Consider the following 144,179-nt stretch of genomic DNA (forward strand, 5'->3'; position numbering starts at 1 on the left):
TCTGATACAAATCCAAGTTCAAATGTGTTTATTATGACAACATTATATCCATGATAGCAGCCAGCAATTCGCATGTAAGGACATGATTTATGATTTAAAAGAAATTCGTCCATGTCCCTCTGTGTATGGTCCATCTAATTCTACTTTTATTTTCTTAATGCTCATATGGAGGAATAAACCTAAAGGGCATCAAATCAGCCATTGTTTCCATCTCCACTCTGTGAGAAATGTCCTTCAGCAGAAAAGAATGGACAATGAATTGCCACCACAGAGCTTCTCATCTGCACCCCCAAGAGACCTCGCTATGTATAATTCCATAACCTCCCCAATGAGATCTATCATGCCCACCACTTTAGACATTCAAGAAACGAAGAAACTTTACCCACACAATACCTACATTTTAGTGTAATACCAATATTCCAGAAAGTTCAAAATCTGGTAGATTTCAAGAACTTTTTATAGTCACTGATTCTACTAATGGCCTGTCTCAAAACTTACTGAGGCAGGGTTTCAGGCAATGGCATTAGTCACTGATGCATTGAAGCCCACATCAGTGATCACAGGAACGCTCATTTATTTCTCTAGTTGTTTATGCTCTTAATTACAAGAAGTCTTAATGGGTTTCTTTTTTTTTTTTTTAACAAACTGTCCTTTAAAAATATAAATACAAAAAAATAGCCAAATAAATTAATTAAAATAAATAACTTGGTCAATTACATTTGAGTCCTGTAACCAGTAACATGAATGAATGAATAAATTAATTCATGTTTTGCCATTCTTTCTAATCTCCTTTTGAATGTATCTGATGGAATCTGGCCAGGTGTATTTGTAAAGTCTGTCTAAAAATATTGTTTGTGCTTGTGTTGCTTTGACTGAATCCAACATAGGACTGGGAGAATGAGTAAAGTGCATCACACCAAGAAAGGCTCAATATTTCTGCCATGATTGCAGGAATTCAGAATTCTTGCAATATATGAGGTTTATAATTCCTGGGTGGCCCATGGGTCACATGCTTACCATTTATCTGCATTCCTGAGAACATCAAACAGGCAAAAAAGTTCCCAGAGAGACTTAACCAGTGAAAAAGAGCTGTGTGCAATTAGATAATATATTGTACAACTGAACAGGTGAATGGTATGCCTTTTTGGCTTGGAGCTCAGTGAATAAACAATGAGGTAAACACAGTTGACACAACAATATACAACATGACATCTTTGTCCCTGTAGACCACTAATTTACAATAGAGCTATTCATTTTGCTTCAGTCAATAAGCCATTTCTTATGCTAAAACATTGCTTAAAGGGATAGTTCAGCCCAAATTGAAAATTCTCTCATCATTTACTTACCCTCATGCTATCCCAGATGTGTATGATTTTCTTTCTTCTGCTGAACATAAACAAAGATTTTTAGAAGAATATCTCAGCTCTGTGGGTCCATAAAACGCAAGTGAATGGTGACCAAAACTTTAAAGGACCAAAACGAAAAATAAAGGTAGCATAAAAGTAATCCATAAGACTCCAGTGTTTAAATCCATATCTTCAGAAGCGATGCGATATGTGTTGGTGAGATCAACATTTAAGTCCTTTTTTTTACTATACATTCTCCTTTCTGCCCAGTAGGTGGCGAATTGCACAAAAAATGTGAATCACCAAAAACAAAAGAAGAATGTGAAAGTGAATATTTAAAGAAAAAAGGACTTAAATATTGATCTGTTTCTCACTCACATCTATGATATCACTTCTGAAGATATTGGTCATGTAGATTATTTTTATGCTGTTTTACGCTTTTTGGAACTTCAAAGTTCTGGCCACATTTCACTTGTATTGTATTATCTTACATAGCTGAAATATCCTTCTAAAAATCTTCATTTGTTTTCAGCAGTAGAAAGAAAGTCATACACATCTGATGGCACGAGAGAGAGTAAGTTTCACGATGAAACCGTAACCTGTCTCTATGGCTGGATCCTGCCTCGGACATCGCGGCAAAACAGAGAGATCTCGTCCAGCAAAGCTCACCGCCTCTGGATCACTCATCAACAGCCAGCCATCATTGCTGCACGCGTTTCCGCTGCGCGAGCAGCGTTGCAGACCGCGTGACGCGCTGCACTACGGGGCCTTTCATACAGAATGCTGTTTTTGCTTCCGTACGCGTTACGTTTTTTTTCTTTCTTGATTGCTTTTTCCTTCCTATATAAACATGCGCTAGACGGGCGTCATTAATCCTTTTAATGGCGCTCCAGCGTCTCGCGCAGGAGCGCCGTGTTCATTATACATTCTGTATGGTTTCTGCATCATTCAGCTGCAACCTGCGTCCTGTTAAATTCGTTGCATGCGCAAAAACACGTTCGGTCTGAAGGGCCCCTACAGTCAAAAGCATCGCTCCCCGCTCGCGTGTCTCGCATCTCTGCCAGATTGACACACAGAAACATCCAGCTGGTCGACATTAGGACAGCCCAGCGGGGAGGTAAACGGTAACATGGCACTGTCGAGTGTAGAATGAAATGATACGTTTGTGCTATGACAATAGAGCAAGAGACATTGGCTATCTTAAAACCTAGCAAGATACCCAGACAGCATTTATGCGCCTATGATGTCCAAAAATGCTGTCAAGGTAGGCAGCTTGGGAAACTCAGCCATAGAATAATGAAGATCAATAAGAGCCAGGTCTGCAATAAAGGATTTGGTCCATTCTGGACTATCAGTCGAAATCTGAAATACTGAAATATTATCTGAAAAACAGCAAATAAATCAGACTAAAATAAAAAGAAAAGGGGTGGCTGTGAGGGGTGTTGTGTTTTGTATAGTGGTGTTTTGCATTTTACAAAGAAAAAAAAAGAAAAGTTGAAAAATGGAGTTGACAGTGGAGGAATGTATTATCTCACATCACTTACCTCAGTCTCTGGGGGCCGCTTATTTTTTCCTGGGCACTTCAAAGGCAAGACAAACCTTCAAGGAAATCCAGCACAAGGGAGGCAGCAACAACAGCGGTAGAGGCTCTCCTCTCTCTGCATCACACACATTCAGCCTCCAATGCTGCAACACTGTTATTCTTGAGGTTTGTGGAAGGGGATGGCAGAAGGCTCTCATAACACAAGTGCTATACTGTGAGCCTGAACACACCCCCTCCCACAGAGCTCATCCAATGGCAGACAGAGGGTCGGATGCACACACATGTACACAGAGCAGCCAGCACCCCCCATCCAGCTTCCCCATCACTACTTTGCACATACAAATGTTTGAGGATTAAGTGTTTATAGTCCACTGATAAAAGATTAAACTGGTGCTTTGCCACATTTCCTATATGCTCCTTGAGTTATGTCTCAAGAAGCAACATCATCAAAGTGTCTGGATAGTTTATGATCTGGCTGGTGTACATATCTTGACAATGTTTATATCTCAGGCAGTAAGACAGGTTATGAGGGTTAGTGTGCAAAAGGAGACTGCTTGTTGTGATTTAAAAAACAGCTCTCAGCTCATTTGGGGTTCAGAGAGAGCAGGACATGCCTCACATTCTTTCAGTGCGCTGGTCCATTTCTTTGCATTTCCAGACTCAGAACCCTCATTTCAGGGATGTTTTGCCTCTGACAGTCACTACACAGTATGGATCTGTCCAAGGACTCATGGTCAAAAATGAAAAAATACTCAAGTACAAATACTGAATGTAGTCTTTCAATCTACAGTATATGAATTCAGGCAAAAAAAAAAAAAAAAAACTGCATGCATAATCATTAAGAACAAGAAAACACAATTTTAAATGGTTTTAAATGGAATATATCATGTTACACAGGAGGACACAGCTGTCATTTCATCTGACAATGTGCACTTTACCCCATACCAGGGCTGGAAGCTGTCCTTTTTTGCATATTGTGGTGCCCTTTTGTTGTCTGTTATGCATAATGCGTATAAGAGCTCATTTTAGCTTATCGCAGCCCATTCGGCCCATTCGGTTCTCCCGATGGCCAGTTCACCCCTGATCGGCCCCAAAGTGTATCGGCCCACCGGGAAAATGCCCGGTATGCCAGATTACCAGTCCAGCCCTACCCCATACAGAGGTCTCTTATATGCAGATATGTTTGAAAGTATGTTTAAAATGTATGCTATATAAAAAGCAAAGGGTGATCTGAAACGCTAAGTAATCACATCATCTTATATGTAGAGCTAACCCCAAAAAGAAAATTCTCATAATTTACTCACCCTCATGTCATCCTAGATGTGAATGACTTTCTTTGTTTGCTGAACACAAATTAAGATTTTTAGAAGAATATCTCAGCTCTGTAGGACCAAACAATGCAAGTGAATGGTAAACAAAATGTTGAAGCTCTAAAAAGCACATAAAGATAATCCATAAGACTCTTGAAGTGATCCAATTGGTTTTGGGTGATAACAGACCAAAATATAACTCCTTTTTCACAGTAAATCTCAACATCTTTAGTGTCCTAGGCCATCATGATTTCAAACTCATTTACACATCCTAGCACCATCTAGTGCTCTGTGCATGCGTCCAGCACTAGGAAGTGTATAGTTTTTGAAATCATGAATCAAAAGAAGTTATATTTTGATCTTTTCTCACCCAAATCAATCAGATCATCAGACGATATAACACTTGCACACTCAAAATTATTTATAAACTAAAATTGATTGAAATGCTACATTAAATATTTGTGCTTTAAAAAAATTTAAGTGTTTCAGGACTATAAACTGCAAAATAAAAAATTACTTTTATTAAAATTTTTTAGAGTGAGAGATGGTTTTGATGCGTGTTCTCTTTGGATTCTCTCTCAAGACTCACTTGAGTGAGGAGCGCCTCCTACTGTCGTATGCGCAAATAACACCTGTCTCACATCAGCACTCTGCTCTCGAGGCAAACAACTGCTTCATCGCGATGGCCATGGAAGAACATGCATTATTTTCATGAAAATGTCAGCATTATTAGCTATTTATTTATTGAAAATTATTAGCTATTTTATTTATTGAAAAGCGAAACAACATTACAATTTGCACATCATTGCTGGTATGGCCTAGAAATTCCCTAGTTTGTATGGTTGCAAATACAAACTGTATTTATTATATTGTTTATTAGCCAGGACGTCCTGTATGTTGTTCTGTACTAAAGCTGAAAAAAAGACCCCTCCCCCAAATGAACGGAACTTAAACCTTAATCATTTAAGAAAATAAAGTTTGACTACAACAATACAAATAATAATAATAATAAAAAAGAGAAAATACACCTGGAAAACATGCTTTCTCTCCTTTTTACACCTCTAATGATTTTGCATCTCTGATCATTATTAAGAAATCCAAATTGTACACATTAATACCACAGTCATTGAAAATGTGTTTTAAGTTCTTAAGAACGTTCAATGAAGAATTTATCTGGTTTTGATAAATTGTTGTTGAGAACAGTTCAATTGTCTTGGTGAGGCAGATATTCTGGCAAATGCAACATGTTCAACACTAGTAATTAGGAATAAGTAATTGAAAAGACACACTAAATGTTTATATCTGTTTTGATCTATTCTTTAAATCTAGATTTTGTTTTCTTTTGGAATCAAAACTTTTCCCCCTTTAAAATCATGCTTAAACAGAAACCTGAACAGAAATCAGCCATATACAGGTAGCTGGTGATGTTTGACTTTGGATCATGAATAGGGCTGGGAATCGATTCCAAACTGATTCGATTCCGAGGCGTTGGGAATCGAGAATTGACTAGAAACGTTGGAATCGACTCCAAAGCTGGAGTCGACTCCTTTCGGGGAAACCGTTTATTTCCTCGACCACTTAACTACTACACATTTAAGAAGCCTAACAGAACTAAAACAATTTATAAAAGAATTATAAAATGGCTGCATCTTAACGATCATCAGCATGACTCTGAGTGTTCTTCCCAGCATCTGTAAATCCGCTCCGTTTGTTCATCTGGATTCGCAATCACACAAGACCTTCAACAAATCTATTTAGGATTAAAATCAAGTAACGTGCCAAATTTGTGACAGTAAATTGGATGTTACAACACAAGTCTGCAACAAGGATATGGCAGAGTTTAGATAGCTTCCCAGATCACATAAATAAATCTGTATGTTAAAGTTGAAATGTTCAATGTGCTGCACTTAAAATTTTTGAATGTAACGCATCTCTACCCGTTCTGGACATTTGTAAATGTTTTAAAACCTTTTACACACATATATGTTTTAATTAGCATACATTGACACGATTATACATAAAAATAATTTTATTAAATCAAATTCAAAAACAACAATTTTAAGTAGCTTAAACGTTATAAAATGTGTGTGTGTGTGTGTGTATATATATATATATATATATATATATATATATATATATATATATATATATATATATATATATATATATATATATATATATTTAAATTGTATTAAATAAACCAGTACAACAACCTGGATTTTTAAATAAAACTGAAGAGCATTGTTTGGCAATTTTATTCAGTGTGCAAAAGGTAGTGGACAATTGTAGGCTACTACTGTACATTATCATATACTCTTTCTAACCAAGAACTGTTTGTAACAGACAATTTCAAGATAAATTGTGCTTTTCGGTAGTTCTTGGAAATACAGGCGCATCTACTAAAACGTCCCACAAATTTACCTCATTGGATGATTGCGCTATGGTATTAGCATTCAGGCCCTGATTTAATCTTATAATGGAACTATTAATAGTTAATGTCATTCATGTTTTTATAAACAGTGCAAATAACGCTTTGTAGTGAGATATTTATTCTGAGATTTTACTTTACCTCCCGTATTTTTTTTTTTTTTTTCGGAATTGAAAAATAATTGAATGAGTCTGGAATCGGCTCTTGGAATCGATTCCAAAACCAGGAATCGGAGTCGACTCCCACATTTATGGAATCAAAATGTTTTGTTTACACAACGAGTAGTCTGAAATGATGCCTGCAAAAAATAATTATAACTTTTATTCCCGGTTTTGAGGAACCTGTATTTTTCTAAACAAAAATAAATTTGAAATAAATAGGTCCGAAAATTTATTTTCGTTCATTAATCTAGGATAATGTATCCGACAATATATCCTTTTCTTCAGGCAGTACCTGAAGAGTCCTACTCTTGAAAAAAGCGCCAAGTTCCACCACAGAGGAGCTTGTCAGATTGTTTACATTTAATACAAAACTGTGTACTCTGGATAGTTCCTGCTGGAAGTAAAAATGTAATGCATCCATAATAAGACTCAGTAGGTAAGGCTTAAATTGTTTGTAATGTAACTCAGAAATACTCTTGCAGAAATGAGCCGGCGCGTGCGAGATTGTGTGGGATGGGCGGCTAGTCAGTTAGCCATACTGCTATAAACGCATTTCCATTCAAAAGAACGAACTATGACCAAACCGCAAGCGTTGATACGATATGTTGTGAATATTTAACATCCACCGATTAAATGTACTTAAAAAGTATTATAGTCAAAGTTATATTCGTAGCAGAACATGTTTCTAGGGTGCATCTGAGATGAAGGCTTTCACGCGCTTCTTGGCTGATTTTGGCGCGGGTATGAAGGATAGTTTCTGCTGCTTGTTTTGGTGTATATTTTTTATCTTGACATTTGCTGATATTTCTCTTGTCATTTTGTTTAGTGAATGGTTAAAATGCCCGGGCTGCAGAGTGAATGTGCTGTGGTGGCTGCAGCAGGCAGTCCTGTGAAGAAAAGCAAACTCTCTCTGAAGTTCTTCCAGAAGAAGGAAACCAAACGAGCCCTGGACTTCTCAGAGGAGACAAGTGCAGCTGAACCAGAAGAGACAACAAAGTATGCAATTATTAATGATCATGTACAGATCATTTTGAAGATGTTATCACAATAATCTACTTTCCTCATTGTTTCTCTCTCCAAGTCATGACCAGGTTGTGCCTATGACATGCCTTTCATCTTCTCTAACCTGTGAGAAGCAAGAGAGCATCGTCCCTTTCGTTGGACTTAATAATTTAGGGAACACCTGCTATTTGAACAGCATCCTTCAGGTGTGTGCCTTGCTATCAGTTAACCTACCATTCATGTATTATCAATGCCACTCTGTTCTTTATAACTGCATGTTGTTGTTGTTACAGTAGGTTGGGTCCCTTTAAATGTAAGTTCAACGTTTTTGTCTTTCTTACAAATTTCAGGTCTTATATTACTGCCCTGGTTTTAAAGAGGCCATCAAATCTTTGTGTAATTTGGCTAAACTGGAAGACAATCACCAAGATGTTGTTGCCAAAAATGAGGTTTGCCTTAATTTTACTTTTCAAGAGAGATATTCCTTTGCATAGAGCTGTTCAGATTGTAGTCCAAAAACCTGGAAAAGAATTTGCTATGGGTTCACTCAGGATTTTTGAAATGAGGGTTTTTGAACTTATGAGAAAAATAAGGTCTGCTGGTAGGGCTGGGCAATATGGCCAAAACTGTTATCATGATAATCTTTTTCATATTGTTCGATATCGATAATTATCACGATATACATTTACACATTGAACTTTTTTTTTAATTTCAAAGCTGACTGAAGAAAAGAAGAAAAAAATAATTCTAAACAGTCAAAATAGTCTGTACAAAACTGCACAGGGGTCCAGAAACGGCCAAAGCAGTGGGGTCTGCGGGATCTTCTACCAATTTTACCGTCTTTTACCGTTTATCAATTGAAAATGAATGTTAAAAGATCATCTGTTTTTTTTTTCTGAAGCATTGTGACAGCAGTCCAGTATTTGTTGGAATAATTTTACATTTCTTTAGATTCAGATACCCAAGTATGGGGCATAGAAGCCCTTTTGACTGTGGAATGATGCTGAATGTGTGTTCAGGGGTGTCCCAAGATAAAATTTTGAAAACGTTTAGAATTGTTTTTTTAAAAACATTTGTATATTTTCATTAAAGTGAGAGACTACCAACTAGTAATTTTAGTCTTTCCTTATCCATTCCAGACATCTAATTCATTTTCACAAAATTATAACAGAAATCGATTTGTTTATTATTAAAGGCTCGTAACATGCGGATTAAGAAAGATCCATTTAGAAGGGGAAAACGTTATGGTCTAAATGGTGCTTTGAAACCACATTAACTCATGCTGCGCTTCATATCTACACACATGCAGGAAAAAGAGGCAATGCGTGCGGAAAGGGACAGGGCAGAAATGATTAAAGATTACAGCGCAGAAAGATCAGAGCTGTTGTCCACATCACTGTTGTTCTGTCACGCTCTTCACTAGAGACGATGAGAGGGCGTTGTCATTAAGTCTTGCGGTGCGGATGGAATCAATCTGGTGTCCCACGTAACCTAATTGTTAGCAAGGTAACTAGCATTAGCAAGTTCATCCAGTCTGACCCTACGTTACCACTGGTGTATTTTGAGTGTCATGCTCGCAAGGTGGATCGTAGGATTGGCAGCAGTGCGGAGAAAGCTCTCTCCTAGCGCTGTGAGCGCCTTTGAGCGGATTTCGTCCACCCCAGTGGAAACGCAGCCTGAGTAAGCCGATCTGCTTGTGTTTTAGCGGCATGCAGAAAATATCAAAAATTCCTCAAGCTTATCGTGGATTTTCTTTATTGTGATATACATTCTCACAAAAGTGAGTACACCCCTCACATTTTTTGTAAATATTTGATTATATCTTTTTATGTGACAACACTGAAGAAATGACACTTTGCTACAATGTAAAGTAGTGGGTGTACAGCTTGTATAACAGTGTACATTTGCTGTCCCCTCAAAATAACTCAACACACAGCCATTAATGTCTAAACTGCTGGCCACAAAAGTGAGTACACCCCTAAGTGAAAATGTCCAAATTGGGCCCAATTAGCCATTTTCCCTCCCCGGTGTCATGTGACTCGTTAGTGTTACAAGGTCTAAGGTGTGAATGGGGAGCGGGTGTGTTAAATTTGGTGTCATCACTCTCACACTCCCTCATACTGGTCACTGGAAGTTCAACATGGCACCTCATGGCAAAGAACTCTCTGAGGATCTGAAAAAAATAATTGTTGCTCTACATAAAGAGGGCCTAGGCTATAAGAAGATTGCCTAGACCCTGACACTGAGCTGCAGCACGATGGCCAAGGCCATACAGTGGTTTAACAGGACAGGTTCCTCTCAGAACAGGCCTCGCCATGGTCGACCAAAGACGTTGAGTGCACGTGCTCGGCATCATATCCAGAGGTTGTCTTTGGGAAATAGATGTATGAGTGCTGCCAGCATTGCTGCAGAGGTTGAAGGGGTGGGAGGTCAGCCTGTCAGTGCTCAGACCATATGCCGCACAATCCATCAAATTGGTCTGCATGGCTGTCCTCCCCGAAGGAAGCCTCTTCTAAAGCTGATGCACAAGAAAGCCTGCAAACAGTTTGCTGAAGACAAGCAGACTAAGGACATGGATTACTGGAAAGATAAACTTATTTGGTTCAGATGGTTTCAAGCGTGTGTCGCGGTAACCAGGTGAGGAGTACAGAGACAAGTGTGTCTTGCCTACAGTCAAGCATGGTGGTGGGAGTGTCATGGTCTGGGGCTGCATGAGTGCTGCCGGCACTGGGGAGCTACAGTTCATTGAGGGAACCATGAATGCCAACATGTACTGTGACATACTGAAGCAGAGCATGATCCCCTCCCTTCAGAGACTGAGCTGCAGGGCAGTATTCCAGCATGATAACGACCCCAAACACACCTCCGAGATGACCACTGCCTTGCTAAAGAAGCTGAGGCTGAAGGTGATGGACTGGCCAAGCATGTCTCCAGACCTAAACTCTATTGAGCATCTGTGGGGCATCCTCAAACGGAAGTTGGAGGAGCACAAGGTCTCTAACATCCACCAGCTCCGTGATGTTGTCATGGAGGAGTGGAAGAGGACTCCAGTGGCAACCTGTGAAGCTCTGGTGAACTCCATGCTCGAGGGTTAAAGCAGTGCTGGAAATAATGGTGGCCACACAAAATATTGTCACTTTGGGCCCAATTTGGACATTTTCTCTAAGGTGTGTACTCACTTTTGTTGCCAGCGGTTTAGACATTAATGGCTGTGTGTTGAGATATTTTGAAGGGACAGCAAATGTTATACAAGCTGTACACTCTACTTTACATTGTACATACATTACATACTCTATACCAATATTGTTTTATCGCCCAGCCCTAGTCTGTGGTAAACGTTACTTGAAGATACGTGGACATTTTTTTTCGACAACATAGATTTCACACACTTCAAACGTGAATTTTAAAGCCATATTAAATAACAGTTGAAATCAGAAATTGACATACTCCTTAGCCAAATACAATTAAACTCAGTTTTTCACAATTCCTGACATTAAATCGTAGAAAACATTCCCTGTCTCACGTCAGTTAGGATCACTATTTTAAGAATGTGAAATGTCAGAATTATAGTAGAGAGAGTGATTTATTTCTTCTTTTCTTTCTTTCATCACATTCCCAGTGGGTCAGAAGTTTACATACACTTTGTTATTATTTGGTAGCATTGGCTTTAAATTGTTTAACTTGGGTCAAACGTTTTGGGTAGACTTCCACAAGCTTCTCACAATAAGTTGCTGGAATTTTTGGCTGGAGTCAGGTTTGTAGGCCTCCTTGCTTGCATATGCTTTTTCAGCTCTGCCCACAAATATTATATCGGATTGAGGCCATTGTCCATTTTGAAGACCCATTTGCGATGAGCTTTAGATTCCTGTCTGAGATTTTGCACCAGTCCCTCCTGCAGCAAAGTACCTCCACAACATGATGCGGCCACCCCCTTGCTTCACGGTTGGGATGGGATGGTGTTCTTCAGCTTGCAAGCCTCACCATTTTTCCTCCAAACATAACAATGTCATTATGGCCAAACCATTCTATTTTTGTTTCATCAGACCAGAGGACATTTCTTCAAAAAGTAAGGTCTTTGTCCCCATGTCTGCTTGCAAACTAGTCTTTTTTTATGGTGGTTTTGGAGCAGTGGCTACTTCTTTGCTGAGCAGCCATTCAGGTAATGTCGATATAGGACACGTTTTACTGTGGATATAGATACTTGTCTAACTGTTTCCTCCAGAATCTTCACAAGGTGCTTTGCTGTTGTTCTGGGATTGATTTGCAGTTTTTTCAACAAACTACATTAATCTCTAGGAGACAGAATGCGTCACCTTCCCTGAGCGGTATGATAGCTGCGTGGTCCCATGGTGTTTATACTTGCGTACTATTGTTTATACAGATGAACGTGGTACCTTCAGGCATTTGGAAATTGCTCTCAAGGATGAACCAGACTTGTGCAGGTCCAAAGGTCCTCCACATTTTTTCCAAGGTCTTGGCTGATTTCTTTTGATTTTCCCATGATGTTAAGCAAAGAGGCACTGAGTTTAAAGGTAGGCCTTAAAACACATCCACAAGTACACCTCCAATTAGCCTATCCGAAGTTGATTGCCTAAATGCTTGACAACATTTTCTGGAATTTTCCAAGCTGCATAAAGGTGCAGATAACTTCTGACCCACTGAAATTGTGATTTATAGTTAATTAAAAGTGAAACAATCTGTCTGTAAACAATTGTTGGAAAAATGACTTGCCATGCACAAAGTTGATATCCTAAACAACTTGCCAAAACTATAGTTTGCTAATATGAAACCTAATTGTATGTAAACTTCTGAATTCAACTTAACATACTTTTCTTAAACAAACATGCAGTGGCTTAAAAATTCACATCTGAGTTTTGATTAAGTAATTTATGTTGTAGAACAAAACGTCCACATATCGTCAAGTAAGGTTTACCACAGAATGTATTTTTCTCATAAGTATAAAAACCCCTTCCAGGTTTGCCAAAAAAAAAAGAAAGAAAATACAGGATTACAGAATTACTCCTTGCATCTTTTGTAGCCAATTTTGATAAAGTATCTTTTTAAATGTCCAGAATAGTGTCTTACATTAAGTTTTGCATGTTTTTATTTTATCAGGGGGACTTTAGTGAGGACACCCTACCTGTTCACATGGAGCTGCTAGGCAGTTTCCACAGCCTCATCTCCTCTGTGGAGCTGCTTCAGTCCAGCTTCCTGTTTAACCCAGAAAAATACAATGATGGAGAGCTTGCCACACCACCCCGCAGACTGCTTGACACACTCAGGTAATGCTGCAGATTATAGTGTTGCCTATCAACATTAGTTAAAGTGATTATCACAAATGTCTGCATAAGGTATTTAACATTTTTGGATGTTATATACAGATATCTCAAGACATACCTCAACACATGAGCGTTCAGTTGCTTAAAAATGCCAAACAAAGCATTTGATAAAAGTAGTATTCAGGAAAAAGTCAGCCTAAACCTGCTTTACTTCCCTCTGCAGGCAGCTCAATCCTATGTATGAGGGCTACATGCAGCATGATGCACAGGAGGTACTGCAGTGTATTCTTGCAAACATACAGGAGGCCTGTGACACTATTAAAAAAGAGCAAAAAGGCAACCAAAAGGACACTGCAATAAGTAATGGAATAGGCGAGTCCTCCCTCGAGGAGGATGGGAGCTCTGACGGTCAGCTGAATGGAAAAAGAAAGAGCGACACTGAAGCAGGCAATGCAAAGAAGAAGCCGAAATCTCAGAGCAAGTCCAAGAAAAATGAGGAAAACATGCCTATGACCCGCTCAAAGAGAAGGTCTTTCAGTGATATAACCACAGAGAGTTCTGTTATGGACCAGAAGAATGGAGATGAAGAATGGGAGAAGGAGAGAGGGAGCACAACAGAGGAAGAGAAGAATGACAGTCCCCCCAAAGAGGTGGGCAAGAGGATGAGAAGAGGGAAGCTGGGCTGGTTGAAGCCATCAGGGAAGCAGCCTAGCATCTTCTCAAAGTTCCGCAGCATGGGACGAATAAGCTCACATGTTGGAGGGAGAGGAGATACCAAGGAGAAATCAGACTGTAGTACCCAAGAGAAGCAGGAAAAGGACATGCCTGAAAATGAATGCAAAACCCAAGACACTAAACAGAGTCTGGTAAAGAATGAAGGTAAATATCAAAGTCAAAAGCATGTGTCCTAGTTGGAGTCTATGAATATAATACAAATTTCAACCATGAATGTGAAATTGCTTGCATTTAGAAAAACAAATAATAAAAAAATATTAAACTAAGAAATAGAAGTAAGGACTTGACAAGCGTGTCATTATAGTTTGTCATGCCATTGCTACCCAAGAGCATGTTTTGAAGAGCTGCCTGGAAATTTTGCAACTAACATTTTGGTAGCAAAGCATTTATAATCCCAAAAAGTAGTAAAATAAATGGTGAAATCTTGTCTAATTAGAGCATTCAGGCTTGGATGTGCTGAAGTGGATGTTCCAGGGTCAGCTGGTGCTGCGGACACGCTGCCTGGAATGTGAGTGTTACACAGAGAGAAGGGAGGACTTTCAAGACATCAGTGTGCCTGTGCAAGAAGATGAGACCAGCTGCTCTGACCCCAGTTCTGAGAGTGAGTACTTTAATTTTGACACAAATATATTATTCAAGTAAGATGGAAACTGATTAACTGGTTGCTGTACTTCAGTTTCTCCAGATCCAAAGCCTGAGCTAAAGACTCTAAAGTGGGCCATTTCTCAGTTTGCATCTGTGGAGCGGATTGTGGGTGAAGATAAATATTTCTGTGAGACCTGTCATCACTACACAGAAGCTGAGAGAAGTCTTCTGTTTGACAAAACCCCAGAGGTTGTCACAATCCACCTGAAATGCTTTGCTGCCAATGGTTCTGAGTATGTCCTTGCTTGATTTTGGTGCTCAATTCATCCATTCAATTTAATGAAAATGTGTCCATTTCACCCCAAAATTGAGAAAAAAAATTACATTTTAGTGGTTTAATCCATGTATTCTGAAGCGATATGATTGATTTTAGGTGAGAAAGACCAAAATGTAACTCCTTTTTCACTAGAAATCTTAACATCTACTGTCTCCTTGGCATGATCATGATTTCGATGACAATCTCAATTACACTTCCTAGCATTTCACGCATGCACAGAACGTGCACATGAGGAAGTCATGATTGTGCCAAGGAGACAGCAGATGTTAAGATTTCTAGTGAAAAAGGAGTTACATTTTGGTCTGTTTCTCACCTAAAACCGATTGTATAGTTTCAGAAGACATGGCGTTGCATTCTGTTTGGAGCTTGACAGCGTTAAGTATCTCCTATTGACGGTGAACTATTTCTTTTAAAGGTCCCAAAATATAATCCATTAAGGAAAATATAATTACATATTCTTGGTTTTCAAATTGACATGACCATTAATGTGCTTGTTTCAGTCTAATAAATGTATTTATATAGAGTTATTTAAGTACAGTGAGCAGCTTGTCTAACAGAATTTTAATTCTTACTCCAACAGGATGGACCCTTATGCTGGGCTTTCCAAGGTGAACACCCCTCTGCAGACCCCTCTTAGACTTTCCCTGCATGAGTGGTGCACTCAGCCTGATGCTCTAGAACACAGCCATCACTACGAGCTCTTCGCTGTGGTCATGCACAGTGGAGTAACCATCAGCAGTGGGCATTACACCACGTACATCCGTATGATGGATCTCAATCACACCGATCTCAAGCCTCAGTCTCAGAATGAAGAGCAAGACAGAGAGGATATAAAACAGAAGAAAGAGGAGGTACCTCAAACAGATTACGATGATGGGGAGGTGTCTTTCAGCTTGAGTGGCAGGGGGAAAAATGTGCCCAAAAGGGCCAGCATAACAAGCAAAGCAGGAGGCAAGAGGTGCTCTGAGGGCGTAGGCCTATTAGGAGGACAAAGGAGCATCACCAGTTATGAGCTAGCAAACAGCAAGCAGACCAATACTGAGAAGCCTACCAGTTTGGCCAGCTGTGTCTCTGGAACTCTGCTTCAAAACATTGGAGTGAAGAAAGAGGCCGGGGAAGAGAGTGGTGATGCTATGAGCGATGGGACCCAGATAAATGTTAACCTTGCTCTGCAAAACCTTTTGGACTTTGAAGGAAAGTGGATGCTGTTTGATGATTCAGAAGTAAGACTCTTTGAAGAAGAGGACTTCCTGCGAGCCTGTTCCCCAGAGACGTGCTCCACCTCTACGCCCTATTTGCTTTTCTACAAGAGAGTCTCTCAGTAAAAACAGGCCATTGTATATTGACATAAACTGTGGCATTACACTGGTCCACTCCGTAATTAAGTTTTACTGTTAAGGAATGGACAAGAGTATGTTTGCAGGTCTTTAGAAAAGCAAGTCAGGATATTTGTTAAAAGTTACATAGGCTTGTCTTACAAGTGTCAGTCAGTGAAAAGCCTATGAAAAACGTTTGAGGCCATTGTTTATACAAGTATGATTTTTATGTGTCTTACTATTTTTGTACTTTGATCTTTCCTTTTGAGTGACCCTCAAACAAATGCACCTTGGCACTTACTGTAGTGCATGTGACCAACTATTCCCATCAAATGCTTTGATGAATAACACTGTTTATATAAATATTTTTAAAAGCCCAATTATTCTTGCTTGTTTGGTTTTGTCTCCAAGTATGAGTTAACATTTTGTTGTCCCTTTTATGGAGAAAATTAATAATACCTTGCAAACCCAAAGTAGATTCACAGTAGTCACTTAATTGTTGATACAAGGAGACAAACAATGTGTTAAGATTTCCACTGCAATAATTCATTTGGATTTGTCTTTTTGCACACAGAGAATGGAATTTAGTTTGAAAGGTGGTCAAAGTGCAGAATGTATAAATTGCCTTTATATGACCACAGGGGAAAAAGCAACCCGTTTTAGTTTCTATTAATCATACCTCATTCCAGTCTAAAAAGCTTAGTCCTTTTTCTATGTTGTGAGCAGGCCTGGCTTTCTGCCATTACAATTAGATTTTAAGCCACTGTATCTATGAGCAATACATGGAAAATGTCTATTACTACATGGCATTGTATATTTGAGGGAGGGAGGGATATGTATGGATTTTTTTTATTTTCTGGCTATGTTGATTCATATTTACCACATTAAATCAACAGCATATAAAAATGTATTTTGGTGTACAAATTCTTTGCACCACACACTGCACACCACAATGGCTATTAGAGTATTTATTTTGTAAAATATTTAAAGTAAACAAAAAGTACATATTGCTGAAATGTAATTATTTTTTTTTTAGTTTCTGTTTAAATTAAACAAACTATAAATTTGTACCATGGCTTAAAAATGCACTGGGATGAAAAAAACTGCACATAGGAAAATGGAATACAAATTTGACAAATTATTTGCTCACCACTGATTCTTATGATCATGTAACAGGCCATTTTGTAAAATAATACAAATTTGTAATGATGTACCAAACTTCTAGACACTTAGCTTTATTACTTTATGGCAGAAACACAGATACTGTGAAGAGGATTGATATATACAAATAAATAAAATTGTATTTGTCCTTTTTATTCTTCTTCTTCACATGTCTAGCTTGCGAAGGCTCATTCTGCTAAAAGAGTCTCTGAAAGAAAAGAAAAAAACTTGAACATCATGCAATAAGGAGTGGAAATGAGTCTAGAGGGAAAAAAGTTCATGGCAATCAAAAATTTGACAAAAACGCCTGTCCAACAACTTAGCTACCTTGTCAAGCTGTCCTTTTGCTGCTGGGGAAAACAAGATATTTCAGTATATTCAAGAACACTTGCCAAAAGCTTTTTGGACTATCTCTCATAACATTCCATTCTGATTACATTTGATATAATTGTAATTGAGTTTGTAAAAATATTATATGAAATATTCCTATTACAATATTGATTAGATATAGAATACTTAGTACACTACAAAGATAAACATTTCCTATTACTACTATAGCTATTTCATGTTGATAAACATGACTTGAAAACAGTTTCCAGAGGAGGCTAGTTTAACAAAAACTTGACAGTGTGACATCTACTGGATCTAAATCTAAAGTATTTAAGCATCATTCAAATAATGATCACAATAAATCAGAAAATCAAGATTTTGACCCAGGTCTCAAACCAAAGTTGTTTTAAAAGTACGCCTTAAATGTGTCTCGATTACATCTTAAATTGACTTTAATCTGATCAGTATCACTTAGGTAACCATTGACACTTCATGTGGCAAGTTTATAGCTGAATTGCCATTTTTTCCCCAAATCACACTGAACATAATACTGGAGTGCATTCTCAACACAGATTTTGACACCATTATTGCAGTCTTACCTGTGTGAGTTGACCTGTAACACAGGTTTGTAAAGCTGTGGGATCTTCCTGTTAATGAGAGGATGCAGAGCTTCTTTTAGCCTATGGTAGTTCCTCTCCAACTCCCTCTGATACTCTTTCTGGTCTGGTCCAATCAGACTCTTATTTTTACGAAGGGCATCTTCACATCTGGGGTAGTCATGAAAGGTTAGATGTTATTAAATTGTAATAAGACAATTTCAAAATTAAAATGTCCATTTTATTTAATTGTGTATACAACAGATGGCTGTGTTTAACAGTGGCTGTGTTTATATGGACTGCAATAATCTGAATAATTTTAGGACAATAGGTCCAATTACGGTGTATATAAAGTATTTATCAATACTGTGTTGTGTCTTTGGGGCCAATAGCTGGATTACTGCAGTCCATGAGAATGTAGTGTCAGAGCATCTGGAATCTAACCTCTTGGTGAAGTCTTTGAAGCAAAGTCGTAGTTTATTGTGGTGTCTATAGAGTTTAGGGTCACTTGGGATCTCAGACAGAAAAACCTGGGCCACCTCAAGAGGGCCCTGTAGAGGGATATACAATACATGCACTGGTTAGGAATGGTAATCAAACAGTCCTCTCTGGACTACTGACTCGTCCTTGTTTACATCCTTGTTTACATAGATATTTGGTAGCCAAAAACAAGCATAACTAGAAAAATAAAAAAAATCTAGACCAGTGTTTTCCAAACTTTATAACTTGTAGGTCCCCCTCGTGCCACCAAAACAGCTCTGACACGTCGAGGCATGGACTTCACAAGACTTCTGAAGGTGCCCTGTGGTATCTGGCACCAAAATGTTAGCAGATACTTTAAAACCTGTAAGTTGTGAGGTGGGGCCTCCATGGATCAGACTTGTTGGTCCAGCACATCCCATAGATGCTCAATCAGATTGAGATCTGGGGAATTTGGGGGCCAGAGCAACACCATGAACTCTTTGTCATGTTCCTCAAACCATTCCTGGACAATTTTTGCAGTGTGGCAGGGTGCATTATCCTGCTGAAAGAGGCCACTGCCATCAGGGAATACCGTTGCCATGAAGGGGTGCACGTGATCTGCAACAATCTTTAGGTAGGTGGTATGTGTCAAAGTAACATCCACATGAATGCCCAAAGTTACAAAGCAGAACATTGCCCAGAGCATCACAATGCTTCCGTCAGCCTGCCTTCTTCCCATAGTGCATCCTGCTGCCATCTCTTCCCCATGTAAATGACACACACGCACCCGGCCGTCCTCATGATCTAAAATGTGATTCATCAGACCAGGCCACCTTCTTCCATTGCTCCATTGTCCAGTTCTGACATTCATGTGTCCATTATAGGTGCTTTCAGCGGTGGACAGGGGTCAGAATGGGCATTCTGTCTGTGTCTGTATGGCTACGCAGCCCCATAATGTGTCTTCTGACACCTTTCTATCATGGCCAGCATTACGTTTTTCAGCAATTAGTGCTACAGAAGCTCTTCTGAGGGATCGGAGCAGATGGGCTAGCTTTTGCTCCCCACGTGCATCAACGAGCTTTGGGCGCCCATGACCCTGTCGCAGGTTCACCGGTTGTCCTACCTTGGACAACTTTGGTAGGTACTAACCACTGCATACCGGGAACACTCCACTGCTCTGATCCAGCCGTATAGCCATCACAATTTGGCCCTTGTCAAAGTCACTCAGATCCTTACACTTCCAACACATGAAATTCAAGAACTGACCATTCACTTGCTGCCTAATATATCCAATTCCTAAACAGTTGCCATTGTAACAAGATAATTGAAAGTTATTCACTTCACCGGTTTTAATGTTGTGGCTGATCAGTGTATATACACTCAGAGGCCACTTTATTAAGATTAAGATTCAACTTTATTGTCATTGTGCAGAGTACAGGTACAGAGCCAATGAAATGCAGTTGTTTTCACTTATCCCAAGTGAGCTGGGGTCAGAGCGCAGGGTCAGCTATGATAGGGTCAAGGGTCCAACCGTGGTATCTTGGTGGTGCTGGGGCTTGAACCCCCAACCTTTTGGTCAGTAACCCAGAGCCTTAACCGCTGAGCCACCTACTGGCCCTATTAGGTACACCTGTGCGTCTACATATTCATGCGGTTATCTAATCAGCCAATAGTGTGGCAGCAGTGTAATGTATAAAATCATACAGATATGGGTCAGGAGCTTCAGTTAATGTTCACATCAACCATCAGAATAGGGAGAAAAAAATATTTCAGTGATTTCGACTGTGGCCTGATTGTTGGTGCCAGACAGGCTGGTTTGAGTATTTATGTTACTGCTGAGCTCTTGAGAATTTAATGTGCAACAGTCTCTAGAGTGTATAGTGAATGGTACGAAAAACATCCAGTAAGTGGCAGTTCTGTGGATGGAACCGCCTTTTTGATGAGAGAAATCAAATGAGAATGGCCAGACTGTTCCAGCTGACAGAAAGGCTGCAGTAGCTCAAAAAAATAATTGTAGTGAGTATAATAGCATCTCAGAATGCATAACATGTTGAACCTTGAGGCGGATGGGCTACAACAGCAGAAGACCACATTGGGTTCCACTTCTGTCAGCCAAGAACAGAAAACGGAGGCTGCAGTGGGCTTACCATTTGTGTACCTCAGCAGAAATCCAGATTTGTCAGACCAGGTGATGTTTTTCCAATCATCTACTGTCCAGATTTGGTGAGCCTGTGTCCACTGCAGACTCAGTTTCCTGTTCTAAGCTGACAGTAGTGGTATCCGGAGGGGTCTTCTGCTGCTCTAGCCGAATAATCCGAAATTTTCTGCATAGCACTGTTGAAATGCATATTTATTTGGGTTGCTGTTACCTTGAACCAGTCTGGCCATTCTCCTCTTAAGTCATTAACAAGCCATTTTCGTCCATAGAACTGCCACTCACTGGATGTTTTTTGTTTTTCGCACCATTCTCCTTACACTATAGAGACTATTGCATGGGAAAATCCCAGGAGATCAGCAGTTACAGAAATACTCAAACCAGCCCGTCTGGCACCAACAATAATGTCACAGTCTAAATCACTGAGATCACATTTTTCCACATTCTGATGGTTGATGTGAACATTAACTGAAGCTCCTGACCCATACCTTCATGATTTGAGTATTTCTGTAACTGCTGAGCTACTGGGATGTTGACACACAACAGTCCCTAGAGTTTACTCAGAATGGTGCCAAAAACAAAAAAACATCCAGTAAATGGCAGTTCTGTGGATGGAAACGCTTTGTTGATGAGAGAGGTCAATGCAGAATGGCCAGACTGGTTCAGGCTGACAGAAAGGCTACAGTAACTCAGATAACCACTCTGTACAATTGTAGTGAGCAGAATAGCATCTCAGAATGCACAACATGTCGAACCTTGAAGTGGATGGGCTACAACAGCAAAAGACCACGTCGGGTTCTAATTATGTCAGCCAAGAACAGAAGGCTTAGGCTGCAGTGGGAACAGGCTCGTCAAAACTGTACAGATTTCTGCTGAGGTACACAGATGGTAGGCCCACTGCAGCCTCAGCTTAATTAAAGAGACATTATCAATGACAAATGGATTGTGTGGATCTCGTCATTGGACCCACATTTCACGGAATGGGTCAAACCAAACTTTTACACTCAGCACACAAAAAAAGATCTCTGTGATAAATTTTAGGCACCGACCGAATTGCCTCTAAACAATCGAGTATCGAAAAATGTCTTGTCGTTCGGTCCCAAATTTCAATACCTAATGGGTAAATCTCGTCAACGTCAGTGATAAGCATGTAGTATGCTAGATGTGCCCAAATCTATAAGTGCTGGTGATTGGCTGTGTTTAGGCATCAAGGAAAAACACTAGTATCAGAAAATGGTTTGAGTTCCAGGGCTGAGAAAAATGTTATCAGTAACATTTCTAACACTGTTCTACATTACATAATACAGAAATACTAAACCATAATAATGAGCCTTTAAAATATAATTTTTACAAGCGCACAAAGCGAGCTGCAGCGACACAGGGAAAAGCGGTAATGATTCTGAATGTGTCGGAAAAACCAGCAAGAGTCTGAACATTGTGTTAATTTATAGAGAGAAATGCACATTCAGGTTGAGCTGACAGATGATGATATCGGGATCAATGATGGTCAGAGTGATCACCAACAGCTGATGCCTTTGACCGTGTCATGACGATATTTGGCTAGTTTTTCCGTGTATTGTATTATTATTATTTTTATTAGACTATTATTATTATTATCAAATTAATATTACAAATAATTTGCCCGTATACACCCTTTTGAAGAAACACTCTTTATTATAATATTAAGTACAGATTACAGAAAAGCCATATATGGGCATGTATGACGTGCGTAGGCATGCAGTCTTGTGGAACACGTGCATCTAAGGATCTCACACTTTGTTTCTGCCTTCAGATATTTTTTTTTTTATGAGAGCTGCAAATGACTTCAGTCATCACAGTTCAGGAGGTGCTTAGAGTTCAATTAACTTTATTTCCACAGAACAGTTTATTGTGAACACAACTATGCAGCCTATAAAATAATAAAAAACGTATAAAATAATACAAAAACACGTTCTCCTCGAACCAGGATTTATATTTCAGTGATTATTATCATCATTATAATTATTATTTTTACATTTATAAATGTTTGTATGTCTTCATTTGTCTACGTCATTTTCCACCAGCATGTTTAAACGGATTCTTGCCTGACAGTAAATGGAAAGGTGGTTATTTTAATCACTTTATTATTTATTTATTTGCTTTTTCATTTGGAGTGCAATTTGAATTTTAAATTTATTGATTTTCAATGCAAATCAATAAAGCAAGAATATTCAATGATCCCTCAGCCTGGAGGTTTCTGATATAATTGGATATATATATTGTGAAAGAGGGAACAAAATGAATATTCACACACATGATATATTTTCCTGGATAAAGAAACACCCGACGGGTAGAGAATGCACAGATGAAGCTTCTTTGCCAGAGAGATGTTCACAACTGTTGTAAAGCCATCTTTCAAAAAGTTGAATAACACATTTTAAATGCACTTATTTTTTTCCAGTTTCATTTGAACTTTGTTAAAATAATAAAAAAAATAATGTTCAAAGTTTGAAATCAAGGTGTCTTTATTGTGTAAGCTTAACCCTAACAATGTTTACTGAAAATTAGCCCATAGTACCACCAGCGGTAATACCAGTGTTTGTCGTTTTCCTGCAGAGTTTTTTTTTTCGACCAAAGTATCGGAAAAAGTATCACATAGGAACCGTCAAGATATCGGCATCCTAATCGAAACATTTTGAATGATACCCAGCAAGTATTACAAGTGGAAATGCCCAGTTATTCACCTGGTTAACAGTAGTGCCAACAGACCCCTGCAGAACCATCTGCAGCATTTTGGCATCAGATGGGTCCTGGTGAGTGGCAAAGGCCAACTCTTGAGTCTTCTTCTGCATATCCTCAATAGCTACTTCAATAGGTGTGGAGATGATCTGAACATTGCACAGAAGTACAGTTAAAGAAAGTATCACTTTAATCATCACTTTAAGTATCAATTTAAATAATCTCTGAATAGTTTTTCCATATAATAGCAATCTAACAGGAATACACATCCACTTCAAATCAAAGGTTTGGACACATAATTTATTATATATATATTAGGGCTGTTGATTTAACGCGTTAGTGCGATTAATTTGACAAAAAATAACACGTTAAAAAATTAACGCCATTAATCGCACTGCCCCCGGACCATAATAAGATTGCAGAGAAATGCAAGCTTGTAGTACCACCCGTTTACTCCAGAGGGCAGTAAATGAAATTTCAGCTGTATGAGCAACGCACAGTTTATACAGTGAAGAAAACACTTCAGTAGGCAGAACAACACAAACATGTGTTACGTTCTTGCTTTCAAAACACTTGGAGGAGCACAAATGCGAACTAAGGGATCTCAAGATGTGTTTAAAGATTGAGAATTACACTAATTTTAACTTGACACAGTGACCTAAACATTTTGTTTATGATGCAACGCACCCGAGACGCTACACAAGCATGTCTGACGCAGATGTAAACTGACGGGCTCTTAAACAAGCCCTCATAATATATCTCCAACTGATTGACAAATTCACTTGTGTAATGATTGCTGTGAACTGTATGCCAATGATTGACTTATGATCAATAATATGGTAGTAAACAATACATTGTATTCTAAAGACACTTTTTGTATTGTCTTATCAATGACTAACTCTTCTGCCACAAGAATGTAATGCATTTTAATTATCTGAATATTTTTATTATATATATATATATATATATATATATATATATATATATATATATATATATATATATAATAACTATAAAAAGAATATTATGAAGAAACATCAGCCAACAAAACCCAAAGGGTGTCTACTTTGAATAAGCTAAAATATAAGACTATTTTGAGTTGTTAAAAATTTTTGTGAAATCCACATGCATACATATGTTACTGAATACTTTTGAGGAATTTTCAAAAAGTGGATAATAGTAATGACAAAGAATAAGTACTGGTGTTTCCAAACTTTTGACAGGCAGTGAAAAAACTTTTATAATGTGTGGTTGGGCTACCTCCTCTTTGTGGATGATGTTGATGCGGGTTTTGATATAGGGGAAGGCGTGGGAGGTAGTGAGGATGGTCTTTCGTTTAAACTGTTCGTGCAGGTCACCGTGAGCTCTTCCATCGAGTGTGAATGGCGTGCAGTAGACAAAGCGTCGCAGGTTGTAGTTCTTATCAAAATAAGTGATGCGGTCCTTCATTTCATAAGTGTCGAAGTATGGTTCAACATATGTAATCTGAATAAAGGCCTGTATCAGAGAGAATGCAAAATGTTATTCTCTGTATTTAGTATTATTGTGTAATTTCAAGACAATGAATACGGTTACTAAAATGCCTTTAAGGTCACATAAGTTAAGGGCCATTCTGATAAAAAAAAGCACCTTATTTGGGTCCAATTTACACTTGTCGACTGGATTAGAGTCTTTAATGACTTCCACTTGATCCTCACCATACCTTTCACCATAGAAACTCTGTGGAATTTAGACAGACAGAATTAAGGCATTTGTAAATAATATGCCTATTGTCTCTCACACACACCCATGCGCACACAATTACAAACTATTCACTGTGTTGTACCTCAAGCCGATGTGAGATTTCTGCCAGTTTAGTGATAGCTGGCTCTTTGTACACATACTCCTGTTCATCCAAGTCACCAAACTTAGAACCATAAAATCCAACTCTGAAATAGGTGCCAAACATTCGCTTTCCATTCTGGAAGAAACAAATGTGTAAATCAATTACAAATCTGCCATCAATTAAATCTAGCACTTCAAAATACAGAGTGAAACTAGAAAAAACTAATCCTGCTGATACTCAGTGTTGACATATGCCATGGATCTGCATTCTATAAAAAAATAAATGTTTACTCTTAAGTGCAATGAGACAAACAAAACATTTTCTCTTGGCAGCAACTTGTCAAGTGACAACAGTAATGCACACATTGTCTGGTACATGTTTACATGAATAACCTGCATTCAACACTGAACATAGTGAAGCAATGAAGAGTTAAATGCATGAAAACAGATTTAACACATTTACTAATGCCTACAATATCATATGTATAGTATATGCTTCAACTTCTACACATAATTGAGAAAAAAACAAAAAACAGTAGCAAGTAAAGACTCAATGGACTGGCATCATACCAGCCTAATTCCAGTCTAAGTATCCAGTCTTTTACCACAATACGTTTTGATATACAGCTCTGGAAAAAATTTAGAGACAACTGCAAAATTATCAGTTTCTCTTATTTCTATGTATAGGTATGTGTTTGAGTAAAATAAAATGTTTTGTTTTATTCTATAAAGTGCTGATAACATTTCTCCCAAATTTCAAATAAAAATATTTTCGAGCATTTATTTGCACCCCCAAATCATCACTGATCCTCCACTAAATTCCACAGTAGGTGCAAGACACTGTGGCTTTAAGGCCCCTCCAGGTCTCCGTCTAACCATTAGATGACCATGTGGAGGATCAGTGATGATCTGGGGGTACTTCATAAAGGCTGGAATCGGGCAGATTCGTCTTTGGGAAGGATGCATGAATAAAGCCACATACAAGGTTATCCTGGAAGAAAACTTGCTTCCTTCTCAGGGAAGACTGGATTGTTTTTTCCAGAAGGACAATGCTCCATGCCACACAGCTAGGTCAAGGTGTGGATGGAGGACCACTGGATCAAGACCCTGTCTTAGCCAGCCCAATCTCCAGACCTGAACCCCATTGAAAACCTCTGGAATGTGATCAAGAGGAAGATGGATGGCCACAAGCCATCAAACAAAGCCGAGCTGCTTGAATGTTTGCACCAGGAGTGGCATAAAGTCGCCCAACAGCAATGTGAAAGACTGGTAGAGAGCATGCCAAGATGCATGAAAGTGAATGAAAATCAGGGTTATTCCACTAAATATTGCTTTCTGAACTCATTCTAAGTTAAAACATTAGTACTGTGTTGTTTAAAAATGAATATGAACTTGTTTTCTTTGCAAGTCTGAAAACACTGCATCTTTTTATGTTATTTTGACCAGTATTACTCAAACATACCAATAAATAGTACATCCAGAGAAACTGATAATTTTGCAGTGGTCTCTTAATTTTGTTCCAGAGCTGTATATTCACCAACTCATTTGATTGTGATCCTATGGTTACCCATTTGAATTTTTCCCATATGTATGTTTACACGGTTTGAGTGCATGATTCTTCACTTACGCCAAAAAGTAAAACAACAAAAAAATAAAAATAATTTCCAACTTGTTATTTTTATTGTCTTTGTTATTTAAAGAAAGTTGTGGTTGAAAAGAAAGCATCTCCACATCAGACACAAAACCTAATTGAAAAAACATGATAGTTTTAGCCAAGTTTGAGAATAGTGGTGCAAGAGGCAGTTTTGAACGTGGTGGGACATTTCTCAGAGAAATGTATTAGCAAAGATGGACATAACAAGAGCAAGACCGGAGAAATTCTGATGTTCTTAAACAGTAAGTCAACAATTGTTCTCAAAAGAAGAGAGAGACAGATAGCAGAGCCAAAGAGAATATTTAGTTTGTAGCATCGGGAGAGTGTGCATGTGCCACTGTAGCCTATGTATACAGAATGCCATATCGGAATAGTTGAAAAATTAGTATGTACTGAGGCGGACTTTGAAAGACATCAAGTATAAAAAGTGGTGGATGTTACATGTACAGGGCCAGGAACATGTCTAGGTGCTCTACATACAGAAAGTGAAGTGTCAATAATGTGCAGGTGAGGGCTGAGCAAAAGCAGACCAACTATGGAGCAAATTCTCTGACTGCACTAATCAATTTATCTTGCTTACAACAGAGAACCTGAATGTAATATGTTCATAATCCAGGCATCATTTTCCAAATTCCATGACAATTGGTTCTATTTTTAGGTTAGTTTCACCCCCAAAATACAATTCTGCCATCATTTACTCGTCCTTAAGTTATTCCAAACCTGTAGTCATACAGGTTTAAACTCCTGAGACCAGAGTGTGACTGTGCATTTTTAATTTCCATTTTTGATTTGATTTTATCTGGCAGCACCTAATAAACATGCAGAAATAAATAAATAAAAATAATAGAGCAAAATGTTTACCTAAAAATGTATGGCAACATATGTGGACAGCGGGACTAAGTTGTGAAATCTTAAACAATACCAAGCTATAGAAAGTTTTTTTTTATCAAAACGTTTATTATGTTTCCAGGAGTGTTGGTTATTCAGGTTACTGAGAAGTTACAGACATTACATTAGAAATTAGCATAATTAATTCTGATTCAAAGTAATGGCCAGCATCATCTATTCACTGCCAACCATGTTAAAATAAAATAATACATTATAAATCTCTGAATATATGTGCTGATTTCCAATGTCCCATGTCTGCCAAACCTGTTGAGTGGTCCAAACATCATCATCAGCATAAAACTAAAGTTTTGGTGGGATTTTAGGAGTGAATGCACTTAGCTGCATATGAAAGATATAGGATGCTCCTTTGCTCCCTATTTAGTGAATGACTAAACCTCCAGTGTGCTGTCTGTCAGTTCAAAATGCAACTTATATTCATCCTAACTCCATATAAAGCCTCTGAAAGCAACATTTTCAGCTTTTCACAATGTGATAAGGCACAGTAAATATAGGATTTCTAAGGAAACACACACAATGAAGTACACATTGGTTTACACTGTGTTTAGCAGTGTGGCGTTTCATAATATATCACTCAAATGAAAGAAAACTGCACATTGGATGAGTCATATATCTATCTCCTAAGAGACAAAAACATTAAATATATTGTCATTACACAAAACAGTTATCAGTCGTCTAAGATGGCTCAGCCCCAATCTGGTTCATTGCAATCGCTTTTCCAATCATAAAGCTACAGATTTAAACTCTAAAACTATGAACTTACCACAAGACACAATAATTAAAGTGGGAAGAGGAGGGGTCAGCAACCAGGGAAATAAAAACAAGAAAACAGAACATATTTAAACTCCTCGAAAGACTAACAAAACACACACATACAGTACACACAAAACAAACAGCAATACTACCAAACACCTCAAATAAATACTTTACAAAGAAAAAATAAACACACACACGCACACACACGCACAAAGACTAAAACCCAACAATAAACATGCAATGAGAAAAAGGCAGGAAAAAAACAAGTTCACTTCTGTATTAATGGACAGGTAAGAGAGTGCATTTCTGGTATAAAGCTACAATAATGGGTCAAATATGAAGGTTTTGGTGAGTCAGTGCCATGCAACATTCCACGTGAAAGTGAGATTAATCCTAGTTGACACAAACACTGGTGCAAATGAGAACTCAGGGGTCGATTTAGTTTTAAATGAAACAATAGCTCAATTTCGAGAGAAAGTATGCTAAACGATGTCACTTGGAAGCAATGTTTTGAACTGAACACCACCATGACATGCCCCTATAGGAGAAAAAAAAAGTTTAACTGGCATATTCATCAGAAGGAACATTCTTGCCCTAATTCTTTGTTTTTTATTCATTTTTCAGTTGATTTTGTTATGTCTAGTTGCATGTCTTACATTAATTGCACCCTGTGCATTTGAAACACTGGTGCAAATAAAAAACAAGGGGTCAGTTATTTTTAAATGAAACAATAGGTCATTATGAAAGAAAGTATGCTGAAAGACTTCATTTGGAGAATATATGATGTTTCGAACTAAAATCCACCATGAAATACCCATTTAGGAGAAGAAGCATCAAGATTTATGCTAGCATACTCTCCATTAACAACAATCCAACAATTATTTTGGTTATTGCTGTCTACATGTCTCGCATAAATCGAACCCTGTGCTTTTGAGACATGCCAAGACGACGTTGATGCCAGTGCTGATGAAAGAGAGAAATGGATGTGGAAGTGAAATGATGCATTCATGAATAAATCTGTCATTAGTGTCACACAGTGGCTCCCATGCATGGCCTGCCAAAATTGACAATGTTAGCTTCTCCTCAAGAAAGAGGGGAGAGAGGAAGATGAGCAGAGAAGGAGGGGCGCTGCTGTCCACACACCACTGACAGCAGTCCCACAGAAAGAGAGATGAAGGAATGGACGAAGAAAATAAAATGTCCATTAAAAGGTTAATGGGTCAAATTCATAGCAAAGAGAGTCATGATAAATGCCCACAGCTTGCACATATGGGCTAAGCATTAACCATGAAGTTCAGCACCTACCTCCCAGCCTGTGCTCTGTATGACAGAGAGAATACAGCAAAAATCAAAATACGCAGGTCACAGTAACCCCCATTCAGAAGCCCTGACTGACTCACAAACTACAAAACACGGTGGGAAACACTGACACTTGTTTCCCACAACTGATATTTATAGAGCGCAACAGTGCCTGCCCACTTTTTCAGCATTCTTGGTACTTGAGGTATTTTCCCCATTCATTTCTTCCATAGGGATTTTTTTTTTTTTTAAATGTGCCATTAAAGAGTTCTAAGACATGAACCAAAACAACCAGCTCTAATTAAGCTAAGCTGAATTACAATGTTATAAAGTTTTATTTGAAGCAAAAGAGTATTTAAATGATTGGACAAAGAGATAACTGTGTTAGACATAAGATAAAAGGTTGAATTAAAACAATGGAAAAATATAAAACTATTGATTTAATGTTGTTGATTAAAAGTATAAAAATAATATATATTAAGAAAGTTGCAAATATTCAAAATATGTACAAAAACATAAGTAGTTTGAAAATGTAGGGAGATTGACTCCACGTCCTTCTGCAGGTGTTTTATCACGACTCTCTGATTGGTGGATCTTCTTCTTCAGGATCATGGGTAGTGTGGTTTCCCACCTGGAATTCCACTATTAACCAAGATTTTTTTATTTTTAAGTTGAAATAACGTGGACTGATGGCTTCAAATGTACCAACGTATATTCCATCGATTACCAACCTTGGAGCTCAATTATTTATTAGATGGAGAAAATAAAAAGGATTCTTATTTTCGGAGCTTGACTGTTGCGCTCTATTACTCCATGTAGACTTTTCATCACTACACACTGGTATTAACTACTGCATGCAAGAATCTAAAGAAGTTGAGGTTTTTTTTAGCACATTGCTATGTGGTTGCTAGGGTGTTATGGATGGTTGATTACTGAAGTCAGAAGAGTCTACCCCCAAGTCTTCATGATATTGTAATATTACCTAATTCACTGTCTATTAATTTAATTGTTTGTTTGTTTATTTTGTCTACCAGGTGAAAATTTAAATTGCAGCATGATTGCTTAGATTATCATGCTCCTCATGATTTAAGGTAGGAATCATGTCCGTAACACAAACAAGGCAAGACGAGTTATGTGCCAAAGTTTAGTGCTTCAGGATAGTTTTTTTATATCCCTAATATATAATGTCCAAGACATACCATCTTCTAAAAGAACAAACATGTCTCTCTTGTTAACATGTAAGAATCTCTTCTAGCATCTAAATGGCTTTTGTTGACTAAACATTTGGTGAACTACACAACCTTCAGTAATGTGTTTTTCAAGTTATGTCACGAGTCTGTACACAAGTATAATGTTGCAAACTTTGTGAGACATGTCCATTCACATACGAGTTGGCAGGTTGTTGCATTGTACTAATAGTGCAATAATACAAAGTCCTGTTGTCTTGCGCCTGTTGCACATAGCACGCCGAAGCAGAGTAGAAGGAGCGCATTTTTTCTCTTCTGCGCCCATGGTAACAGGTTCGAGTTATCGCATCGGAAGCAGAAGCAGTGCAGCAGAGCATGGCAGAAGCATTGCAGCTTCGACACAGAGTCTATTTTTGCTGTGTTCTTCACAATGAATTAAAGGGATACAGTAGTTCACCAAAAAATGATAATTCTCTTGTCATTCACTCACTCTTGTGCAATCCAAATGTGTATGACTTTCTTTCTTCTGCAGAACACAAACAAAAATATTTGTTAAAATATCTCAGCTCTGTTGGTCCTCACAATGGAAATAAATGGTGGCCAGAACTGTGAAGCCAGAACGTAGAAATTTCATTTTTGGGTGAACTATCCCTTTAACAGCAACACAGCTGAGTGCTAACAGCTGTGGGAAACAAATGCACAAGACAGCCAATGTGGAAGAAAATTCAGGACTTATCTTAAGTCTTGTTTTTGCGATTGATGACACAAGATTGATTGTAGAGAAACGAAGCGCTCTTATGACCTCAACTTACTTTTAATTAATCATCGTCCTCCCCCTACCCATTCCAATTCCACTGAATCACTAGTGGATTTGGGTATAGGCGACATGGGCAAGCGCTCAGGGCGGCATCTTGTCGGCATTGCCGGGGGGCGGCACGGGGCACCCGCACAAAAACAATTCGGAATGGTGACATTTGTGCAATCAGTTTTCTATTGCTCATTTGCACGTCACTTCAATGATATCATGTCAACCTTGTTGGAGTGGGTGCCCTGATTCTAGTTTTTTTCTAGTTCGCCCAGGGCACCATACAAGCTAGAACCGCCACTGCACTGAATGATGCTTATTGCGTTGGCAGTCACTATATGACAGAATTCTACAAGACTACATTAGGTCACACCAGCATCATGTAAATAAGATTCCATGATGATCAAGTTTGTAATACTTATCGATAGCTCACTCATGATAACCATTTTATAACTTAATTATAACTTTTAACACGCTCCCAGTGAAAATGCACACGCGTTGTTTGCAGCTCAAATTGTCCTGACATCCTGCTTCATTGCTGCTCACGCACTGCTTTGGCGTACTGTGTGCAACAGGTGTTATACTGCGACAGTTGGAAAACAGACTAAACTGGGCATGTATTTAGGATTCAAAACAGTGGAAATATGTTTTTTAATACAAGCATGTACCTGGTGCACAATTTTTCCAAAGGCTTCCTGAAGTTTACCATGAATAGTGGACAGCTTCTTGGCATCCCTGTTGGCCTCATGAACAGGGATGAGTACTTTGTACACTTCGTTCACTGCTTCGTACATGCCAGCCTAGAGACAAATGATAAAAATAATTATGTGCAATACTCATTAAATTCAGCTGATACGTTTTTTTCAGTTGCAATGCTGATATAAACTCACCGACCACTTTATTAGGTACACCTGCCCACCTAAATATTAATGCGATTATCTAATCAGCCAATCGTGTGGCAGCAGTGCAATGCATAAAATCATTCAGATATGGGTAAGGAGCTTCAGTTAATGTTCACATCAACCATCAGAATGGAGAATTATTTTGTATTTCGACCATGGCATGACGAGTATGGTTTGAGTATTTCTGTAATTGCTGATCTCCTGGGATGTTAACACACAATAGTCTCTAGAGTTTGCTCAGAAGGTTGCTAAAAACAAAACAAAAAAAAAACACAGTAAATGGCAGTTCTGTGGATGGAAACACCTTGTTAATGAGAGAGGTCAACGGAGAATGGCCAGACTGGTTATAGCAGACAGATAGGCTACAGTGAATCAGATAACCACTATGCACAATTGTAGTGAGCAGAATAGCATCTCAGAATGCACAACACGTTGAACCATGAGGCGGATGGGCTACAACAGCAGAAGTCCACGTCGGCCACTTTATTAAGACCACAGAACCATTCCCAGTAAAGTGCATCTAAAGGCCAGTTTGGCCGATGGTCAACACAATGCAATATAATATTTTTTTAATGTTTGTTGAAGTTACACAGAATTGCTGAAATTAAATATCTATATTAATTGGTTTGAACAATATTTCCATCTATCAAACATTCATGCAGTAGAACAGTGCAAGTGCACCGCAGCAGCTATCTACAAGCAAAATGTCTTTAAAACCAAATAGTATATGACTCACTATAGAAAAGGAGGCTGCAGCCTGTTCCAGCAACCCAACCAATCCCGCCTCAGTGAAGTACTTCCCCGAGCAGATACCCTCCTCATCTGGGGACACCACGTCATCTGATACTGCTGATTCCTCCAGCACATTTGAAGAAATATTCTGTGGCGTGAGAAGGAATTAATTAATATAGTGTTATTTTAAAATAAATTACTTATGATTCCTTTTATGTGCCAGAGAGAGCGGCAGTAACCTGAAAGGTGACACAGCCCACAGGCAGGTACTTGCGGTCCTCAAGCATGCTGAGGTACTCAGCCACCAAGGCGGCGCTGTGTACTAAGCACTGGGCTGCCTCTGCATGGTTATTCCTCTCTGAATGCTTCCCAGCCATATTCTGCAGCCAGGTAAGACGTAAGTCTGGTGAAGTTTGATAGCCCTTAGCAATCCTACAAAATTGAAAGAAGATTTTTAACTAAATACTGAAGCAAACTATGATTTCCTGCATGTTTTGAACAGTTACAGTAAATCCAAAGAAAGTTGTATGACTTTGTATTATTTTTTTGTACATATAAAGACCTTAATGGAATAGTTCACCCATAAATGAAAATTCTGTCATTATTCACTTACCCTGATGCCACCCCAGATGTGTAAGTCAGTCTTTCTTCAGCGGAACACAAATAAAGATTTTTAGAAGATGACAGAGCTTTGTCAGAACCTTATAATGGAAGTACAAGGGTGCCAGCACTTTGACGGTCAAAAGTCACATTTAGGCAGCCCAAAAGTAATCCAAGCGACTCCAGTCAATCATTGAATGTCTTCTGAAGCTAATCTTTATTTGTGTTCTGCTTACGAAAGATAGACATACACATCTGGGATGGCATCATGGTAAGTGAATAATGAGAGAATTTTCATTTTTGGGTGAACTATTCACTTTTATGAAGTCAGTTACAGTTATTTTAATCAAGAGTTTACCTTGGGCTGCACTTCTCTATTCTTTCAATTAACAATTGTTACATTAAGACCATTCAGCAACTGTAATGCAAACAACAGTACCTGTACATCAGATCAATCAGCATTTCTGGATCTTCCTGATGTTCCTTCATTTTTACTGTGTCTGACAGAATCATGTGCAGGTTAAACACCAGGTCTTGAACCTAATATCCAAAGCCATAATTAGTGCCCCATGTCCATGACCTAGTGATAGATACTAAAAGTGATTTAAACAAGAAGTACATTAATTGGCCTGACCTGGTCAGGAAAGGTGGTTTCTCTGAGCTCCAGGTCTTCTTCTGCATAAGTGAGGATGGTCTTGAGCGAGCGGCGCAGAAACTCCTCATTGAAGTTCTGGGATGTACCCACCAGTGATGAAAGAGACATAGTCACCTGCATTTTCACTCGAGCAAAGTTCTGAAGAAGACAGAATGAAGATGCACACACAAGATAAAGCCACTCACATATTAGCATAGGAGTCTAAATACTGTCTAAAGAGAAAATGTTTATATTATAAATAATTATAATAATAATATATACAGTATATATGATCTTCAGTGTATTCGACAATCAGGAATTTTTAGTTATATACAATATTATATATTTAGTTAAATCCATATCTTCAGAAGCGATATCTTTCTCCACTTTCACTTCCATCTTTTGTTTTTGGTGATTCGCATCCTACGTTCATATCACCACATACTGGGCAAAGACATAAATAATGATTTTTTTCTCACCCATCCCTCTCATATCGCTTCAGTAAATATGGATTTAACAACTGGAGTATGGATTACTTTTATGCTGCCTTTATGTGCTTTTTTGAACTTCAAAAAGTTTGGTACCCATTCACTTGCATTGTAAGGACCTACAGAGCTGAAATTTCTAAAAACTGAATTTGTGTTCAGCAGAAAAAAGAAACTCATGCATATCTGGGATGGCATAAAGATGAATAAATGATGAGATTTTTTGGGGGGGTGAACGATCCCTTTAAAACTGATACAGAAAGATGAACAGGAGCATTCCTATATATAACTGTAAGTGCATTTGGACACAAACAACATAATATATATGGCAGTTAGCACAGACTTTGTGTACAGTTTGTGTATGCTTCTCACATTTCCGATCTCAAAGTTCTGTCTCATGAGGAGGTAGAGAGAGGCGCTGGCATGGGCTCTGATGGTGCTGATGCTACTGCTACAATTTCTCAGGAGACGCAGGCACAAGTCAGCACACTGCTCTGTCTCTTCCTCAAACAGAAGCTCTGGAAACTAAACAAACCAGAGCCACAGATAATTAAACACTATGTAACAAGAGGTGAAATTCATTGACAATATAACACCAATTAAGACAGAATTTTCATGAAATAACAATAAGATGGAGCTCTACAAGATCAAACTATTACAGACTGCATTTTAATCACTCTAAATAAAGGAAAATATTTAAGTACCAGTTATGTCACTTTTTGCTTACAAGATTATCAGTTAAAATGTATCACAAAAAGGTTCAGTTTTTAAATACCATTTCTTTTAATAATAGCGTTATTCCTGATTTAGTGTAAAATGTGAAGAAAATTCATATAAAAATTATTGCATATATTATCAGATAAACCAACACAAAATAATGCCTCACCTTCGACACAAGAGCTCTCTGTGTAGCAAAGCAGTGTTGCAAATAGAGGGCACTTTGGTTGCATGCCATACTGTGTAGAAGGACCTTTAGAACGCCTCCAAGAATACTTTCTTTGGACTCCGTCACTGAAACAGTCTATATGGTGCACATACATTTTTATATGGGCTAAATTAGTTTTAATAAATAGACTCAATATTATAATACTGACAGTAATAGTGAAGATAATTACCTGAACTATTATTTCAAGCGTATCCAATATGATAAGATTAGCTTCAGTCGCCAGATTGCCATCAATAATTGCTTCATGCTCAAGCTCAGCCCTGGTCCTAGTAAACAATGTGGTAAAGCACAGTCAGAATGCAGCAAAACACCGGTCACAACAGCGAGGTGACCCTTGAATGCCACAGCAATCGCCACAAAAGCATTCAAGTGAGTGTATACAGAGTTGGAGGACTGTCCTTTGTATACAGACCAAAAACATTTATTAATTTGAACAATAATTAAACTTGGTGAGTCATATGGACTTAATCTTTACACTATAATAAAGATAAATCAGATTATTAAAATTTTAGTTTGCGCAAAAATTCAGTTCCTAATAATTTCTAACAGACTTAGAAACCATAGATACTAATCATGGTAGTGAAGAGCTAGGCATGGTTTAACCTATGGTTACCATGAACTTATCATTAGAAATATCATTGTTAAAACTATGGATACTTTGGAAGAACTATGGTACATTTTCCTAATTATGGACCAAGCTATCCATCTGTGTAAAATCTGTACTCTTGTGCACTCTGATTGTTGGAAAACGTAAGTTGTTTTGTTTGCCTTCAGAAATTCCAAGACATGACCTTAGTTTCATCAGTAGGAGCCTGATGAAAGGAATCTGTAAAGAAGATCCAACTTAGTCACACTGTTAGAAGATTTCAATTTAGCCATATAAAATCAGGTGTTAATTTTTTCCACAGATGTTACTGTTGTTAATATCATAATTTTCATCCCAACATCAAAATCAATGCTGCACTATCATTTAAATGCACATAACATGTAATATTATTGGTATTTGCATGGGTGCTACCAAAGCAGGTACTGGTGCCACATTTTAAACAGGCCCATTTAGGGCACAAATTAACACTAATGTGACCCCGGCTGAATACCGCGTTTTAAGTTATTCTTTGACCAACAAGAGTTAATACGGGTCTGCCGTTGCGGGCTTGTGGACGCATGCAAAACAGCACCGCTGCTGAAATAAATCCTAGGGGAAACATTGGAAACATTTTTTAAATGGATTACTTGGACCGAATAAATAAGAAAAGCAGCCACTTAGTGCAAAGCATACAGATGGGAACTCCTTCAATACTGTTTAAAAAGCATCCCAGGGTGATAGCTCAAGAAGTTAGTTGAGAAAATGCCAAGAGTACATTTCTGCAAAATCTAGGCAAAGTGTATACATAGAATACATAAAAATATAAAAGTTTTGATTTATTTAGTCACAACATAATTCAAATAATTGCAATTCTATTATTCCATAGTTGTGATGAATTTACTATTATTCTAAAATGTGATATTTTTTTTATAAATTATAAATAAATAAAGAATGAGTAAGTGACCCTAAACTTTTGAACGGTAGTGTAAATATAATATATATATATACACACACATGGCCTAATGAGCTTACAAACCTATCCAAGAAGGGTTCCCGACTTCTCCCATTGCGCAGTAGGGTTCCCTTAAACCTGCATGGTACATGATTCGTTCAAAAGAGGCAAAACACAAGCTTTCTCATCATAGCATATGCCAAAGTAGGAGCGAAGGACAGAGCCATCCCCTGTCACAGACCTCAATATGGCTGATTTGTTAAAAGCAAACAGGTTGGTCTGTGGTACCATGTTTTTTTTTTAAAACATGGCATAATAATGTATTGTATATATAAACAAAATGCTTTAGGTATAAGTTTTGAATTTGATACTCATCTAATTAAATAAATAACTTTGCCCACAGTGGCTCCAGGAGATAGAGTGGTGTTTTCAAAGGAGTACCATAGTGATTCTGAATTCCATCTATATGGGTGAGCCACTGCATGGCGATTTGTCTAAGAAAGGTTTGAAGGAACTTATGCACATACTGCCAGTTTAAATCCTGCCAGGCACTTGGCCTTTTGAAAAAGGGACCCATGTGATTACAACATGTAACACATTTTTTTATAATTTCTTTGGTTCCTGGGTAATAAGTTTTATTTCCTAATTGCTTATGCCTCAAAAGTATAGCAAATGGATATTATTTCCTACAAATTTTGCTTTTGTGACCAGGACAGTAATATTAAAATTTTTTGCTAAAAAGTACTCTGTGGAAGCACCTGCTAAGATGTGTGAGGCCAACAAGGCATATTTCGGCATGCCTGTCGGGGATCAAGACAAACACTGGGCACCTCATTTCACCTGCGAGCACTGCAAAAAAAAAAATCTAGAAGGTAAAATGTACAATTGTTACTTGTAATTTTATGTTATTACATTTTTTAATTTTTTAAATTGTACAATTTTTTAATTTTGTTTTTGCTATGCCTTTGGGACAACAGGGACACCAAGGCTCACTACCACAGGTGAGACTGGCCAGCAGCAGACCGAGTTCTCTGTGGGGAATAACAACATCAAGTGAGAGCCACTGGTGGACCCCCGGAAGGTGCAGATGCCACCATTGCACATCAGATTGGGCCTTATGAAACAATTTGTTAGAGCTCTAGATAAGGAGTCGGCAGCCTTCTAGTACCTTCAAGACTTCTTCCTTAAGCTGTCTGAGGCAAAGGCCAAAGCCGGTGTCTTCATCGGACCGCAGATTAAGAAGATCCTGGAGTGAAATTAATTACCCTAGTAGCACACTAGTAAGGAGAAAGCAGCTTGGAACAGCTTTGTCACAGTGGTTCGGGGCTTCCTGGACAATCACAAGGCCAAAAACTATGTGGAGCTGGTTGAGACTCAGGTGAAGAACTACGGCACAATGGGCTGTAGGATGTCCCTCAAAGTCCATTTCCTTGATGCTCATCTTGATAAATTCAAGGAGAACATGGGAGCATACTCGGAGGAGCAAGGCAAGCGCAAGGCAAGGCAATACTGGACTTTGAACGCCGCTACCAAGGACAGTATAATGAGAACATGACGAGAGACTACATTTGGGGGCTTATTAGTGAAAGTGATAATTGTAAATCTCGAAAAACTAATTCTAAATCTTTTGTAGACATTTATGTATTACTTTAGTATAAATGCATGTTAATTTGGATTCATATGTTGTTTTTTCTGAATTTATGTGAACAAAAAGACACAAATTCACCCGTTTCCTCATTGGAAATAGGTACATTTAAAAATATCACTGTCCTGGTCACAAAAGCAAAGTTTATGGGGTATATTATAGCAATTTTCTATACTTTACTAAGCAATTAGGAAATAACACTTACTACCCAGGAACAAAAATTTTGTTACATAGTGTTATAGAAGGTTATGGGAGAGAACCGGCTTGTTATTCAACAACATCAAACAATGAACACCAGAAAACTATTTCAGTATAATTGATTTAAGACCAGTGGTTCTCAACTGGGAGGGCCATAACACATGAGGCCCTCAATAGACTTCCAGAAAGAAAATGCCTTAAATTGCAAAATATAAAGTTAAAGTAAATAATGGATACATGATATTCTTGCTATGATTAAAATTAGGAACATCATGGACATCATCATGGAGCACTTAAAATGGCAAACCAAATTTTATAGCACATGACCGTGGCAATTCCAAGGAACTAGTCAAAATAATATCAAGAATTGAAATACAGATGCTTCGACAGATTGTTACATCTGCCTGAATACATTTTTTATAAATGACAGATGAAAATACATCCTACAATAGAAAAATATTTTGTTTAAACTAAATGGTTTTATACAACCACATTTTAAAGATGCAAAAATATCCAACATGGATTGAAAATAAAGTTGCAATATATATATATAAAAAAAGGTGCATTCAAATTAAACATTGTTATGTTTTGTAACATAACGTTTTCTCATAATTTCAGACTTTTTTCTAAAGATGTTTTCTTCTCAAAATAAATTAATTATCTTTAAATGTTTTAAAAAATTACAAGTTCTAGAAAGAGTGTCATTGCTTGTATAACGTGGCTAATGAATATTCCACAGAGGATTAAGGGGCAATTCTCAATGAATGCGTTTTTACCTTCATATGTGCCTATTTTCGATTGTTATTCTATATAAACACGTCTTTAATGCCCCATTGCTATTTTTTCACAGAGGAGAACCACATTAATTAAGATATTGTGCCAAGTGAAAAGAACGTTAACTTACAAAAACATGTTTGGGGGGCCTGGGTAGCTCAGCGAGTATTGACGCCGACTACCAACCCTGGAGTCGCGAGTTTGAATCCAAGGTGTGCTGAGTGACTCCAGCCAGGTCTCCTAAGCAACCAAATTGACCCGTTTACTATGGAGGGTAGAGTCGCATGGGTTAACCTCCTTGTGGTCGTGATTAAGTGGTTCTCGCTCTCAATGGGGCGCGTGGTAAGTTGTGCGTGGATCACGGACGGAAGCATGAGCCTCCACATGATGTGAGTCTCCGCTGTTTAATGCCACATGATAAAGTGCACGGATTGATCGTCTCAGAAGCAGAGGCAACTGAGTCTTGTCCTCCGCCACCCAGATTGAGGTGAGTAACCTCGCCACCATGAGGACCTAGTAAGTAATGGAATTGGGCATTCCAAATTGGGAGAAAGAAAAACATGTTTTGTCTGAACAGCCCCTAAAGGTTGAGAACCACTGCTCTAAATAGCTCACAATAGGACTACTGCCACCATGTGAATTCTCTGAATTAATTAATTACTAGATTGATGCTTGGAAAGGGAATTAGAGAGAGAAACCAATATGACAAATGTATTTTACAACTCTCATAACTCATTAGTGTGTAAAACCTAAATCTTCTAAAACAACATAATGATAGTATATTAAGTTAAACGATAACTGTTAATATTTCTCAGTCAATATTACATAAACTACTTTAAATTTCAAAATCACTCACTATAGGAGTAGAGCCCCTATTGTCTAGGATTGTTTAATAAATCAGCTAACTCTTGGACATGAGAGGCTGGCCAAATGTGTTACATTATGTTACATTATTGTTATAAACACACTGGTCATTCAGAATCATCCAAGCAGCATTCTACTCCATCGCCCCAAATAAACACAAGCACACACACACAGGTCTGGGGATACAGTCAAGTTCTGGTCAGTAACAACTGCATCCAGACCAATGCAAGCACCAGTAGAGGAGAGCGTGAGAGGGGGCTTAAAATTCAAGTCTGAAGCAGAGCAAGCATCATTTACAGAAGCACACTTCTGTTGTACAATACCTGACTGATCTCAGGCCCCTAAACGCACAGTACATGAAAGAACAAGGGGTTATTTGAGGTCAAATGATAAAAAAAAATTCTATAACAAGGGGCAATATTGGTCAGATTATTCTTAATGTAATGGGGGAAAAAATTCTAGATTTGGAGGAGAAATTCAAGCAATGATCTAAATGTATTTTTTTTTATTATCCCCTTTTCTCCCAATTTGGAATGCCCAATTCCCACTACTTAGTAGGTCCTCGTGGTGGCGCGGTTACTCATCTCAATCTGTGTGGCATAGGACAAGTCTCAGATGCCTCGGCTTCTGAGACAGACAATTCGTGCCTCTTATCACGTGGTTCACTGTGCATGACACCGTGGAGGCTCATGCTACTCTCCGTGAGCCACGTAAACTTTCCACGCACCCCAATAGAGAGTGAGAACCACTAGTCACTACCACGAGGAGGTTACCCCATGTGACTCTACCCTCCCTAGCAACTCGGCCAATTTGGTTGCCAATTCGAACTCGCGACTCCAGGGGTGGTAGTCAGCATCAATACTCGCTGAGCTACCCAGGCCCCTGATCTAAATTAAATATTAAAGGTATAGTTCACCCAAAAAAAAAAAAATTCTCATTTCTTCTGCACAACAAAGATTTTTTGACGAATATCTCAGCTCAATGTGAATGAATGTGACTAGAACTTTGAAGCTCCAAAAAGCATGAAGAATGTGAAAAGACTAAAACAAAAGAAGAATGTGGAAGTGAAAGTGAAGATTTATAGTAAAGAAGGACTTCAATATTGATCTGTTTCTCACCCACACGTATCATATTGTTTCTGAAGATATGTATTTAACAACTGGTGTCATATTGATTCCTTTCATGCTGACTTTACGTGCTTTTTGGACCTTCGAAGTTTTGACCATCATTCAATTGCATTGTATGGACCTACAGAACTGAGATATATATTTTTTTTTAAATCTTTGTTTGTGTTCAGCAGAAAAATAAGTCATACACAGCTGGGATGGCATGAAAATGAAATGAATTTTTTTTTGTGAACTATTCCTTTAATTATATTTTAATACATATACAAACATAATTCAAGACAAATGAGATCAATGAGCAAGACTAACAATTACTATGAAGAGAAATTATTTTTCTGATTTAAAATAATAATGCAGCTAACTTATTATTAAAGATGCATGAAATCACTTGACGAGTGAGGGTTTATAGTTTTAATTCCTGTGTTGATGTATTTCCTACTAAAACAGGAAGTTTCAATAGGAAATAAATATGGAAGGGCTCGTCTCTTTTGTGTAAATTGCCTTTATTTTGATTCACAGCTGTGAACCATAATTTGCTACTTGCAATAATCAGAAGCATGCCAAATTAAGTAGAGGGGACATTTTCTTTCTTGAATGCAAAATGCAACAAATATTTTCCCAAAAGAAAAAGACAAATGTGTATATCTGTGAAGAGATCCATTTATTTATTTATTTTTTACTTTTAAGAGTACTATATACACTTTTTGGATTTCATGGGGTCTCTAAACTGATTTATAAAAACATGTAAATAAATAAATCATACTTGTCCATCTTTTCGCTGGTCTGACGCCAATGAGTCATGTCCTTCCTCCAGCGCAGATTCTCCTGACTGCCAAAAGCACTGCCTGATGGACTTCTCTCTGAAGAGAAAAGGCACAGAAAGAGAGAAATATACTTCAGTCAGGGTACATATCAAAGGGTCTTCATTCAGCCTTTATTTTGTACGTCAAGCACAACAGTGTCCAAATAAACCAATATTTTCACTAACCAAGCTGACCCCTGCTCCGTCGCACCATCTCCTGTCTGGCTCCAATACTGCCCAGGATGGCTTCTTCTAACTTTGCCTTCATGTCTTTAGATTTCTTGAAGGTTAGACTATTCATTCGTTCAAATGCCTTCTTCCCCTGCATGAACAAAAAATGGGCCTTTTTGTATGTGATGGATGGACAGAAACAAACAAACACCAATTACTTTTAACATTTAGTAGGTGAAGGTATACAGATGAGCAAATTCTGTGCTTATCTTCAGAGCTGAATAGAAAGGTTAAATGGAAGCAGAGACAAAAGATGCAGTGGCCCCAAAAAGTATTGGGACACTTCAGCCACACTTCTATATATGCTTTACAATATTTAACAAAATATCAAACCAAGTGACATTCATTTTAAAGATACATTAGTACAAGCACTTTTCAAGCAAAATATACTAATAAAACAATAGATATGTACAGTGTTCAAAATTAAAGGGGTCATGTAATATGGGATAAAAATGTCCTTGATATTTTGACATGCAATAGGTTCTACTATAAAAACATACAGTAAATATCAGAAATCAAATCTTAATCCCCAATGCAATAAAAGCCAAAGAGGACCGATCTGGACCATTTTTAAATATTTCAGTACATAAAAATGCACCAGAGAGACCTTTGACTATTATCTTGTCATATATCTTGCACATCTTTTAAAAGATGTGGTGTCAAGTTATAACTCTGAAAAGAAGACCCCATTCTGTTTCATTCAACTGAAGTGCTCTTGCCGTTTTGAGCACAAACACATCCTGGATGCTTTCTTATGGACATCTGTGCTATTTAAAAATATTTAAATACTAGATGCAAATTTGAGACTATTTTTATGTACAGTAATACTGTACGTGTATGTCTTGTTTCACCCCCCTTTGAACTATGTATGTGCATTTTCAGCTCATTTCAGTGTGGACTGCTTGTGAACCATTTATAAGCCAATTTAAGCTTGGCAAAGAAACTGTTAAAGAAGGATGCGGCAGTTAAAAAAACGTATTGGACCCGATTGCAAAACCATAAGTAAACGGTTTTATTTATGAATATTCAAATGTCACAACTGTTTGATAGTTTACTGTGCTGCTGTGCTTGAGTGAACAGTTTAATATATTCAGATGCAATATTTTGGATGTGCGTTATATGTAAACCCTGAAATTTAGTTTTATAATGTTGTGGAGCTTATTCATTAAATTCTGACTGAGTTTCAAATATGGCTGTATTCGTGGGCCTGAAAGAATTTATCCAATCATAACAGTGAGGATTTATGTTGAAGTTTAAAAATGTCAACCGAGCCTTTCAGACAGAGGGCCAGAGGCAGGGTTAAAATGATCTTATAATAATAATTATGACTGTTTTGGTGCAATAAAACTTTAATAACATTATCATTGAACCTTAGGTAAGATAATAAAATGTGTCCCCTTTAAGACAAAAATGACTGGACACGTTCTGGTTAAACTTTGTGGGACATGTCCACATTTATTGTGATTAACTATGCCTGTGATTACTCTGCTAGGACACCTGTGCATATTTGAGCAGAATTAAATCCATTAATTCACAAAAAAACTGTTGGTTTAAATTGCAAAAATGGTTAGTTCTGAGAAAATGTACAACATAATCTTTTTGCAGATGCCAATTGGTCTGATATCTAATGCAATGCAATTCAGACATTTTCAAGCATTTCCAAAAGTGTCCAAATTCTTAAGTGTCCACTGTATAATTGGTACTAAGAGAATAAAAAATTGCTCTGAAACCAACTGTAAATAAACCCTAAGGTAAAAGCTTCCACAGATATGATGCCTATTCACACCTTGTATTCAAAGCAGGAGACGCAGAGGTAGAGCAGGTCCAGCAGGCGGTTGAGCTGGGAGACAGACAGGTCTGTGAACCATTTTTGAAGCACCATCTCATCTGCATTCTTCAGCACCCACAGCAGACAGATAAGAAGACTGCGACTGGACTCAGCTGAGAATGAACCATGCTGACGGGTGGCCTGGAGTACAAAATAGGTGGATAGATTATTGGAAAAATAAAAAGACAGACAGCCAGGAGACAGAAACAGATTTAGCATATTTTTATTGGTGTGTAAAATCAAATCAACATTGTTTCAAAAAACATTGCCATGTTGAATCTTTCATGAGATCATAAGCTTTGGTATAAAATCTGGCTGCAATGACACAAGGTATGTACACAGCAAGGTAAACCAATGAAAAAAAAAGAAGTAAAAAAAGTGAATAAGCCTCAAGTGTTGAAGAGAAAGAAATTTGTTGAAAAGCCTTTAGGTCATATTACCTGTGGATTGAGCAGAAAACTACTAGGCCGTGACATCTGTGGAACAGAGGTCCCTGCTATTGCCATGGCAACAGTCTGGCTGATCATACTGTTGCCCTCAGCTTCCTGCTCCTCAATACCTGGTCGACCCCACTGATTATGTGATTCTGTGATCATAAAAGAAGGGTCAAAAACAAAACTAAAAAACAATATGGATATGGACTTGTTTTATTACTCTGCTCTGCATATTCACAATACATTATTATATTACTCACAAAGTTCTTGAACATACCAGTGAAATCATGGAGCTGGGAAAGGGTTTCCATAACAATGCCTATGAGTGGCAGGTAGAGCAGGGCAACCCTGGCTTTGACCTCAGGGTCAGCATAGCGTGGATCAGAGTCATGACTAGAGAGCAGATTATGGACCACACTTATGACCTTCTTTTGGAGACCAAACATCCTACAGCAAGATCAGAGAGTGCCAAATTACAACTTTGATGTCTGTTATGTGAAATGCAACCATAAAATTCACTCAGATAAGTTGCAAGACATTTTCAATGTGGCAAAACATGAATTCAAAAACTAAAATTCAAAAACCTGTTTAACCAGAAACCTAGCCTAAAGTCACCCCTTTTGGACAATGAAAATGCATGACTTTTCCTGTCATCTGTGATTCCTCGATATAGATTTTTAAAAATCATTCTGATTCAGACTAATTTGCTAATGAGTCATTCAGACCGATTTGTGAATAATTTTGACATATTCATTGACTCAAAAGAATGATTCACTCGCAAATCAGAAATCACTATGGCTTGCGAGAGTTTTACTCTATACAAGAGCAATACCTAGTCGATGAGAATTATAAAATTCCCTGATACCTCTAGGTTTGCCATGATTGTGTAAACCGTGTTCATTGGGTGAACACCACAAAATAAAGGTGTGAATGGACGTATTTCTGCCCAAATGGAGAAAAAAAAGATCATAGAAATAAATACAAAAAAAATAGAACTAGTAAATCTACTAGTAAGATCAAAAATTGAAGATATAATATGACACACCAGGGTACTGACCCATCCGCCTCAGGTTCCAGAATGACAGCCAGCTCTGTCAGAACGAGACCAGCAAGGTAATGCTGCTCTCTGAAGGGCACAGACAGCTCAAACATGTTGGCAATCTTTTGGTCCTGCACATGGGTAGAGAAACCTGAACTCTGGGGGGAGACATAAAAAAAAAGCTAAACAAATGTGAGGAAGCAATGCTGGTTCAGCCAAAAATTAAAATTCTGTCATGATTTACTCACCCTCATGTTATTCCAAACCTGTATGACATTCTTTCAAATGTGAAACACAAAAGGAGATGTTGTAACACTTTAAGCTAGGATTAGCCACAGAGAAAATAACTACAGTCTTCAGCAACACAAAATAGGTATTGTTTAAAGCTTAAAAGCTGTACTTTACAATGCACGTAGTCATTATGACTAAAACTGAACAAGTACTTTGAAATATGCAGACAAACAGAAGTGCTAATTAAAATAAATTCTTAATTTGCTTTGTACATATTATCGTAATCAGTAAAAACATGAAACTGATCAAATAGCTATGTGTCATATGTCATTGGATAGCTTTCAAAAAGTAGAATACAACCAGCCCATTAGTTTTACTCAGACAAAAATATAGTGAGTAATAGCTAAGTACATGTCTTTGACATTCATATAACATGTAAACAGATGTTGCTTATAAGCCACTTTTTCGCTTTTAACTTCACAAACATAAAATATCACCTATTAGGAGTTGATTACAGTTAAAACGAGCCCACACACAACATAATCAGATCCATAGATCATTAGATAATCCACACAAAGCACAATGTGACACAGCACATAATGTTCTATAGAGCTAAAACACGTTAGCTTTCCTGGAAAAGATGACTTCATCGGAAATTATGTATTACATTGTCCAGCGTCATGGAAGACTAAACCAATCTTATTAGGATTCAGATAGCTACAACCAGAGGTGGAAGTTATCCAAATTTGGGCAGAGAGGATCGTTCAATCTAATTACATATGGTCACCAGGTGATGGCGCCAAGTACATGACACAGAATCAATGAGCATGTGTACATGCACACATATACGCTGATTGCTCCCCAAAAAAATCAGCCTATTTAAAAAAATATGACAAAGCAAGAAAACCATGTTTACATGAGATTTGAAATAATGGTGTTATTCTCTGCTTTTGACATAAAACAGTGAAGAGACATTCGCTAAACACGTGCACACATTGGATAAGTCATTGAGAACACCAGTAAAGGTGTTTACATGCATGCAAAATCAGTCTAATAGGAAAAAAATCTACCTGTGTTGACCGGTTTATTCTTATGTCGTTTATGAGCTTACACCGATAAAGGAACAACGTTACGTTTACATGACCACACACGTTGTCGCCTTATTGAGCATAATCCAGGTAAGAACGTGCATTTAAACTCAATGATGGCTGAAATGACATGCATGTGTAATTAGTTATTTTGTACAATCACTATGTTTTAATTGTTTGGAGAGGCTTTTGGACACTTGCAGAGGTTTTTGGACACTAAGGTAAATAATATTTGTAATGCTATAACTTTTGATTGCTTTGTCATATCAAAACAAACTTTTACTCAGTTACAAGTGACTTGATTGGGAACAAAGCAAAAGCAGTTTTTTGGAGCTACCTTATTTACACACTAAGAAATATAACAAACAGAAAAATCTTTAATTTGTGTGATTTTTCTGCAGTTTCTTAGGCTGAGTCTCATAGTTTATATTAATCTATATGATTAAAAAATAAAAATGTTTTCTTTCAAATGAAACCAATCTAACCCTCTTTTTTTTGTCTTCTTTTTTTATATTAGCCTTTCATTTTGGGCATAATCTTTAAACATACCTTTAGAAATGAAAGGGTGATAAAGGGTGGTTAATGACAACTTGGAATATGATGCACAAATTACATGGGCTATGATACCTATGTCCTTTTTAAAGCTTTAAAGTAAGGAACTATCCACAGACCATAATATGTATTAAAATATATTGTGTTCCACATAATAAAGTCATATGGGTTTAGAATGACTTGAATGTGAGTAAATTATAAATGTTCATTGACAGAATCTGAGATTATCAAATTATAGTTCATACCTGAGATGTGGCAGAGGAGACAGAAGGAGATGGGGAAGCTGGGGGTGTAAGTAGACTGAAGGGAAGGTTAAGAGTGACATAGTGTTCATGACTGCAGATGATCCTCAGGAAGTCCAGCCTCAGAGACTCTAGAGTGGGGTTCTGTAGTGCAAAGAGCTTGGTAGACACCTGTACATAGGAGGAATAGAACATGAAGCATGGACATCCGAACATGTTTGTTGGGTTATTTGTCAATTGTGTTTTAAAGCTGAATTATTGGTACCTGTTTCCAGTAGGTTTTGATGAGAGTGAACACAAAGCCTCTATCCATGACTGACAAGAGGTCATTGAGAAAGAAGGCTAAACTTGTGTTGAGCCTTTCCACCAACTCAAGATCCTGAAAGTAAAGAGATAAATATGCAACAGTTAATTCAACATAATTTATAGAACACATGCTTTTCCAACTATTTTCATCAATGGAGTATTTTCACATATTGTGATGACGTGTTTCTGCCAGCAGCGACATCTAGCAAACATATTTATATTTTCCTTTTTTTATTTTTTTTAGGGCAAATTTATAACATCATTCTTTGTTATATTACCCTGTCATTATTAATATATAAATATGCGTTAATAACGTGCGATTAATTTGACAAAATATACTGTGTTAAAAAAAATTACAAATTTAAATCGCACTGCTTTCCTGAGAAATTCCTTAGAAATACAAGGTTCTAGTACCACCTGTTCACTCCAGAGGGCAGTAAGTGAAATTTCAGCTGTGTGAGCAGCACGCAGTTTATACAGTGAACAAAACATTAGCAACCCTTCAGCGGACACACAAACATGCGTTACGTTCTTGCGTTCAAAACACTTGGAGCGCAAATGCGAACCAAGTGATCTCAAGATGTGTTTAAAGATTGAGTATTAAACTATATTTATCTTGACACAGTGACCTAAACATTTTACTTTTATGACGCAACACACCCGAGATGCGACACAAGCATGTCTGACGCAGGTTGTATGGTCTTAACCTTGTTGGTAATAAAATATTTGTGAGGTAAAGGAGGTGTCCTTTAAACTGTTACACCGTTTTTACCCAGTCAATCTTTATTTAAGAAACATGCTCCCTGAAATAGATCCACTTTGCTCCTTCTGTAATGTTGTAGATAAATCTGTCCCTCATCTTTTTTGGGAATGTGTCCACGCTGTAGTATTTTGGAGAAAATGTTGTTTGTTTGCACGTACCTCTATTTTAACTAGTTTTTCTTTGCTTTATAAAATACGTTTTATTTGGTTTTCACAGTTTTGATAACTTAAGTTTATATTTTCTGATTAATCTGTTTTTCTAAAATTTTTCTTGCCAAGTTTTTTTTATACATAAGTGTAAATGTATGTCTATAAAGCCCCTATTTGCACTTTTTTGTAAAGACTTAAAATATTATTTAAATACTCTTTCTACCTCCAACTAGTCCAAATCATTGAAACCCATTACACTATGTAATGAATATAATGTCTTGGCATTATTGTAAAATATATCTGTAGTATTGTGTACCATGTATACCCACTGGCTTATTTCCAATGGTTATGCCAATGATTGTCTTATGATCAATAATATGGTAGTAAACAATACATTTTATTCTAAAGCGGCATTTTGAATGGTCTTATCAATAATTAACTTTTCTGCCACAAGAATATCCAGATATTCAATATTCAAGAGTCAGAATTTTACATACACATTAGCCAAATACATTTAAACTCACTTTTCACAATTCTTGACATTTTATCGTAGAAAACATTCCCTGTCTTATGTCAGCTAGGATGACTATTTTAAGAATGTGAAATGTGCGAATAATAGTAGAAAGAATGATTTATTTCAGATTTTATTTCTTTCATCACATTCCCCAGTGGGTCAGAAGGTTACATACATTTTGTTAGTATTTGGTAGCATTGTGTTTAAATTGTTTAACTTGGTTCAAACATTTTGGGTAGCCTTCCACAAGTCTCACAATAAGTTTCCTCCAGACAGAACTGGTGTAACTGAGTCAGGCTTGTATGCCTCCTTGTTCACACATGCTTTTTCAGTCAGATTGAGGTCAGGGCTTTGTGATGGCCACTCCAATACCTTGACTTTGTTGTCCTTAAGCCATTTTACCACAACTTTGGAGGTATGCTTGGGGGTCATTGTCCATTTGGAAGACCCATTTGGACAAACAACCTGGCTGATGTCTTGAGATGTTGCTTCAATATATCCACATCATTTTCCTTCTTCATGATGCCATCTATTTCACCAGACCAGAGGACATTACTCCAAAAAGTGAAATCTTTGTCCCGATGTGCACATGCAAACTGTTGTATGGCATTTTTGGAGCAGTGGCTTCTTCCTTGCTGAGCAGCCTTTCGGGTTATATTGAAACAGGACTCGACATGGGTTTTACTGTGGATATAGATACTTGTCTACCTGTTTCTTGCAGCATCTCCACAAGTTCCTTTGCTGTTGTTCTGGGATTGATTTGCAATTTTCACAACAAACTACATTCATCTCTAGGAGACAATATGTGTCTCCTTCCTGAGCAGTATTATGGCTGTGTGGTCCCATGGAGTTTATACTTGCATACAATTTTTTTTTTACAGAGGAACGTGGTACCTTTGGAAATTGGAATTTGCTCCTATGGATGAACCAGACTAGTGGAGGTCCACAAAGGTCTTGACTTATTTATTTTTATTTTCCCTTTATGTCAAACAAAGAGGTGCTGAGTTTGAAGGTAGGCCTTAAAATACAGCCACAGGTACACCTCCAATTGACTCAAATTAGTTTATCAGAAGCTAAATTAGGCTTGACATAATTTTCTTGAATTTTCCAAGGTGCTTAAAGTTCAGACCCATTGGAATTGTGATATAGACAATTAAAAGTGAAATAGTCTGTCTGTAAACAATTGTTGGAAAAATTAAATGTCCTAAACGACTTGCCAAAATTATAGTTTGCGAATATGAAATTTGTGGAGTGGTTAAAGAATTAGTTTAAATGACTATGTAAACTCCTGAATTCAACTTTGTGTGTTATATATATATTTGTGATATAGACAATTAAAAGTGGATAAACTCCATATATATATTAATGCTGTCGAAGTTAATAACGCATTAATGCAAAATTTATTTGACGGAACAAATTTTTTTAACGGCGTTAACGTGTAATGGGACCCTTTGAATAAACCGTAGTTCATGAGAATCTTATCAATTTGCGCAAACACTGCTAATGTCACATTGATTGTCACATTGGGAAAATGTTGGGAGAAATTACGCTGATTCCAGCACCTAGCTTTTTATCAATGTAGCACAGCAGTAGAACATGCCCGCAAAGCACAGATAGAGTTTGGATCTTTGTAAAATGATTGCAGCTGCAAGACAGCCTTGTAGCGTGGTGCGAGCACGAGGCAGGAGTTGCGAGGTGCAGTTCGAGCGTGAAGTAAAAGTGTGAGCGCGAGGCGCCCGCAACTGCTACTGGGTCCTTGAAAAACGTATAACGTGCCAGTAAAGGCAGCCAGTGGAGTTTCTGGGGAGTTGGTGCCTTACGCAGACTGCATAATATGTGTATAGGGAGTGGCGGTACTGATTACCGGTGAACGGAAACCATGCTGCTGTCTCCAATGTTCTGTCACAGTCTTTGGTTGATAGTGCACTAACCAATGCAGGTGACATTTCTACACCGCAGGTAATCTACACTGTCATTGCCCATTTAATCCCACCGGTTACAATTGTGACTGGGGTCTAAAAGGAGTTTTTGATCTATTTTTTTTTTGTCAATTAATTTGTCAATTGTAAATGACAGTGCAGACTTTTATCCACGAGTGGTGCAAATAGTCACATGACCAGAGCTATTTAATTCCACTGTGCTCCTGGAAAGATTATGTCTGTCAAAACTACATAAAAAGAAATCCTGTCATAATACACATACAACTACCATATTTTGTACATAATATGAATTGCGTTGGGTTGTGTTCATATTCTGTTGTTCAGCTTTGTTGGTGGGGTAGGTTTTGTGTGGATGACTGAAAAATACATCTGGATCTGGAAGCATATTTTGTACACTCGTGTTTATAAAGATATTGCGATTAATCACGATTAACTACAAAACCTATGCGATTAATTGTGATTAAATATTTTAATCGTTTGACAGCCCTAATGTGTGTGTGTATATATATATATATATATATATATATAATAAAACCAGTCAACATTGCTCTGATGGGGTAAATTAGTGGAACTGAAAGTGGGGTTTTTTTCTAGTGCTGATGGAAATAACATTTGGAGTAGTCCCCAGCTAAGTTTGCCCCCCTATAAGCTTCCTCGTTACAAACCGGGACATGTGAAAAGGGATTCATAAGCATTTAGGCTCTTTCAGACAATAAGAGAGCAAATAAATAAAAACAGCACATCTTTTCAAATAGGTCAATGCACTCATTTGTGTATTTTTCTCACCTTCTGGAAACGTGAGACAATGTCACCTGCAATGGTGCTAACCAGAGCGGTGATGTCATCCATGAAGCGCTCTGGGAAGCGGTTCTTTCTGGGAGATTCCAATCGGTCAGTAAAGTATAAGTGATGGATGATGCTTTTAACCTGAAAAAATACAGAAACAAAATGAAAGATCATCTTGTTCTTCTCTGAACTTCAAAAGCAAATATTAGTCTTTTGATCATGAAAGAAGCAACTTTTCTTATTGAGTCTTATGAGTGTGGTAGTTCTTACCATGAGTTCAAAGAAGAACCAGGCCTGTTGCAGAGCTCCCTCCCTCACGCTGCCACTGCTAACCACCCACTGCAGGGCAAGCTCCTCATGAAAGAGCTGACAACAGGAAGAAACCATCAAAGAACAACTCATTCAATGAAGATGCATTTCCAATGGGTCAATTTTGTCTTAGCTCTACTATGGGATAAGAAACTGTCCTTTGACATAAAGTCCATTGTGTTGCTGCAAGAGTGGGGAGGATTCATTTTTCTATGGATCAAACACAGATAAACAGCAAAAGTCCCTGCTGCTGGAGCAAGACCAACAGGGTGCTCCATACTACTTCAGGTGGCACAAAAACATGTCTAACACAACAACAAAAACAATAATCAGCCATCCAAAGACAGACAAGCGCAGGTGAGACAAGGAGAGGGTTGGCTCCTGCCTTCCAGGTATTGGTCTCTACCTTTTTGGTTGGCAAGCGTCCTGTTAATGTTTGCAAGAAACTGGCACTCTCAGTGTGCGATGACATGCGATTGCCACTGCGCTCCATGGCCTACGGGTGGGGATGAATGGAAGGGTGACAAAAGATTAGTGTGGAGGACAGGAGCATGTGGTGTCATTCACTACTCATATCCACACACAAACACAAACAGACACATACGCATTCTCTCTCTCACACACACACAAACACACACACACACACACACACCCACACCCACACACTCAACAAACATAAAAACATAATACGGCACAAACCGTAGATAAAATTTTTAAATGACTATTACTTAATATTTGTAACCGTAAGACAAACAATTTTTTGGAGTGATTCTGATACATTTATATTGGTTCTTTTCTAATTATTCTGAGGGACATAGTAGCAGTACACAGACTGAGGTGATTAAAAGAATATTATGTTTTGGTGGGCTGATGTTTAAAATAAATAATAATAATAATAAAATAACACTTTAAGGGATAGTTCACCCAAAAATGAAAATTCTCTCATCATTTACTCACGTTCATGCCATTCCAGATGTGTATGACTTTCTTTCTTCTGCTGAACACAAACAAAGATTATCTCAGCTCTGTAAGGCCACACAATGCAAGTAAATGGTAAGAGGAACATTAAATCTCCAAAAATCACAAAGGCAGCATAAAAGTAATCCACATAACTCCAGTGGTTTAATATATGTCTTCTGAAGAGATACAATCACTTATGGTGAGAAACCGATTCATATTTAAGTCCTTTTTTACTATAAATACCTCACTTTCACAATGTAAAAGAATGTGAAATTGGAGATTTAAAGTAAAAAGGACAGTTTTTCACCCAAAACTATCACAACACTTCTGAAGACATGGATTAAACCACTAGTTATATGGATTATTTTTGTGCTGCATTTATGTGATTTTTGGAGCTTGAAATGTCTGGTCACCATTCACTTGTATTGTATGGACCTGCATAGCTGAAATATTCTTCTAAAAATCTTTGTTTTTGTTCAGCAAAAGAAAGAAAGTCAGACACATCTGGGATGGTATGAGGGTGAGTAAATGATGAGAGACGTTTCCTTTTGGGGGGAACTATCCCTTTAAGTATGTATGTTTTAATGAATTTGACTATAGGTGCCAAGTAATGAAAAGAGACAAATATTAGCCTCAACCAGGTGTCAGTTGTTAAAAAATAAATAAAGAAATGCTCACAAGTAAAAACAAAACAATCATACACACATACATGGACATGCAGCGTACAGTATGACATGCTAAAGTGAAATTGAAAGTGCGTGAAAGTGGAATTTGGTTGTTATGCCCATGTAATACTTGAAATACCATATGAGAAAATGGTGAGAGATAATTAGGTTCTAGAAATGAAAGATTAATGGATTGTGAATAGGACTGAAAAAAGTAATTGAGGGTCTACTGGTTTTTTGTCTAAGAATGTGTGAATTAAGAAAGCAGGAAATTCTAGGAGAAATGTGAGTAATGGAACTAATGCACTTCGTGGTTTTAGTGGTATTGGGAGTGACTGAGTGAGGGGGGATTTTGTATTAAATTAAGGGGTTTGGGATATTCGGAATGACCTGCATAGCATCAGATGTTGCACCAGGGCTGGTCCCCCAGGGGGCGCTTTTGCACCCCATGGTATGCACCCAAGAGTTGGAGCGATCTAAGCCCTGCGAGCCAAGGGTGGCATCAAAAGGGTCACGGGCAGGAGCAAGCAAGGGAACAGTGAAAGTTCAAAAGGTTACAGGTCAATGAAACAAATGGAAAAAGGGATTAGTTAGTTTATATTAATTTCTCATTTTTGAAAAGCAACAGGTAAGTGTATCCACTAATAACTTCATATTAATTGATTAACAGGATAAAGAAGGCTTAGTTTGACAGCACAAGAGCAAGATTGGGAAATCAGGAGATTTCATTCACTGCAACAGGTTTAAATCAGTCAGTACACAAATAGATATCTGCATTGATGTCATATTATTAAGTTTGAAAATATATGAAAAACATCTTGATGTTCTTCAGAAATCACCATTAGAATATTCAACAGCACATTTGTTTCTTATGTAATATTTCAGCAAAACAGTGCAGAAGTCATTGTAATTACCCCTATTTCCCATGAAAGGTTATTTAACTCCATGTTTGAGGGTTTTTGTAACATTAAAGGGTTAGTTCATCATAAAATAATAACTCTATCATTATTTACTTACCCTCATGTTGTTCCAAACTGTATGACATTCTTTCTTCTGTGGAACACAAAAGTTTATATTGTGCCTAATACTACATCACATCTTGTGTTCCACAAAGGAAAAAAAGTCATATGGATTTGGACAGTCTGTGGGATGTATAAACGACAGTGGCGATTTCTCAGGGCCAACAAAGCCTTCTCTGCTGGTGTAACATGCCTAATAAATAAATATTTTTTTTATCCTTTCATTCTCATTGACCTTTTGGCCTATGTATTCTCAATTGTTTTCAACTCCTAATTAATCTACAAACAAATAGCAAAAAACTAAATAAAAAAAATGATCCGATTAGAATTTATTCCACAATGCTTACAATGAAAGTGTGACAATTTTTTCACAAATCGCATGCCCTAAGGCTAAAGGTGCGTACACACTGACAGCGACTCAATACCATTCATTTTCTATGTGAGCACAGTGACTTCCGGCGACACGAGCTGCCGCGACCGTTGGCGCTAGATGTGGGCGTGTCCAGCGACGCGACAAAGTTGAGAAAAGTTCAACTTTAGAGCGACTAACGGAAGCGACAGCCAATAGGAGAGAAGACGGGAGAGCTCACGTGATCCTTCTCTCTCTCTCTCAGCTCCTGCAGTAACGGAAAGATGGATGAAAGGCTAATTCTTGCTGTTAGAAATTTTCCAGTGATCTGCAAGCAATCTTTATATTGCAAATATTATTATTACTTTTTCGTGGTATTAGACCTCCTTGGTTCTGGCTTTCATTCGTGGACGTGTTTTTAAAATGTCAATTAGTATTATTAGTCGACTGCCACGTAATGTATGATGGGCATACGGCATCTTACTCGTTGTGAAACTGTGTTTTCTTAATGCTATGAATCACACTGAAGGCCTAGACTTACATTGCACGGGCCGCTGCTTTTAAATGATGACAGTGGTTTTTTAGTGAACTATCACTTTAATGGTTCACTAGCATAAAAGACTATCTCCAAGTACAATGTCTTATATTCATATACTAATTTTGATTAAGTTTCTCATAGTGAGTAGTGACACAGGCCTTATGAAAGCTTTGGACACAATAACACAAGTTAATTGATATTTCTACGATTTTAAAACCATTTGTACTTAAGGATTGTGCATGAATTCTTGAAATGACCTTTGTAGACAAATATAAATTGTGCGTATGTATTCATTTCTTTACAACACGAACATTTTCATTAAAAGGTGCTGTAAGCATTTTTTTCATGGAAAGATATGTAAAAGAATTTCCTACTCTCTGAAAGATATGAATGAAATAAGTGTTGTGAGATATCTAATTGGTCTCTGTGACATCACTAGACTCTGTAAATAGCAAACAAATGTGTGTCAGTGGGCCGCGGCGTTCTGCCAGTCAATCATTTTGCGCGTTCTCATAGTATTGTAGTTAGAGCAAATTATTGAGGATTAATGCCATTTTTATGCCATGTTGCTCATTACAGTTGTCAGTTGAGACCGCTATTTTGCTGCTGTTGTTTTTGACATCTATTTCTGCTCAATATGAGTCTCATTTGATATCTTTGGAGTGCTGAGTTTTTACAAAAGTGAGAAAGTCGCTAATCCAACAGCTCTGGAAATTCACCAGCACCATTTTTTTTTTAATGGATGAGTTGGTCACTGCATACTTGACATACTTTTATTTGTGTTAATTTATAGTTTTAATGACTTTGCTAATATTCTAAAATGTGGAAAACAGTGAAGAATGGGTGGGTGTGTCCAAACTTTTGAATTGTAGTGTAAATATTATAATGTATAACATTTAATAATTTATCATAAACAAATTTAATTATTGATTGAATTTTTCAATTACTAACTATCCTGACCAGAGAACAGAAAATAAATACATTTAATGTTACTTTTTACTGTATACATTACTTAAAAGCAAACTGTTGACTAATTTAGAAGCTCAATGGAGTTTGGCCTCCAATCTCAACAACACATTAATTTTGCTGCATTAATTTGTGTTTTTGCGAGATGGTTTAACAAGTGTTATGAACATAAAATGTTCCAGCTAAAGTTTGCATTGCTCTTGAGCCATAGATTGAAGAACTGTAACACTGAGACATGCTCAGTCAGCAACTGAGTGGAGAAAGTCAATGACCTATTCTAATAATAATAATAATGAATGCAATGATTCATGTCCAGTGGAAGCAATCAATGCATGCCTCAACAACAGCACTAATACAATTTATTTTGGACCTTTATGTAAACTATATAAAATACAGCAGCCTCTAAGCAGTATAGTTAAACACAACCCATAACAAACGGTTACTTGTGTAATGTAATAGACAAAATACATTAGATTCATACTGAAATTTGTAGTACCTTACCTTACTGCCAATGATGGAGCGTACTTCATCATCTGGGGAAGTTGGAGTGCCAGAGATGTCTGGGTTACTATTGCTAAGGCTACGAGAGCGATTGAGATTGAGGCTTGCAGGTCTAACTACAGAACGGGCCATGGTGGCATAATGCACCGAGCAGCCTAATCCTCCTGGACCTATTACACAGAACATGACAAATTAGACCAGACATTCACAGCATTCCCAATTAATTACAAATAATTGTAAGGGCTAAAAGGCAACCGTTTAGAGATCAATATAAAATGTAGACTACTGAAGGAAAAAAATAGCAGACCTGGAGAGGGGGAGTTGGGATCCATGTTAGGTAGGCGGAAGACATAGTGAATATATGAAGAGAGGAGGCTGTTTCGGCCGTGCATATCCTGACTGGTGTCCAAATACTTATGCAGCCGGTTCACTATGGAAGCCATCACTTCAAAAGAAGCCTGGCCGAGATTCACTATAGTAGAGATGAATAGAAAAAAAGCGTAATTAAAAAAAACAGCAAGACTCAGCAGACAAGCAGTGGATTGATGCGATTTAGAAAAAAAAAGAAAAAAGATTAAAGGGTTAGTTTATCCAAAAATGTATCATTTACTTACCCTCATGCCATACCAGATATTTAAGACTTTCTGTCTTCAGCTGAACACAAACGAAGATTTTTAGAAAAATATCTCAGCTCTGTTGGCCCATACAACGCAAATGAATGGTGGCCAGACCTTTGAAGCTCCAAAAATCACATAAAGGCCACCTCATATTGCTTCTGAAGACATGGATTTAACCACTGGAGTCTTATGTATTCATTTTATGTGGCCTTAATGTGATTTGTGGAGTTTCAAAGGTCTGATGACCATTCACTTGTATTGTAAGGATCTACAGAGCTGAATATTTGTGATATTTATGATATTCTTCTTAAAAGCTTTGTTTGTGTTCTGCAGAAGAGAGAAAGTCATAAACCTCTGGGATGGCATAAGGGTGAGTAAATGATGAGCGAATTTTCATTTTTGGGTGAACTATCCCTTTAATAACTGAGGGAAACAATTACGTTTATTGTTAAAGGCATAGTTCCTCAACGAGAGTATGGCTTGTGGCTGAACTACCCCTTTAATATTAAATGATATGGTTGCAGAAACACTGCAAGTTCCAACATAAACCCTGTATCCTAGTAAGTACCAAAAGTGTGGCAAGCTTATTACGATTTTTATGAGTATGAAGCTGGGAGGTCTTATACCTATCTGGCCAGCTATAACAGGTGGGCGCACCATCAACAGCACCAGTTTGTCCAGCAGTAGGTGGAGGAAGCGCACCACAGACTCCAGCTGAGAGGAATTCAAAGCTGCAATACTTGACTTCAACTCAGCCTCTAGATTATTCTCCATAATGCGCATGTCTCCTATCCTCACAGGGAACATGTGCTCATCCAGAGCATGCACCAGAGCAAAGAACTTATCTAAATATTGGTCCTATGGAGAGGAAAGAAATGCAATGATGCATTTGTTGACATGGTGGAGAGCTTTAAAAAAAAAAAAACAATAATAATAAAAACAATCAGTGCTTTTGACAAAAGTTAACCACCAATTACCTGTGTGTGGATGGAAGATACAGACACAACTTCAACATTGAAAACCCCTCTGTGGTTATCCACCCATTTCATGCCAGGAAGAGGAACCTAGACATCATGAATGCATCAACAATGAGGCAACTTTCAGAATAATTTCTTTCAGAAACAGTTAATTGCTACATTAACGCAAGTGTAAGCAATAAAGCTAACACAACACATAGACACTACACATTCAGTAAATCCAGTCAACCGTGTCATCAAACCAGTTCATCTTTACTAATTTATATGACAGAAATGGCCTTACATCAGGAGAGAGAACAGAGTAAGACTGAGGAGGTTTCTCCAGAGACACTGGGAGGCAGAAATGACCTGTTCTCAAGCGTCCATTCTGCAGCATAGGAATCCACTGAGAAAAAGAGACAAAATGTCCATAATGGGCCGATCACGAATACTCACGCTTAGCAGTTCAATTGTACATGGTTGATGGATGTATTCTCTATCAGCATAAGGTGAGTGCTAATACTGCATGTACCGTGTATCCAACAGGCGTCTCCAGTGGTGTGTTCTGTTTCTGCTGACAACTGACATGGTAGAAAGTAAAGAGGATGTGATGGTGGTCGGTCAGCGAGGCTGGTAGCTTGATTTTAACTTCATCATGGAAATCTGGTGATCTGAAGAAACAAAACTGAGACATTTACTTGCGAGCACCACAAATAAAAAGGTCAACAAGCCATTTCATATGAAAAAGAAGCAAAGCAAAAAGCTTCAACTTATTTAACTATTGTTCAAAAGTCAACTAGAGCTACTGCAACCCTGTCTCACCATGAGCTGATGTTTATTTAATGTAGATTCACTAAGCCAGGTAAGCACAGATTTATGATGTCAATGAGGTCTTAATAGTACTAAACAGTCAATCTAGTCATGAACTCACCTATTATGATAGACTACAGCGGTGTACGCCTCTCTGCAATACTCTGAGCAGCTGGATTTACCGTAGATTACCTAAAAACCAATGAGAGAATAACTGAGAATAACTTTTTGTGCGAGTTTGTCATTTTTAGTTGTGCATCAGAAAATTTAAGTGGATTATTCCATTCTAACTTACAGGCATAGCATTGCTGGGGTCTTCTCCATTCATGAACTGTACTTTCACTGTAATGTTGCGTGCAGAGCCTTGACGATTAGCAAAGTTCAGGCTCTGTGTGTTCACATACAGGAGGTTCCTACAGACACAAGTAGATAGAGAAAGGAAAATTTTTTATACACATGAAACATTGAACACTTACTGCTTTTTTAATGAATTTTTTAATGGAAATATGGAGCAGAATGCAAAATGTGTGGTTGGAAGTTTGATTTTCATCCTGAATAGAAAAACGATTTTAATTTACAGACTGAAACTTTTTGACAACAGACCAGATCTTGTTTTATTTTACTATAACTTTATATTAGTAAAGAGAACTTCCTGAATTTGTCTAATGTATATTTTGCCCTTTCAGTGCCAACAGCTAATACAACCCTCACACATTCCAACAAAACTTTGCACAGTAAGAACAAATGGTCTGATGATCTGCATATTTGAAATTATTAGTGCATTTAGAGGCCCAATCAGTCCCTCACAAAACTCAGCTACCATTTGTCATTTATTGGTACCACTTGACCTAAATCTTTTTTGTATTTCTTTTTTGGAATTAACTGATCATATGCCTCAATGACCTGAGCGTATGCACCTAGTTTTTGAATGAAAAAAAAAAAAAAAAAAGCAGTTTTATTAAAGCATTTAAATTTTTTACCAGGAACAACACAAGTGGGACTTTGTGCAATTAATTACTAAATAAAAGTTTTTCAAAACAAACTTCCTATTATTTAAACATTAAAGCACATTGGTGTGAAATATAGTACAGCATGTTTTCATATTTTATTTAATATTGACAAAATAATCACACAAATAATGCCTTTTTTCACTCAAACATTAGGTGCATAAGCTCAGGTCAATGAGGCCTAAGATCAATAAATTCCAAACAGAAATACAAAACCTGCCCTATTTGAAAGAATATGAGTTGACAAAAAGATAGAATCCAATTTTTGGTGATAATGTAGCATGAGAGATTTATAAGCAATTATTAATAGGCCATTTTTGACCGGGAAGACCAAATTTGGTAAAATAAAAAAGACAGCAAAAGGGTTAAGAAACATGGTCCAAATTAAACAGGGGATTATCATGGTTCCAAGTTCAAAACTCTGTGGTATTACAATGGCAGCAATTGGTACTATAAGTGTGCAACTTGAAAGCATAAACTTAACTGCATAAAATGTACAAGATGAGAACTTCAAACACAATATCTGTTCACATGTGAAAAGTCTTAAAATAAATTGCACAGGACAAGGTTTTGTACATTAGCATTAATCCCTATTGATTTAACTTATAGCTTAAATTTTAGCTGTGCAGCCATTTCCGCTATGTGGTTACAGTAGCTGCAGCAGAGCTCGAGAACGCTCCCAGACTAGTCAAGGAGCATACATCTCTTTTCCGATGTGGTGCTGATATAACTTTTCTATTTCACACTCTGATTTATTTTTCCAAGATGAATGGGGAAAAAGAGCAACAAAAAATTACTGTCATGAGATGGTGCACTCCATCATCGACAGTCTATTATTTCATAAGAGAAATTGAAATGTCTCTTTTCTAATGATTCTATCAGCATTCTATCAGTTTAACTAAATATTGTATGCTTCCATTCATGTTGCATTTGAAGAGATTCATTAAAAAAATATATGGTGCAATTTCAACCAAGAAAAAGTTTTTTTTAGTTCAGTTCTATCTGGTTCTGCACACTCATCAGATTAAAATGCAGGTTAATAATTTTCTATTTAGCACATGGTGAATGAAGGGACATAGGGGAGGATATTTCTATGAACCATCGGCACACATGCTCCTACACCCTGACTGGCCTCTGGGTACACAAAAGGAGCCGGACCATGTTTGCTGAGTGCACAACCATGGATTGAGGCCAAACTGTCTGCACCTGTCTGAACAGGACCGGTTAGCATGGGCATGTGGTGGGGCAATGATAATATATGGTCAGAATTGCCATGCTGACAGAGACTGCTAATGTGTGCAATGCATAAATAACTGATACGGCATAGGGGACACAGAACAAGTTAAATGGCAAGCAAATGAAAAGTTAACGACTTTCCAAGATAGTTTAAAACAGCCATTGGCATCATTAAATTGGTCACTTATAGTTTATAAACAGCTAGTTTATAAACTATAACAAGCAAATCTGAGAAGGACGCAATTTCAGACATGATATTTTAAAGTTAAGATATTTTTGTTTCAACATTCCACAGTAACAGAACAACTAGCAATCATGTGATATATTGGTGGCAAGTAGTATACTCAACAAAAACGACAATAATATTAATATGTTCTTAAAATTAAAAAAAAAAATATATAAAAACACGTTAATCCAGCCCAAACATGTTTGACTGTACAATGTTGCTACTCTAAATGCATTTCATTTCAGCTTTCTTTTTACAATACACAATCTCTCTGTAAATGTGTTGATTGACCTAGATTTTTCTACAATCAAAGTAGCAAAAGAAAAATTCCAAAAGCTTAAAAATAGTAATGGGTTAAATACTTTATCAATAAAGTAAATAAATGTAGGGTGTTCACAAAATTCTGGCCATGAATGAGTATCTTACAGATACATTTTCTGCCTATAGAGCTATGCTTTGAAACATGCCTATTAAGAGTTGCTAAGTTTGAGGATTTAATCACTGCACAAACATGAACTGATAAACTTTTCATACATCTGAACACAGTAAAATACATGAACTCAAGAATGGTTGAAAACATATGTAGCTATTAAACATTAGTTAAAAACTAGAGAGAAAACAGTCACAGAAGTTTCCAGCGACAAGTAATTTGTCTGTCCACAATGAAGGCAAAAATGCTGAGCAACTTAACAAGTTCACAGCTAATCAGAGCATATATGTGTTTAATATACAGCTATTTTGATTGGCATTTTGGACAGCTGGTTAGGACAAAAAGTCCTACTTACAAGAAAGACATTTTCATTGCTTGTTGCTTTATTGTGTCGCACAAAGTTTGGACATGGTGCTGTTTAAAAGCAGATCACTGGCAGTTGAAAACCATATGGAAATCTTGAGGTTTTCAGTTGAAGCAGGGTTATTTTTCCAGACTAGCAACACTGTAGTCAATGCAGTAAGGAAGATTAATATGAAGCAGTAAATAATAATCTTGTACATATCAGTGCAATGGCCCAAACTCTGCCAACTTCAGTCGTCAATCATTTCTATTACTGCCTCAAATGAGCTTTCTTGAGCTCAAGTGACAATTCTGCTGGTACATGCAGACCATCTCAGTGGCACTAGGAGTGATGCTTTGCTGATTCAGGGAATTGTTAAATCAAACTCAGAACCATAAATTGCATACTTTTATTATTAATTCCCAACCAGCAGTACATAAAGAGAGCCCCAAGTGACAGCAGTGATGACATGATCAATCGGAGGGATGAATCATCTGCCTGCCAGTAACATTGTTCATCTTCGCTTATCAGTTGTGACCAAGGGGCCAGGTTATGGATGTGTGGCGAGTGGGGGCAGTGTACGTGTGTGTGCGATACTGTAAATTTATTGCACCAAGTAAACCTTCCACAAACTAGGGGGAGGACACTCAGGCTCAAGCACAACCTGCTTAATAATAACCAAATACTCCCTCCCCTCTAAGTGCAGCCATATATATTTGGGGAATCTCTGCTGCCTTTGGCATTGTAATCATAGTAGATGAGAAGGGAGTGGAGAGCAAAGGAAGCTGGAGCCTGCAGGCACTGGGAACAAAACAGACGCAGTTAGCAAGTTGCCGCAAACGCCACCAAACCAGCTATAATGAAGTTCATCTTTCTGTTTTTGTTGCTCAGCTTGTCCATGACAACTGCGGCCCCTAATCCCACCCCGACACCAAACGAAGCTAAGTCCCACTTTGCCATGTTAGATGATGTACGACTGTTGGCTAACGGACTGCTCCAGCTTGGTCAGAGTCTCCGGGAGTTCGTGCACAAGACCAAGGCTCAGATCAATGACATTTTCCAGAAGCTCAACATATTTGACCGATCCTTCTACCAGCTCTCAGTGGTTACTAGTGAGATCAAAGAGGAAGAGGAGAAGTTGAAGAAGACGACCACATTTTTGAAGGCCAACAACGAGGAGATCAAGAACTTGTCGCTGGAGATCAACTCCAAAATCAACAACATTCTACAGGAGCGAAGCCAGCTGCACAGCAAGGTTGGTGGACTGGAGGAAAAGCTGAAGGGCTTGTCTCAGAGCATGATGCCCATGGAGCAACTTCAGGAGGTCTCTGCCTTGAAGGTGAGCGAGTTCTTTAGAAGAACGGGTCTAGAATTGTATGCTACTTTGTACCATGTCCTTCAAAAACCATTCAGTTGGAATGTTTCATCTGTACAGAAGTCTTTTAAAGCTGCATCCAGTTTTTTATGTACTGCAACTTTTTTTGTTGAAGGATGTGATTGAAACACAAGAAAAGACCATTACAGATCTGCTTAAATCTGTGAAAGAGCAACATGAACAGCTCAACTACCAGAAGATACAAATTAAAAGTCTTGAAGATAAGGTAATCCATCCCTTACTTTAAAATGTAAAATTTCAGATTAGGGATGCGTTTTCAGTCAAGTTCTAAGCAGTTTCAGTAAAGTTCTAATTATTAGTGTAAACATTTAGGCTTTTTTCTTCTCATTTACTGCAAATTAATTTATTTATTGCAGCTGAATAATGACACTTTTCAAGAGACAACTGAAAAAACTATGGATTTAAGTCCAGAAATGCCTGACCATTTTGGGTACTTGACAATAAACTCAACAAATGGAACTACTGACTCATCTGGTAAGAACAGCAGGAAAACAATTAGCTTTAAATTGTTGCTTTAATAATTCCGAAATCATCAGCTGTGTTTTTTTGCACAGACTTTCCAATGGATTGCAGCGATGTGTTCAAAAGAGGTCAGAGGAACAGTGGAATTTACCCAATCAAACCCAATCAATCTGAACCTTTTAATGTGTACTGTGAGATAAGTTCTGGTAAGGAAACAATAACCTACATCTAATCAGACTTCCTAGAGATTTCACCTAGAAAACAAAGATTTGGTTTATTTTCTTGACCAAAAATATAGCCGGTTCCATTTTTATTAATTTGAATTTAAGACTACTTTTCTGACATTAACAACACTTTATTTGGAAGGTGGTGCAGCCACAGTCATCCAGAGGAGGGAGGATGGTTCTGTTGATTTTGACCAATCGTGGGAAAGATATGAACATGGATTTGGCAATCTGGAAAGTAGGTATCTTCTGTAGTCTAATGCAGTGGTTCTCAACCGGTGGGGGGGGCGAGTAGGCTACGATGGAACGGAAAAAAAAACTGGAAAAAAAAATTTTGGGGGCACATTTTTTTTATCACTAAACTACTGTCATAAAAACTTATAGTTTTGTATATACATAACTCCTGAATAAAAATGTAAATGTGTTTGGCTGATTTAAAAAAAAAAATTTTGAACAAATTTGATTGGTTTGTCGATAGTGAGCGCAAATGCAGGTGATAAGCGAGTCATTAAGCGAGTCATTGAGTCGTTCATTCAAACGATTCGTTCAAACGGCCGATTCATCAAGAATGAGACAGATGTTTGTGAATGGGTCATTGAATCTTTGACTCAACCGATTCGTTCACAACACTGAATCATTCAAAACATGATTTTGAAATTTAACTGCAGTATGTCAATTTAGTTTATTTGTGTGTGCTGCGCTCACAGACTTTAGAAAACGGCGCTCATTTGTTTGATTTCAACCTGTCTTTGCAAGGCCGCGAAACTCATATTTTGCTCCTTGCAGACAAAGTGCACGCCTTCACACAAAAACTAGACCTCTGGCATGGCCGCATCAGTCGAGGGAACTGCGCCATGTTCCCCAGCCTTGCAGACTTTATCACTGATGCAGGCACGTCACACAATTTCTCCTCCCTATTTCAATCAGCGTCTGAGCACCTGTCAGCAATGAGAAAACAATTTGCGACGTACTTTAAAGAGGATTATCGCTCTTTTGCGTGGGTTCGAGATCCGTTTGTGTGCACAGCAAACGAGCTATCAATTGATATGCAGGAACAGCTTATTGAGCTGAAGAGTGACAGTAGACTGAAGGAACTCTTTAGCTCCTGCCCTCTTTCGTCATTCTGGGCAGCATTGATGCAGGAATACCCTGAACTCTGTGACGTCGCCTTGAAGATTCTCCTTCCTTTCGCGTCGACATATTTGTGTGAGGCAGGATTCTCAAAAATGACTGCACTCAAAACGAAATACCGCAATCGTGCACAAATCGAGGATGATTTGAGGCTATGTTTATCAAACATTGAGCCAAGAATTGAGGATCTTTGCAAGGCAAAGCAGACTCAGGTCTCACATTAACATCACCTACCAGCAAGCTTCTGTAAAAAATGCAGATGATGCCTACTATTAGGCCTAGTAATAATAACAATAATAAAGCATAAATTAATATCAGAGGTCTGTATTAGAGCAAGCTTCTGTAAAAAATGCAGATGATGCCTACTATTAGGCCTAGTAATAATAACAATAATAAAGCATAAATTAATATCAGAGGTCTGGTGCCAATTCCCAATTATAGCAATAGCCTAGTGATGATAATAGGCCTACTACTACTCATAATAATAATAATAATGCCTGCAAGCTCACATTAGAAGTCTGGTGCTACTGCCAATTATAATAATAATAATAATAATAATAATAATAATAATAACAACAATAAAGCATGTAACCTCATATAATTATATAGCAATAGCCTAGTAATGATGATAGGCCTACTACTACTCATAATAATAATAATAATAATGCCTGCAAGCTCACATTAGAAGTCTGGTGCTACTGCCAATTATAATAATAATAATAATGATAATAATAATAATAATAATAACAACAATAAAACGCGGGGCGGGGGGCACTGGGGCCCCAACTGCAATGAACCAGCTTTGGGGGGGCCCAGCTTGCAAAAGGTTGTGAACCCCTGGTCTAATGTATCTGTAGCCGGGGACAATTATGAAAGGAAACTATTCTGTACACTTAGTGTTAGCAAAAGCAGTATGACTGAATTACAAACAATTGCCATAGGCTTCAAAATGTTCTGAATCTTTTACGATTCTAATAACAGATCTTTTGTCTGACTGGATTTCAGTCATGCCTCAAGGTCAATTAAAAACATGTAGGTTTGTTAAACAACCGGGATATCCATGACATCCAACCCATGTTGGGTACAAGTGCTTGTGCAAACAAAAGTTTTCCTGACGAATACCTGAATGGACAAAATGTTGAAACACGTTTTTGAATAAAATTTGGGAGCAATGGACCTACGTCAGGGTAGACGCCATTTTTAAATATACAATTAAATTTACGTTAGACATAAACTGAGCAAAAAACAAACAATTCACGTTCTTGCCTTACCCTGAGTCATTACGGTAAGCTTACAATGATTTTACATTCAGAGCTGTTGAATTCGAAGTGGTGGGAAACTTCAGGCTTCAGTCATTTGTCCTTGTGTATTTACATGATGTCCGTAAACAAAGAAAAGATGGTCCGTCAGCTGATATGCTACTTGCTCAGACAATATATTTTTCAGATACACATCTTGTACGACTATCAGTGACTCTTGGTGTAGCTTGTCAGATCTGACAATGTTCTTCCACAAGTAACTTGCAATTTTATGTTTCAACCAGAGATGTCAATAGAGACCAGAATTTAGTAGTGTATCATTAATACTTGACTTATGAAAATGAACCTGTGAGGGATACATGTACACTGTTCAATAGGTTGTACATTTTCATACCGTCATGCTAGTCGCTAAGCCAAGAAAACAATGAAAAAATGGGTTTTAAAAATAAAACGTGATGAGTCCTTAAAGAAATATCCCGGGTTCAGTTCAAGTTGAGCTAAATCAAAAGCATTTGTGACATTTGATTACCACAAAAATTAAATCTGTGTTACAGTGAGGCACAATGGAAGTGAATGGGTTCATTCGTAAATTATAAAATACTCACCGTTTCAAAAGTATAGCCACAAAATGTAAACAATACGCATGTTACAGACACAGATACAGGCCGCTCGTCAGACGCACAAAACCGCTTCAGAAGCAGGTGAAAACCTGGCCAGCAGGAGCCATATCTGCTCTTCAAGACTGTTTTGGCAAATGTTCAGGGAGGCTGCAACATATGGCGACTCTACCAACTTGGAGGAATACACAGCATCAGTGACCAGTTACATCAGCAAGTGCATTGATGATGTCACTTTCTCCAAGACCATCACCACACGCTCCAACCAGAAGCCGTGGATGACTGCTGAGGTGCGCGCACTGCTGAGGACCCGAGACTCCGCCTTCAGAGCAGGCGACAAGGCAGCCTTAAGAACAGTGAGGGCCAAACTGTCCCGGGCCATCAGAGAGGCAAAGCGCGCACACGCCTAGAGAATCCACAGTCACTTCCAGGACAGCGGTGACACGCGGCACATGTGGTAGGGCATCCAGGCTTCTACCACTTCTACAATGACTTCTACGCTCGGTTTGAAGTGCAGAACGACGTGGTGGCGAGGAAGACCAACCCTCCTCCAAACGACCAGGTGCTCTGCTGACTACGGCTGATATGAGGAAAACTCTACATAGAGTCAACCCACGAAAGGCTGCTGGACCAGACAACATTCCTGGCAGAGTGCTCAGACGATGTGCAGACCAGCTGGCAGAAGTTCTTACCGACATCTTCAACATCTCTCTGAGCAGCGCTGTCGTTCCAATGTGCTTCAAGGCCAGCACCATCGTCCCCATGCCAAAGAAGTCTTCAGTGTCCTGACTCAACAACTACCGTTCCGTCGCATCACGAAGTGCTTCGAGAGGCTCGTCATGAGGCACATTAAGACCCAGCTGCCCCCCTCACTAAACCCACTGCAGTTTGAGTATCGTCCAAACTGTTCAACAGACGATGCCATTGCCACCACCCTCCATCTTGCCCTCACCCACCTAGATAAAAAGGACTCATACGTTTGAATGCTGTTCATAGACTTCAGCTCAGCATTCAACACAATAATTCCTCAACACTTGATTGGAAAGCTGAACCTGCTGGGCCTGGACACCTCCCTCTGCAACTGGATCCTGGACTTCCTGACTGGGAGACCTCAGTCAGTCCAGATCGGGAACAGCATCTCCACCACCACCACACTGAGCACTGGGGCCCCCCAGGGCTGTGTGCTCAGCTCACTGCTGTTCACTCTGCTGACTCACGACTGTGCAGCAATGCACAGCTCGAATCACATCATCAAGTTTGCCGATGACACGACCGTGGTGGGTCTCATCAGCAAGAACGACGAGTCAGCATACAGAGAGGAGGTGCAGCGGCTAACGGACTGGTGTAGAGCCAACAACATGTCTCTGAATGTCGACAAAACAAAAGAGATGGTTATTGACTTTAGGAGAGCATAGAGTTACTCTCCGCTGAAGCACCAAATTCCTTGGTGTTCACCTGGTGGAGAACCTCACCTGGTCCCTCAACACCAGCTCTATTACCAAGAAGCAGCGTCTCTACTTTCTTCGAAGGCTGAGGAAAGCACATCTCCCACCCCCCATCCTCACTACATTCTATAGAGGGACTATTGAAAGCATCCTGAGCAGCTGCATCACTGCCTGGTTTGAGACTTGCACAGTTTCGGACCGCAAAGCCCTGCAGAGGATAGTGAGGACAGCTGAGAAGATCATCGGGGTCTCTCTTCCCTCCATCAAAGACATTTACAAAAAACACTGCATCCGCAAAGCAACCAGCATTGTGGACGACCCCACACACCCCTCACACAAACTCTTCACCCTCCGGCCGTCTGGCAAGAGGTACCACAGCATTCGGGCCCTCACGGCCAGACTGTGTAACAGCATCTTCCCCCAAGCAATCAGACTCCTTATTATTCAGAGACTGGTTTTACACACACACGTCCTGAGTTGCACTTTAATTTTGTCACTTTATAACTGTCTGCTACCTCAATAACTGCTATGTGCATAGAACACTATCTCATAGTATGTTATGTTTACATTTGGCATTTTTAGAAACTGTCATCTTTTGCACTACTGTGTACTGTTAGGTCTCTTACTGTGTCTATTGTCCTGTTCATTGTTAGTAATTTATTGTACTGTCCCGTACCTTTTGCACACATTTGCACGTGCACTATATAGAGGTATGTTATTTAGTCTGTGTAGTCTCATGTGGTTCTGGGTTTGTTGTTATGTATCACTATGGTCCTGGAGGAACGTTGTCTCGTTTCGCTGTGTACTATACTAACTGTATATGGTTGAAACGACAATACAAACCACTTGACTTGACTTGACGTTAACATGATTTTTGTGTGATAAAATCACTTGCTAACAATTGTGTGAAGTTATATCCAATTGTACAACTTCATTGCAATGACAATTATAAGTTAATTATAAGCTTCACATTTATGTGCTTTAAATCTTAAACAATTAACCCATACACTTCCATTGTAAGTGCCTCACTGTAACCTCAATTTTTTGCTTTTTGTTTTTTAAAAGAAAAGGATAAACAAGTCAAGATACATTTTTGTGGTAATCAACCACAAATGCTGTTGATTGAGCTTAACTTGCATTGAACTCAGAATATTCCTTTAAAATAGAATAACCTATTGAAAAGTCTGTATGTATATCCCTTTAAGCCTAATTTTCATGGGGAAAATGTCTTTTTGTTAAAGAGGAGTGTTGGCTTGGCTTGGCGAAGATCCAATCCATTGCTCAACAAGGAGAATACATTTTACACATCGAACTGGAAGACTGGAAAGAGGAAAAGAGATTTATAGAGTACATGTTCACCCTGGATGGCGCTGCATCAGATTACACCCTTCACCTGGCACCTTTATCTGGAAATCTGCCTGATGCCATGAGCAACCACACAGGCATGAAGTTCTCAACCAAGGACAAAAACAATAATAATCTTGATGAGTCCAACTGCGCCCGCAACTACACAGGTATCAAATGGTCAAATAAAAATTTACTGTGCACATGTTTAGTCTAACAGTATGGCTTGAATTCTCAAATCACCTAGTTCACCTAATTCAATGGCATTCTACAATATTCTAGTATTCATTATAAAATGTTTGTTGTTTTCAGGTGGTTGGTGGTTTAATGCATGTGAGGACACCAACTTAAATGGGAGATATGCCTGGATGAGATCAAAATATCGTCCCCAGCGCAGGAAAGAGATCTACTGGAGGCCAGCCAAAGGAAGCTCCTATAGCCTCAAATCCACAAAGATCACCATCAGGCCATCAGCCCAGTTTCAATAATCCCTGACCCTGTTCTCCATTGGGCAATTCAAGATCAATAAGTGGGGTCACAATGGCAGTAGACACTAGCCAACAAAGTGTTCCCTTTTCTCTATAGACAGTCCAAAACTGCAGATTTTTCACCATAAAATGATGCAATTGCAAAAGGTCATTGACTTTGGTAGAGGGAAGAAACCAAGTCAAAGGGGAATTGCAACATGCATGTGTTAGTTCAGAATCTTCATAGGTCATTGGATTACAACCTTGCAGCTTGGTGAAGAAGAATATTTGGTTTAAAAAAAAATCATAAAACCACAGATTCAAATAGCAAGCTGAACACACCTATGGAACATCTGGTGGATGATATTATTAAAAGTGGACTAGATTTAACAATAAGTGTGTAGACAATACACACACCATTATAGAACTACATTGCGTTCAACTATAAAGCTTCACAATGCATTGGTTTTATTGTATTTTAACTTAAAGATTGTATTTAAGCAAGGTTCGAAAATGTGCAAAACAAGAAAAGCAATGGTTAACACTTTAAAATAGTATACATATAATTCTAAACAGAAACATATAATTCTAAACAGATCAGTTGTTCATGTACAATACAAATTTGAATATATGAAAATACACAAACCAATCATTTCTTTGCAACCTCTGTTATTGGACACTTTCACTCACAGAATAAATCATGGATGATTGCAAATAAGACATTTCTACAATAGCGAAACTTTGCTTTTATGTGATGCCACATCGTAAAAAATGCACATTCAAGCAATATGTAATGTTTGTTAATGTTATTAATTGAAGTTATTATAAAGTGTTACCAAAATATGTGCCGTTATGGTGGTTAAAGTTTGATCAGCTGCATGTCTCTTTCTGTTACTGAGTCATATTGACTCCTGGTTATGCTTTGTGCATACTCAGCTGTACTGTATATATTTCATTTACAGAATGTTCCTCATTGATGGTCTGGTACATCATATTTATAGCGAAACAATTAAACATTAAGACAAAAATAAAGTCTCCCATGAGTGTAATTAATGGTTAAAATACCCAAACTGACATGGTAAGCATTTATGGCAATTTTGGGTAATGAAAACAAATTTCAATAACAGAGAATAACGATTTCACTGGTTTAATTCAAAACTCTGAACTACAGTCTGAGATCAATCTTGGCAGAGTGGCAGAGCATAAATTACAGGAGGACTTTTATAATTAACAGATCTGTAACAGATCATATTTGTCCAGCAGTAGTACCAAGCTTAATCAGCATGTGAACCCAGCCCTTCATAATTAAAATCTTGTATGACCTTCACATATGACAGACCACACCAGTTTGATAAATCTAGCGTAATAATGTTGTTGGCAGTAAACTATATCAGAATGGAGGCATGTCCTAAACTGTCCAGTCAGCATCACCCAAATCAAGGCTGACTATGCAGAGCATGTCCACTAGAAGATAAAGTAGGCAGAGGCTGAGAGAAAGCAAACATGTCTTCTGAATGATAGGTTATGTCAACATAGGTGGATGATAAGCATCTTTGTCTGACTGACCATGGCTGAAACAGAAACCTGAAATGAGGGTCAGGTCATTCAGGGAGGATGAATGCTGGCAAAGAAAGTGGCTATACAAATAGCCTGGCTATTTAGCAATTCATAATTTAGACAACACCTTTCTAACAGGCAAAAAAAACAAGGCATGTGTTGGGGTTTACAATCTGTACAAGGGGTTAAATTTTTCAGGCAGAGGACCCCTTGTTGTAGATAGATGAGCAGGGACCGCCTGCTACATATTGTAAAAAAAACGAGTGTGTAATTTCTAGAATGGTCAATAATAGCATGCATATAGTACTATAATAATTAGGGGTGTCCCGATAACGATACTGGTATTGGGTCCGATACTGCGCTCATATACTCGTACTCATGCTCATAAAATGCTTCAATACCAAAAACCAATACCATCTGACATATGGATGTCATTACATAAACAATCAGTGCACAAATTAAAATGACCTAGTGAGATTATTTAACAGCAAAAGATGCAGTTTAATGAGATAAATATATAGTTTTCATGTGCAGAGCTTTAAATGTGAGTTCTTGTGACTGCGTGGAGCCGGTGTTTTGCAGAAATAAAGACACAAAGTGCTCATGCGTTTTAGAGATCCTTGGCTCATACACAGAAAACATAATCAGGAGCATTGCTCAATCTGTTTGAAGTATGACAGCAGGCAGAGTGCTTATTCACTGTGTAGCGTGTGGTACATACAGACTACATATTTATTTTATTAAATAGCAGCCTTTTGCAGTTTAAAAATCACTTTTGAGTCACGTAGTGACTGGCTTTTCCAGAATAGGAAGCTACGGTCAAAACATCAGATTAATACTACAAATAATAATCATTATAAATCAGTAGTAATTGTATTATATTCAAGCAACATCTCACGACTGTGATGCTCTGTTATGCAGCACTTAATTTGACAAAAATAACTCTAATGCTGTATTTTGGATTGTGCCGTTGGGTTCTGTATAAAATCATTTAATTTGATATAAAATTAATTGTTATACTTTCATTTGATTAAAGTTTTAATTAATGATTTTATTTAAACACCATGTTGATGATAACATTTAAATAAATTTTTGATATGGAATAAAAAAACAAAAGGTATCAGACTCAGTATCGGCGAGTACCAAAAAGTAAGTATCAGTACTCATACTTGCTCTGAAACAAAAAATGGTCTCTGGACATCCGTAATAATAATGCGTTTACATTAGGCTTGGGATTGATGCCTTTTTCACGCATCGATAATCAGAAGATTTTCACGATGATTATCGATATATATCAGGACTTTTTCAGATATAAATAGGGCTGCCCTTTGCACAATAGTCTTTGTGTTTTCAAATATATTTCTCATAACAACTTTGGTAAAGTGTGAGCGGCAGGGTATATTTAAGGGGGTTGTGCAACGGATGTGTCTGGCGGATGACATAGCGCAATGTAAAATTTGAAATAATTATTTTCTATGAAGGTACATAAATAGCGTGGGATAAAATAAATAAATAATAATAAATAAAAACAAAAACTGCAGAGCATATCCTATGTTGTGATACATGAGCCTTGCGAACAGCTTCAGAAAATGGGACATCACCCTCTTGTGGTCTCCCAAAGCTATTACGCCAACTGACAGTGAATTGCAAAGCATGCAAATTAGGCTTATAATTTAAATGTTGGCTAATTTTAATATATCGATGCCTTGAAAAAATATATTGATAAATTAGCATGGCTATCAATAACTGATATATTGATATTTTATGACATGACTAATTTACATGCTTTGCTACGATGCTTGCATTGCAAATCCATTAAAATAATAGTTATTGATGCATGTTCATTATAATTTAATATACCTTCTGCAGTACCACAGCAAAACCCCTGTTAAATTCACAAATAAACAAAGGTGATACAGACCCGCTCTAGAGATGATACCTGTATGTGGTGTTGGGCACATAGACGTCCCTTGCGGGGAACTCCAGGATCTCTTTTGTTGGACGCACACGACTGTCTGGATAAGGCTTAACTTGGAGCAGTTCAGGGGTCAGGCAATAGTGAGGGTTCTCAGGGGCTGGAGATATGTCGATCTTTAACTGGGCTAAGATCATATAGAAAATTATTTTTACATAAACCTCAACCAAAACAAAAAAAAAGATTTAATTAAATTCACTACAAATTCTGTACATAAATACTTACTACAATTGGGAAATACTACCAAATATGTCATAAGTTATCTACCTGTGATGGGCCTCAGTCTACGCAGCACAGAGGATGGACGCCGCATGTCAGCTAAGAACTTGTATAGGTCTTCATCGCTGAGCCGATCTCCCTCCTAATACAAAAATAAACAAGTACATTTTTCTTCAGATCAGATATTCAAAGGCTATGTGAAAACAATCAAAAGAAGAATATATGAATACGTTAAAAACAGGGGATTGTGTAAACTTTGGTGGTCTGCATTATGTAATGACCGGTAACTGGAGGACAGTGAACTTTGTGTTAATGAGAACAATAATTAAATCAATAGTGGTCTGCTTTTTGAGAATAACAGTGTGACCTGTTTGAAGAAGTTGGTGACTGTCAGGGTGGCAGGTCTGAAGCTGGTCAGACTGCACGACTCATCTCCACTAGTGGTCCTCTCCAGAGAGCGGCGGCCCACAATATTTGAATTCCTACGTTCTGACCACGAGCCTTTGCGCTCTACATGATGGTACATAGTCGGTAGTTACACACTTTAATACTATTAGATCAAATGCTGTGTTATGGCATAAAGATCTGCATGCACATTTTTAACATAAGGAAAACTTGTTCACAACCATCTGTGTCTAAACAACACCAAACATATGCGTCAAAATTACTCACCTGACAGCCCCATCTCAAGCTCTGTGTCTCTCTCCAGACTGCCTGCACTGTTGACTATATTCATGAGGTGTATGGCTGTCCAGGCAAAGGGCATTCGGTAGCGCCCCAGTCGCTGGCAGAACTGTTCTGATTGACTGCGCAACTTTTCAATCTTTTCTTTATTCTATGAGACCCAGGATATAAGTATCAGAAAATAAATGTCAGTCACTGCGTTGTTTATGAATATACAGAAAGAAATTTTGACAAAATGTTGAGAACCCCCCCACCCCCAAAACAAACTATTATTAATCTGAGTGTCAGGTGTAGTGATATACTGTTATTATGACTAGGCTGATTATTTGAACAATATATGGCAATTTGGCCAATAGCTCATTGCTGGGCAATTAAAGGAATATTTTGGTTTCAATACAAGTTAAGCTTAACTGAAAGCATTTGTGACATATTGTTGACTACTACAAAAAAAACTCTTTAAAAAGTGTGTACATTTTTTTAACAGTGAGACACTTACATGGAAGGGGGACAATTTTTGGTGGGTTAAAAAGGCAGAAATGTGAATCTCATCACTTATCATAACAGGGTTTACTGCATTGTCATGGAAACTAAGTTGTTAAATTGTATATAATAAAGTTAGTAAGCAATTGTTTGAATCTTGTGGCTATCATTTTAAAACAGTACGTATTTTAATGTTTATGGATTGGCCAAATTCACTTCCATTATAAGTGCCTCACTGGAACTTTTTGTTTTAGTTTTTTAAGAAAAGGAGGAAAACATTTTTGTGGTAATTAACAATGACACAAATGCTGTTGATTGATCTTAACTTGTATCCCGGAATATTCCTTTATCAGAAGTCATCATTTAGCCTTGTGTCAGTTTCAAAATCTACCAACAGCCATGCCAATAAAAAGTGTACATATTTTTTTTTCAAATATTTTGTGAATTTTCAGCAAATATTGTGTTAATAAGTGTTTCAGCAATTTAGTGTATTTCTTATGAACTGTAATTTTCCTACATACAAGTATATAGAATATTACATACAGATATATACAGTATATATACACACACCGATCAGCCACAATATTAAAAACACCTGTCTAATATAGTGTAGGTCCCCCTCGTGCCATCAAATCAGAGGCAACTCGCATCTCAGAATAGCATTCTGAAATGATATTCTTCTCACCACAATCGTACAGAGCGGTTATCTGAGTTACCATAGACTTGTCAGTTCAGACCAGTCTGGCCATTCTTTGTTGACCTATCTCATCAACAAGGTGTTTCCGTCCACAGAACTGCTGCTCACTGGAAGTTTTTTTGGTTTTTGGCACCTGTAACAGGTTTGTTCGGTCATGTGAAGCTGGGTGAACAATCCGGGTGAACACTCCAATGTCAAAACCATCGGGACCCACTAGGGCCTCAGCACACTTTCAGAGGGCCTCAAGATCTCTTACAATTATTTAAAATATGATAGATTATTCAAATTTTTATATAATTATTATAACATTCTAACATCAAAATTGTTGATAAAAGAGTAAATCGTTTTTCAGCTATAAGTACCGACTCAAATATTTCCTTTTCAGCACAAACACACAGCTTCAAGCTCGGCTCTCTCCCTCCCCTCCGGCAGTCTGGATTGCCCTTTAAATCCCTCTCCACTCTCACTGCAAACATAAAACAGCTGCTAGAGGTGATTTCACTCAGCCACATCCCACCACCACATAGCCCCATCGCCCCAACTCATGCTTATGGACCACCTCAAACTTAAATGGCTAGAAAGCAAGATACCAGCGGGTGATCCACGCATTGGTATCCTACATGCGATGGAGCCACTGGAGCGGGGCATGGTTCGAACAGAGGGTGAAAGTACATCCCATCAGATAGTACCAGAGGGTGAGGACCGCCCACTTGATGGCCAAACACTCCTTCTCGATTGTGCTGTACTTAGTATATCTTATCAAGAGCTTGTGACTAATATACAGCACAGGACGCTCATCCCCCTCCACCATCTGGGACATTACCACTCCCAACCCTATGTCAGGAGAGTGCAATAACAGCCAGCAGCAAAGCACAGCTTTCACTTACGTGAATGCCTGCTGACACAACTCCGACAACTGGACTGAATCTGGTGTCCCCTTTTTAGTAAGATCAGTCAGCAGGCTGGTGACGGTCAAATAATTAGGCACAAACCTCTGATAATCAGGAACAGTCTCACCTCCTTTTTGGTCTTAGGTCTCGTGCAGGCTGCAATCACGGCAGTCTTATCAATTTGGGGCCGCAGCTGTCCATGACCCAAGTGGAAGCCCAAATACTGTACTTCCACCCATTCAACTGCACACTTCTTAGGGTTGCCGTGAATCCCGGCAGTCTCAACGACTTCAGGACAGCTCTTAAATGCTACAGGTGCTGCTGCCGATCATTACTGTAAATATTGATGTCATCCAAATAGGCAGCGCCATAAGTGTCGTGCGGTCTGAAGATTCTGTCTAGAAGCCTGAAAATGACATTTTCACGGGACACGGGAGTTAAGGGGATCTGACTGCCAATATCCCTATATAAAATCCGGTGTCGAATAAAAGATAGCCATGCCTAACCGATCGAACAGTTCATCAATCTGAGGCATCGAGCACGCATCAACTTTAGACACCGTGTGGACTTTCCTATAATCCACACAGAACTGGACCGAGCCGTCACTCTTCGGAACCAACACCACCGGGCTGGCCCAGTCACTGTGCGACTCTTCTCTTACCCCCATATCCAGCATGGCCTTTAATTTTTATCGAACCACTTTTTTGGTGTTTGGGTAATCGGTGGGGACGACTGCATACCACTACACCTGGGGTCGTTTCGTTTTGGTGCTCTATGACAGTGGCTCTCAACCAGGGGGTCGGGACTCACTAGGGGGGCTTAGCACACTTCCAGTGGCCCAAAAGATATCTTACAATTATTTAAAATATTATAGATTATTATAATTTTTATATAATTATTATAATTCAACTTCCGGAAAATGCTAAAAATTTAATAACTCCCTTCAACAACTTGCTTTTTATGAAGACTATACAGTTCTAGACATTTCTGGAATAACACATTTTAAGGAAATATCTTATAATATAAATTTCTAATGGCCTACATGGGGATCCTTTGAATATTTTCTCCAACAATGGAGGGCATTGGAGTCAAAAAGGTTGAGAACCACTGCTCTTTGAGATTCGTACGACCGGAAAGAGTCGAGAACACGTCAGAGAATTCTCTTTGCAACCTGGCAACCTCCGTTACTAGTGATGGTGAGCGGTGGGCTCCGCAAGTGACCGGGGTGACTCAAGCTTCTTCCTCTCCAAAAACACCATTGTTAAAGTCACGGGGACAGCCTCTCTCCATGGTTTTAGGAGACTGAGGTGGTAAATCTGATGCATTCTGCTTCTATACATTTGTTTAGCCTCATAATCGATTTCTTCGACTCGCCGTGTGACCTCAAAGGGCCCTTGCCAATTGCCGAGTAATTTAGAGCTTGATGTGGGGAGTAATAGAAGAACTTTATCTCCCGGTGCAAATTCCCATAGCCGAGTACCTCTCTTATGCAGCCTTTTGGGGGTGATAAACACTGGTCCAAATAGATTTAAAACCCAATAATCCCCAGTGTTTGTGTGACATAAACATAGTACCTTGATCAGTGAGGATTTCTTTCGGAATACCCACTCGGGAGATTATTCTGAAGAGTGCCTCCGCAACATTACGTGCTGAGATATTACACAGAAGCACTGCTTACGGATATCGCGTTGCATAGTCCACCAGAACCAACACAAAGCAATGCCCGTGTGCCGTCTGCTCTAATGGACGAGGTCCATACCAATTAATTAGAAGGGGACCTCGATCAAAGGAAGGCGCCATAATGCACTCTTGGTGTTGCTGGTGGATTCACCATCTGGCATTCACGGCATGCCGCACACCATCTGCAAACATCCCCATGAATGCCCGGCCAATAGAAACGGCCATAAGACAGTTCAGTGTCTTTTCTTGCCCCAAGTGGCCCGACATCAGATTAAGATGTGCCATCTGGAATAGCATTTCCTGACGTTCTTCAGGAATAATAACTGGGATGTATCTTCCTTTGCTGTGTTACTTGGTACAACCGATTCTAGATAATTGAAAAATACAGATATGTGAGTGCAATGGCTGGAGGCGTTGACCATCAATCATTTTCACTTGATCAAAGGCATCTCTGAGGGTCTCGCATCTGCTCCAGAGAGAAATCTCTTGCAGGGAATCCTCTATGAGCTGGGGAAGTCGAGACATGCCCCTCCCATATTTCATCCTGATGTGGAGCTGACGTAGATGGCCCTGCCTCCCCAGCCAGTGAATCACAAACCACACACGACACACTTTGTTAATGGACCCATCCACACAAATATATCTCAATAAAGTGGTAAATGCCAGCCAATTTGAAACCAAGATTAGTTGATGGGTGAGGTGCGGACTAACCACAGCCTCAACAATGTGCCTGTGGGTGAGAGCGGAGAGGGCGAGGGGAAGCCAGAAGGATGAATGGCCCACGCGACCGGGGAACAGGTTTTAGTATAGGAATTCCCAGTTTCCGGGGAACAGGAACGGGATGATACGCCACTACATGGTCAGCCAACTGGATCGTCTCCTCCAGCGACACCAGATGGTGGCACTGGACTCACTCTGCTGTCCCCTTCGGCAGACGGAAGACTAACTGCTCCAGCAACATGATGCTGATGACGTCGTTGGTATCGCCCTCCTCTTCAGCCAGCAATCACCGCCGGCAGGAGTTGCGGAGCTGTTGTGAGAAAGCAAATGTGCTGCAGCTGACACATTGTAGGATGGCTTTCTTCAAATCAGAATAAACCAGTTGGTTGGCAACCGGGAGTTGTTGTGCCGCGAGTTGGGCTTCCCTCAACAGGAACAGTAGCAGATGAGTTTAATACGTAAATATAGAAAATGCACGGGCAGCTCCAGCGCGTCAGTGAATGGCGCTGCACTGTTTACACACATACTCGTGGCTATTTTTAGCCTTCACGCGGAGCGCAATATTTGAGTGCTACTCATGAACAACATCTCAAGAAGTGCATTAAGAATGGCACTGGAGGTGCTATTTTTTTTCTTCCAGAATTTGAATAAGAAGCTAATTAAACTAATGTGAACTTCCCTACAAACACACTTACGGGACTTCCTGGAGAGTTCAGAATGTCAAAATAAAAGCATGAGGGTCTAAAAGTTGAAGGTGCACGATTGAGATATATAACTATATATTACTTTTATAATATATTACAATAATTATCATCATTTGTTTACAAATTATAATAATATTTAAGTTGAACAGGTTCCAAAAAATAAGTGTGTGAATGAAAAGTGAGCTGATATCTTATAACTAAATTTAACAAAAAAAGAGATCTTAATCTTTTGAAGTCCAGTTGAAAAAAATGTATGACTTGTACTGGAATTACTGTTAATTCAACATTATCCAGTATGTTTCTGTTTTGGCATCAAAAGGTGGACCTACACAATGTTAGGCAGGTAGTTTTAATGTTGTGGCTGATCTGTGTATAAGCAAACCCTTTGGAATTAGCTTGTTTTCTGAATTAATTGGCCATAAAATGCAATCTTGTCTTCATCAAAGTCATAAGTATAGACAAACACAATGTGCTTAAGCTAACAACACACAACAATTATAAACTTTCATGTCTTTATTGAACACATCGCATTAAACATTCAAAGTGCTGTGGAAAAAATATGTGAACCCCTGGATTTAATAACTGGTCGACCCTCTTTTGGCAGCAATAACCTCAACCAAACATTTCTGGAAGCTACTGATTAGAGTACTGCACATGAATTTGATGAGTGAATCGCTAATATTTGATGTAACGGTTGGAAAAATATTTACATCGCCATTTGTGTTGCAGGTCGGGAATCAATAGGCAAAGTTGGGTCTATGGGTCAAATAGCAATGGCTTTTTTTAAATGTCAAATAATGTTCATCTTTCCCATCTTTTTTCTGTTAACTGTCACAACAACATTAGCCTAAGTGTCTGTTTTACTTAAATGCTCCAACTCAGAGTGCCCAATGTTAGTTTGATTGCTTGTGTGACATGAGCAAATAAACATTTGTCTAACTGTTGTAGTTGATTTAATTTAATGCAGGTATGGTTCAGATTGCAGTCTTTATGTCGGGTCAGGTACGGTCTTAGGATATCTGGTGTGAATGTCTCTCCTGAGGTCAACAGCGACTTGATTGGGTTAAGGTCTGGGCTCCTCCAAAAGGATTTTATTTTTTTATTTTAGCCATTCTGCAGTGGATTTCCTTTAATGTTTAGGGCAATTGTCCTGCAGAATCACCCAACATCTACTGAGCTTCAGCTGGTGCACAGCCACCCTGACATTGTGAGATATCTTGTTAAACTTGGGAATTCATTTTTCACCTCATGATGGCAAGCGGTCCAGGCCCCAAGGCAGCAAAGCAACCCCAAATCAAGATGCTCCCTCCAACGTACTTCAACATTGGGATGATATTTTCTGGTTGGTATGCAGTGCCCTTTTTACACCATATGTAGTGCTGTTTGATTTTCCCCAAAAATTCAACCTTAGTTTTGTCAGTCCACAAAATAATTTCCCAGTAGTGGTGTGGAGTGTAAAGGTGGTCCTTCGTGGTGTTCTGTCATGGACACCATGCCTGATTAAAGTTTTCTGAATAGTAGACTCATGAGCAGAATCACCAGTTACAATGATTCTTTCAATTACTTAGCAGAATCTTGGCTAGACGGCCACTTCTAGGGAGAGTAGCTGCAGTACTTAAACATCTCCATTTATAGAAAATGTATCTATCTCTGGACAGATGAATATCGAAGCTCTTCAAGATAACTTTGTAACACTTTCAAGCTTTATGCAAAGCAACAATTCTTGATCTTAGGTTTTCTGAGATCTCTTTTTTGCGAGGCATGGTCCACGTCAGCAAATGCAAAGGTTTGCCAACTCCTGACTCTAAATAGCTTTAGTTGACGTCATAAGCCTAGGGGTTCACATACTTTTTCCCAACCTACACTGTGAATGCTTGATGTATTCTATATGTACAAAAACAAAATAATAATTTGTGTGTTATTAGTTAAAGATTGTGTTTGATCATTATTGTAATATAGATAAATATCAAACAAAATGTTAAGATCCATTTATAGATAAACGCAGGTAATTCCAAAGGGTTCAAATACATTTTATATTTATGCATTATGTCATCATCTATCAACCTGCTATCTAAAATGGATAAAAACCCAGTTGGGTAGATCACTAGTCGAGTAGATGGCAGGTCTTACTTTGGCAGCATCAGACTCTTTGAAGACCATGTAAGGCTCTGCACACTCTCCAATATCTCCCTGCTGTAGCACCTTCTCAAGCTGCAAGCAAACACAGTCAAGATAACACTGATTAATGCACTGCTATAGCATGCTTTCGGTGAACACTACTCAAAATCAACAATCTAATCTACCAATAAATACAAATAAAAAATTGGAATAATCATCAAGCACTCAACTACCATAAAAAAGACACTGTCTTAGACAGGAGGTTGTTAGAAGAAAGATGTTAAATAAGGTAACCAGCCTTGATGACGAGGAAGACGTCTTGGGAAGGGTAGGTGATGGAGAATACGGCAGAGCGGGCCAGGGTAGAAATAGCAGCAGATGGGATGTGTGGCCGCAGCATGGCCTTCGTTTGCTCTGAGTTTAAGTCAAAGTAAAAGTTCTCTGATATCTGAGGATGAAGACAAGAGAATGAAAAGGTATGTAGGTAATTGTGCAGAGGCACAACTAGCAACTGAACAGGTGACTACTACCCTCTAGTGCTGAAACCAGCCAAGACTGTCATGAGACATTTCCAAAAGGGTAAAATGCTATAATATTTGCTTCCTTTGGTTTTGGATATCTGTGGGGAAACAGAATCTAAAAGAATTTCCATCCAATTTTAAAATTCCTGCTATTTAAAAAATAAAATAAAGTTATTTTCAGTCGCAACTACAGTGAAAAAAGCAATTTTTATTTAAGAAACCCTATACCACCTGTAATAGGGCCACATATAATCCGATTAGAAATAGTGCATGGAAGTATAATACATTGAAAACGTACAGCTCTACACACTCAAACCTCACATTAGCCTTTTAATGAAATTTGTACTGAAGCAGTTAATTACAATTTTGGGTTGATTTGGTACCATGCTAGATTTCTACAGAATGTTTTAACCTCCCAAAGCACACAAGCTCACCTTTTTCTTTTCTTTGACATCATATAAGGCCAAACTTGCAAATATTGGCTCAATTTCTATCTCAAACCTTAAAAAGGAGACAGAAGCAAGTCAGCAAAATTGCAGCCATTACTATTACATTTCAGTACACAAAAAAAGTTGTTCCCCACTTACTTCAAGGACAAACACTTGACAAGAAGCCTCTGTCCAAAATGCTCTTTAGGAACATCAGGCAAACAATGGCGCTCAATCGGCTCTTCCTACAGGTGGAAAAAATAATGCAAAAGATTACAGACATCTTGAATAGTCTGAACTTGACAGATCCATAGTACTCTTTGCTGACAATTAAGCATTAGATATTCAAAACATTTAATATACATAAACCAGTCAAAAAAGTCATCCTCTACCTCATCCAAAGCAGGATGCAGTGCAAAGAGTTCTCGATGACGATTGGATTTGCGAAGGTCCTCATTGTGCCGATCAATCTCTTCGTTGGGAACTCGATCCAAAAGGTGAGGCAGCAAAGCATCAGGCTGAGAGTTCTTTAGGTCAAATATACTGCAGGCCCAGCTGCCACGTGGAGTATCATCTATTGACATGGACCTCCGCTTCATATCATCCTGTAAAACACAATACAGTTCTCAGTTATATTCAGAGAGGAACTCTGAGGCATAGGGGTATTGTGCAATTATTCTACAAGGCTTAGCAAAAATCATATGATAACACAACTGCAGCACAATCAAGAGTTTTACCTGATCGTCCTGATAGTTGCTGTGATCTGGCAACTCATCAGACTCAAAAACCTGTTTTGGTAAACCTCTCTGCCTCTCCTTCTGCTTATCCAAAGTATTGGGGTTAAACGCAGTGCCCAATTTGTGGTACCTGTGCATCCAAAATATTTCAGTTATGGCCTGTATGCACTGTATTTAAAAGCCCCAGTCAAAATTAACATGCAAATGCACCAGGAGCGCTAGAGAAAGATACCAGGGTAATCCTAGGGTTTCTTCACTCAGCAATTTCATCCACAGAATTCCCCATAACCATTCACAAATTTGTACTTTTATCCTGCCCTTTTCAATTTCCTAGTTATAATAAAACCTGAAATGCATGAAGTAAAAGGTAAAAAGCAAACTAGGAACTTAAAGAGATTGTTCACCCAAAAATGAAAATGCTCATCAAAATAATTTACTCACCCTCATGCCATCCCAGATGTGTATTACTTTCTTTCTTCTGCTAAACACAAAGATTTTTAGAAGAATGTCTCAGATCTGTTGGTCCTTACAATACAAGTAAATGGTGACCACACCTTTGAAGCTCCAAACATCACATAAAGGCCACATAAAATCCACAAGACTCCAGTGGAATCCATATCTTCACAAGAATTATGGTAAGTGTGGGTGAGAAACAGATCAATATTTAAGTACTTTTTTACTTTCAAATTTTTTTACATTTTGAAAGTGGAACTTAAAAATGTATCTGTTTCTCACCCAAAGCGATTGAATTGCTTCAGAATACATATATTAAACCACTGGAGTCTTAATGGTTTACTTTTATGTGGCCTTTATGTGATTTTTGGAGCTTCAAATGTCTGTTCACCATTCACCTGAATTTTAAGGACCAACAGAGCTGAAATATTCTTTAAAAATCTTTGTGTCCTGCTGAAGAAAGAAAGTTATACACATCTAGGAAGTGAGTAAATGATGAGAGAATAGGGCTCGGCAATATGGTACAAAATATTATCATGATATTCTTTTTCATATTATTTCGATATCGATATTTATCACGATATTGAATCACATTTGCAAATTTTTTTGATTTTCAAAAAAAAGAAAACAAAATCCTAAAAAGTCTAAATAGCTTTTACAAAACTACATTGGGGGCCCCGACACAGCCAATGCAGTGGTGTCTGAGGGATCTTCTATAAAAAATATTACAATATTTTATAGAGTTAATCAATTGAGTGCAGTTGGATATGAATGTTATAAGATGATCAGTTCATTTTGAATCATAATGAAGGTATATATATATATATATATATATATATATATATATATATATATATATATATATATATATATATATATATATATTTTTTTTTTTTTTTTTTCATATTTCTTTACATACAGATATCCAAGTATGGGGCGTAGAAGCCCTTGTGACTGAGGAATGATACTGTATGGGGGTTCAGGGGTATCTCCAGAGAGAAACTTTTGAAAATATAAAAGTCTGAATGGACCATTTTTCTATTTTCATTAAAGTGAGAAAGACTAGGCTACAAACTAGTAATTGTTTTGTCTTTCATCCTTGTCAGAGATGATGAAATCTGAATAATTTCACAAAATTAGAACAGAAATCTATTTGTTTATTAGTAAAGGCTTGGAACATGCTGATTAATAAAACTAAATTTAGAAAGAAAAAACGTTATGGTCTAAAGGCGCTCTGGAAACACGCACCTCATGTTTATTCACTAAAGAGGAAGCTGGTGCAGACCGGGACAGGGCATCAGTGAAGCGTGTTTCAGTGGTAGAGAAAAATATTCAAGAATACACTGCAGAAAGATCAGATATGATGTAACCGGCACTGTTGTTTTGTCACGCTGCTCACTAGAGACGAGGAGAGGGCGTAACCGTCATCATGATGTCTTGCAGTCAAGATGGAATCAATCTGGGATCCGGATTGCGGTGACCTGCGTAGCGGGAGCAATAGCAACTTCATACAGTCTGAGGCTGCTTTTCCACTGAAGCAGAAGAAATCAGCACAAAGCCACTACCTACGCTAGGGAACCGCTTGCCCCACACAGCTGTCAATTTTACAATCCACCTCGCGAGCTTGACGCTCGGCTTCCATATGAAGGAATTGAAAGCGCTCGCTCACATTCGCTCACTACGCGCCAGTGGAAACATACGACAAGAAAGCCAAACTGCTAGTGTTTTTAGCAATATGCATGTCTAGTTGTAGAACACAGACTAAATATCGAAAATTATTATTATTATTATTATGGTCTATATCGTGGAGTTTTTTATCGCGATAAATATTGATATCGTTTCATCGCATAGATCTATGAGAGCATTTACATTTTTTTGGGTGAACTTTACCTTTAACCACATGTAAAAAATGAAAGCCAGAATGGATTCTGAATGAAAAGAGCAAACAGAGACAAGAGGAAATGTGGTAAAGCATTTAAAACTGTCATACTTGCGGTTAACGACAGCCCAGTCCTCAGTGTAAGATCGGATGCAGTCTCTGACATGTGAGTCACTGTCACTGTAAAATTATTTAAGAGGAACATGTTAAATATGCTTAATCAGTATGTCTGTGCACCTAAAAGTAATCATGAAAGAGAGAAAAATTGGTTACCTACTATTAGAAGAACAAACTCAAATAATAAAAAAACTCTATATGGTCTATAATCAAGAAATATCTACAAAATCATTTTTATCCAAAAAAAAAAAAACATTTTCTGAACTTTGCTAAATGAAGTGGAAAGCAAATGGCTTAACAACAGTTCAATTTACTTTGACTTCAAATCTTGTTTAGCGAACACTGTCAATTTGCATCTAAGTTGCAAATTTAATAAATGTGAAAAACTATATTGCAAAAACAATGTGTGAATAAAGCTACGTTTCCATCCCATGTACCGGTATTCAAAAGAACAAAATCTTTATTTCCGGGGAAATTGTTGCCACTGTGACTCTTTTATTAATGAAATACTCATGGTTTAGAGCATGCAGACAAAACACTCAAGAAATTTGTCTCATGTCTGGGAGCAAAAGAAGCACACAGTTCTGGGAGCACTATGTGTGTGCATTCCTCCTTCCTTATACACTCACCTAAAGGATTATTAGGAACACCTGTTCAATTTCTCATTAATGCAATTATCTAATTAACCAATCACATGGCAGTTGCTTCAATGCATTTAGGGGTGTGGTCCTGGTCAAGACAATCTCCTGAACTCCAAACTGAATGTCAGAATGGGAAAGAAAGGTGATTTAAGCAATTTTGAGCGTGGCATGGTTGTTGGTGCCAGACGGGCCGGTCTGAGTATTTCACAATCTGCTCAGTTACTGGGATTTTCACGCACAACATTTTCTAGGGTTTACAAAGAATGGTGTGAAAAGGGAAAAACATCCAGTATGCGGCAGTCCTGTGGGCGAAAATGCCTTGTTGATGCTAGAGGTCAGAGGAGAATGGGCCGACTGATTCAAGCTGACAGAAGAGCAACTTTGCCTGAAATAACCACTCGTTACAACCGAGGTATGCAGCAAAGCATTTGTGAAGCCACAACATGCACAACCGGATGGGCTACAACAGCAGAAGACCCCACCGGGTACCACTCATCTCCACTACAAATAGGAAAAAGAGGCTACAATTTGCAAGAGCTCACCAAAATTGGACAGTTGAAGACTGGAAAAATGTTGCCTGGTCTGATGAGTCTCGATTTCTGTTGAGATATTCAGATGGTAGAGTCAGAATTTGGCGTAAACAGAATGAGAACATGGATCCATCATGCCTTGTTACCACTGTGCAGGCTGGTGGTGGTGGTGTAATGGTGTGGGGGATGTTTTCTTGCCACACTTTAGGCCCCTTAGTGCCAATTGGGCATCGTTTAAATGCCACGGCCTACCTGAGCATTGTTTCTGACCATGTCCATCCCTTTATGGCCACCATGTACCCATCCTCTGATGGCTACTTCCAGCAGGATAATGCACCATGTCACAAAGCTTGAATCATTTCAAATTGGTTTCTTGAACATGACAATGAGTTCACTGTACTAAAATGGCCCCCACAGTCACCAGATCTCAACCCAATAGAGCATCTTTGGGATGTGGTGGAACGGGAGCTTCGTGCCCTGGATGTGCATCCCACAAATCTCCATCAACTGCAAGATGCTATCCTATCAATATGGGCCAACATTTCTAAAGAATGCTTTCAGCACCTTGTTGAATCAATGCCACGTAGAATTAAGGCAGTTCTGAAAGCGAAAAGGGGTCAAACACAGTATTAGTATGGTGTTGCTAATAAACCTTTAGGTGAGTGTATCTTTGTCGTGTGGATATATACTATATTTTTCAAAAGTGTCAATAAACCTGCTCTTCAGCATAGTTCAAGTTTGTATATGGCCAACTCTTAACTCTTTTTCAGCACATCGTTCAGGATAACCAGAGCAATATTTTATATGCGATAATAGAGCTGTTCAGCTTGTAGTCCAAAAACCGAGAAGAGAATTCACAATGGGTTACCTCTGGATTTTCCTATGGGTGTTTAAACTTATGAGTAAAATAAGGTCTGTGGTAAACATTACTTGACGAACCATGGACGTTTTGTTCTACAACATAAATAACACAGAGGCAGACCTCAAACGTGAGTTTTGAAGCTGCCGTTCGTCTTAAAAAAGAAGTATATTATTCAATACTGCTTAAAAATTCATGTTTGAGGTACGAATGTGAGTAATTTATGTTATAGAACAAAACATCCACGTATCGTCAAGTAATGGTTACTACAGACCTTATTTTTCACATAAGTTCAAAAACCCCATTATAAAAACCCATACAAATATCCAGAGGAAACCCATGGCGAATTAGACTTCCGGGTTCACCTACAAATTGAAGACACAGCTGAACAGCTCTACTGGTCTGCAGTTTAGTCCAGTTATGAATTAATTATTCAGTCATATTATTTTTTTATGCGCATCTTGTATTTCTAATGAATTCAATAGGACTTTATTCAGTAAATGTATTTCCATCATAGTTTATCCACAAAGCAACCAGCATTGTGGACGACATACCCTCCTGCCATCTGGCAAGAGGTACAGAAGCATTCGGGCCCTCACGGCCAGACTGTGTAACAGCTTCTTCCACCAAGCCATCAGACTCCTCAATACTCAGAGACTAGATTGACACACACACACACACACACACACACACACGTGTCCCGAGTTGCACTTTAATTACTGTCACTTTATAACTGTCTGCTACCTCAATAACTGCTATGTGCATAGAACACTCATAGTATGTTATGTTTACATTTTTAGAAACTGTCATCTTTTTGCACTACTGTGTACTGGTCGGCGCTGCACTGTCTCTCACTGTGCCTATTGTCCTGTTCGTTGTCAGAAATTTCTTGTACAGTCCCGTACTTTTTGCACATGTTTGCACATGCTATTTATATAGGTATATATATATATATATATATATATATATATATATATATATATATATATATACCTAGGTATTTTATTTAGCTGTGTAGTCTCATGTGGTTCTGTTTTTGTCCTATGTTGTTTATATGTCGCACCATGGTCCTGGAGGAACGTTGTATATGGTTGAAACGACAATAAAAACCACTTGACTTGACTTATGCAAATTTCTTCTTATCGAATAAAAACTGTATCCACCTCAAGCGAGCGTCTACGTATTTGTGTTTAATTCCAGCAGTTTTTAAGCGATATCCCAAAATGTGTATAATACGTGGATGAAAACCCAGAAAAACACTCTACAGAAAGATACAAGTAGATAGAGTGAGTGTAGTAATCTAAATACATTTTCCTTGAGAAGAAAATATTAATTCCATGAAGCGGAGGATAAATGCACCAACTGATGTGCATATGTTATGATTTGCTCTAAAAACAGAAAGGGCAGTGTGTGAAAAACACACAAGCAATGAAAACACATTAAATAATAGCTCTTGTATTAGGTATATTTTTGATTCAAGGCGAATGCTTCAAGTCTATGAAACCAATCTACACTAAACACACACTCACCCCTCCTCAGGTACAGCCTGGCCAAGGGTCCGGCAATCTCTTGGAGTGTATATCACTTCAATGTCATCTGGAGGAAACTCAATCAGATCTCTCAGAGGTCCTGACTCATTAATGGATGGATGTGTGATCAAATACTCTTCAAAATCCACTGGTTCTACAGCCTCTGTCAGGGGAATCTGTAGGGAGATATCAAAAAAGATCAGTGAGATAGGTTGTATTATCCTGAGGTTATAGTGGCATATGGTGACTTTTTTTATTGCACATTGTTTGTAACTAACATCTCAAGTGACAATTACTCAGATCTAATAGAGAACATTTTAATTCTCTTTAAAATTTAGTACTTACAGTGTTGCTAGTTGCATTGCCACCCACACTAAGGTTTTTGAGAAGCTGTGGGGAGCCTCCATATTGACCATGAATCTGCTTCCTAACCTCAGCTGCTACAGTCCTGAAGAATAAAGAGAGAGAGAGAGAGAGAGAAATTCAAGCATGAGTGCATGGATGTGTGTGAGTTTCTATGTGTCTGAGATCATGGATATTGTAATGCAGGGGTTTTAAACTTTATGATGTCAAGTACACACAAATATGATAATTACTTTGTGAGGCACCCTCTGTGTGAAAAAAATTGTTAGGATGACATAACAACTGGCTTTTATAGTGCCATTGTACTAAAGCAAAATAATTGTTTACCTTTTTGATTTGGCAGTCTTGATTTTATTATAGAAATGCAAATTTACTTTATTTTAATTTAATTATTTAAAATGAAGAAAAACAATTTCAATTAAAACCAAATGTATTAATATAGCACTTTTCATCATAAATATTGTTTGAAAGTAGCTTTAAAGAGAATAGTGAAGTACAACATTTATTTCTTACAAATAATATTTTTTTTTTTATAAAATTATATTCAGATTTGTTTTTATTTCTGATGGTTTAAAACTATGGCTGTCAATAGAATAAAAAAATACTTCTAATTAATCCAATGTTTTCAGAATGCAATGTTTATCATTTCAAATAATGCCAACATTTTATTTTTAAAATGTTTTCTCTCTAAATTTGTTCGCAGACCTCATGGCTCCCCCTTGAGGCCCACTGGGGGTTTCCGGACCCCAGTTTGAAAACCCCTGCTGTAATGCATATAGGTAGGCCAGACAAGGATCCCATGACCTGACAGTCATCTCGCATTAAAAAAAAGCACAAAAAAACGGCTGTGTTTTTAGTGCTTAGTAGTTGTCAAATAACATGTCAATGAGATTCATGGTTCAACATCAAGATTTTATTTACAATCTTACAAAATGTATATTTATGTATACGAGAGATGTTGTGATTTGTTTTCTGCAGTTTATTTCAATGGAGGGTCAAGTCAAGTGCATTGTGGAGTACAGTTTCCCACAAAGTGTACTATGCTGTATCATATATTGGCAAATGTAGCAAGTCATCCAGATATTCCATGCATACAGAAAATCTGTATACCATCAACAGTATACTACATACTTCTTCAATTGTACATGCAGTATGGCACTATAATATTTCAGATACAAAATCTTGTAATTTTTTTTCTTAAATGTCTTTTACCTTTCTTATATAATTTATTCTTATATATGTCACATTACATAAAACATCTGCTAGATAAACAGCTAAATCCTCAAATTTAAAAATATGTTCGCAGTTTAATCATACTAGGCCATAGACCTGTGCACTAAATAGAAGCTGACTGAAAGAAAAATGTATTACTAATGTATAGTAAAATTAATTTCAATGTAATAACAACAATAATGTTAATAACAATAAATCAATAATAATTATATTTAAGCAATAGCATTCTCATAAGTGCTGTTGTACTGACAAGTTTTCATCAATGTTTTCATGTATCTTAATATGTATATTGTTTATCTATTGCACAGCACTTAAAGCATTATGCTTTGAGGATCTGTATAGAAGCAATTTGTTTGATAAAATTATAAAGCAATATAATGTTGAAAATTAACTGTTCAATTTTCATGTGATTAAAGTTTTATTTGAAACCCTTTAAAATGTAATTAAACTTTAACCATGGATTTAAAAAAAAAAAAAAAACAGAAAACACAGAATTCTGGAGAAAAAAATTTAATGGAATTTGCTGAAAAATAAAACAGATTTAATTTTTTGTTTCAATTTCATATATTTATTTTTTTTACCCAGGAATAGTCAAATAACACACACAAACACAGACAAATAAGAGTAATCTGTTGTGTGACTAGGCAAGCTCGTTAAAATACTCTAAGACCCTGCTGTGACTTCCAATGGGTTAATGACGAAGAGTCAATACTATAGGGGAAAAACATACGATTGTAACTTACACTGTAAAAAAAAAAGCTGTGGTTGCCAGAATAATTATGTAAAAAATACAGTTAAAATGTAAACCACTTTACAGAACAACCTGTACATTTTACAGTTTAAAATGGTTGTAATTTACACGCTGGCTCTGTAAAAAAAAAATATATATATTATTTTGTTAAATTTACAGTCAAAAAAAATCATAAACATGACTTCTGAAACTGTAAAAAGCTGTTGTTTACTTTACAAGGTATTTGTTAATTACATAGTAATTACAGAAGGGCACAAGATGACATGCAGTTCATCAGTAGTGGCTCTTCCAGGAGCAATGACCATTAAATATATAGAGACTGTGCACAGTATCACTCACACAAACACTAAACACCATCATGCTAAGACATGTGATATTTAAATAATGCAGTAAACATTAACTAAATTACAAATATAACACAGAACACCCCAGTGTATGTAATTGATATAAAAAATATGATGTAACATAACTATTTCCATAAAATATAATGAAAAGTAATGGATCACGTAGGGAATTGTGGGAATGCCCCATTACTGTTTTTTTACTGTAATTTTAACAATGATTTACTGTAAAAAAAAAAAGTACATCTACTCTCTAGTTCTTTTTACCATTAATTATACAGGAAAATCTTACTTTTTACATTTAAATAATTACATTTTTACATCATTTTATTATAAAAACTACTGTATTGACTTTTAAAATATATTAAAACATTTTACTGTATATATTACAGTTAATATTTGTTAATCAATTAACAGATTATTTCTGTAGCATTTTTACAGTATTTTACTGTTAAAATTACTGACATTTTTTACAGTGTATGTTTTATTTTCATCTCAGACATACAAGCAGAAATTAAACTTTCGAGCTTTGATTCAAACCAGGTCAGCAGTTTGGTAGGGGATAAAACATCATGGGGAATCATGAAGGTTCCATGTAAAAAAACAAATAAAAAAAACAACAACAACAAAAAAAAGATTTATTCCGAAACTCAAATCAGAATACTCCTCTAATCATTAGAGGATGATGTGCACTGAAACAATAACCCATCCATAGTGCCCTTGTTGATTCTAGAGGGACCTTTATTAAGGCTGGACATTCCTGAAGAGCTAGCAGATGATTAGACTACAGATGTGTTGTTTACCAAGGCATTGGTTAGCTATTGTCATGGCTTTCAGTGCATACTTCACATCTTCTCTGAAAATGTCTTTCAGTGATTGTTCATCTCACAGAGCTGTGAGAAACTATTTCTGTGACTTACAAGAGGAACTTTAAGATATCATGAGATTCAATGAAAACAATTTGTTGCATAGTCAGTAGAGCTTTCAGTTTTGCTTTGACTGTGAAAACAGAAATTACCTTAAATTACAACCATTTATAATGGACTTTTCTGTGGCTTTCTGTTTCCTGTACTGTGGTTATTATCTCTCCTGTCTTTTACCTCTAGGATTGAAACAAAACAGTGTGCTACTTCTTCAGCATATTATTTCTCAATCAGCGAATGTTATTTTGGTTATGTAAGACATAGCGATTAGAATCAGAGCAGCAGGTGCCACCAATCTCTCTTTAACTGATGTAATCATCCTATTACATGCACATCATTGACAAGACAAGGCAAAGGCATTCAAGCATCTGGGAAATGCCAAGAAGTGCATAGCGACCACAGGGGAGACTAAAAGGTCATTTCTTTTTTTAAATACACATGAAGTCTAATCTGTGACTTCACATCCTAAAAGAAATCTCCATTTAAAAGAGATGCTTTGTAATCCAATGATGATCATTAATTATATTCTAAAGTCTATTATGATAACACATGGCTCTATTCCCCATAGTATGAGCCACTAGCCAAAACTGGAGTAGATCAAATGTGATGACAAAGCAACTAAACATCTATCACATAACATGAAAGAGTGCCAACAATGTTTAAAGTAGCTTCTTGTGTTTTAATCATGCATTATAATTCACATTGTTCTGGATCTCAGTCTGAAATGGTTGGGGGGTATAATAGCTGCAAAACTACTACATCAATGCAACCATATGCATGCATGCAAAAAAAGTATCTCGACACTTGTCACTTTGTGGTGTTAGAAGTAATACAGTTCTCCATAATTAGCATTGGTGATCATTGTTTACATTTACACAAGACATTCTTAATGCATGCATATTTTTAAGCCTCGATCACTTTGTTCCACGCCAGAGATTGCCAATCATTATGCTTGTATCCAAACCCCAAATCCAGAATGCACTGTGCATTTACGATTCTAAGCACGCTGTGTTCACTGACTGCATAACAACATCTCATGATCAAGCCGATGTGTCAGAATGTCAAGCAATCGTCTTGCAAACCCCAAACACTGCATTTCATTGACTGCCCTAATCCAGGCCGTCTGCATCATTAAATCTCTACATGGACTAAACAAAAGGCGCATCTATGAATTATAAACACAACGACAAAGACTAATACTAATGCATTGAGGCACAAAGGCATCATACTGCTGTCTTGCAGCTTAGGGTGGGTCACTCGGGCATCTCGATGGATTTGTCTCAAAATACAATGAGCTACCTACCAACTTCGGCAGCATTTCGAAAGTGCATTTGACGCTCAAGTATGCGGTCTAGGTTGGCAGCTCACTTGGCTTTGAGACAGAGCCTACAACTCATCGTCTGCTCCAGCTAACTCAAAGCCTAGGCCTTATTTGGGAACGCTTACCAACTGCATCAGGCAGCAGACAGTGAATGACTGCACGGCTCAGGGCGAACAAGTGTAAAAAAAAAAATATATATATATATATATATATATATATAGCAATTAAGTTTTGGGTTTAAAATGTGTTAGATATCCTTACCTGCTGATTTTCTGGGCAAAGGCGCGGCGCTCAGCCATGACTGTAGCCGCTGGGTGCTCGAAAAACTCCAGTGTTCCAGCCGCTCGTATTCCAATAAGTCCCGCCCCCTGCGGCAGGAGAAGAGAGTAGGAGATTCATAAGACGTCTGTGATTGGACGGTTGAGAAGTCGTTCACAAAGCCGTATTAGCCATAGAGACAGAGCGTATTTAGGCCACGCCCACACCGGGGGAAAACAATCCAACCGTCTCCATTGACTTTGCATTGCGAGAGGCTGCCTCCTTGTCATTTATTACCTATAACAAAAAACAAAACAATGTCTAAAAGCTGCTATGTGACAAGGTGTACAGCAAACAATATTTATCTTATGGGAGTCAGACAGTACTTTACAGTCTTTTGGAGTTGGGGTTGTGGGTTGGAGTTTTCCCAATGTGATTCATTTCCTGTGTGGACAATAGAGGGCTCTTTTTCAGGAAACTATTGGTTTTGCCTAAAGTGTGAAATGCATCCGTTTCCACTTCCATAAGTCATGTGTAATAAGTCACGGGCATATTTATGTACATAAAATCGCATCATGTTTATGAAATTGTGAGTGGCACGCTTCTGCTTATGAATAATATTGTGACTATAAAGAGCTAAATATTGCTTTTATATGAACTGAAGAAATAAATAATGCAACGCTTCAACAATACACATTTTCGTTTTATTTATTAATTTCAAATGTTAAGAAATGTAATAAATTGATAAAAATAGCAATCTTTCAAAAAGACAAAATACAACAGTGTCCATCAAGAAATAAAGGCAGACAGTAGTCGTCTGAAATGCATCCAGCAAGAATTTATTTTTCTGTTCCTGAAATACCGCGAGACAGCACGGGATCGCCATTCGCCACTTCCTCAATGTGTAAACAGAAGCGAGTAGTTGCACTGCGAGTTCTTCAGTACAAGAAGACATGTGAGCAAGTACGTTTTAAACTATATAATTTCGTTTTTATTTCGTTTATTTTTTCATTTTACGAAGCATTTGCCGTTTGTTTGCATTTACATTTACATTTATTGTTGGTAACTCCGTAACGTTTAGAAAGAAGTATAAGTTTACTGATTAACTACCATGCTAGTTAGCCAACGATAAACGGAGCTCTATTTATGTAACTCTATTCTGACAAGTGCATATATCATTTTATTGTACTGTTAACTATTACTTAAATTCGTAGGTGATAGAAATGTAAGCTTAATAATAATATGTAAGTGAGCAAGTTCATGTCATCTTTCCAGGTGAATACAACTTGTTTTGTTCGTATTAGAAACATTTCACAAAAACTCCAGCGTGTGTGCTGTGATGGGTTCTGCTCAGTGGCTGATGAAATGGAGACTAAAGGAACCGACGAGGTGGACAAACTGAAGTCCAAGTTCATGTCAGCATGGCACAATGTGAAATACAGTATGTCAAGACAGATCTCACATGTCACTGTTAGGATGTTGATATTCCTTTCATCTGACACCGGAAGTCTTTCATTTTCTTCTCGCTAAAATTATGTCTTTGTTCACACATGCTTGCATATCACTAAACATGATTGTTTGTTTAATACATCTATTGTAGGTTGGGCTCTTAAAACAAAAACTGCCTTCAGCCGTAATTCTCCTGTTTTCTTGTTGGGGAAATGCTATCATTTCAAGGCTGTGGGTAAGAGAGTAATTTGACTCACCCAACATTTTGCACTGACTGCATAACCTTTTGTAATGTAATAATCACTTTAGGCTGTTTTAAAAGAAATATTGCTGTTTATAGTTCTTATATACAAATATTCTTATCTGTTGTCCTCAGATGACGAAAGCCCTACTGAGAGTAGTACTGCTGATGCATTAGATGATGCTGATGATGTTGTCACAGGTAACGTTGATGGATTTCGAAGGGACTTCACCTCACGAGTTTGGTTCACCTATCGAGAAGAACTTCCTGCCCTTCCAGGCTCCACCCTCACTTCAGACTGTGGGTGGGGTTGTACACTCCGCGCCGGGCAGATGGTTTTGTCCCAGGCTCTCTTGCTTCACATTTTGGGTAGAGGTGAGATTGAGTTGTGAGTTAATGATGAGTAGACACACTGAATCTGCCCACTTTTTTATTTTATTTTCACTTTTTCTGTAAACATTGTAGGGGGTGGAATTACAATATAATGGGTAAAATCAAATGAAAAATCATGCAGGAGAACTGTAGAATTGTGTGAATGATTAGCGTTCCAATTTTCTGTGGCAATATGCAAATCATTCTTCTGAGTATTGCCAGGCACCAAATTTGGCATACTCCCTTTAAGTACCACAAATTAAGTTGTTGATTCTAATAACTGTCCAGGTGAAAGTTATAGTTCTGATGCTTCAGCATATCCCAAGAAAAACAATTCTTAGGTGTTGTTTAAATACATTTTGCCACAGTTTTAGAACTGAAGGGGTTGAAGCATTCATTTGACTGTTCGCTTTAAGAAATTATTCTGAAAAAATTGTTCTGTTTAAAGTTTTAATTGCAGAGGTTGGATATTTCAATATCAGATATTGTCACTTTCTAATGAATGAGCTCTCATGATTGACTGTGGGCAGTTTTGTCCAGTTAGGTGAAAGGCCCCAGCATTTGCCAGTTTAATACTATCATTCAAAAACAACATTGAAGTGTCACCAGTGGTCATGTCTGTAATGAAATGTCATTATAGAAATTTCTACCTATAAAGAGGTTAATGGCTAATAAAATATACTTATTGGCCAATTACAGGCCTTGACACTTTGCAAGGTCATTATCTAAGGGCACCACAGACTGGTCAGCACCTTTATGACCCTCAGCTCTCCTACACACACTTTTTCAGTCACCCACCCTGTTTTTTGGATAAAATGTTGTAAAAGTGAAATACGTACTTCTTTGAATATTATAATTGAACTTTTGTGCATAGAGATCTACCCCCACTGTCTCAATAAAAGTCCAATTTTAATATGTCTGTGAAGTAGCTCAAAGAAATTTAGGAAAAATTATCAGAACTTCTGAAAGACACCTTGTTCCTCTATTTCTTAGTGCACTGGATGTACAAAAAGCATGTTAACCCTTTGGAATTACCTGCATTTGCAGTATGTATAAATTTGTCTTAAAATCTGGTTTGATCTTCATCTTAGTTACAATAATGAACAAACACAATGTATTTTAACTAATAACACAAATTATTTTATTGTTCTTGTACATATTCAATAGATCATACAAATGTTCACAGTGTAGGTTGAGAAAAGTATGTGAACCCTAGGCTAATGATGTCAACAAAAGCTACTTAAGAGTCAGTAGTTTGCAAACCTGGCATCAAATGAGATTGGATGTGTGGTTTAGAGCTACTTTGACTTTAAAAAACACTCAAAACATTTTGAGTTTGCTATTCACAAGAAGTATCTGTTGACATGGACCATACCTTGCAAAAAAAGTGATTTTAGAAGACCTTAGATCAAGAAGTTTTGCTTTGCAAGGAGCTGGAAAGGGTTACAAAGTTATCTAGAAGAGCTTAGATATTCATCTGTCTATAATTAGACAAGATGTCTATAAATTAAGATTATTTAGTACTGTGGCTACTCATCCTAGAAGTGGCCATCCAGCCAAGATGGCTAAAAGGGCACAATGAATGACAACGTGTTGGAAGCTGCTGCTTTCATACAAAAACATTGCTGCATGCCTGAATAATCCAAAGATCAACTTGATACTCCACAATGCTACTGGGAAAATGTTTTGTGGACTGATGAAACTAAGGATGAATTGTTTGAGAATAACACACAGCACTACATATAGTGTAAAAAAGGCACTGCATACCAACCTGAAAATATCATGCCAATGGTGAAGTATGACAGAGGGAGCATCATGAATTGGGTCTGCTTCAGGGCCTGAACAGCTTGCCATCATCAAGGAAAAAATGTATTCAGAAGTTTATCAAGATATTCAACAGGCTAACGTCAGGGTGGCTGTATGCTAACTGAAGCTCAGTAGAAGTTGGGTGATGCAGCAGGACAATGAACCATAAACATCAAAGTAAATCCAGCACAGAATGATAAAATAAAAAAATCCACCTGTTTGAATGGCCTAGTCAGAGCCCAGAACTTAACCCAATAGAGATGCTGTGGAACAACCCAAGAGAGGGTTGGCGGTTCAATTCCTGGCCCTCGTGACTCCACATGCCGAAGTGTCCTTGGGCAAGACACTGAACCCCAAGTTGCTCCCTTTGCATGGCAGCTCTGCCATCATTGGTGTGTGAATGGGTGAATGAGTCACAGTATAAAGCGCTTTGAAAACCAATAAGGTTAAAAAAGCGCCATGTAAGTGCAGACCATTTGTGTGTTGTTAGCTTAAGCACCTTGTGTTTGTCTAAACTTTTGACTTTGATGAAGATGAGTATATTGTATGACCAATTTATGCAGACAATCAGCTAATTCCAAAGGATTCACATACTTTTTATTGCCAGTGTAAATATTGTAATTTCTGAGATTGTTAACAAAATTAAGATTATAACTAATCGGTCTGTGCATAGTTAAGGCTGATTTTAAACTATGAAAGCAAAATGATACAGACCTCTCAAGAAATATGAATATTCTATGTTCATTAAAAGCCCATTGATATTGTGCACAAGCTAACTTTGAACATATGTTTTGCACAAATGTAGCGTGATCTGTTAAATAAAAGCCCACAGACAAGATTTAAAAAATATTTTAACATAAGCAAAACATTATAAGTGACTGAATGGCTGTTACTAGTAGTACTGTACAACCATAAATGCATCAATCCCCAACAATTGTGATGTCCCCATGTACATTTTAACCTCATTAGACCCCCCACATGACGTCTGTTTGCATTTTTGATTTATTTTTTTTTATTTGTAACTAGTAGCACCTAATAAACAAGCAAATTTTTTAGCAAAATAGTTATTCTAAAAATTGATGTCCACATATGTGGACAGCGGGACTAAGCTGTGAAAATGTAAGAAATACCAAGCTATAGAAAGTCTGATTTGTTTCATCAAATAGTTTATTATGTGTCCAAGAGTGTTGGTTTTTGAGATGTTATAGACATTGCAGCTGATTTCTAGAAAGATGAATACATCATTCTGAGTAAAAGTAATGGCCAGAATCATCAAATCACTGCCAATCATGTTAAAATAAAAGTTTTAATTACAAAATTCTGAATCTATACTGCCTGGCTAAAAAAAGGTTGCCATTTGGATTTAAATCAGCAGATACTTAAGAGCCTATTATTGGATCATTATTGCAGTGATTAATGTTTCAGCTGGCAGCAATTCTTTTAAACCTAACTGATGCAGTGTGTAGCTTCTCATTTCTCAAACTACCACGTCAGAAGACGTATCCCGTGGTTGTGGAATAGATGTTACTGTGTTTCAGAAGGGGCAAATTATTTGCAAAAAAAACATGATTTTTTTTATTTTAAGGAGATTGCTGAAATTACAGGAATTGGGTTAAGAACTGTCCAACGCATTATTAAAACCTGAAAGGATAGTGATAAACCATCAGCTTCGTGGAAGAAATTTGGTCGGGAAAAAGTCTTGAATGATCGTGATCAGAGATCACGTGGCGAAGTCACATCATAAAAAATTTACAGTAGAACTCACGGCTATGTTTAATAGTGAAAGTAAGAGCATTTCCAAATGCGCAATGTGACAAGAACTTGCAGGATTGGGACTAAACAGCTGTGTGGCCACAAGAAAGCCACTTGTTATTGAGGCTCATCAGAAAAAATTTGATTTGCTTGGGAGCATAAAGATTGCTTAAAATAAATGTTGCATAAGATTGTCGAAACAATGCCACGACGAATGCATGCCATAATCAAAGCTAAAAATGGTCCAACAAAATATTAGAGTATGCAACTTTTTTTTTTTTTGGTCAGGTAGTGTATGCACTGATTATCTGTCCCATGCCAGCCAAACATGTTGAGTGGTTCAAACATCATCTGCTGCCTGGAACTGAAATTTTGGTTGGATTTTAGGAGTGAATGTATTTAGCTGCATTGGAAAGTTATAGAATGCACCCTTGCTCCCTATTTAGTGAATGACTTAATCTCCAGTGTGCTGTCTGTCTGCACTGGTCTCAGAACAGTTTGAAATGCACCTTATTTTCATCCTAACTCCATATAAAGCCTCTGAAAGCAACTTTCTTCAGCTTTCAGATGAAAACATTTATTCTCAATGTGAAAATGCAGAGTAAATATATAGGAATGTATTACTAATATTAATGAATAGCACCTTATTGTACAGTGTTAACAAACAAAAATATAATTAAAATGAAGCGAAATGACCCACGGATTTGTTTATGTGAAAAGTTATTCAAAATAACAAGCATGTTTTTGGAACGTCTGTCAGAACACTGTTCCACAGACTCATCCGAGTACTTGATGTTTATCAGTGCACCAAAGCGCGAAAAATGAATGAAATATTTAAAGCAGGATATCAAACAAAACTAGAGCCACTACTCTTTAAAACCAAACAGGATTCAGTGAAAACACCTGAAGAGATTTCTTACCAGAGGCACTTTTGTTGGTTCTGCAACCATAGAAGCAGTTCAAAATCGACACCGTGTTGTGGTTACGTGAATCCGTGCGTCAGAAGTTTTACCCTTAAATGACTCCTTAGAGTATCCTGAACACTATGCAATGGGTTTAAAGGAATATTTCACCCAAAAATGAAAATTCTCTCATTCATTTACCCTGATGCCATCCCAGATGTGTATGACTGTCTGTCTTCAGCAGAACAAATATGAAGATTTTTAGTAGAAGATAGAGCTCTGTCACTTCATTATAATAGAAGTACATTTGATGGTCCATGTCATTTATGCATTTGGCAGACGCTTTTATCCAAAGCGACTTACAGTGCACTTATAACAGGGACAATCCCCCTGGAGCAACCTGGAGTTAAGTGCCTTGCTCAAGGACACAATGGTGGTGGCCGTGGGGATCGAACCAGCGACCTTCTGATTAACAGTCATGTGCTTTAGCCCACTACGCCACCACCACTCCTATAATAAGTAATCCATACGACTCCAGTCAATCAATAAAAGTGTCCTATAAAAAATAAATCGCTAATTAAAAAAAAAAGGAGCACATCGGAGCCCAGGATGGAAGTGCCGATTTAAAGTTAAAAACAATTTAATTATCGACTTTTTTCTTGCATAAGCCTATCGATTCACTTCAGAAGACATTCATTGATCGACTGGAGTCGCATGGATTACTTTTATGCTGCCTAAATATCACTTTTGGACCATCAAAGTGCTGGCACCCATGTACTTCCATTATAAGGTCCTGACAGAGCTCTATCATCTTCTGCTGAAGACAGACATTCATACACATCTGGGATGGCATCAGGGTAAGCGAATAATGAGACAATTTTCATTTTTGGGTGAACTATTCCTTTAAATGTATTTAAATTATGCATTGCATAACACAAAGTCAAAACCGCAAGACCCACGTGGTCACACATGGTTAAACACAAAGCTGTTTTAATGATTGGGTTTATTGAATTGAGTTTATTTAAATGCATCTGATTATCTCTGATCAAATAAATAATGGAGCATTGATGTATAGTTTTTTTTTTTTTTTTTTTTTATATGGCCATACAATCTGTTAAATTATTTTGTCACCAGACTGGACCTGGGCAGAGGCACTGACCCTGGAACCACTGGATACAGAGACATGGACCAGCAGTGCAGCACGGAAACTTGTGGCCACATTAGAGGCCTCCGTTCAGGGAGAAAGAGCACAAGTCACACAGCCTCACTGCTCTTCTCAGGGAAGGGCTGAGGAGGCTGACTCCTACCTGAAAGAGGCTTATCACCGCACCATTGTGTCTTGGTTTGGAGATGGACCTTTAGCCCAGCTAGGCATCCACAGACTAGTGCAGCTAGGGTTGACATCAGGAAAACAGGCAGGAGATTGGTACGGCCCAGCAGTGGTGGCACACATACTCAGGTACGAGGGCCTTATAGAAATAATTGTATGTGTATAACAATATGCCTTAATAATCACCCAGTCCTCATTATTATGTAGCATTACATAGTTATGTTTTTATGTTTCACTATAAACACAATGTTTAATCAGCACTGGAAAAGAAAATGTCCAGACCCAGAAATGGTGATTCTTTCACATTGATTTGGAAGTAATTTTGCAGCAAAATTAAAATGATAAAAGTGTTATGAACATTATAAAAATCTCTCTAATACCATCTTTCTCACCCTGTCATTCTCACTTCTACTTCAGAAAAGCTGTTGATGGGGCCACAGACCCGATGATAAAAGGCTTAAGTGTTTATGTAGCACAGGACTGCACAGGTATGAAATTTATGGAGGAATTAGCCCTCTGCTAATATTTCCTAACATTCAGCATAATCTTTATTATTTGCTAAGGATGAGATTATATTAGTACTTCAGTTACTGTTAAAAATGTAATGGAGCAAAACATTGTTTTGAGAGTTGATAAAAAGTATAAACACGTCAATCAAGTTAATAGAATTGTAATATTTGTGTATATGTTAGTTTCTTACATTTTCGAAAAAAAACTAAAAACATTTATAGCATTTTCTGCAAAAAAATGTATTTAATGGCTTAAAAAATGTCAAGTGGTGTAACCAAGTAAAAGGTGTTAATATACACTGCCTGGCCAAAAAAAGTCTAGGCTCAGTAAATGTTATGTGGCAATAAAATTAAGTCAGCTGAGTATCTGAATGTACTGAATGACCAGGTGATCCCATCAATGGATTTTTTCTTCCCTGACGGCACGGGCATAATCCAGGACGATAATGCCAAGATTCAGAAGTCTCAAATTGTGAAAGTGTGATTCAGGGAGTATGAGGAATCATTTTCACACTTGAATTGGCCACCACAGAGTCCTGACCTTAATGTGCTTGAGAAGACTTTACGGAGTGGTTCGAATATTCCATCGTCAATACCACTTTTAGCTTTTATTACGCGCACATTTGTCATGGAATTGTTTTGACAACCTTATGCAATGTCAAAACATTATTTCCATCCAGAGTTGCATTAATATTTGGCCGAGATCTTGTATTGATGACGGGAGAGTCGAACCACTCAATAAAATCTTCTCCAGCACATCCCAAAGACTTTCAGTGGGGTTAAGGTCAGGACTCTGTGGTGCCCACATTCATGTGTGAAAATGATTCCTCATTCTTCTTGAACCACTCTTTCACAATTTGAGCCCGATGAAACTTGGCATTGTCGTCCAGGAAAATGCCCGTTCTGTCAGGGAAGAAGAAATCCATTGATGGGATAACCTGGCCATTCAGTACATTCAGATACTCAGCTGACTTAATTTTATTGCCGCATAACATTTGCTGAACCTAGACTTGACCAATTAAAGCAACGCTAGATCAAAACCGTTATTTAAATCCAAAAGGCGACTTTTTTTTGGCCAGGCAGTGTTCTTTATTTGCTTGCTTTCTTCTTGCACCTTGAGTGTACAAAATGTATTAATTAAAAAATTACTTTTATACTTTTAAATATATTTTTCAAGGTTTTTACAAATGCCATTACTATTTAAGTCACGAGTATCAATAAGTTTTCTTAGGGATACTCCATTTGACCCTATCAACGTGTGTGTTAAAAATTTTTAAAATATCTGATATATTCAGAACTTTGCAAAAGTTTTAGACACTTAAGATGTTTCACAAAAAACATTTGTCTTAAGATTGTTATTTATATATTCAGCTTTTGTGTGTTAATAGGAAATATGTATTTTAGACTTCCAAATTTTGCAAATAGAACAGATTAAAATAGAAGAACAGGGAACCCTGCAACAGATGGCATGGCCCACACAGAATCCCCCACTGAGCATGTAGTCAGTCTGGGATTACATGAAGAGAAGAAGCAATCGAGACACACTAAATTTTAAAAGAACTGTGGTGAATTCTCTAAGAATCTTGGAACATCATATCGGCAAAAAACCGATGCACAGATACCAATTTTTCTCTTCTGATTCCGATATCAGAAATCTCAGTTTTGGACGATACCGATCACAAGCTGATACCAGTGTTGTTTTTTGCATAATCAGTTTAGAATATCTTCACAATATTGTGTGGAACTAATTGGGTGTACTCTTTAATATATAAAGAAACCCAAGCTTAAAACTATATATTATTTACATATTATAAATGTATAGCTTATTAAGAAACACTTGATTATTAACTAGTATACTGGATAATGTAGCAGCAAAATTAACAGTAATTCCAGTCTTCAGTAGAAAAGAAACCAGTGTTTTATTTTTGCCTTTTTTTTTTTTTTTTTTTATCTTTTTTTTCCCCAAATATTTTTCAACTTGCATCTGGACACTTTTTTGTTCAATTTAGTTGTAAGACATCAGTCCACTTATCATTCACGCAGTTATTATTTGGAATCCATTCAACTTAAATATTATTATAAATTGTAAACATATATTAATGATTACAATGATAATAATAATAATACATTGTTATTAATATTATTATTGACTTCTAATTCTAATTATAAAAACAAAAGTAATATATTTAAATCATGCACTTTTTAAACCTTCACGCTTTTATTTTGGCATTCTAAATTGTCCAGGAAATCCTGTATGTGTCTGTTTGTTGGCAAGTTCACAGTAGTTTAAATCACTTATTCAAATTCTGCTAAAATGCACCTCTGTTGCCATCCTAATGCATATTATAAGTGAACCAAACTTTTGAGCATCTACATCTGAGATGCTGTTCTTGAGTAGCGCACCGCTGTGAAGGATAAACATAGCCACGAGTGCATCACCAGCCTATGCGTGAGTTTATGTCAACAGAGCAGTACCATTCACTAACGTGCAGGCACTGCACATACTATATATTTTTACTTATTAAACACAGAGCTATCGCACATCTTCAAGTGGCTTTGAATAAAATGCATGAGTCATTTGAACTGCTTTAATCTGGTGTTTTTAATGGTTCTTTTATGTCATTTTTGGAGCTTGACCGTAACGAACATGACTAAAACACAGGATCGGATTTGGATCGGGCTCGTCAGACGATACCCAATCCGTCTAAAAGCTTCCGTATCGGAGCCGATACCGATCCAGGTATCGGATTGGTGCATCCCTAATAAAAACTGTGTCCATGTGTACCTTGGAGAATTGGTGCTGTTTGAAGGCAAAGTGGTCACACCAAATATTGATTTAGTTTTTTTTTTTTTATGTTTACTGGACTTTGTAGGTCATTGATTTATAAAAGAATATTTTTTTGTGGCATTATTTTTAAGAAATCCTCACTATGCAACATTTTTCACAAGTGCCTAGAACATTGTATATACAATACAAAGTGTATATACACCAATCAGCCACAACATTAAAACTACCTGCCTAGTATTGTGTAGGTCCCCCTCGTGCCACCAAAACAGTGGCAACCAGCATTTCAGAATAGCATTCTGAAATGATATTCTTCTCACCACAATTGTACAGAGCTGTTATCTGATTTACCGTAGACTTTGTCAGTTTGAACCAGTCTGACCATTCTCTGTTGACCTCTTTCATCAATAAGGCATTTCTGTTCACAGAACTGCCGATCACTGGATGTTATTTCGTTTTTGGCACCATTCTGAGTAAATTATAGGAACTGTTGTTCGTGAAAATCCCAGGAATGTGCTACATTAAGCATGGGGTGAAATGAGTGTCTGGACAAACTAACACCTAGAATGCCAAGGATCTGCAAAGCTGTTATTGGTGCATGTGGAGGATGTTTTGATGAGAAATCTTTGAAGAAGTTCTGAACATTATGTTCAAATTGTAATAGTAATTTTTCACGTTATTAATGTCCTGACTATACATTGTGATCAGTTGAATGCCACTTTGGTGAATAAAAGTACCAATTTGTTTCCATAAGAGCAAAATCTGTACATGATACATTATTCAATTTTTTTGGCCACCAGTGTATACATTTAAAACTTTGTATTAGAAATAAAAAAATTAAATTAAAAAGTCTGCTGCAGACAGCAGACCCAGTTTTGACCCCTGTTATTGATTTGTCTGCAGTGTACAGTGCTGATGTTATTGATAGCCATTTGGGGCAGACGGGCAGCCACAGTAATCCTCAAGGACTCGATACTGGATCTGCTCCTGGTAGTAGGGCTGTCATCATCCTCATTCCTGTGAGACTAGGTGGAGAGAAGATCAACACAGAATACTTCAGCTTTGTCAAGGTGAGCCTTTTTTCTCTACAACTGCTTTAATAACTAACTAACCCACACTGGTGGTTATGTATTCAAGTATAGTTAGATACATGTTGCTGCAGAAGACATGGTCATTGATGGCAATAACTCATTTTGTTAATTCTGCATAATTTTCAAAAACTTAATCTAGATCTCTTCAATTTCTAGTTTATGTATAAACCTATGCATATGATGAGAAAGAGAGAAATATTGGTAATGATGGTAAAACTGTGACCTTAAATGCTCTCTTCCTCTCTTCCCCAGAGCATATTGAGCTTAGAGTACTGTATCGGCATCATTGGCGGAAAGCCTAAACAGGCCTACTATTTTGTTGGATTTCAAGGTTAGTCTTTTATTCAGAATCATACTCTGTGATGTTTAAAAATAGACAAAGTAAATTAATGATAGATGGTTATACTGATAGAAGGCCAGCGCCATCAGGGAAGCTTATTTTTCCCAAACCCATCAAAATGCTACACCATTCATCAAGGATATCCCAAGTAGAAGGCATTTTACATGTCCATAAACAACTTTCATAGATTTCAAAGCTATCCAGTGGCCCCACTCTCCATCTTCAGCAGCCAGTGGAAACCTTCAGTTGTACATGTTGGTAGTCAATATTTACTCATTTACATTTTAGCCATTTGAAATACACTCCACAATGATGTCTAAATGACAAGCAATACAATCTCTTTGCCGGGCAAAGCCTACTGCATACATTCATCATATGCAAATTATGTAATATAATTGCGTGTTTGTAAAAGTAATTTCTTCACACCAAAATTTAACGACAGCCCCCCCCGCAGCACAACAAATGTGCTTGTACAACTGGAATTGATTCATACAGAGTTTTATCCATCCAAGCTTAAGAAGGCCTAAGAAAAATAAACTAGAGTTTGATTGTTAGAAGCCCAACTGAGGTAGTTGGCTTTGATCTACTCTGCATAGAAATATGGAAAGGATATGCATTAAAATAATCACTGTATTTTTTTGAATAACTTGTCTTATGTTTTGTCCTTGCAGATGACAGCTTGATTTACCTGGACCCTCATTACTGTCAGTCTTTTGTGGATGTCAGCACAGGCAATTTCCCTCTGCAGGTAACGTGGAATTACAAAACCTGACCGCCACACAGTGATGTGAATTGAATAGTTTCTGTACTTAAGGGTATGAATCTCAAAGTAGTCCTCCATGCTCAATTACTGAATGCAAGAGATTCACACATTGTTCTGAACTTTGTATCCACTCCAACATATTATATTTAGCTCCAACGATTTTATATTTCAGCATCATTATTTCATATTTTTATGCTTTTTGTGTGCTGAAAGAAACTTGACAAAAGACAGAAATATTGTTCCATACTTTTAGCTCAGCTGTCAAAGCCATTGTGATCTCAGGCAGAATCCATAATTTGTCTAATACAGTACATCAAAAAGTAAAAACATTCATATCTGCTATCTAATGGTTTCGCATGAACACACAAATTACCAATTTAGAACAGTACTGAGCCAATCTGTATTACGAGCTTATTACACTGTAGATGGATATTACGAATGGATACTTGTAATGCTTTAGTTGTGCAAATGGATCTTCTTTTGACTCCTTATAATCATTGATAATTTTTCTTGGTTAAAGTCTTATCATTGCCCATCACCAAAGAAAATGTCTTTCAATAAAATGGACCCAAGCTGTACAATTGGATTCTACTCCAAAAACGTTGAACACTATGAAAGAATTAGCAGCGAACTGTCAAAGGTGGGTAAACCAATCCAAAACCATATTTGTAATATATGTACAGCTGTTAAGAACTTGTGTTCCATATTTGTTGTTTTGATGTGTATGAAGACATGTTAAGTGTTGAAATGGAGCCGATTTTCCAATTTCACCACCCTTTAACCAGAGTAAATAACATTTTCACTTAAGCAGTAACAAGGCAGTTCTTTTAGATTTCTGTCAGCAGATGGCAGCATTTAACTGTTTAATTGGAAATGTTCATTTCATCTTGTATAGACTACTTTTAGGGGCAAATGTTGTAAATTCCTTTGTCCTTTTATAATGATTGAGATTTATTACAATTATATTGAACTTAATTTAATCAGTGTTAAGTCTATAACAAACTGTGTTTTTGTATGCCAGATATTGCAGCCTTCATCTAAAGAGAAATACCCTGCATTCACCTTTATGAAAGGACATGGAAAGGATTATGAGCTTTCGGTTTCTGTTGAAAAGAGAGAATGGCCTTTCATCAGGGACACAACAAAAGCTGGGGCAATATCAGGAGACTTTGTTCTGCTCTGAGAGATACCTTTGAGCCATCAACTCACAGCTCAAGTAATACTCTACAAATCAGGACTACTATTGTACATCTGGACCAGTCTTTCTTTAACACTGTGGATCTAAAATGTAGGACCCTATGCCACATTGATTATTCATGTCAAAAGGCCAAGTTAAAAGACTGAATGCATGCTTCACAAAGTTGAACACTTAAGTGAACCTATGTACTGTACCAATACCGATGTCAATACATTGTCCTTATCTAGTTCTTGGCAATATGTGCTTGTAAGGAAAGCATGATGTATAGAATTTTTTTATATAGTCTAGGCTCTGGAGTGCTCCATAACCCATCACAGATTATGGCCTCTGTCACACACTATATTGAAGTTCGGGTCCCTTTACTATCTAAACCTGCAAATATTGCAGTGCTTTTTGTATAAATGCAAAACATAAATTTCGTAATTAAACTAGAATCACATTTTTCCCTCTAGGTTAATATAGCTATTAAAAACAAACAAAAAATTAAAACAAATCAAATAGTAGATGTAGTTTCTTATTTGAAAGGTGCACATCATTATGAGATGATGGTTGATTTGTGTCATTGACTTGTGTTTTATGTTGAATGGAAGGATAATGTGCCTTCACTGTGGAGTAGGAAACACTGTATCACATAAGCCTGCATGCACAGCGAAAATAAACATGTCATAGTGCTTGTTTGGCAGTAGTAGCTAGATTAAAAAGGTGGGGGGGGCCTTCATACAATATTAATTGGTTTTATAATTTATTAACAGACGAATGGTTTAATGCTAATGTGTGAAATGAAGAATTTCAGAGCTGCTATGTTCTCATAGTATTCACGTGTCTCTATTATTTTCATAAGTTATGATGCAGGACATTAATTAGTATGAATCAAAGGCATAATTATTTATATAACTTGACTGTTTCATTTTTCCCCCCTTGAAGTTAGTGATAATTTCAGCAAAATTGTCAACATAAAAGAAGATATTTTACTTCCATATCCAGTTGTTGTGAATAACTTGGAAACACCTTGAAACCAAAGCACTTGACATGGAACAGAAATGCAACACTAGCTCTAGCACACAGTGTTAATACATTGTATTTAACCACCCTAATGTTGTTTTCTGTTATTTATGCAGACCTACTAATTCTACCATTTCAATGTTTCAGATTAGATTTGATAACCTTTAATACCACAGTGATTTTAATATCAGTTGATAAATCCATTTTGCACAATGAGCATTTCAGTTGTATAATTTGTTGATCTCAATGTACAATAAATCTTAAATGGTTGAACAGTAAAAAAAAAAAATAGAGTATAATAATTTTATTGTAATTACAACATGAAAGTGTTTTTTGTTTTAGTTTTTTACATTCTTTATTAAACAGCAAACTTGCTATTGAGTTCTTGTGAATCTATTAACTTATTTTCCACAACAAACGGGCAAGACTGCAAATGAAAATTACTTGTTAACTGCAACCCATTCAACCAAATGGAAAAAATCTGTATCCGTTAATTACGACATTTTCCAGAGGAAAGAAAATATCCTTCTATGGGACTCAATGTTGCCATGGTTAATTCTTCTGTTTCTTTTCCGTTTGAGCAATGCTTGTGCTATTTTCATGTTAAATACAAATTCTTATATTAATAAGGTCATGGCCTGCAATTATAGGCCCTGGTTGGGGGAACAAGATACCCTTCTGTAGTACAGAGCAGAAGAATCCACTGCCTGTGTTACCAGTGCATGTCTGGATGACAGAAGCATACGAGTACAATAAGCCCATCGTTTAACACTGTTTTCCATAGCTTGTGTCTGTGATCAGTAAATTCATGCTGGGCTGTTTTTAGGAAATAAGGCACAGAGGAGAGAGGAAAAGGGGGAAGTTCAGGACATCAGGGGTGAGGCAACATGATGGCCTTTCTGTCAGAGTTACATGAAAGGGCACTTGTGCTGGGATGCATGGCAGCTTTAAGGAGACTTTGTGTTCTGCTCGTTTTTATGATGCTGCCTGTATGAATATTTGATTAATGAGTCATGCTGTCCATGGGGGAGAACGCTATATCCCAGCAGCAGCAACAGGACCATAGCAGACCTCAGTGCTCTGCTGCCAATAGAGGCATTGATTCCTGCACATTCCTTAAAATCTAATCTGCTCTGCAGAGCGAATTCCACAGATGAAAGCAGCGGAATTCTACAAGAGGCTTCGTTTCTGCAGGCCCTTTGGATTGAATAAAGTTTCTATCTCTTTTGTGATACCCATTTTGACAAGATATGATATGACAAGGGTTTGCTGCAGGCTATAAGGGAGAGTGCACAGCCATCCGTGCTGAAAAGACAAAAAACAGTCAGTTCAGTGTTTATTCCGTTGTGCCTTCATTTCATTCTTTATATTTCTAAGACCAATTATTGTTGAAGACTGAGCAAAATGAGGCCATGCACCTGATCGTTTTCTGCAGATTTCTGAGGAAATGGATGGCAGCATAGCAGCATTCACATATTTTACACACTACTCAATGTCTTTTAAAGAGACTTTAAAGTCTGTGTTTAATACAAGTTATGCCAGAGACGGTTTTACCCAAGACAGACCATTTGTATTACAATGAATTATTTTTTTATTTATTTATTTTTTGTTCTTGATCTGAACAAGAGAAGCACAATTTATGATATTATTGTTGTCAGATTTTATGACTGATTTAAAATATGTTATTTGATCGTTATCTGGACCATCCATTTTGAAGATTTTGGTCTTTTTCCATTCAAGAAGATTGTAGAAGCACTAGCTGTACAGTATGTGTGTGTTGCTTGTATCCATATAGAAAGAAGCTGGCCCGGAGCTTTCTCAAGATGGCAGCTGACTGACTTGCTGAAACATACTAAAAAGGGACTTTGGTTAACTCAATCGACAGCATTTGTGGCATAATGTTAATTACCACAGAAAATAATTTCGACTGGCCCCTGTTTATTTTAAATAAAAGAAAGCCAGAACAGTAAGTCACATACAATGAAAGAAAAATGGGGCCAGTCCACCAATGTTTATAGTGTGATAAAATCAGCTACCGAGATTACAGGGTTTACTACCGTTATGTTGTAATACTAGGTTAGTGAGAAATTTTATCATTAAATGTAGCAGCCAGAGTGGTGATGAGAACCAAGAAATATGATCATATTAGCCCCATTTTATCATCGTTAGAGTGGCTACCTGTTACATTTCGTATTCGAATTTAAAAATTCTGTTAACGACATACAAAGCTTTTAATGGTCTAGCTCCACAGTACTTAAGTGACCTAACATGCTATATTCCATCACATTCATTACGATCGCAAGATTCTGGCCTGTTAATAGTTCGTAGAATATAAAAATCCACAAAAGTAGGTAGATCCTTTTCATATTTGGCTCCTAAACTATGGAATAGTCTCCCCAGCACTGTTCGAGATGCAGACACACTCTCTCAGTTTAAGTTTAGAATAAAGACTCATCTATTTAGTCACGCATACATATAATTTATCCTCCAACCCACAATTAAGCTGCTTTAGTTAGGTCTGCCGTAACCAGAAACAGTGATCATGATCTATAACTCTGCAATAAATTTAATTAATATTATTTTATTTGTTTCCCTGTCTCAACCTCAGGACTCCTATCCTGAGGTCACCAGAACTGGCTGGATCCAGCTCCATTCCTGCTTCATGTTGGACTCAAACATCACTTCAGTCAATTACGATGGACTTCAGAGGATGTACTGATGCCAACTCCAACCATAAGACATGAGATACGTCATATGCCATTGCCTGAACCTTAGACTTATAGACCTCACCGAAATAGCTGGAAAGGTTGAACTGCGATAAACCTCAATGATCTCTGCCTGCATCACCTCGGTCTAATGATGGACTACATTCTTGAAATGGAAAACATTTACTCTCAAATAATTGCTAACAAAACACTTCATTAGCCAATTAACAAGGACAAATGCATCTATGTGAATAATATGTGCAGTTAATGTGCAGTTAATACAGGATGGACTTTAAAGACATTAGTCATTAATCGTACAGTTCATACAAAATCTTTCTTTAAACACTGGCCCTTAACCCTTACTTAGTTTGCTAATTTTAAACCATGACTTGCACTATACATTAGTAATATTGGCATTATATTCATGTTGTATAGCCAGAGGGGAATTGGCTCCCACAGCGAGTCTGGTTTCTCCCAAGGTTATTTTTCTCCATTAACCAACATCTTATGGAGATTTGTGTTCCTTGCCACAGTCGCTTTTGGCTTGCTCACTGAGGTTATAAATACAATTATTATTTAATTACTTATTTTTAAACACAATTCACAATTGTATTTGATCAAACTACACAATGATGACTCATAGACATTACAGTTTTATAGTCTGTTAATGCCTGATCTTCTGTAAAGCTGCTTTGAAATGATGTGTGTTGTGAAAGGCGATATACAAATAAAAATTACTTGACTATCGCACTAAAATCTGTTGATTAACCTTCAATTGTATTGAACCTGGTAATTGTTAAAACTTTTCATTTACATAGATTTAAAATTTTACCTCACTAGACTAGAGCACTAACAACTCCTTCCAAAGCATCTTGGTGCAGTGGAGCTTAGACTAGTTCATTTATTCTGAAGATTGCCACTTAATTACTTGTGACTCTCTTGTGCTTCTTTTCTGTAGCACTAAAGGTTCCATCCAAAAGAGACAAGGAGAAAGGGAGCTCCACATGACAAATGACCTTGGACACATAAATGGGAATTTCATGCCACCAGCAGTAGATTACTAGAGCTAATCTTTGTCAGTCTCACAGTAACAGGTGTGCCAGAGTATTTATTGTGATACCAGTGTTTAGTGTGGTCCCATGATACCCCACAGACTTCCAAACAAACCCTGTTCAGAGCTACATTTGGATGAACTCATTTAATAATGTCCACAAGTATTCTCAAATCACACATATGCTTTCACGTTTCACGAGAGGTGTGTATATATGTGTCTTTGAGTAGAGGAGTATGTTTTGCCATGAGGTGGCAGGGTAAGGTATCTTGCACCAGGTGACATGCTCTGTGATTTATTCCCATTCTAGATATGTGGAATGCAGGGAATCTTCAAACAAGTACATGATGTACATGATTATCCTGGCATTTTAGGAAGTTACATTTATCATCTTACACATGTAAAGACTTCTGTGTCTGTGTTTGCATGTCTGTGTCCCAGTTTTCCATGACAAAGTAAATTCCTTAAAACAGTGGTTCTCAACTGGTGGGTCACAACCCAAAACTGGGTGGCTGGTCTGTTCTGATTGGGTTGAAATAAATAATGCTAAATACAACCATATAATCAGAAATTGTAACAACAGCAATATAAATAGGCTTATCAACCATTTAAAAGAGGAGAAATTGCTTCCCATAACTTTTGTTGCTTTCCAAAAGCCATTTATCCAGCCCATTGCTGCATTATTTTTGTAAAAAATTAATCTGTAACTTGGTAGAAGCTAGCAGAATTACAACATGACCATACGGTAAATCAATATGCTGGTCCGATTGTAACCTGAAATCACCACATTCTGCCAACTTTCTGACAAGCACCATCAGTGTTGGGTGTAATGCATTACTAAGTAATTAATTACTGTAATTAAATTGCTTTTTCATTGAAAAAACGTCAATTATGGGATTACTTTTAATTTTTCAGTAATTTCATTACGGTTCCTTCTGATGTAATTGCGGTAAATACTGTATCGACTCTAGATCAATTCTATATAAAACAATAATTTAACGTCTAATGTTAAAATGTATGTTTTCTAATTTATGCAGACCTCTTAAATTCTATTGCCAGTTCATTAATAATTTATTTGATTTTATATTATTTATTTGAAAGAATTAAAAGAACAGTTTCACATCTATCCTTGTATTTTTCATCTGGTCGAGGTTGATCAGGGTTTTAGAAAGTAATAAGTAATGCAAATACATTTTAGAAAGAGTAACTAGTACAGTAAAATAATTACACTGTAGAATATGTAATTAGTAGTTAGTAATGAATTACTTTTTTAAAGTAACTTACCCAACACTGAGCACCATCCCTTTCTCCCAAATGAATAACAAGTGCCATCCTCCATTAGACATTTTTGCATCCATTCAAATGTGTAGATCTTTCCCTGTGACTGTTGAATACAATCACTGAGAAACAAGTTCCCCTGGAAACCAGGAAACAATCGTTCTCACCCCGAGACACAAGTCCAGGTCCCGTGGAAACCAGGAAGTAATTGCATTCACATAAACAATAGTGAGCAAAATTCTGAGGTTGCATTTTCGCTCTAGTTTTACTTATTTACTCCACTGACTTGGTTTGAGTTTATGCATTCTTTTTGACTGTATTACATCATTTAAAACCAAAACTACAAACTGACAAAAAATATATACCTTCAATGTACTGTAAGTCACTTTGGATAAAAGCATCTGCCAAATTCATACAATTAAAAGTAAAATGTAAACCACCATGTGGACAATTCACCTGGGAACTGGTCAACAACATTTCCAGCTTTGGCCACTGGGGGCAGTGGTTTGAATTTTGGTAAGCAGAGATCAATTTCAGCAGCAGAATTTTCTATCTCCTGTTGCCAAATTTACAGTGTGATCAGTTTACAAATTAGGTAAATGCCTATGTGGATAGGTTGCATAACTTGCACTCATCTTCTGAAAATAAACCAAATTAAGACAATTTGACCCAGACTACATTAAAGGAATAATCCAGGTTCAGTACAAATTAAGATCAATCGACAGCATTTGTGGCAAAATATATTTTGACCAGTCCCTCATTTTCTTTAAAAAAACATTTTTTAAAAAAGCAAAAATTTGGGTTACAGTGAATGGGGTTAATCCATAAATGCTAAAACACTCACTTCATAAGTATAACAACAACATTTTACATAGTGTGATAAAAACCACTTGATAATGTTTTCTGTGTTCCATAAAAACAATGATTAAACAACTTCACAGCTTGAATAATACACAAGTTTTAACAGAAGAATGAATGTAGGGGCTTTTATAAAATTTTAAGCTTCACATTTTTGCATTTAAACAAAAATGTGCCCCATACACTTTCATTGTAAGTGCCTCACTGTAACACATATTTTTGCTTATTTTTTAAGAAAAGGAAAAAACAAGTCAAAATAAATTTTGTGGTAATCAACATTATGCCACAAATGCTGCTGATTGAGACTAACTTGTATTGAACCCGGAACATTCCTTTAAATATGGGTCCATGAGTAAATCATACCTGCTCCCATTTCATATTCAGCCAATGTCAATAACGTTAATGCTAATAATTTTGCATATTTTTGAGACAAAGCCGTTCATGGGAATTTTACTAAATTGCCATTTTTGATTTTAAGATTTTTCATTGATGTCCAATGTAAGCAAAGTCCTGAAGCAAAACCACTTATTATTATTCATTATTTTAGCTACTATTAGCTGTGAAATCGTTATCAGCAATGGTGGCGAAATTTAAAAGCTCACTGCAGCCTCTTTGGGTTTTTGCTTACCACTGAGCAGAGTGCCCAAGCCCTCCCTCAGGTAAAGTGTTCTTGTCTTTAGCCAGCCAAAACCCCATTCCCCTTCAACATGACAACACAGGCCGCCTGCATTTGACATTTGGATAACAGATGTGTGTGTCTGTTTTCATATGCCTTTCAGGTGACAGGACATCACAGCGGCTGTTTCTTGAATCTCTTGAGTGATACGGAGCAAACACTTACTTCCTCATTCCCCTCTCCTCTCAGGCATGACCGACCCCCTGTCACGATTTACTAACCAAATCCATCCAGAGCAAATGCTGGAAAGCAGGGGATATTGCCTGCTGTTGGGCCTGTCGAGTCAGCTATGTGTGCACCACAGTTGAGATGGAGGTTTTCAGGGGGGTTGGAGAGGATCACGAATGCACACACAGTCATTCATTCCAATGAGAGGAGACACTTTCCACCACAAAGAGGCAGAACATCTATCTCACAGACATTCTTTTGTCATCTAGTGTTTCTTTACACACATAAAAATATATCCAAGGTCTATTGTTTGCTGCACACTTTGGTCAAAGTTAGAACTGTTGCTAGAACAATTAAAAATACTTTTCCCAGAAACACAGATGGAATCATGTCACTTGTCTCATTGCCACAGGCTCCATATGGAAACAAGACAGTAAAATGCTCTCATTAATTAACAGGAATTACAAGAGTGAATAAACTTAATCAGTGGCTACCTTAAAAAGTGAAATTGATGTCACAATGAAACCTCTACAATACAGGGAAAATGAAGTGAGATAAAGATATATTGTTCTTTAGGAATCTTCGGAAATAGGAATGGTTGTAAACAGCAAATTTGAGATGCTAAAATCTGAAAGGTTTACATATGCTGTAGAACCAAACCTTTTCCCAACAATTACATAGCATTTCTCATAGAGAATAGATATGGTAATATTGTGATTTCCAGTCCTAGAAAAGCCCTCTAAATTGAAAAAATCTTGAAAGCAGTGGAAATTTCTAAAGTGAATATATAATATTATTTTTCTGATTTTCCTCTGCTCTAATAATGTCTCATCAGCTGGACATTGCTCATAAGTAGAGTAAATCTTTCTTGCAAGCCATAATGATGTCTGTTTTGGGAGCAAATAGTTCTTTTGATTAAGTTCAGGTCAATAAATTGGTATAAAACGAATAACAAATGGATCTGAAAGATTTATGTAAATCGGTCTGAATCAAAATTAATAAAAAAAACAATCTTTATCTGGTAATAATGAATACCCAGCAGCCATATCAGCCTGGAGCTCAAGGCTGGTTACCCACTGAAGCTAAGAAGGTTTGAGCCTGGCCAGTACCTGGATGGAAGACCTCCTAGGGAAAACTAAGGTTGCTGCTGGAAGAGATTTTTGTGTGGCCAGCAGGGGGTGCTCACTCTGCAGTCTGTGTGGGTCCTAACACTCCAGTATAGTGATGGAGACACTATACTGTAAAAAGGCATTGTCCTTTGGATGAGATGTGAAACGGAGGTCCTGACTCTCTGTCCTGGCCAAGTTCCCCCATTGGCATTTATCAATCATGGCCTCCCAATAATAATACCCATACATGAATTGGCTATATAACTGTACTCTCTACTCCACAAACATGTGGTGAGTGTACTGGTGCAGCTGCTGTTGCTTCACCCATGTGGAGGAGTGTCCCCTCTTCAGGAAGTAAAGTGCTTTGAGTGTAGTTTAAAAAAAGAGCAATACAAATATAACATTTGTTCATGGAAAAGTAATTGGTTAAAAAAGGTGGAAACCCTGGTTGTGATATAAGAATCTATTGGCATTTTTAATCATAATTAATCAGTCCTTGGTGCTAAATGGTCATTACAGCCATGTTAAAATATGAAACACATGTGTTCCCACCCAGCTAATAAGTTTTGGTTCCAGAATGTTCTGAGAACAATTGTTATTATTGATAAAAAAAATAAAACCTAAAAAGAATGTTCCTTGAATGTTCTCACCAAAACAATAATCAAACGGGGGAATGTTGAGGGTAACATTTTGTGTTTGCTGGATACACTAAAAAAATCCTGTTGTTTTTTTAAAAAAAGAAAACCTGTCAGCTGTGGTTGCCAAAATAATCATGTAAAAAATACAGTGAAAATGTATACAACTTTACATAACAACCTGTACATTTTACACTGTAAAAAAAATCCAGTTAAATTTACAGTAAAAAAACTTCATAAACTTGATCTTATCCTTAACTGTAAAAATCTGCTTTTTACTTTATAAGGTATTGTTAATCACATAAAAATTACAGAAGAGCACATGATGACATGAAGTTCTCCAACAGTGGCTCTTCCAGGAGCAATGACCAGTAAACATGTTGAGACAGTGCTCAGTGTCACTCACACAAACACTAAACACCATCAAGGTTACACATGTGAAATAAAAATTAGGCAGTAAACAGGAACTAAACTCACTTAACACCATCAGGATAACACGTGTGAAATTAAAATTATGCAGTAAACATGAACTAAACTACTTTAAATATAAAACAGATCATCCCGATGTTTGGAAATGATTTAAAAAAAAAAAGAAGAAACATAACTACTCCCATAAAATATAATGAAATATGATGGGCCATGCAGGGAATAATTGGAACGCCCAATTATTGATTTTTAAAGTAATTTTAACAATAATTTACTGTTAAAAAGTACATGTACATACATTAATTTACCATTAATTATACAGGAAAATCATACTTTTACATCAAAACTTTGTAAAGAAAAAAAAAGATTACAACATTTTATTGTAAAAACTACTGTATTGTCTTTTAAAATATATAAAATAGGTTTACTGAATATTTTTCAGTTAATACTCATTAATCAATTAACATTTTACAATTAGAAATTTTAACAGTAATCAAGTGTATATCATTATGCAGATACCACAGAAAAACATGCTATTGTTTACATGCAAGGGACAATATCTTTCAGTAGAAGGATGTCACATAATTAAAAAAAATCAATTAGAAGGATCTTGTGGCTGTGCTATATTGTAGTCAACACCTTTTCGTGACTATGGTGTGGCCTCTCATACCTTATTGTTTAAAATAGGCTTATGCATAAATTATGCTTTGATGTAAGACATTACATCAAAATTATTTTAACATGCAGAATTATTTGTTGAATGTAAATACAGGATGGATACGCTCAGTTGAATTCAAAATACCCTTTTCACAAAGGGGAATAAAATGGCATCCAACAACCAAAAGGGGGTTAAAAAAGGTCCAAAAACATTTATCTATTAATGAGCCATTAGTCTGTGTGCAGCTGAAATATTGGCCTTCTCAACTCTTATACCTATATACTAAAAAAGGCCATTTAAAATTATTCAGTGGTCCTGTGTGGGGGCATTAATTTTCTGTACTAAAAATATATTTTTAAAGCAGGTCTTCTGCACTACTTTTTTGTGTGCAATGCATAATGGATTTTCATCTAATCCATTATGGCTGTGGCTCCTTTCCTCACCAAGGTTTTGTCTTTTTTAAATGAAGTTTTAATAAAGCATGACCGAGGGTGTCCAAGGTCAATAATAATCTGCTTCTCCCCAGGTACAGATACTTGTGCTTAGTTAAGCATAATATCTGTCAGTCATAGACCAGTCATCCATAATGTCTTAGGAGGCAAGTGAAGGCTGAGGTGATCTAACAGAAATGTTTTTGTGTGTCAGTGTGTGTGTGTGCTCAGAGTTGTTGACTATTTTTCCCTTTTGATTGGCATGTAAGGTCGACATTTCCTGTTAACAAGTGGACAAAGAGGCTCTCTTCATCCCCATCATTTACAGTGTGTGACAGCTTTGAGGAAAATATCTCTATGCATCAGGAATAGGTTGAGAGATAAAGAATAATAAAATGAATAAAAGAAAATGGGCAAGAGATTACTATTGTGGCAGAGAGGGTTTGTGTGGTGCTGTGTGGTCCAGCTCCCTCTTTAAGAAATACTGTATGTGATTTAATAGTTTAAAGGCTCATGCCTGCACTTTAGAGTTCATTTGAACAATAAGTGGCTAAAACTGCTCAATGAAACGAACTGCTTTGTCCAGGACAGCAGTTTTGATCAAATGTGTAGTAATTTTTTGTTTATGTTGTCCTGGTAGTTATGTCATCTTGGAGTAATGTTGATACCTAGTATACTGGGGAAAAAAAAGATTAGTAAGATTAACATTTTTTTTTAATTTAAGTTTTTACACAGTAAGTCAATTTGAATGTCAATTAAAATTAAGTAAAATGTACTTCACTTCATGACACAATATTGATTAAAAGTAAGTTTAACTTCAACATTTCAGTTTATACAATAACTTTAAATAATCTGATGTACTCTAATGTTGGGGGGCTAAATGCATTCACTAGATGGATGTCTTTGAATATTGCGCCACGTCTCACTTCTTTCAGCATCTCAAAGTAGAGCGCTGTGCTTTTTAGATGCAATATCAAGTAAAGAGGAACTTCAACTGTTAAAAACATGACACTCCATTGTGAACACTGCGTGTATATTCGTAGCCAAGGGCGTAGTTTGCAGCGTGAAGCATTTACTTGTTTGTTTTGATTATTGGTTACCCCCGGAATCTACATCCATGTCCTTAGCACTGTGTGTCTAGCTTTTTTAAAAGGAAGGTTCAAGTGTATGGCCACTGTGGCTACTAATATGACTGTAGGAGTATGAGTGTTAAATACTAATATGTGTTAACATTATTTGATTTATTTATTTTTATTTGGTGTTTTACATTTCTTTAGGGATAAAAATGTTTAAAGGTAAAACATCCTGGTTACTTTTGTAACATCCGTTCCCTGTTGGAGGGAATTAGACGTTGTGTCGAGGCAGTAACACTAGGGGTTGCCCTTGGGAGCCCCAAACACCTCTGATCTTTGAGTAAAGGCCAATGGAAATTGGTCGAGTGGAATTTACATGCCATATAATATGCCATATGGGTATAAAATGAGCTGGCTTGCAACCACCCATTCAGGTTTTTTGCTGAGGAGCTGAGACAAGGTTTCGGCCATTTCAGCTGGTAGTTCAGTGTAGTGGCAGGAGGGACACAACATCTCATTCCCTCCATCAGGGAATGGAGGTTACGAAAGTAAACAGGACTTTCCCTATCTGTCACTCACTCAACGTTGTGTCGATGTAGTGACACTACGGGTCCCTATACAAAATGCCACAACTATCTGAACTGTGTTACGTGAACTGGTGGTGCGAGAAGGCTGGCGCGAGTAGCGTGAGGTCCGAGAACCAGGTCAGGGTAGGCCAGTGTGGTGCTACTAGGGCGACCTGTACATTGTCCTCCCTGCAAGTAGGCTCACTGGGGCACACGAGCCAGTGGTCTCATCCAAGAACTCGACCAGGGCACACGAGCATGCTGGGGAATAGGAGGTCCTTGGGGGTTTAATTTTGGTCCCCAAATCGCCCCCATTGCTAAACGTCACGGCCTCATACCCATAGGTAGAAGGACCGAGGCAGGGAGCCGCTGGGGTGGCTTTCCCTCTGACAAAATAGAGCCGCAACCACAACATTGCCATGGTCATGTTCTCGCAATGCAGACATGAACCATCCATGAACGATGTCTCCGCTTGGGATGTGCCCAAGCACGTGAGAAAGCGATCGTGGCCATCAGAACCTAAGAAATAGCTTCCGCAACCAGGAATTATACACAGACGGAAAGGGATCTTGAAAAAAACGCTCCGTGAGTGGCACTGTTTTAGTGGGAACTATACTGGAGTGGTGGTGGTGTAGTGGTCTAAACCACATAACTGGTAAACTGGTAATCAGAAGGTCACTGGTTCGATCCCCACAGCCACCATCATTGTGTCCTTGAGCAAGGCACTTAACTCCAGGTTGCTCCGGGGGGATTGTCCCTGTAATAAGGGCTCTGTAATTCGCTTTGGATAAAAGCATCTGCCAAATGCATAAATGTAAATGTACTCTTTTTTTTAAGTGGAAAGAATATACTCTTTTAGCTGCTGAAGCGCCCAGGGGCGTTCTATGCACAGGTGGTGCAAGAGGGGGAGAAACCACAGCAATGCATGGTTTAATCCATAAATCCAACAGCTCAGCTCAGAAGAAAAAATCCTGAATGAGTGGTGACAAGCCAGCTCCTTTTATACCCGTATGTCCAGGGGAGTGGCATGCAAATCCACTCACCAATTCCTATTGGCCTGTTCTCAAAGATCAGAGGTGTTTGGGGCTCCCAAGGGTGACCCCTAGTGTCACTACGTCGACACAACGTAGAGTGAGTGAAAGATAGGGAAATTCCACTTTTGTTTGACAAAAATATTATTTTGCTAATTTGATGAGAGATCGGATAAAAGTAATTTCTATTTTTCTACAGCAAAACCACTTAGTGTGGGGCAAATATTGAAAAGAAAAAGGTTTGTAGAATGAATTTGGATAGTGTGTGAGACTCCATGCATTTGTTCATATACTAGAGCTTATTTTATTCATGAATGCATTTTAATTTAAAATAAGGTTATTTTAGTAACAATATATGTTTATGTGTAGGTTAGCAGTACAATATGCAATATTCTTAGCATTCAGGAAATTTATCCTCACCAAAGAATCCCTCTGTCTCTCTCTCTCTCTCTCTCTCTCTCTCTCTCTCTCTCTCTCTCTCCACCCTTTTCTCACTCCCAGCTATGTACAGATGGGTCTTTGACAGGTCTACAGCTGTTCCCCTAATTGTTCATTAAGTGTTCTATTGATTCCCTGATTCCCAGTACATGTGTGTTTCAGACTGGCTCTGGTCTGAAGAGGCAGACCCACACATGCAGCCCCTGAGATGACAGAACCGGCTCAAGCCGAAAATGCAAGCTGTCACTTTCAATCCAGGCTGTTCCCCTCTGAGGGCGAGCCCAGGATTGCCTCTGATCACCTGCTAGATTTTTATTAGCTAAACTTTTAGCATCAATCAATTAAAGTAGGAGCAGTAGCATGAAAAAATAATAAATTCCTTGTTAGTCCGGCCTGTGCCTCAGATTGCACCTGGCTGATAGGAGAGAGTTTATGTGAGTGTTATCAGTGCAGGGAATCAGTTGTGATTACATGGAGTTTATGTGACGCGTTTGGGGAGGGGTAAAGCAAAATTACGTACATATGGCTTCCCCATGTAATCACCGCTGATATAAGTGAGGACGGAGGACACGGAAAAGGAGAGAGAGAGAGAGAGAGAGAGAGAGAGAGAGAGAGAGAGAGAGAGAGAGAGAGAGAGAAAATAGCTCACTCGTCCCCACGTCGACTCCAGGCAATTTTAAAAGAGATAAGATCATCTCCAATTGTGGATTGTGGCAGTCAAGTTGATTTCTCCTCAGGCTGATCCAGATTTAATCTCGAGACAGGACAGATCAGAAACACGGTGCCCTCACAGGCTGACCATAAATCTCCTGCCTAACAAATAGACCATGATAAAACTGTAAAAGTTATTTAAATTCTCCTAATGGACAGATTTATCCATCCTGGTGCTCTCGGTTTGCTGTGCTCAGTCAATGCCTGGCACGGCTTTTTTGACAAAGTCATCCTTTCCTATTTCATCTGAGCAAATAAAAATATAGAGCAGGTGAACAAGATTAAAAACAGACACGCACTCTGGAAAAAAGGAGATGTATTTGCCTTATGCTGCTGAGATAAGACAGAGAACACATTGGACATAACAGCTCATAATTTTCCACCCAAAGGGAGAGTATGAGATAGCAATTGCAAATGTGGTCAAGAATAGAAATGAAAAATGGCCTGGACAGACAGCAAGCATTTATGTTTCAGCCTACAATTTGGCTTTAAGATTGGAAGTAACACTTCAGCGAGTCCTTCCCTGTACTTAGCAGTCTGTGTTTATCTGTATGTGCGTAGAGGACTCTAATCCACTAAGGGACTGATAATGTTCTGAACACAATCACTCACCCCGCCTCCTCTTTAGGTAAGTCTCCAAGACCCTAATCAATACTACACAGCTAGGTGACTTATCACCTTTTTCTGTTTGACATGACCACACTTTCTATTAAAAGATTACCAGTGGAATTGTGATTATCCAGTGGTTAAGGAGCTGGGATGATAACACAAATATAACCGTTTGATCCTATGAAGAGACAATAAATTGACCTATAATCTGTTCCTTGGGGTCTCCATAAAGCACCTGCAAAATTACAATTAAAGGAATGTTCCAGGTTTGATACCATTTAAGATCAGCTGACAGCATTTGTGGCAAGTTGATTACCACAAAAATATGTTTGAAATCGTCCCTCCTTTTCTTTAAAAACTGCAAATGTATTGTTTACAATGAGGCACATAAATAGGGCCAATTTTTTAAGGGTTTAAAGACAGAAATGTGAAGGTAATTATTGTATGAAAGCACTTAATTCTTCTGTTAAAACTTGTGTATTATTTTGGCCGTAAACCTGTTTAAATCATTGTTTTGTGGGATTAAAGGGTTCACTCCACAAAGTTGCAAAATTGTATATAACTTTCACAGCAAAGGTTAGTAAGCGATTGTATCACTCTAAAACCATGTTAACATGCCTATTGTTTATATCTACAGATTAGCCCCATTCACTTCCATTGTAAGTAGCTCATAACCCAGATTTTTGCATTTTTAAGAAAAGGATGGACAAGTCAAAATTAATCCTTGTGTTAATCAACATTATGCCACAAATGCTGTCAACTGAGCTTAACTTGTATTGAACCTGGAATGTTTCTTTTAAAACGGGTCCACAAGTAAATCACACTGAATATTCCTTTAAAGAGCCCATATTATGCTAATTTACAGGTCATCATTTTATTTTGGGGATCTATAGGTTTACATGCTTTAATGTTAAAAAAACACATTATGTTTCTCATACTGTACATACTCTGGCCAAAACGCTCTGATTTACTTCCTATCTCTTTAAAGCCCCCATTCACGAAAAGCCCAGTCTGCTCTGATTGGTCAGCTGGCCTAGTCTGTTCTTGGTCAACCATGTGTCGGAAATGTAACGGCCCTTACTATAACCGAGTTTCAGCTCCCAAGGTTTCCTGTGCAGCTGTAAACTCTACTAAACTATGGTAACGGTGGCGTCAGTTTTTGCTGTACCAGTTCGAACCAGAGTCTGATAATGAATGAATTAATAACAGTTTGGAAGAACAATTGATTGACACAAACCACCTTTGCAAGCACGACTTGAGCAGGATGTTTCACAGTGGTAAGTTTTAATTTAGAAGCTTTCTTATTGTGAACCTAACAAAGCTTCAAGTAAAAGACACGTAGTGCATCTAAATTAGTCATCTTTGCACTGGGTATACACCGTAGCTACAACACAAAACTCTGCATTTGAACTCTTGGTAGCAGATAAATCCCCAAATAATCAAGCATACTTACAGGTTGTGCTCCTTAAGCGGCAGATTGTCCCAACAAAGTGGGAACTGCACCATCTTTCAGCAGTTTTGAAAATCCGACATTGGTTATGGTTGGCCTGCTGAGGAGTATTGGTAAAAAATACATTTTAACCACTGATACTTCAATTTGTTTGTCTTTGGAAGTCCAAACTCTTTTTCTTTCGCAATGAAGAAAGCAGCATCTTCTTGACATGGCAACAAAACTAACCCAAATCATCCTGGCCTCAGCTATAATTATGTTTGTTTGAGGGCGGGCCAAAGGTGCCCTTAGGTGGGCATTATGCAAATGTGTTACATAGTTATGTAGATACTTTATGGAAGAAATGGTTGGACTACAATCCAGCCGTTTCTTGTAGTTCTTGAGCAGTGTTGTCTGTGGGAGAGAATAACTCCCTTTTGAGTGAACTTTGCAGACCTTTTACATGCACAAAGAGCTATGTTACACACTAATGGAAAGGTAAAATCCCAAAAAGCATAATAGAGCCTCTTTAACAAAATTAACAATTAAAAAAAAAAATATTTGTAAATTTGCAGCAAACTTAGAGATGTTCTTGTAATTTCTGTTTTAATTTCCGTAACATCATTTTGGATTGCATATACATATTATGTAAGATTCTGTAAGATGATACAAGTCTTAAAGCTTAGAACCAACTGAAAATGAAATCTCTTGACATTTTGTACATTACTGCTACTGTGACTATTGCCATTTTGCAATCTTAGCTTCTTATCGCAATTATACGCTGCTCCACACTGCCATTTTTGCTCATGTTATTTGAACTATCTTTGAATAGAACATTGACGAATTATAAAAAATTCATTTTGTCATAGAAAATAAACAAGAAAAACATTTTAACCTAGTGCATCAGTTTTGACCACTCTTTGTCCCTCACATTCCCACTGTGCATGTGCCCTGTTTATTCCCTGGTATTAATATGCATATTAGGAGTGGTGGTGGCATAGTGGGCTAAACCACATAACTGGTAATCGGAAGGTTGCTGGTTCGAAGTGCACTGTAAGTCGCTTTGGATAAAAATGTCTGCCAAATGCATAAATGTAAATGTAAATGTATATTAACTACCACCATCATCATTTACAACTGGTATTGTGCATCTCTTTTGTGTTTAGATTTTGAGTAGAGGGTATCTGATTTCATGACTGCATACATCAATAATTTCTTCAGTGTTAATGTATTATAATAAAGCGCAAACCGCATAATAACAAAAAGATAACACAAAAAAGCAGCGCATCATTTAAGCCAATGATACATGCATTTATTATAAGCACAAACATCACGTTTAGAGCAAATTTGTCTGTTATTTTAGTGGAGTAACTGTTTCACAGATGTGCTTCTCATGTTGCACTATATGTTAACATCAGGGAACTATGAAGTTCTGTAAACTTGTGCATGTGTGTATGTGCTTTAACTGGCAAAGTTTAAAAACCTTGTTTATGCGCAGCGGTAGATGACAGGTACAAGTTTCACACTAGAAATCACTGGTTTCCCCGGACTCAAACAAGGGGAGTTAAAAAAATCTGTCATAAAAGCATATCTACTGTCATGCATGTGCCATTATAATAGATGCTACGCCCCTCAATGTCCGAGTACTTATAAAATGAAAACAAGTATGACTGATAAAAATAGATAATGAAAGAAATTTTACAGAGTGACAAATAAAGAATTTTTTTGGGCAACCTCTGAACATGATGCCACACAAGCGTCCCTAATAATTTAAACTCAGCACAAAGCACCACTAAGACATGCACATCCACGTCAAAAAGCTCAAGTGACTGTGAAAGTAAACCACAAATAGGAAAATTGTCAAAGGGTGTGCATATTATATATTACACTAACTCGAATGAACAGCAAAACAAAATTTATCAAAACGACAGACTCCCAACATTTAGCAGTAAAAACCAATGCATCAACAACACAACACCTCAACGCAATGGCATACAATTAAATTAAATTATGAACTGTGCTTAACAAATCCAACCACCAGCACATTCAGGGGCGTAGCACCAAATTTTGGGCCCTGGGTACAAACCATCTTGCTGGGCCCCCGTACCAAATATGTATGTATAGAAAACTGACTTCTAAGGGGCCCCCCCTGCCTCGGGCCCTGGGTACTCGGTACCCTTTACCCCCCCAGTCCGACGCCCCTGAGCACATTAGAAACAAAATAGCTTTAAAACTTACCAATGAAGTTCACTACGCAGGTCTGCAGTCAAAAGCAGTAACTTCCGATGCTCATGTCAACAGCTGACATAAATATGATCAAAGATTTTGATTGGCTCATGGGCAAAGGCAAACTAGCTCCTCAGGCCATGTTGAACGCTCCTCACATGCACATGGCGTTCTCCATATCGCCGATGAACCATAATTTACCGTAATTTATAATTTATAAAACTAATTTACCGTAATTTATCAATTTTTCATTTACCGTAATTTATATGCTATATTATATATGCTATCTTATGCACTTCAGGTTAGATGCTAATTGTATTTTATAGTATAGGCTCTGTACTTTTATTCTCTGCAAATGACAATAAATCGAATCAACAAAAAAAGAAAAAAAAAGAAGAAGCTCTTTTATCAATGTTTACCCTTTGATCACTAGCGGTTTTAACCACAACGCAAACACGCAGTTGCCGGGCTGAGTAGGAAATCTCAGCACAAACCGCTTGAGGGGTGACTTGTTGTTCTGCGTACGCACTCGAATATGCTGTTGCCAGAGGTCTCAGAGCGGTTCACGAAGAAGCCGGGTTCAGGTCAGTAGGACGTTGGGTTTGTAATTTATATAAATATATATATATATATATATATATATATATATATATATATATATATATATATATATGCAGGCCTTACGGCCTAACGGATGAGGGGCCGTCCACACTGAACGTGTTTTTTCGTGCTTCTGCTCTGTTTTTCCTTTGTTTTTCTATGTAAACACGCGCTGGACATATGTCCTTGGGCTGTATCGCGTCTAACTGTTTCTTCAGTGTCTCATGTAGGACCGGTACATTTTTAGACACTGTGTCAAGTTAAAAAGAAATTCAGGTTTATAAAACGCATGACGCATGACGAGACACCTGCGTTCTGTTTCATTCGTTGCGCTGCGTCTAGACTGTTTTTAGCTTAGATGTCACAAAGATTTTATGTTCTGATGAAGTTCAGGTTGCAAATACAATTTTTAACATTATTCCAGATTATTCTGCACCAAGCAAATTTTCAGCACTTGATAATGCTGCTTTTTTTCTCTCTTCATCTTTTTTCTTATGCTCTAGTGTGCTGAGGGGCCGCCTGGGTTTGTATGTTTACTGTTACAATACTGTAACAAATGCCTACCATGCTTTGCCTACATAAAATACAGCCTTTTGCAATACGATGAACAATACACTGCAGCATTAGAAAGTAAATAAGGTGAAAGTAAATACGACAGAACTATAGCTATTACTATTATATACAAAAAATCCTCAAAGTAATAATAATAATACTGTTTCATATTATAATGACAATCTGGACAACAATAAATTATTGTTGGGATATAATATTAATATATACAGTAACAACTGAATTTAAAAATGTTGAATGAGCGAAGTAGTGTTCGAAGTGTAGTGAAAACCCTGTTCGCACACACACACACACACACAAACAAAGTGTTTTGTAAACATATATCATGTAGATAAATATAGATTTTTTGTATCACTGTATTGTGGAAAAACTGGAAAACATGCATTTATTATCTTTACCTAGATGTGTTTTTCATTAAACATTTTTAACGTACTTTGCTGATAGGAAGAATTTAAATTGTGATTTAAAATACATTTTGTAATTTTTTAGCAAAATGTTTCGAAATGGGGCCCTGGGTTGGTTGGTTGCTTGGGGACCCCTGACGATAATATATATATATATATATATATATATATATATATATATATATATATATATATATATATTAAAAAGCAGGCTATTACAGCTTGAACAAAGCAAAGATAAAATCAATGCATTTCCATTAAATTCTGAGAATGATGGTGGGCAAGGTTGTTTTGTTGGTCCTTAGACGGCACATCCAAAAAAAATTTGATGATAGCTGGAATTATGATTTGTGTGCCTTTTCTCTTTTTAATCTGGGACAGTTTTCAGAGTTTTATTTTCACTTAGTGCTGAAGGCCATGACCTTTATCTACAGTACCCTATGCTGACCAAACACACACACACACACACACACACACACACACACACACACACACACACACACACACACACACACACACACACACACACAACACACACACACACACACGTACACACAGAATGATAGGTGGTCATGAACCATTGCTCTATAGCCTTGCTTGCCTTTGCAGTTTTGTGGCAATACTTACAAGGCCTTTTGATTCTTAACTCTTCCTTGCCAGCTTGGTTATAAACTGCTCCACAAAAAAAATTGAAAGGTTGGCATAATTTTATGTGGGCTGAATTCTGGTTCTGTTTCCTCCACAAATGTACAGTAATAGTATAATATATTGCACTGCAAAACGTGGTAACCTGCAATTGCTATCTTAAGAGGCTATTTTTTACCTGATTTACCCCTTGAAATGTGTTTTGTTTGTGTAACCTAATGTATTCAGGTTGATTCAGAGATGTTAAATAAAAAAAATTACTTGAATTAATCCAGTTAATTTAGATGTTACCACATGAAACCTATTTTTTAGGTTACATTTTTTTCAGAGGGTGTAGCCAGATTACCTATATTTAAACAGACAATAGTAGCAGAACAGTAAAAAAATACAATTAATACATGCATGTAATTATACTGAATAATGCACAGATGCAAATATGTATTTATTTAACCTAAATATGTATTCAGTCATCACATGATTTGAATACATTATAAAACTGAGGTCAGTAACTTCTTACATAACATTGTCCATGTTGCACATATTATATGTAAATGTAATTAATAACAATAGCAGAAACAAAAACAATTATTGGTACACAAAATATTCATATTCCTGAAATAAATTAAACACTAACCACTTTCTAAGACACTTGAAACATGCTATACATTATATATTTAGATGATGTGTTTAAGTGGAATGTACTCATCCAAAAGATTACTATTCAGCATTCAGATCCAATGAGGTTAAAGTGTTGCCCCCTTAGCCTTTTTATCTGGACTAACAATATAGAATGAGGTCTTTGTTGATCTTACTCTTCCCTTAGTTTTGACTATCATCTTCTACTTGCTGTACATTCAACATCCTCAAACTTACCTGGGCTGTAGTTACGAAAATATTCTAATTTCTACACCATGCTCACACCTGTGAACACACAAACACAATTACTCTAATGCTGAGTATCTGGGCTGATTGGGGCTGATCTTAAAGAGAGCACTCCAAGCCACTGTTTACCAACATTTCAGATTCTATGGCTCATCTATCAGAGACTGGAATAAAAGAGCAGTCAGAGGGGTGTAGACTTGTCTTTAACCTTGATGATGTTTCCAGTGAGGCCATATGATGGGCCCCTAATTGCTTTCGTGGAGAAGGGAACGTGTTGACATTTCCTTTTGTGCTGGCAAGGGTGCTGCATCTCAAACCATTATGCTAATCCAACCATTATATATCCAAGGCTATTTATGGGCCTGACACAAGTGATGTTACAGGTAAAGGGCTGTGAAATGGTCTGTAAACAGAGGGAATTGATTCCCGTGCTCTGGCGATTGTCACAGGCACTGAGCAGAGAAAGACTTGCCGTCTTCACACTCGTCCGAGCCCTAAAATTGCCACCGACGGCTTCAGCAGGCCTGTCTGCTGCTTGGCATAAAATCAGGAAATGTGAAAGCAGATTGGCAGACTGTGTGTAGAAAACACACTCAGTTCAAAATTGATGGACACATCTGCAAACATTCTAAAACTATCAACTCATCTGCATCTATGAAATGTGCATGTACTGTAGTGTTTAGAGCAATGGAGTTCAGGGATAATTAATATCCAATGACCTGCTAAATTGAAATTATTCTAATTAAACTGTGAATAATTAGAAGAATGGAAAAAGTTGTGCATTTTATGTTCATGCAATATTCTGCTTTCCTGCCATTTCAGAGAATGTTGAATGAAATTAATGATTTAATTAAATTGCATTTTTATGACCAGCTTGTAACAAACCATGTGAAATCCAAATACATTTTGCCAAGTTCTTGTTCACCATCAATGGCAGATTCTGATTGGTCGCATAAGATAGTGGTTCCATGCACAAATGCGTTTTTATGACCGTACTCTGTTTTTCCAAATTTTTTAAAATGTACTTGTTCATTGAACTGTTGTATATAAGCAATATCACACTCGCAATTGTGATGTGATTAGCTACGGCAATCAGCCTGTGGCCCCGTGCCTGGGCCGAATCACAGCAGTGCTGATGTATGGCCATATCACACTCTTGCTCGTGTGATATTGCTTATATATATATATATATATATATATATATATACACATCATATATATATATATACAAACTGCCAAAATTTTATTAGAGCATTTATACTACATATATATGAATAAGACAATAAGTGACTTATTTGAGTGATATTTGGAAAAACATTAACACAGAACCTTCAGCATTTTGTATCTATCAAAAGCATGGCGTCTCCCATAATTACCTAGATCTATATGTGCTAAAATAATAAATCTGCTGGATTAATCTAGTCAAAGATCTTGCATTTCCCTTGTTAGACAGAATTTTAATCAGAACTACATGGCTAATAAAAGATAGCACTGTCATAATCAATCAGCCAAGCCAGGGTCAGCTTCACACATACTTACAGACATTACAGAAAAGAACCTGGTTTCACATTGAGGCCATTGAAGAAAAACAATATGCTACAAGTTGTTTTATTTTACCAAATGTTAAGCATATTACTTATTGCCTCGAACCATATTAAAATGCAAACAATGGTATTTGCTGTTATATTAAAACACAGATGCACACAACTGAAGGAATACATGGAATACAATTACAATGCTTTATTACAAATAGTTGATTTTCTATGTCCATCAGTCTTAATACCTCCTCAGGTAGAGTCTACTACATTTCCACAATAAGATTACATTTTGAGACCAGTGGCAAACCTGCATTCTCTCTATTCAGTGCTGCTGGCCCCACAGGGACTTAAGAAAGATTTGCTTGTCTGGTTGTATCCTCTTCTGCTATACTTGCTGTTTATGCATTATTGTAAAAAAACACACACAAAAAAGAAAGAAAAAACCTTTACTCATACACTGTAAAAAAAGAAAAAAGAAAAGAAAAGTGAGGTAAACTTAAAATATGATTTAAGTGGTAACATATACATTAAGGTTTAATTCAATTCAAAAAATGTATTTAATCTGACTAATTAGGTTACACCAACAAAAAGTTATTTTTATGGGTAAGATCAATTAGAAATAGAATGAACAATTACATATTACCAATTCTTTCAGTGTCTAACATGTCAGATATTCAGAAACCTGCAAGGATGTGTATTTGTTTACTGGAAGAGAGGTTTGAGATGAGATGTGATGTCATAAACAGAGGTCATGGGAGGTACACCACCTCACCTTTCCCTTGTCCCCTACATGACTGACCCAGTCATGCTGATTATCTATTATCTTGTTATTGGACGTAAATTTTACAAGCTGTTGAGAGTGTGGCAAAATCAATACCATTTAAATGATGTTTATGTGTGATTAACTGTTAATATCCTCACAAATTATTTAATATAATAAGGTCATTTGTCTTTCACATGGACTCGGTTCCTGGCAAAGAATAATAGAATAATAAATGAGGACACTAGTAAGAGGAGATTTTCAGATGCTTTCCCCAGCTAGTTTTATCACCCATATCCTCTTTACAGCCACAAAGCAGCACTATGGTTATTTTATGCAAGTAATAAAATTAGCCTGAGATGGAATTAGCAGACTCGGGGCTCTTTATAGGTCAAGCCGGTGGTTTATGAGCCTGTGACTCCCTCACACTATTGTCAAGAGGCTAGTTAGAGGGGTATTTAAGCATGATTTAATATGTCCATGCCTCGGAAAATAGTTAAATAGCTAATTAAATGGAGGAGTTAATTTACATATTAATTGACCTTCCAGTAATATTTATATTGATACCTATATGAGGAGCCCTTGTCTTCATTGCCTTTCATCATAGTTAGTCTGAGCAAATATGGTGTAACTTTTTTGTTTAAACTCGAGTTGCTCTTTATCGTTTGCTGGAGAAATGCCGTGGATCCTCACGCCAAGGCTCTCGACACAGCTGCCGAGGGCCTGTGTGGCCCTGCTGCCTTTTTGTTGTGAGATAATGGGATTGTGCCATAAACAGCCTTGTGAAGTGGTCTCAAGGGTCCTCCAGTGGAGAGGTGGGGAATGAATGGATAGGACACTGGCAGAGGGTGGGAAGAGGCCATGCTGAGAGGGTTTTCTGGAACACTGCCTGTGTCAAAGCTACTCTTAATTATAACACTGATCACTAATCAGCCTCTATGTTGAACAGTCCCCTGAGGCATATCATTAACTCAGCTTGTCAAGAGTAGGCAAAACATTTTAGCTGCACTTATACACCAAGGTTATCTACTGCCCTCAGCATTCCAATTTTTCACTGTGTTAGTTGCTTGTTGGCTTGAAATACAGAAATAATTCAAAAGTAATTTTCTGACATTCTTTCTTCTGTGAAAACAAAAGATGTTTGGAAGAATGTTAGCCTCAGCCACCATCAACCTTCAAGGGAATAATTTTCCCCCCAAAAGGGAAGGGTGACTGAAACTATCATTATCCCTAACATGTCCTTTAAATGTTGCACAGAACTAAAAAATAAATATGGCATTAGAACAATTTGAGGATGAGTAAATTATGTTAGAAGAGTCATCCTTAAGAGGTATAGCACTCTCATTGGCTTGGGAAAAAAACAAAAACTGCACCATGAATACTAATGTTTTGTTTCCAACTCAAAGCCATCCCTTTCACTGCTTATATTGTGTTCTTGGCAACAGTGTTTGGAACCATGTTATGGGGGTGTATCATTTGTCACCACTCGTCTGTCTTTTGTATCTACCATTCTCTTCTAACAATACACTATCAAAAGGATTAGCATGCTAGCCATATTGGACAAAAGAGAGACTAATAGGATCTCTGAAGCCTGTGTAAACTGAAAATGTGTTGATGAATGAAGCAGAAAGAGCTGAAAACTTGGTTTGTCTCAGTATTTAGCTGAAAAGATGCCATTTTTACACTAAAGACAAGTTACAAAACAATTCTACTGACATAAAATAAGGCTAACTTTTAAGTAGCCATTTTTTTGATTTTGCACTGCCAATAAAATTTGGGGTGGGGGAAATAGGATTGGCCAACATGACATGTAGGCTAGACCCGAACCATCATCCCTGTTAGTGTGTTGCAAGCACGTGCACTATCCACTGTGCCACAGTTCTGACAAGAAGTCATATTGTTGCCTGAGAAATTGTACTTCAGAGATCTGGTGTGTACGAGTAATGATATATTGTTGATTTTATTAATGACCCAAGTGTGGGAGACTAAACTGATGTTACAACTCTTTCAGTTGATCACACTCCTGCTGCTCATCTGAGAAAACAGACATGTCTGATTTTGAGCCAGCTGCTTCAAACAGCCTGGTCTGAAGTACGCTGGTTACACACTGAGAGAGACAATACCAGACCCCTTTTACCAAGGGAGCTTACAAGGTTAGCAACACAATGTATAATGCAGCTGTCCGATAGACATTCTATGGGCGATATACTGGTGTTTTTTTATAAAAAACTTTAATGGATGTCTATGGAGGAGATGCCTCAGTGTCCTGAATAAACTGTTTTTGTGAAGAAACAGCTCATCACTTAATTAATTGACCTCATGTCCAATCTTCAACATGTTTTACACTAAAAAGTCCTTTGAAATGAACTATGTGTGTGGTTTACTATGATAAAATAACTTTTTTATAAGAGAAGACACTGACAATTTTGCAACATGTAAGTGTCAATTTATGGCTCTCCCCATTCATTTGTATGGTCTCTACAAATGGTGACTTACTGTCGTAACACACTAGTTGACTGTTATGCTCCCTCTTATGGTAGAAATGCAGAGGTTGTTATTTTAGTATAGATGATCTTCGATACTACTTCCCGATGCTCAGGACTTATGATTCATTCACTTTATTAGAATTAACATAATTACAAGATGAAAACTCAGAGGTTCAACTCAGAATTATCACGTCCTCTGACTCAGACATTATTCATTTCATATAGGTAGTGTTATTTCTATATAAAATGCTGCTATAAAAGAATTTGTTCATTATGAAAATGATGAGAAAATGGTGATCAAGTCTTTTTTTGACCCCAAAAGAATGGTTGTTAGAATTTTTCTCCAAAATACAAGGGTCAAAAAAGAATTGAAACAAAGAAAGAGCATTGGGTAAAACTGTCTTTATTAAAATTGCATATCAAACCTAAACATAAATGCTTAAATATATTTAACCACTGAGGCTGCTGCTGTTTTGTTTCTTTTTACATGCTGTCACAACGTTCAAGTTGGCGGTAACATTTTGAGTTTCTAAGTTGTAAATACAAGTTTAACAAAAAAGGGTTCTGATAGATTTTTTTAACAAAACAATTATAATTATGGAAATTGTGGCATGACGTGAGCAGCATTACTAAACACCTCTTCAGATGACAATATTCGCAAACAGCAGCAACACATCCATAAAAATAAATACATGTAATTTTGTAGTGTGGTGTAAAAACTGTCAGTTTGTGTAAGCGGCTATAACAAGTCCAGCCTTTTAATTCCGTTTGGTGAGTCAAGTGGAAAGTGCACTGATGGATGTACAACCATTTGACAAGACAGCAATTGCTGCAGCAGTGCTTAGAAATAAATTCACCAGAGCTACTGGGCTTCAGTCCAGCCTTTAGCCCATGGCAGGTTTGTTATTGCTATAGTGCAGGCTCTTAGCGACAAGGATGCTAACAGTAGGTGGAAGTCAGAGGTTCTGGCTTGGGGAGAGGGAGGGGTGGGTGTTTTAGCTGGATGTGTCAGCTGCAAAGGAACAATAATCACAGGCCTGGTCAGTGGACCGAGTATCCAGCCCTTTTCACTAAATAACTCTATAAAATGGACACCTGCCATGGTGGCCACATGTATCACTGGGGGCCCCTGTGAATGCCGGCCTGCACAATCAGCCACGAGTCACGGCTAGTTGCCCACTGATATACAGTATAAGATGTGAGCTTCCCCGGTGCGAGGTTCATCACCCCAGCCAAATGTTGGAGTTATTTGTACTTGTCATTAAACTAAACTTTATTGTGACCCTCTCAGGCTGTTATTGCACTGGTTGCACTTCTTCTGGTCCGGACTCTATCATTCCCACCATCTATGAATCTCCCAGGTTTTGCCACTGCACTTCAGTGAGCAATAATTCCTAGGTGCCCTCACACACTGGGAGGGCAGGAGAGTAGGGCAGAGAAAAATAGAGGGAGAGCAATAGGGACAAAACAGATATGACAAGACTTTTTTTTTCTTCAATTTGCTCTGGTCTTCATTTGCAATTTAATAAAACTCTCAAAGCATGGCCTATAGTCAGCCATTTTCCCACTACATTTGTGTGCATGGCCTCAGTCCTTAGAAACATATGTTGTACGTTGTAAGACACACGTTTATTATAATTTTTGTTCTCTCAGCACTTAACGACTATTTAAATGTACATAATTATAGTACACATATACACAGTGTCATATAAATACACTGCTACAAAAGCTAATACTAATGCCATAAACCAGTACAGTAAATGCAAATTTTGTTAGTACCATTGGGAGGCCAAATTACTGTTGAATCAATCTTTTTATTGTTAAACCCATAGATATACATTCTTAGAGAACACATTTTGCTGGTTGGGATTCGTCGACCTCACCACTATATTGGAATGGTCAAAAAGCAGACTCGTTTGAATGCAAGTCAATGGAAGAGATGCATAAGAAGATTTAGTGTGGAAACATTTCATTTACATTTACATTTGTTAATTTTGCAGATGCTTATATCCAAAGATACAAAGATTTACAAAAGAGGAATATTACATCATAGGCAAATAATTTGACATTTACATTTATGCATTTGGCAGACGCTTTTTTCCAAAGCGACTTACAGTGCACTTATTACAGGGACAATCCCCCCAGAGCAACCTGGAGTTAAGTGCCTTGCTCAAGGACACAATGGTGGTGGCTGTGGGGATCGAACCAGTGACCTTCTGTTTACCAGTTATGTGCATTAGACCACTACACCACCACCACTCCACATTAATAGTATAAAATACTATTTTTTATTTATAAGTAAATATATATATATTATAAGTGTATCATATAATAAATTGACTGCTTGGGTGCCAATCTTTAATATGTTTGCTATTATATTTTTATTTGTAGAAAACATTGTTTGGAGTTTACTATAACAATTACTGTTTTAAGTAAGTATTATTTATTTACAATAATAACTATTGGAAAACGCTGAAAGCATTTTAATATCTATGGTTGTAATTTTCTGAAATCAACATAGTTTATAATACACTCACCTAAAGGATTATTAGGAACACCATACTAATACTGTGTTTGACCCCCTTTCGCCTTCAGAACTGCCTTAATTCTATGTGGCATTGATTCAACAAGGTGCTGAAAGCATTCTTTAGAAATGTTGGCCCATATTGATAGGATAGCATCTTCCAGTTGATGGAGATTTGTGGGATGCACATCCAGGGCACGAAGCTCCCGTTCCACCACATCCCAAAGATGCTCTATTGGGTTGAGATCTGGTGACTGTGGGGGCCATTTTAGTACAGTGAACTCATTGTCATGTTCAAGAAACCAATTTGAAATGATTCGAGCTTTGTGACATGGTGCATTATCCTGCTGGAAGTAGCCATCAGAGGATGGGTACATGGTGGCCATAAAGGGATGGACATGGTCAGAAACAATGCTCAGGTAGGCCGTGGCATTTAAACGATGCCCAATTGGCACTAAGGGGCCTAAAGTGTGCAAAGAAAACATCCCCCACACCATTACACCACCACCACCAGCACAGTGGTAACAAGGCATGATGGATCCATGTTCTCATTCTGTTTACGCCAAATTCTGACTCTACCATCTGAATGTCTCAACAGAAATCGAGACTCATCAGACCAGGCAACATTTTTCCAGTCTTCAACTGTCCAATTTTGGTGAGCTCTTGCAAATTGTAGCCTCTTTTTCCTATTTGTAGTGGAGATGAGTGGTACCGGTGGGGTCTTCTGCTGTTGTAGCCCATCCGCCTCAAGGTTGTGCGTGTTGTGGCTTCACAAATGCTTTGCTGCATACCTCGGTTGTAACGAGTGGTTATTTCAGGCAAAGTTGCTCTTCTATCAGCTTGAATCAGTTGGCCCATTATCCTCTGACCTCTAGCATCAACAAAGCATTTTCGCCCACAGGACTGCCGCATACTGGATGTTTTTCCCTTTTCACACCATTCTTTGTAAACCCTAGAAATGGTTGTGCGTGAAAATCCCAGTAACTGAGCAGATTGTGAAATACTCAGACCGGCCCGTCTGGCACCAACAACCATGCCACGCTCAAAATTGCTTAAATCACCTTTCTTTCCCATTCTGACATTCAGTTTGGAGTTCAGGAGATTGTCTTGACCACACCCCTAAATGCATTGAAGCAACTGCATGTGATTGGTCGATTAGATAATTGCATTAATGAGAAATTGTACAGGTGTTCCTAATAATCCTTTAGGTGAGTGTATAGGCCTGTATGGATAGAATTTACAGGCTAATGTGTATGATTGGTGCTATATTATTGAATAAAAAAATATATGATATGAATAAACAAACATATATTGGATGTTTTTGGAACAAAATTCATCCATGGTTATGACCTATCCATCCCACTGAGATCACTAGTCTGATCATTTAATTAGAAGCCTAAAACATCAGGCAGTGCTATGATGATCAAAATTATATACAAGAGCATTTTACCAATAATCTGTTTAATATGTATTTTTTTCTATGATATATAATATTGTCTGATATTAATGGCATATTGATTTTTGCGAACATTTGCTGGAAAAGACTGCAGACTGCAGCAGGCCGCATCTGTTCACTTTCATGTGTTTACAGACAGCTCTTGATCTTTCCAATATGACTGACGGAGGACACAATAAACACAATCCTCCAACAAAGCAGAGAAGCTGCACAAACATATAACACAAACCACAAGCATATCTACCGCCAAGACTTGTGTACTGCTGCTGCTCTGAAGAGCCATGTGTTATGTTTTCAGGAAATCAAAAGGAAGCAAGGTAAAATTAACATGATACTTTTAATAAAATATCTTAACACACAACGCATGCACATGCGCTCTCATTCTTCTTCTACTCTACTTTTTTCTTACTCTATGTAGATAAGTCATTATCCCCCCTAGCGGTCTCAGTAGGAATAGCACATAACAACAGGACACCACATCTCCCCTTTATGTAAAAGGATTTATTTTGTTTTTAAAATCACTCAGGAGTATTAAAGACTCCTCCACAAAGGAGCATACATCTATGTAAGTAACAACTAAATTTATAACAGTAATTAAGTAACTGTAATTACATCAAATAGCTTCTAACATTCAGGAACGTTTCACTCCTCAACTCAGAATATAACCCCCTCAGAATTAAGTTATTTGTAATCACTGTGACATACAGCTTTATTTACTCTCATAGTCTATCAACCAACTTGATGGTTTACGCTGTCTAGCAGAGTGTCATTCAATGTTCTGTACTATATGTGGTGCATTTGTTACTGAAAAATCTGAAACCTGTGGCAGGGCATCTGGGACTAATGACAAGTGAGAAGAATGCCACAATCGTCCATCTGATAACATATCCATGCTCGGACCCACCAGTTTTGTAATTTCCACTGGCTGTGTGAATTTTGAGTGTCCTTTGGGGACATGTGCTGGTTTGTGTACACGCACTCTGTCTCCCACTTGAAAAGTAGGCACTCGTGCCCCTCGTTTCGCATCACAGTATTGCTTCATTTTTTCCTGATGGCTTGACACCGCTGTCTGACTTCCTCATCTCATGAGGTGCTGAAAGGAGATGTACGAACAGTGAGCTTGGTTCTCATCTTTCTGCCATGCAACAGTTCAAATGGTGAAACACCAGTCATTGCATGTGGATCAGTAAGTGCAGTAAGTTTGCAGAAAGTCCAAAACAGACACCTTCTCAGGTTTATTTTGCAGCATGGCCAAACGTATACAGTCCTTAAGAACATTGTTGAATCTCTCCACAGCTCCATTGGCCGCAGGATGATACACTGAAGTTCTGGTGTGGATGATATTGCGTTCTTCCAAGAATGCAATAAAGACTGATGAGGTAAGATGTAAGTTGTGGTCCATTATCTGTTACCAGGCATTCTGGAAATCTTCGCCTGCTAAAAACAGTGTTCAAAAATCCAGTCACTGCAGAAGATGTGATGAAAGGGGTAAATGCAATCTCAGGCCATTTTGAGTAGTAGTCCATGATTGGAATAGCATATCTACAATTATATGCAGCAGCCTCAAAA

At 37.6% G+C, this 144,179-nt stretch overlaps 5 protein-coding genes across 26 annotated transcripts in view; 3 read left to right on the forward strand and 2 right to left on the reverse strand.

The window, feature by feature from the left end:
- Positions 1-3,043, reverse strand: part of LOC127646402 (KN motif and ankyrin repeat domain-containing protein 4-like) — a 122,910-nt gene extending 119,867 nt beyond the window's left edge. Inside the window, exon 1 of the mRNA XM_052130014.1 lies at positions 2,891-3,043. The gene's annotated coding sequence lies outside the window, so the exon portion shown is untranslated. The remainder of the gene's footprint in view (positions 1-2,890) is intronic.
- Positions 3,044-6,452: 3,409 nt separating this feature from the next.
- Positions 6,453-16,920, forward strand: LOC127646403 (ubiquitin carboxyl-terminal hydrolase 1-like). Of its 2 annotated transcripts, none has more exons than XM_052130016.1 (9): positions 6,453-7,224; positions 7,615-7,784; positions 7,870-7,996; positions 8,141-8,239; positions 12,906-13,072; positions 13,293-13,948; positions 14,241-14,405; positions 14,481-14,682; positions 15,307-16,920. In XM_052130016.1, the coding sequence occupies exons 2-9, from the start codon at positions 7,618-7,620 to the stop codon at positions 16,049-16,051; spliced, it is 2,328 nt and encodes a 775-aa protein (XP_051985976.1). In that variant the 5' UTR covers positions 6,453-7,224; positions 7,615-7,617; the 3' UTR covers positions 16,052-16,920. The 2 variants fall into 2 exon arrangements, with proteins under 2 accessions (XP_051985976.1, XP_051985977.1); XM_052130017.1 differs by having other exon boundaries at positions 6,453-7,220.
- A 65-nt stretch (positions 16,921-16,985) lies between these two features.
- On the reverse strand, positions 16,986-97,218 carry LOC127646400 (dedicator of cytokinesis protein 7). Of its 19 annotated transcripts, none has more exons than XM_052129999.1 (51): positions 97,131-97,218; positions 92,283-92,385; positions 91,938-92,113; positions 88,373-88,441; positions 85,930-86,059; positions 85,585-85,797; positions 85,352-85,437; positions 85,199-85,265; positions 84,542-84,691; positions 84,256-84,336; positions 76,943-77,105; positions 76,638-76,780; positions 76,319-76,412; positions 76,016-76,178; positions 61,228-61,345; positions 61,054-61,124; positions 60,655-60,793; positions 60,427-60,528; positions 60,144-60,230; positions 59,793-60,024; positions 58,857-59,021; positions 58,550-58,719; positions 53,958-54,047; positions 53,513-53,608; positions 53,243-53,383; positions 49,050-49,163; positions 48,788-48,955; positions 46,690-46,829; positions 45,910-46,079; positions 45,639-45,784; positions 45,157-45,339; positions 43,326-43,461; positions 43,101-43,197; positions 41,537-41,554; positions 37,817-37,870; positions 36,364-36,460; positions 36,135-36,269; positions 35,621-35,773; positions 34,764-34,922; positions 34,569-34,669; positions 33,769-33,961; positions 33,534-33,677; positions 32,564-32,695; positions 29,910-29,924; positions 25,290-25,424; positions 25,094-25,183; positions 24,725-24,961; positions 23,470-23,613; positions 18,574-18,680; positions 18,133-18,300; positions 16,986-17,411 (listed from the first exon to the last, which is right to left on the reverse strand). In XM_052129999.1, exons 1-51 carry the CDS (start codon positions 97,166-97,168, stop codon positions 17,369-17,371), a joined length of 6,366 nt encoding a protein of 2,121 aa, XP_051985959.1. In that variant the 5' UTR covers positions 97,169-97,218; the 3' UTR covers positions 16,986-17,368. The 19 variants fall into 19 exon arrangements, with proteins under 19 accessions (XP_051985959.1, XP_051985956.1, XP_051985958.1 ...); XM_052129996.1 differs by having other exon boundaries at positions 43,326-43,482; XM_052129998.1 differs by having other exon boundaries at positions 46,678-46,829.
- LOC127646404 (angiopoietin-related protein 3-like) lies at positions 64,934-73,534 on the forward strand. Its single transcript, XM_052130019.1, has 7 exons — positions 64,934-65,513; positions 65,665-65,775; positions 65,927-66,044; positions 66,125-66,238; positions 66,399-66,494; positions 71,950-72,222; positions 72,365-73,534. Exons 1-7 carry the CDS (start codon positions 65,034-65,036, stop codon positions 72,538-72,540), a joined length of 1,368 nt encoding a protein of 455 aa, XP_051985979.1. The 5' UTR covers positions 64,934-65,033; the 3' UTR covers positions 72,541-73,534.
- Positions 97,219-98,031: 813 nt separating the features above from the next.
- Positions 98,032-113,032, forward strand: LOC127646520 (cysteine protease ATG4C-like). Of its 3 annotated transcripts, none has more exons than XM_052130248.1 (11): positions 98,032-98,090; positions 98,403-98,568; positions 98,728-98,811; positions 98,953-99,192; positions 104,784-105,108; positions 105,397-105,467; positions 109,177-109,343; positions 109,617-109,695; positions 110,376-110,452; positions 110,988-111,107; positions 111,489-113,032. In XM_052130248.1, exons 2-11 carry the CDS (start codon positions 98,493-98,495, stop codon positions 111,648-111,650), a joined length of 1,401 nt encoding a protein of 466 aa, XP_051986208.1. In that variant the 5' UTR covers positions 98,032-98,090; positions 98,403-98,492; the 3' UTR covers positions 111,651-113,032. The 3 variants fall into 3 exon arrangements, with proteins under 3 accessions (XP_051986208.1, XP_051986210.1, XP_051986209.1); XM_052130250.1 differs by having other exon boundaries at positions 99,019-99,192; XM_052130249.1 differs by having other exon boundaries at positions 98,034-98,090; positions 98,432-98,568.
- Positions 113,033-144,179: the final 31,147 nt, after the last annotated feature.

Source organism: Xyrauchen texanus, chromosome 7 (assembly GCF_025860055.1).
Source record: "Xyrauchen texanus isolate HMW12.3.18 chromosome 7, RBS_HiC_50CHRs, whole genome shotgun sequence".
Lineage (NCBI taxonomy): Eukaryota > Metazoa > Chordata > Actinopteri > Cypriniformes > Catostomidae > Xyrauchen > Xyrauchen texanus.

Coding starts and splice junctions, on each gene's coding strand:
- LOC127646403 (XM_052130016.1), top strand. CDS start 7,618: ATGGTTAAAATGCCCGGGCTGCAGAGTGAATGTGCTGTGGTGGCTGCA. Junction 13,949..14,240: donor GAGTCTGGTAAAGAATGAAG/GTAAATATCAAA, acceptor TTGTCTAATTAG/AGCATTCAGGCTTGGATGTG. Junction 14,406..14,480: donor CTCTGACCCCAGTTCTGAGA/GTGAGTACTTTA, acceptor GCTGTACTTCAG/TTTCTCCAGATCCAAAGCCT.
- LOC127646404 (XM_052130019.1), top strand. CDS start 65,034: ATGAAGTTCATCTTTCTGTTTTTGTTGCTCAGCTTGTCCATGACAACT. Junction 65,514..65,664: donor AGGAGGTCTCTGCCTTGAAG/GTGAGCGAGTTC, acceptor TTTTTGTTGAAG/GATGTGATTGAAACACAAGA. Junction 66,239..66,398: donor GTACTGTGAGATAAGTTCTG/GTAAGGAAACAA, acceptor TTTATTTGGAAG/GTGGTGCAGCCACAGTCATC.
- LOC127646400 (XM_052129994.1), bottom strand. CDS start 97,168: ATGGCTGAGCGCCGCGCCTTTGCCCAGAAAATCAGCAG. Junction 60,231..60,426: donor ACTCTGTTCTCTCTCCTGAT/GTAAGGCCATTT, acceptor CATGATGTCTAG/GTTCCTCTTCCTGGCATGAA. Junction 54,048..58,549: donor GCTCCATCATTGGCAGTAAG/GTAAGGTACTAC, acceptor CCCCACCCGTAG/GCCATGGAGCGCAGTGGCAA.
- LOC127646520 (XM_052130248.1), top strand. CDS start 98,493: ATGGAGACTAAAGGAACCGACGAGGTGGACAAACTGAAGTCCAAGTTC. Junction 98,812..98,952: donor CTATCATTTCAAGGCTGTGG/GTAAGAGAGTAA, acceptor TGTTGTCCTCAG/ATGACGAAAGCCCTACTGAG. Junction 105,109..105,396: donor GTGGTGGCACACATACTCAG/GTACGAGGGCCT, acceptor CTTCTACTTCAG/AAAAGCTGTTGATGGGGCCA.